The following is a 144179-nucleotide window of genomic DNA, read 5'->3' as shown; positions in this document are numbered from 1 at the left end:
CCCACTACTGATCAACAACAAGAATTACATTATTATCTACTACAAAATTATTACATTTAAGAATTAATCATTCTTTTAAGAATTAATTTCTCAACTCAGTTAAGAATTACATGATTATCTACTAAACAAAAAGTGTATTATAAAACATTGCATGCAAATATTCATGCCACAGACATTTTCAGTGAGAATTTAACGTAAGCTAAACATTTATGTTTAATGTAACTGTTACTCAATAACTAAAGCCCATTAAAAGATTTTGGCAGGACATCTTTAATGGTTTATTTTCATAAGTTAGCAATCAAGCAGCTGCACATTTGCCGATACAAATTTCCTGCAAGAGGGAGTGGAAAGACTACAAAAGCAGTGTATTGTCCATAGGGTGGATCCAATTCAAGCATTTTATTGTTTCCATGAAATAAAATACAGATATCCAGGGGAAGTTCTTCAGGGGAAGATGTACAGAGAGGTGATGGGGATTCGGGGAATGATGCTCCGGTGGTCCGATCAATGTGCTGGCTCTGTATGAAGGGAAAATTCATGTTAGTGAATGTGTGAATCACATGTCCCATAAATTAGCATTCCTCATCATATTAGACCAAGGGCTCTCAAAGTGGACTCCAAGCCCCAAAGCTAGAGGGTGCACAAAATAATTTAGGGCCCTATGATTTCCTTGATGCAAAATAAATGAATGGAATCATGGATCCAAATCACAGAAATGTAATTTACTATGTTAAAATATTAATCCACAAAAAGACTATTTAATGCTGAGGTTGATCCAGAGAGAACAGTAAATGATACACAGAATAGTTTGTATGTAGACTTTTCAAACCTTATCATCAATATAAATATTAATGTTTTATAACATTGAACATTTAACAGAAATGCTGGAATTAAGGTTTATAATTGGAAGACAAACATGGATACCTACAGTTGCCATCAAAATACAGTTTGAAAGCAACTTGACCCTTCATATTAAAGTCTGCATAAACCAGACATTACTACAGTCTTATTACATTTGTGTGACCCATTTACAACTGAAAAAGTATATTGAGTAGGGGGCGGGGCTTTATTTTTGCGCTCTTCTCATCATTCACTTAAAGCCAATTAACAGTATGAAGGGTGTGGATAAACATATTTCACCTAACAAATTAGCAAATGTTTACAAGTGTCAGCAAATGGTAAGATTTTAATTAAAAAGTACCAAATGATTAACATTTTTTCAGTGAGTTAATTTGTTAATCTTAAGGCTAATAATGTGAACATGCAAAAGAAAGTACCACTTGAAATTTGGATTTCATGCAGAAGCTTCCAGCAATTACAGCCAATAGGTGGCGACAAGAAACCATAAAAACCTGTCACTGAATGATTTGTTTAAAAAGATTCTTCAAAAATCATAGAATCAAAAGTAATAAAATACGTCTGAGCAAAACACTGAATCATTCATTCATTCAATATGATTATCAATGAATCATTTAAATTATAACACATAGAAAAAAAACGAGACCGCGGCAAATAACAGTCAGAACGTAAATTACTTTGTTTTTGTCGATTTAGAATTGTAGTTGTTTTTGCAAACAAACAAATACGACTTTATCCATATGGAACATGAAGTTTTCGTTATCTGCCATCTCATTCCATCAGGACAAGAACAAAGGAAATTCTGCTGAGTGAAACTTTATTTTACTACCAAAAATTTTAAATAAAATCACATCATCATGTATACCCTGAAACTCAATCTTTATGACAAACTGTCAAAATAAAAAAAACATTGATAATACAAAACACTTAACTTTAAAACTGCATCTAATATTATACAATAAAATGTGCCTGACATAATAATCATTATTTAAAAAAATATACATTATTATTTCACTTTCCAGTTTTAATTTTAATATCAGGAGTAAATTTCCCATTTATTTTGCCCAAAAGTAGAAGGATACATTTTAATTTTTACTACATATTAAAATATTAAATTGTTAGGATTTGACAGAAGTTCCTGTGGACAAACTGCAGTGTTCAATACATTTTCCAACTATAAATCCTTGAAAAATCATCCAACCATAATCTTTAGAATCCCTGCTTTAGACAATTTTTCTTTATCCGTTTTTTACTCTCAATTTTACAAAAAAAAACTTTAATGTTTTCTCAGTCTGCATAGAAATTATTATTATTATTATAATAATAATAATAATAATAATAATAATAATAATAATATGAATGGTGTGATTTAAAAACAAAAATACTTACTTGACTGAACTGCTTTCTTCTTTCCTGCAAAACAGCAATGTACTATTAATACTTTAACATTTACACACTCTTAAAACAAAATGTATTGCCTTGTATGACACCATGAGTTCCTTATGTATACACTGCAATAGCTTATGACAACGGTAAGGGTAATGTTATGGTAAAAAAAAATAGTGCTTACAAGACATATTTCTAGTCACATCAATAGTAATTTTAACATAATACATAATAAATAAAATGAAACAGTTCAGTAAAGGATTAAAGCCATTTTGTCAATATACACACTACTAAAAAGTGCTTCAGAAACGTGTCCTCTTACCTCCATATGAAAGTTTGTAGTATAAGAAACCCATGATTCCTAAACCAACAAACATCTCCCGGTTTGCCTTGGCGTAGTATGGCGACATCTTAGCCCACCACACGTTGAATGCACCTGCCATCTAAAAGACAAAAAATAAATTAATTAATTAATAAACACAAAAATTAATAAACATATGTCTAGAAGACTTCAAAAATGTTAATAATTAAATAATAGTTAAATAATTTCATACGTCATATCTAAAACGTGCACATATATTTTAAAAAATTACCAGAGTAACGTGACACAAACGTTCAAGGACATTCTAAGTTAATTCGGGTGGGAAAAAGGAAAGACATTAAACTTTATTCAAGCTGTTATACTTGACAGTATTGGAGTTATAATGAGACAAATTCCGTTGTCAAAATACGAAAAACTAAAGTCAAGCCCAATTCTGTTTACAGAAAACGCGTCACTTTAAGGGCAAATACGACAACGCATCCATTCATCATACATTATAGTAAACAATTTCTCTCTGAAAATATAAAACATTTGCAATATTGTAAATGTATGTCACTCAAATGTCAAACTGGCATAAAGCATTGACTACAGACCATGTTGATTCATTTACGTTAGGGCGCTTTGCAAGGCCTAACGTTAGTCACTTATGGTAAAATAATCAGTAACACAATAAAGGCGAACTACCTTTAAATGCGCAGTAATAATTTATCATATGGCAGTTGTACACATGTAGCATCTATAATAAAGATATGTACTCACCTTTAGTTAGTAAGCGCACTGAACTACTCGGAGAAGGTCACTGTTCAGCGCTGGCTCAGTAGAGGAGACAACGGAAGCTCTCTGAACGTTCCGCTTTGTAATTAAAAGCCCCGTCACCAAAATAAAAGTTCATACGCGATATTCTCAAATATTAGATTGTGTAACAAATGATTTATTTCTTCATCTGTGTATATATATAAAGGTTTCAAAATACATATTTATAATAATAATAATGTTTTTCTTGTTGTAAATAAAAAGTAGCTAACTAAAATTTTGAATTTTCTTTCTATTAATCAGTTGCAAAAAGATAATAAATACTACTACTAATAATTATTATTATGATTATTATGATTATTATTATTAGAGAAAATATTAATTTTTTTAAAAATCATTTTAAATCATTATTATATTTGTTTTTGACAAGACTTAAGAGGCGAATTTATGTAAAAGACATTGAATAGTTTGAATCTTATTCATCAATAACAAAAACATTTAGGCTAAGCTCCATAAAAAATAGGAGCATCGTACTACTCTTACAAATATTTTATTGCGTTAATAAAACAAGTAAACAAGTTCTAGTTGGATTGTAAGTATTATATGTTCACATAGAATGGCTATAACATAAAATATAACATTTTTACATACATATGCTTATGATTATTAGTAATTATTAATTACTTGTCTGTCTATATCTGCGTTTGGTGCCAGCTTTTCTGTTTTGTGAAAATTCTTAATTAACCAAAGAGTGTGACACCAAAAAATAAATACAAACTTTAAACACTCAAATGTTGATGAAATTTATTCCTATATGACATTTAATAAACATCAGAAATGTAAGGAGAACAATACATTTTGCAGGATTCACAACAGAAAAAAGTGTTTACATTTTACATTTTGGAGACAAACATTACACAATAATCACAGCCTCCAACTTCACTTCATCACACCCAGTTATTCAGCAGTAAATTGTACAAATCACTGTAAAACAGAGGCTTTATGATTAGCCCTCCGCTCATTACCAGATTACCCATCATCTGCTCTTTCAATCCATACAGGAAAATCCCATTTCTGTTACTTCATGACTAAAGGACAAGCAGAGGACATCAGATTATATCAGTGATGCTGCTTTAGGTAGTTCATGCAGGAAGAACCACTGATTCGCAAAGGCAGTGGTGCAATCCTCTCCCCTCAGGCTAATCTCTGCTCTGTAATCCACAAATATAACTTGGAAAAAAATATGACAGATTGGGCTGGATATCTGGGTTGACCACTCTGGGTGTTTGTGCTTATATGTGTGTGTGTGTGTGTGTGTGTGTGTGTGTGTGTGTGCGTGTGTGTGTGTGTGTGTGTGCGTGTGTGTGTGTGTGTGTGTGTGTGTGTGTGTGTGTGTGAGTGAGTGTGTGTGTGTGAGAGAGAGAGAGAGAGAGAGAGTTGCTTTCAGTTTGATCAGTCAACTAACACTGGAAAATGTTGTTATTTTAATTGTAAAAGAAAGAAATGGACACAAAGACAACTGGTTATAAAGCCAAAGGAATAGTTCTACTTAAGAATAATAGACTAGATTTACAATTTTGAGATATTTCCTAATGTTTCTCAAATCCAATGTTGGTATTGTGATGCATGTATTCTGGGATTGTGACAGGATTGAGACATACTGGAAGGAAATCCACAAATCAGTTCAGAAGATTATTGGTAGACCTTTTGCCCTATCTCCAGCTATTTATCTTCTGAATTGTAAAACTGCTCTACACCTTAGTCATGGACTAGAATCTGTGTTACTCATTTGTATGTATATAGCAAGAAAATGTATTCTTCTGTTGTGGTCTTCTCCTAGCATTCCTCCGGTCAATATGTGGATAAATCAGATTGGCATTTTCTTACCCTTAGAAAAACTGACTTATGACTTGTGTCAGAAATCTGATGATTTCTGGCATATCTGGAATCCTCTATGGGACTTTTTGGAGAATGTATCTTAAAAGACTATTTATTTATTTATTTTATTTATTTATTGTTAATTTTACCCCACACAAAAGACTTGAATTACTAGCCGATGAATAATTGTGTAATAGATAGCTATATTATTGTATATGATGACATGACATCTACAGTTGCAATCAGAATCATGAAGCCCCTGAATTATTAGCCTCGTTTAATTTTTTCCCCAATTTCTGTTTAACTGAGAGAAGATTTTTTTCAAAACATTTCTAAACATAATAGTTTTAATAACTCATTTTTAATAACTGATTTATTTTATCTTTGTCCTGATGATAGTAAATAATATTTGACTAGATATTTTTCAAGATACTTCTATACAGCTTAAAGTGACATTTAAAGGCTTAACTAGGTTTATTGGGTTAACTAGGCAGGTTAGAGTAATTAGGAAAGTTATTGTATAATGATGATTTGTTCTGTAGACTATAGAAAGCAAATATAGCTTAAAGGGGCTAATAATTTTGACCTTAAAAGGATTTTTTTAAAAATAAAAACTGCTTTCATTCTAGCTGAAATGAAACAAATAAGACTTTCTCCAGAAGAAAAAAATATTATCAGACCTACTGTTAAACATAATTTGGGAAATATTTAAAAAGAAAAAAATGCAAACAGGGTTTAATGGTTCTTATTTCAACTGTTCTTTCATTGCAAATCTTTAAATAAATGTATAAAATGTTATTATGTATCCTCATGTCATGTTATTTGTTTGCTTTTGTTTTGAATGTATAACCCAAAAGTAAAGTTTTTTGGTAACACTTTACAATAAGGTTCATCAGTTAATGCATTTACTAACATGAACTAATCATAAACAACACTTATACAGCATTTATTAATCATAATGGAACATTTACTAATGCATTAAAGACATCCAAGTCCATGCTGTTTAACATTAGATAATGCACCGTGAGTTAACATGAACTAACAATGAACTGTATTTTCATTAACTAACATTAACTAACATGAACAAATACTGTAGTAAATGTATTGTTCATTGTTTGTTCATGTTAGTAAATGCATTAATTAGCATTAACAAATGAACCTTATTGTAAAGCGTGACCGTTTTTTTTTTTTTTTTGAAGAATTGTTATGCAGTTTTTGTCAGCAGTTTCTATAGTTACCAGGGGTTGTCAAACATTAAAAAAAAAAACATAAAATGTTAAAAAATTGTTTGCAAGATTAAGAATACACACAATATAATCATATTGATTCACAGCATTTATAATAAATAATAATAATTATTAACTATTTATTGACTATTTTAATAGGGACAGTACAGAAAATTCTCTAGCCAAAAACTGAAAAATATATGATTAATAATAATAATAATAATAATAATAATAATAATAGTAATAATAACAATAAAATTATTAATAATAATAATATAAAAATAATATTAATAATAATAACATTAATAATAATAATAATAATATTTATATTAATAATAACATTATTATTTTTACATAATCGTAAGTAACTTACAGTGCTCAGCATTTACAGTATAAGTACACCCCTCACAGATCTATCTTTTAAATTCATATTTTTAATAAGAAGCTATTCAATATTATATGTGTGCATATACATTAGATTAGTCAGTACTGAAGCCAAATCTGGAGCTTATCAAACAAAATAACTTACAATTGGCTCAGAAACAAGTACACCCAAATTTCTACGTTATATAAAAATATTAAATACAAATTTAAAAAAAGAGGACAAATCAAGATGAGCAAAACAAATGGAAAAATTTAGTTGAAATTTTGTAGGTTGTAATTTATTTTGCCATATTTTGCTTGAATTTAATTTCTAAATATGTTTGGTGACTAAAATATTATTTTAATAAAATATATCTGTTTAATAAATCTGTTTTGTTTAAATGCACTAAAATACAATGCCTATATTCACTGAGAAATGGAGAAAAATGGGGTGTACTCAATTATGCTGAGCACTGTATTTTAATTAATTGTCTAAAATTATAATTACTGGTGTTGGTGCTATTTAAAATTAAAAACTCAACTGTTTTTATCTCATTCAACAAGTACAAAAAGATCATTTCTAAGGCTCCTTTTCCAAATTTGAACTTTGCAACTAATTTTCTCACTTTTAATCAGTTTAATTTAAACAAGTACAATTAGATTCACAAGAAATTCACCAAAATTGATTTTGTTTTGAACTTTTCTAAGTGTCTCACAATGTGGTGCTGTAGGCCTCGTAGGCAAAAGGATGGCAAAAGGGCAGACTCCAATCTCTGTGGATCGAGTATGGACAGGCAGAATGCAGATGTTTATCCACATAGCTGGAAATAGTAGGAATTTCCTCCCTGTGCTTCCCTGACTCCTCTGATAGAGCATTAGATGCATTGCCAGCCATGTGATTTCTATCATTACTCTTTACAGGTGAACTGGGAGTGCAGAGGAAGGTTGGTGGAGCTGAAGGACCTGGACGTCTCTGCATGTCATCTTCGTGTCTCCTCAGGAACTCCTTCAGAACTTGCTTGAAGACACTCACCAGTTCCCAGGGAGGAATGTCATTGTGTGCCAAAAGATCACGGAGCCTTGATGGAGCACAAAAATATATACTATAAACAAGAAGATAACATTACATTCTACTGTTTATTTCTCTACTTCTTTGTTTGTGCCAAAAATAGTTCCAAATGAAGACAAATCAACAATTGCACACCTTAGGACTGTGCAATATGATGATTTATATTATACTAACAAAATAAAAAGTCTATGGTTTTTATATTATGCTCTATCATTTATTTCGTTGTGTCACAAATAAATAGTTTAAGGTAATATTTTTCAGAATTTATGAGCTCAATATTACCTGCAATTACTGGAGTGCAGACAGAAATGTAAAGAACAGTTTCAAGAGAAAGCTGTAATCTTGACAGTGCCCCATCATTCTGTCTTACCTTCATGTTCCTTAAATAAAATATTATAATGTTTAAAGGTGTTCTTTTATGCCCCTTTTTCCTGATATAATGTAAGTCACTGGTGTCCCAACAATGCGCCATTGAAGTTTTCACTTAAAACTCCATGTTATTATTCAACCTAGGCTCATTTTGGAAATGTACCCAGGTCTACATTTCTAGGAACTGCAACATATGTACCCAGAGCAATATCTGCTTGCAGTTTTTGTTTTCAAAAATCCACCAGAGGCCACTGTGTACATTTTTGAGGATCTCAAAATTCTCTCATACATGCCGTTTGCGCATCATCTTCTCATGTAAATGCACTCAAGGTCGTATTATACGTTTCAGCTGATAAGCTTGCTGACCAACTGACCCACCCACCAACTCCCTTCACTAAGCCCAACTGATAGTGCTTTCAAAACCATCTAGAAAAGAGAACAACCTAAGTTCATTGTGAAAACGTATAGTATCAAAATACTTTGGTGTCTTGTATTTTTGTATTTTTAAAAGACTAAAATACTTTGTTAGAAGTCTACATTGGTGCTGTCACGATCACCAGCGATCTACAACCAAGGATCACTGGTAAACACTCACATTCACATGATCTACAAATCCGCCATGTTATGGACTACATATAAGTGCCTCCTGAACCAAAGCCTCCTGACCCACTGGGGTTGAATAAACTGCCGGTGTCTCCTGAACCTAAGCCTCCTGATCCAACACACACACACACACACACACACACACACACACACACACACACACACACACACACACACACACACACACACGCACACACACACACACACACACACACACACACACCTGCTCCAAGTTACCAAACACTCACACAGCTGAAGCTGCTCACAGACTGATTACTTGGATATCTCTGAATCCCTCTAATGGCGGGTGCCAGATCCTCTTGAATCCCCCGGGCGCCAGATCCTCTTGAGTTACGTGGATGGTCAGGTAAGCAATGATCAACACAGGAGCAAACAGATATATAAGGGCAATCAACAATTGTAGTCAAAGTAACAGGCAGATGGTCACAAGGCAGGCAGCAGGCGTGAATTAACAAATAAACAAAGCAAAGCAAAGATCGGTACATGGCAATACTAGGCAAGGGAAACGCGTTGTAATGTCACAAAACAGATAACAAGACTCAGCAACATTGTGTGTGTTTGAGCTGTACTTATAGTCCAAGTAATCAGTCTGTGAGCAGCTTCAGCTGTGTGAGTGTTTGCAATCACTGGTGACTTGAAGCAGGTGTGTGTGTGTGTGTTGCATGACTGAATATGTAGTCCATAACATGGCGGATTTGTAGTTCATGTGAATGTGAGTGTTTACCAGTGATCTCTGGTTGTAGATCGCTGGTGATCAGGACAGGTGCTTTCTCAGGTACTGTATTTGCAAAGGCTTGAGATAAGTTTAGAAAATTGAAAAATTCTGAAAGTTGATCAATGTATCAAAGTATGGATGGAAATTATGCATCACATATAAGTAGCAGACAGTTAGGGTTAGATTCAGGAACAAGTCAAAATAAGACAGGAAAATAAGACAAACAACAACAAAAAAGTCCTACAGTGGCGATACCTACAATACTTCATTTTCTGTTTCAAATGCCAGTAGCTGATCTGCAGGTGCTCTTTATAGTTAACTACAAAATTTGACATAGTTAATTAGTATAAGACAAAAATAATGAATAATACTCCAGTCTACAGACTGGTCAAAAACTTCCAACTCAGGTTTTATGGCAGCAAAAACAGAAAACCTTTTTTTTGAGATATCATCACCTTAGAATTTTAAGGTTCTATATGACATTTTTGTCAAACTGAGTTATTAACGAATTCTTATTAAATAACAACTTATTTACATTATGTGATTTTTTTAAACAACTTGTTTACATTTTAAGACTTTACTTGAAAAACAAAAAAGGTTTTATCTACAAAGTCGAACTCTAGCTTGGCCCTATAAGATTCTTTCTATGAGCCAATCAGCCTTTCGAATGCACGCATGAGGACCAATCAGGGTCAGCTGTCTTTGACATTCCGCCGGACTGCTCCGTTGACAGTGGGAAAGACCAGAAAAAAACACAAAATCAGAGTCGACTAAATAATGCCGCACCACATTAAATTGAACAGAAACCTGAAACTGAAAAGATGTGTGTAAATGTGATGATTTACATCAACAAAAAAGAAACAGTTATTAAAAATGTAATATATTAAATGTGAAATATTTTTTATATTTCTATATATTGTATATATATATTGTATATACAAAATATTTAGCACAGCCTCGTATGCTTAATTTGAACAAGAAAGATTTATCATCCTAAAACATTAATTAAATGTTATAGAAAGTAACACATTTAACTTTCTCAAACATCAACATATTGTTACAACACCAATTAAATTTTTTAAAAACTAAATAAATAAGCGAACAGATTGTATTTCTTAAAAAAAAAAGTAATGCTTCAATGAATGATCTGACAGACAGAACTTTATGATTCCAAGCGGAAAGTAACTTTTTAGAATCAGAAGGTTTATCTGCGTTTGACCTGTTTTTTTAACCCCGATTTGCAAATTTAAGAGAATTTTGATAATTTACATTTAGTACATTTAGGGTCTCTGTCAAGTTAATGTATGAAAAAGAACATATTAGGCACATATTGTTTGCTATTTTGGAATGCAAATCTTTGAAGCTCAATATCTCAAAATCATTTAAAATTCAGATAGCACCTTATAATTCTAATTCTAATTACATTGTAGTTACATCCAGTATAATATTAATACATGTAAATGTTTCTTTGTATATTGCATGTACAGCATTTGGTTATTTATAGTTGTATACATAAATGTACGCAGTACACATGTAATTACAAACTTTTATCTTGTGTGCAATAGCTGTCGTTACATTGTAATTGCATCCAAGATAATTTTTTAAACATATGTTTCTTTGTATATTTCAAGTACAATATTTGTGTATTTATATGTAAATATAGACAGTACATATGTAATTGCAAACTTTTATTTTGGATGTAATGACATTGTAATAACATTGTTATAACATTGTAATTACATCAGATATGTAATTGCAAGCTTTATTGTATGTGCAATTACTGTGTCAATACCTTGTAATTACATTGTAGTTGCACTGAAGATAATATATATGAACGTAAACGTTGCTTTGTATATTGCATGTACAGAATTTGGTTATTTATAGATGTATATGTAGATATACACAGTACACATGTAATTACAAACTTAATTACTATGTCATTATATTATAATTACATCCACGATAATATTTAAAAACTTAAAATTTTCTTTGTATATTTCATGTACAGTGCCTTTTTTGCATGTAATCACATTGTCATTACATTATAAATGCTATGTAGAAACACTGTAATTACATTGTTACAACATTGTAATTACATTATTATAACATGGTAATTACATTGTTATAACATTGTAATTATAATCTAATGACATTGTAATTACATGGATAGTATAATAAATGTGTTTCTGTATATTTCATGTACAGTATTTGTGTTTTAGTTATATACATATACACAGTACACATGTAATATGTAATTACAAACTTTATCTTGGAATACTGTGTCGTGACATTGTAATTTTTAGATTTTTCGAACGTGTTTGTATTTTTCATGTACAGTGTGTATTTATAGTTATACACTAAAATATGAACAGTGCACATGTATGTAATATGTAAATACAAATGTTAATCTTGATTTAAAAACATGTTTTTACATGCGTTACATTGTATTTACATAGTAATTACATTGTAAATATATTGTAGTTACATCCAAGGTAATATTTATGAACGTAAATGTTTCTTTAAATATTTCATGTACTGTATTTGAGTATTTATATTTATTTACGTAAATATACACATGTACTATAATTACAAACTTTTATCTTGTGTGCAATTACTGTGGCATTACATTGTAATTATTTTGTAGTTATATCCAAGATAATAGTTATAAATGTAAATGTGCTTTTGTATGTTTCATGTACAGTATTTGGTTATTTATAGTTATTAACGTAAATATACACAGTACACATGTAATTACACACTTAATTACTATGTCATTACATTGTAACTACATTGCTGTTACATTGGACATCTACGATAATATTTAAAAACTTAAATGTTTCTTTGTATATTTCATGTACTTTGTATATTCATGCGTAAATATACACAGTACATATGTAAATACAAACTTTTATTTAGCATGTAATCACATTGTCATTACATTATAATTACTATGCAATAACGTTGTAATTACATCGTTATAACATTGTAACAACATTGTAATTACATTGTAACACTATTGTTATAACATTGTAAATACATTGTTATAGCAATGTAGTTACATTGTTCTAACATTGTAATTATAATGTAATGACATTGTAATTACATCAATATAGTAAATGTGTTTTTGTATATTTCATGTACAGTATTTGTGTTATAGTTATATACATGCACACAGTACACATGTAATATGTAAAAACAAACTTTTATCTTGGATGAAATTACTATGTCGTTACATTGTAATTACATTGCATTCAAGACAATATTTATAAATTTAAATGTTTCTTTGCATATTGCATGTACAGTATTTGGTTATTTATAGTTGTATACATATACACAATACACATGTAAATAAACTTTTTACTGTTACTGTTATTACTTATTGTTGAAACATTGTTATAACATTCTAATTAAATTGTTATTATGTTGCCGTAACAGTGTAATTGCATTGTTATAACATTGTAATTATAATGTAATGACATTGTAACTACATCAATAGTATTGTAAATGTGTTTTGTATATTTCATGTACAGTACTTGTGTGTTATATATATATATATATATATATATATATATATATATATATATATACAGTACACATGTAATATGTAATTACAAGCTTTTATCTTATGTGCAATTACTGTGTCATTACATTGTATTTACATTGTAGTTGCATCCAAGATAATATATATGAACGTAAACGTTGCTTTGTATATTGCAAGTACAGTATTTGGTTATTTATAGTTGTGTACGTAGATATACACAGTACACATGTAATTACAAACTTAACTACTATGTCATTACATAGTAATTACATTGCTAATATATTGTAATTACTTCCATGATAATGTTTAAAAACTTAAATGCTTCTTTGTATATTTCATGTACAGTGTTTGTGTATTTATGCGTAAATATACACAGTACATATGTATTGCAAACTTTTATTTTTCATGTAATCACATTGTCATTGCATTATAATTGCTATGTAATAACATTGTTAAAACATTGTAAATACATTATTGTAACATGTAATTACATTGCTATAACACTGTAACTACATTGTTATAACAGTGTATTTTATAATGTACTGACATTGTAACTACATCGATAGTATTGTAAATGTGTTTTTGTATATTTAATGTACAGTATTTGTGTTATAGTTATATACATATAAACAGTACACATGTAATATGTAATTATAAACTTTTATCTTGGATGTAAATACTATGTTATTACATTTAATTACACTGCTATTACATTGTAATTACATCTACGATAATATTTAAAAACTTAAATGGTTCTTTGTTTATTTCATGCACAGTGTTTGTGTAAGTATGCATAAATATACACAGTACATATGTTATTACAAACTTTTATTTTTTACATGTAATTACATTGTCATTACATTATAATTACTATGTGAGTACATTGTAATTATATTGTTATACAATTGTAATTACATTGTTCTAACAATGTAATTACATTGCTATAACATTGTAACTATAATGTAATGACATTGGAATTACATTGATAGGATTGTAAATGTTTTTGTATATTTCATGTACAGTACTTGTGTGTTATAGTTATATGCATATACACAGTATACATGTAATATGTAACAACAAACTTATCTTGGATGTAATTACTATGTCTTACATTGTAATTACATTGCTGTTACATTGTAATTACATCCAAGATTTACAAACGTGTTCGTATATTTTATGAACAGTGTGTATTTATAGTTATTTACTAAAATATGCACAGTACACATGTATGTAATAGGTAATTACAAACTTTAATCTTGATTTACAAACATGTTTTTACATGCGCTACATTGTAATTACATTGTAAATGTATTGTAGTTACAGCCAAGATAATACTTATGAATGTAAATGTTTCTTTGTATATTTCATGTACTGTATTTGAGTATTTATATTTATTTACGTAAATATACACATGTAATATAATTACAAACTTTTATCTTGTGTGCAATTACTGTAGCATTACATTGTAGTTACATCCAAGATAATATTTATGAACGTAAATGTTGCTTTGTATATTGCAAGTACAGTATTTGGTTATTTATAGTTGTATACGTAGATATACACAGTACACATGTAATTACAAACTTAATTACTATGTCAGTTCATTGTAATTACATTGTAATTATATCCATGATAATATTTAAAAACTTAAATGATTCTTTGTATATTTCATGTGGTGTTTGTGTATTCATGCGTAAATATACATAGTATATATGTAATTACAAACTTTTATTTTGCATGTAATCACATTTTCATTACATTATAATTACTATGTAAAAACATTGTAACAACATTGTTATTAAATTATTTTAATGTTGTAATTACATTGTTATAACAGTGTAATTACATTGTTATTACATTGTTATAACAATATAATTACATTGTAATGACATTGTAGTTACAGCGATATTATTGTAAATGTGTTTTTGTATATTTCATGTACAGTATTTGTGTTATAGTTATATACATATACACAGTACACATGTAATGTGTAATTACAAACTTTTATCTTGGATGTTATTACTATGTCGTTACATTGTTATTGCGTTGCTATTGCATTCAAGATAATATTTATAAATGTAAATGTTACTTTGTATATTGCATGTACAGTATTTGGTTATTTATAGCTTTATACATAAATATACACAATACACATGTATTTACCAACCTAATTACTATGTCATTACATTGTAACTACATTGTTATTACATTTTAATTACATCTACGATAATATTTAAAACCTTAAATGTTTCTTTGTATATTTCATGTACAGTGTGTGAGAATATAATGGGAATATAAATTTATATTCCAAAGTAATGCAAAGTGTCAGTTTCACAGCACGGCTGGTCAGGCGGTTTCTGTCTCCAGAACATAATTTGCGGGTCATGCTTTCATGCTACAGAAACTATTTTGTTGATTAACTTGTGTGGTCAGTAGCTGGGCTGGTTTCTACACCTATATACCAATTTACTCTGCTGACTCAGACTTAATTCAGACTTGTGGTAAAACTCGCAGACTGCAAACCTCCAGTAGACTCCTGTAGACACATGGACATCAGACGACATCACATGGACACATGGACATCAGACCCTGTTTGACTGCAGATTAACCAATACGACTTAGTAAAGGAATTTTGCTTGTTCAAGTCTCCTGGACTTGTTCTCCTCTCTTTCAATCATTTATTTTTTTACAACATGTGTTTGTCTATTTATAGTTATTTGCATAAGTATACACGTGTAATATAAATACAAACTTTTATCTTGTGTGCAATTACTGTGGCCTTACATTGTAATTACTATGTCATTACATTGTAATTATATTGTAGTTACATCCATGATAATATTTATGAATGTAAACGTGTTTTTGTATATTTCATGTACAGTAATTGGTTATTTATAGTTGTATACGTAAATATACACAGTACACATGTAATTACACACTTAATCACTGTGTCATTATATTGTAACTACATTGCTATTACATTGTAGTTACATCCACGATAATATTTAAAATATTTATACTTTTAAATATACACAGTACATATGTAATTACAAACTTTTATTTTGCATGGAATCACATTCTCATTACATTATAATTACTCTGTATGAATGTTGTAATTACACCGTTTTAACATTGTAACAACATTGTAATTATATTGTAATTACATTGTTATTAAATTGTTATTATATTGTTAGAACATTGTAATTACATTGTTATAACATTGTAACAACATTGTTAGAATATTGTTATTATAATGTTATAACAATGTAATTACACTGTTATAACATTGTAAATACATCGATAGTATTGTAAATGTGTTTTTTTATATTTCATGTACAGTACTTGTGTGTTATAGTTATATGCACATACACCGTACAAATGTAATATGTAATTACAAGCTTTTATCTTGGATGTAATTACTATGTCATTACATTGTAATTACATATCTATTACACTTGAACTACATCCAAGATTTACTAACGTGTTTGTATATTTTATGTACAGTGTGTATTATTAGTTATACACTAAAATATGCACAGTACACTTGTATGTAATACGTAATTACAAACTTTAATCTTGATTTATAAACATGTTTTACATGCGCTACATTGTAATTACATTGTATTGTAGTTACAGCCAAGATAGTATTTATAAACGTTCTTTGTATATTTCATGTACTTTATTTGTGTATTTATAGTTATATACGTAAATATACACATGTAATATCATTACAAAATTTATCTTGTGCGCAATTACTGTGGCGTTACGTTGTAATTACTATGTCATTACATTGTAATTATATTGTAGTTACATCCAAGATAATATTTATTAATGTAAACGTGTTTTTGCATATTTCATGTACAGTGTTTGGTTATTTATAGTTGTAATGTGTAATATGTATTTAAAAACTTTTATCCTGGGTGTATTAACTATCTCATTACGTTGTAATCACATTGTACATTACATCCAGGATAATATGTAGTTCCATCCATGCAATTAAAAACTTAATTACTGTGTCAATAAATTGCAATTGCATTGCTAATACATTGTAATTACAGCCAAGATACATGTACAGTATTTGTGTTTTTATATGTAAATATACACAGTACATATGTTATTAGAATTTTTATTTTAGATGTAATTAAATTGTCATTACATTTTAATTATTATGTAGTAACATTTTTTTACGTTGTTATATTACATTGTAACTACATCTGAGATGTAATATGTAATTACAAACTTTTATCTTGTTTGCAATCACTGTGTCATTACATTGTATTTACTATGCCATTACATTGTAATTACATTGTAGTTACATTAAAGATAATGTTTATAAATGTAAATGTTTCTTTGCAAATTGCATGTACAATATTGGTTATTTGTAGCTGTATGTAATTACAAACTTAATTACTATGATGTTACATTGTAATTACATTGTTATTACATTGTAATTACCTGCAAGATAATATTTTTTAAACTTAAATGTTTCTTTGTATATTTCATGTACAGTATTTTTATATTTCTGCATAAATATACACAGTACATATGTAATTACAAACGTTTATTTTGGATGTAATTACATTGTTATTACATTATAATTATGATGTAATAACATCATAATTACATTGTTTTAACAGTGTTACGTTGTTATAACATTGTAATTATAATGTAATGACATTGTAATTACATAGAATTGTAATGTGTTTTTGTATATTTCATGTACAGTATTTGTGTGTTATACTTATATACATATACACAGTATACATGTAATTACAAACTTTTATCTTGGATGTAATTATTATGTTGCTACATTGCTAATACATTGTAATTACATCCAAGATTTACAAACGTGTTTGAATATTTCATGTACACTGTGTATTTATAGTTATATACTAAAATATGCACAGTGCACATGTAAGTAATATGTAATTACAAACTTTAATCTTGATTTATAAACATGTTTTTATGTGTATTTGTAGATAATACAAGATCGTATTTTTAAACGTGAATGTTTCTTTGTATATTTCATGTACTGTATTTGTGTATTTAGTTATTTGCGTAAATATACACAATACACATAAAATGTAATTACAAACTATTATCTTGAATGTAACTACATTGCCATTACATTGTAAATACATCCCATATACATTTATCAATGTGTTTCTTTGTATATTTCATGTACAGTGTGTTTTTAAAGTTTATACTTAAATATGCACAGAACACATGTATGAAATACATAATTAAAAACTTTTATCTTGTGTGCAATTATTACGTCATTACATTGTAATTACATCCAGTATAAAATTAATAAATGTAAATGTTTCTTTGTAAATTTTTTGTACAGTATTTGTGTATTTATATGGAAATCTACGAAGTACATATGTAATTGCAAACTTTTATTTTGGATCTAATTACTTTGTCATTACATGAATAATCTATTGTGTATTGAAGCGTAAAATTGCCAAAAAAAATTTGAAATGACTAAAACTGGAAATTTTTGTAGTTTTCACAAATCGTGATTTCACATTGAGTATTGAAGAATTCAATTGCAAACATTTTGAAATATAAGACTTTTAAGAGATGGTGGCAATTTTCACAATCAAGAGATATAGTATAATATTTCAACTCATTATCTGCATTGAATGATTTTTGAATGATTGAGTGGTTAAATGAATAATCTTCAAGACAATATTTCTGTATGAAATTTGTACAAAATCTTTACTAAAATCAAAGAGAAACACAAGTCATTTTTTTATGTTTAGTAGAAGTGAATGAGTTGACAGAGAAGCTGATTTAAACTTGCTCAGAGTGATAGGGATTGATCCAATATGCCTACTGATAGAAGGTTTGCGAAGAAATGTCATGCTCCCCTGTAAAAACATTTTGTAGTATTTTCAAAATACAAAAATAAGGTATTTTATCTTGATACATTTATGGCTGCTGTATTTTATAGTTTATTTGGATACACTTAAAATTGAGGTATTTGGTATTTTATTTTAAAATACATTTCAATGTTTTTGGCCCATCCCTGCACTATATACATTTCTGGAAAGCACCAAATATGTCCCAAAAGGTACTTTTTTGGGCAGTTTTTGTTTTTGCGATTCCACCAGAGGCCGCTGTGTACGCTTTTTGAGATCTCAGATTTCTATTTTCCATTCTCAAATTACCATTCGCACCTGCTGTTCTCACGTAAATCCACCAGAGGCCGCTGTCAACTGACTGACTGAACGACTGACCGATCGACTGACCCACCCTCCTCCTTCCCTAAACCAAACCAATAGTGTTTTAAAAAGCACCGACTGACCTACCCACCCACTTTCCTAAGCCCAACCAACACATTCTCACCTTGTTAATTACTTGTTTATTTTATTTTTTGGCTTCTGTTTTTGTGTTACCTGCTTTCTGGAACCATTCTTCAATGGGCTCAAACCCCGTCATCATGGTCAACTCCTCTCTTCGTCTGAAGTTCGCCGACGTACACGGCGAGCTACTGAACAAACTGGTAACAGCAGGTAAGCCGTCCATATGGAGAGGTAAGCTGTCAGCTGGTAGTGTGAAAAGGAACGGCGTCATACCACCCCTTAGCATTCATTTTAAAGACGAAATGCAGCCATACGTACTTCTGGCAACATAATTCGCAATCTCCAGAAAAGTATATAGGATGTATATCATTTTGAAAATGAGCTTATGTTAAAAGAAAAGCCAATGCGGCAGTGTGTTTTTTCCACATTTTCAGATTTTACCACATTTTCAGCCTGCTATTTATTTTTTTTTGCTTTGGTTTTATCTGGTTTCTGGAACCATTCTTCGATGAACCCTTCGATGAACCCATTCTTCACGGCCCACTCCGATCTGCATCCCAAGTCCATACAGAGGTAAGCGGTAAGTGGCAGCTTGAAAAGGAACAGAATTGTCGGCGGCGCCATACCACTCCATAGCGTTTATTTTAAACACAAAATGCTACTAGACATAGCCCCAGTATTTTTGTGGTTTCCCAGATATGTAGACTTGGGTGCATATCCACATCAAGCCTTTGTTGCAGTTATTACATAATGTAATAGATGCCCTTTTTGTGTGGAAAAATAACAATGATTTTGTGTGTTTCTCTTTTAACGCAGTTGAGACGCTGCTCCAACACCTTTCTAAAAAAGCGCCTTTACAGTTTACCTTGGATACTCCAGGTACAACCAACAAAACAACTTTTAAAGTCTTGTCAGACTCAAAACACTATGCCACTACTATTATTATTAAACCATGCTGTAAATGCACTTCATGGGTGGAAAATATAACACAATGATTTTGTGTCTCCTTTAATGCAAATAAGATGCTGCTCCCGGCCCCTTTCTAGAAAAGTGCCTTTACAGCTTGTGCCACGGATACTCTACCAACAACCAGTTTAAAGTCTAGTCAGTTTAAACTCCAAACTTATAGACCCAAAATGATACACACATGAACAATGGAGAGCGAGAGGTCTTGTTTTACCTGGCAAGTACAATGGCGGTGTGTGAGGGTGGAATTCGACCACAGAGCCGCTCGAGCTGCCGGTGTTCAGAAGCAGGTATAAGAGCAAGCAGGTTTGGGTATGCTGGGCGATGCCGGTATCCCAGAATGCCACGCGAGATGCAATACTGGATCTCCTCCTCTTGAAACTGAAGTGCTCTTTGCTCCAGCTGCCAAAGCATCTCATGCAGCAGGATGCGACCAGAGCCTCCAGGTGCTACACATCCATTTGTGTGCGGCCATCCTACGAAAGGCATGACTGGACTGCAGAGCAAAAAGTGTATACTGAGGTGACTTACTTCATTATTACATGATCATCATCTGCAAATGAGATGTGACTGTTTATAAAGAGCTTGGTCTTCACACTCTGTCACTTCAAGCTTTGTAGTCCACATTCTGAACTGGCAGTTTTGTTGATTCAGCAACGTTCAGTTCCCTCTATTAAAAGCTAATGCTAACATCATTTGCATGGTATCTGTGTTTGTAATCTCCTTTTGTTTGTTAATGAGGACAAATATAACTTGCTTTATTTTCTGAATTTATGTCATTATTTGAGATTATTTTCATTTTTAATCATATCGGATGAGCTTGTGGCTAGGTAATTCACCAGACTGACCAAAAAACAAGCTTAACCTAGCAGACTGACTGTAGCATTTGGGACACAGAAAGGTACATCATCTGTCCTTGAAATAAAAGCATAAATACAGTGAATAAAAAGTATTTCCTCCCAAAAATTTCTATAATGGAGTGATGGTTGGTTTCTGTGAGTTGTTCTGTAACGGAATATGTTATTAATTTGCTTCTCAAATTTGTGTTCTTTATTTAAAACACTTTACAAATTTACAAACCCTGCCATTGTCCTTGTCCTCAGCCAAATTGAACCTTCAGATTTAATTATTTTATTATGCTGGCAGTGATCAAGGATGCGTTCTAGAATTGAATTGTATGATTTTATGCTTGTTTTGTATGATTTTTCGAGGACAACAAGCTTAACGGTCAGGCCCTATCATGTTTTTTTATAACTGAAAATGTACATTTCTTGTAGAATGTCGCATTTAATGGTGGTACAAGATGATCTACTAACTTAGCCAAGCTAATGACCTGACTTTTTTTTTATTTAGACAGCCTTTACGAGGACATACAGTCACATAATAACATATTAGGTTGAAGTTACTGCTCTAAATTAAATAAAAAATATATACTCATTACACCTTGGCTAGCTGCTAGTTGGTCAAACTAGCAGTTCCAAGTTATTTATTAAAGGAAATGTTACCAGGGTGACCAATTACTAACACAGTTTATCAACTTGAACCTGTTAACTAAGTCATTTTCATTAGTTTCATCGTACTCATTCATTTTAAGCTTGGTCCAGCTAATGACCAGGCCATTTAAAAGACTGACTGTAAACTGACTATCTTTACCAGACGACTGATTATATTTACCAGGAACTGTGATCAACGCTTATATGCACACACGCTTTTCATCCACATAAATATGCACATAGCTTGCTCATACTAAGTGAATGCCAAGTAGATTGATTAATATGCTTGATTTGTTGTTGTTTTTGTAAACAACATTATATTTGCCTTGATAACCAGCTATTTATTCATTCATATAACTTCAGCGTAGTCCCTTTATTCATCAAGGGTCGCCACAGCGGAATGAACAGCATATGTTTTACACAGCGGATGCCCTTCCAGCTGCAACCCAGTACTGGGAAACACCCATACACTCTCACATGCACTACGGCCAATTTAGTTTATCCAATACACCTATGTCTTTGGACTGTGGGGGGAAACTGAAACACCCAGAGGAAACCCACGCCAACACAGGGAGAACATGCAAACTCCACACAGAAATGCCGACTGACCCAGCCGAGACTCGAACCAGCGACCTTCTTGCTGTGAGGCGACAGTGATAACCACTGCGCCACCATGTCGCCAATGACCAGCTTTTTTTTTTTACATAAAATAATAATAATAAAGCATTATAAGGTTATTAATTAATTGATTAGTTAATTATTAATTTGCTTAGAACATCTAATGACCAGATAGTCGTTATTGTCAGTATTTTCAGTTTCTTTATTTACTTTCCAAGTCATTTAGAAGACCCCACATGAAGAAATAAATACTATAGTAATCAGTTAAATACTGTGGTGTTTTATACCATACTTTAGTTGAAATAATCTATTGTGGTAATTCTATAGTTGCTGTAGTAATACAACAAAAATATAGTCATATAATCAAATAGCTTTTACTGTACACAATATACTACAAATATAGCTTATAATATATTACAATACACGTTTTAATGTAAAGCATTCATTAACAAAGTGTTGTAAACACTATAATATATACAGTAAAATACACTTTACTATAAATTACTGGCCAAAAACAGGCTTAGTCAAGCTGACTTGACTAATTGCATTCATGGGAATAAACATGGACATAAATACACTCAGTTATCTGAGAAACAACGAGCCGTTGAGAGGTTAGGATTACATGAACTGAACGGACAGGTACAAATGAGGACAAAAAGCAGGGCAAAACTGTAACAGCTGAAAATAGAAACTGGAAGAGACAGACAGAGAGGTGATGGATGGGATGGAGCACAGTTTAAAGCAAAGGATTCACCACAGTGGATATGGGTTATGAGTTTAGCAACAAAACAGCGAATGGAAACACCAACACAGGACATTTAACAGGTCATTTTTTACCTTGTGGGTCTTAGAGGTCGAGGTCCATGATGCCTTGACTCCATCAGATACCACCAAATCGCATCAGGTTATAAAGTAAAATGTGTAATGAATGAAGCCAGACTGTCAGATAATGAGAGAATATACACAAAATTAGGAGAAGATGGACAGATTATAAGGGGGAAATGACCTAAATTCTAATAGAAGAGAAACTAAAATAGACAGAATGACAGAAACGCAAAGAAAGCAGACAGAATGTGTGCCAGTGACTGCGATGGGCAAAGTTGAGATGAAGAATGTGACTCTCTCCCTCTCTTGCCCACTGTCTCTCTGCTCTGATAACCCAACCCACTGTGACTCGCATGCCCTCAAACACACACACACATACACACAAAAACACACACAGACATGTACATAAACACATACACATAAACATGCACACATTGGTTTTGGTGATTTATGAGGACTCTTCATAGGCATAATGTATTTTATACTGTAAAATATACTTAATATATGGCCTTACCCTACCCCTTAACACCAAATGTGACAACGAATGTGAAAAGACACCATTAAGAATGTTTTTAACAGTTTTGAATTATGAGGACACAAGGCATGTCCTCATAAACCACCTCAAGAATGTAATGCCTTGGTCATACACATGTCATAATACAAATTTGTGTCCTCATAAACCAACAACACCTGTAGACACACACACATACACAAACACACACACTTCAGCTCATAACAGAAATAGCCCTCATACACGAACGCTGACAGATATGCTTTGAAGTATGCATCCTGCTTCCCATCGTTCAGTATACTGTCACACATCTTTTATATTCAGCCCTGAATTTCATGCCTCAAAACTTGCCGGGGGTAAATCGGTCTGGGGTTCTTGTTTTCCGCTCTAAAATAGTTAATACAATGTGGCAGTCGAAGTAAAATTATCTGAAAAACTGCACCCTGTGTCAGCATGTAATGTGACCCAGTGCCAAGGGGAATTATGTCAGCATATGAGGAGAATAAAACAAGAGTTCCTGGTTCGCTCAACAATGTGACACACAGATGAGTAAACCTGTATTCTTGGGTAGAAAAATAACAATTCTGTCATATTAAAGCATGGATTTGTTAAATAAATGCAGAGATGGATTCATTCTTAGGGACTTTTTACAGGTTTATTACAGTTAACTAAAACTAAACTTAATTTTAAAGGGTCACCAAACACCAAAACACATTTTTTAAGATGTCGACAGTTATATATACTGTATGTCCCATATGTTGCTAAAAACACTATTAGGACACATATGAAGAGTTTAGATGCAAAGTACTATAAGTGCCTTCTGAAATTCCCAAAGAAAATGAAAGTTTTTCTCAGACTTCTTTGTTTATGTTGAGATATTTCACTTTAAAGACAGGAAAAGGACTTATTCTTTGTCATAAAAGTGATATTACTGAACATACACACAGGATCCTGATAAAATGCTCATTTTTGAGGAAAAATTCAGATGGCATTTAGATATTTTTGCCTTTAAACTCGTCATATAGTTCACTAAAAAGAGAAAATTTATTGTTTTTGCGTTGTTTAGAGCAAATTCGTTCTTCCAGTTTAAAAAGAAATTTTGAAACAACGTCACGAAGATGAGATCCTTGTGTAAATTCCAGCGTGGAGATTGGCTATCTGTACAGGCCGTTACAAAGTGATGTCACTGAGTTTTCAGCACATCTGTTTATTAAGTCATGAGAAAGACTTGGTTTGAACCAATCAGCGCGCTCTATTGTGAACGAGATGCAACTTCATTAATATGCATGATATAGCTTTGAAGACTCCTTTTACCTGTTAAAGTGTTCAGAGAGACGCCACACTGTGTTGCCAACCGTAATTCAAACAAGTAGTAGAGGAATTGTTTGGAGAAATTATCTTGAAATAAATAAGCATAATTGGAAATAGAATAAACAACTTTTTCAGCTAGTTACAAAGGAAATGCATTTTATTCAGTTTAATTTGGAGCACTAAAACAATTAAAACTAAAATTAAAACATTCGAACTAATTAATTGATTAACTAATTAATCTAAACTAACATTTTCTTAATTAAATCTATAACAAAATAACTAAAACTTCATCTAATAAAGTTGCACCATCTAATAATGATTCATACAAACTACAATAAACCTAAAATTGCATCTCAGCGATAGTAAAATAACAGTTTTTGACCCTATAAGTATTTGTGTTTGTTTCACTTCGCATTTAAAGGAACATTTAAAATTCTCCTTGGAAATTCATAAAATCAATTCCTACAATCACTTTGAGAGTCAAAAAATCTAATATAATAATAAAAACAAACATAATGGCTAAACAAAATGTACACCTGAGTGTCAGGAAGCAAGTTGGAATCAGGATCAGTGTTGGAAAGAGTAGTGAAAATAATACTCAAGTAAAAGTACCATTACCTTCCCAAAAATGTAGTTCGAGTAAAAGTATCTGTTGTAAATATTACTGAAAATATGAGTAAAAAGTCGACCTTTCAAAATTACTCATTATTGAGTATTAGGCTGTAAAAGGTTGATGCGTTTACATGCAATTTGTACATGTGTGTGTGAAAACGTAACATTCTGTAGTGCATTTAGTAATTATTTAAGGCCATTTGGTGATTTCACTCATCGTTAAACATCCTTCATCATCAGTGACATGAAGTCTAAACAGTCTCTGGGTCATTGTGTAAAGCGATTTTGTGTCTTGAGGTTGTTCTGTATAATGCGATTTTCTATGCATGATTTGATTATATGGGACTCACAGAACTGATTATTCTACTTAAGCCAATCACTACAAGACAATTAATAAAGTAGTGTCTACAGCTTAAAGGAAAATAGTGTAAAAGTACCGATGCAGCAGTAAAAATGTACTCAAGGGAAAGAAAAGTACACATTTTTAAAAATACTTAGTATACAATTCCTGAGAAAAACTCCTCAATTACAATAATTTGAGTATTTGTAATTTGTTACTTCACACCTCTGATGAGTATTAACGAAGTGTATCATCTGGAGCCAGGGTTATTAATGGTGTTTATTTTTGACTCTCAAAATGCTGGTAACTATTATATTTGCAAAATACGAATCACCAAGAACTACGGTTTCGACAAAAATTCTACAGATGAAAAAAAAAGTCACCTACATCTTGGATTTTCATGATCATATGTGCTTTTAGTAAATAGTCCAGATCCATTTTTACAAAAACAACAACAAATCAAGCATATTAATCAATCTGCTTGGCATTCACTTGGTATGAGCAAGCTATGTACATATTTATGTGGATGAAAAGCGTGTGTGCATGTAAGCATTGATCACAGACTGCAGTTGGTGTCCATATGGAGGCCTCTGGGATGGCTGCGGGCTGACTGGTCTTCAGAGACTCATAATCACAGTCCGGCACCTGGTTCTGGTTCTAGGTCAGGCCAGACTAAAGCACCAGACTGCTGGCCATGCCACATGCCCTCTGCACATGCCAAAATCTAGATTACAAGTGTAAGACAACAGTATTGATTAAAATTAATTATCTCAGAAACATAAGCAACATTGCTGGCAGCATATAAAAACACACTGCCATTTACACTCATTTAAATAAGAGTGCTTTGGAAATAAGTGTGGGAAATTATTAATATTAAAATCTGCATTTATATAGTCATAAAAAAATTATTCTTTAATTGTATGTGTTGTATTGGCAGGTTGAAAACAGCATAGAAAGAAACAGAATATCCTCAAAGAACAGCTTCAATAGGACATATCGTGTGGTCAGTGTTATTTTTCCATTCCCACTCACAAAATGTGAGAAATGTGTGCATGCGTATACTATACATATGCGTGAGTTGCAATTCAATTTGCTCTCCCTCAGAGCCTGAGCATGAAAAGGTAGACCGAGTCAGCAAAACACTTCATATCAGATCATTGTCGACTTATTCCTCTATTGCAGACTCAGACCTTAAGACGTGGCATCACCTGATGTCCAATTATTTCTGTCTACCATGTCACTTTGCATTATTTTCAGAGGGCTGTGGGTCTCGCAGTCTTTCTGGAGTTCCTCTGTCTATCAACAAAACACTTGGGCTAAATTTTGGAACTTCAAACACAAGTCTAAATCTGGACATCGATTCAGCACTTTTTGAACAATTCCCAGCTTTAAAGGGGACATTCCAAATAATCGGGTCCCCAGTGCATGCTACCAACCCAGAAAACATCATTAAAGACAACCCCACAACATTGTTTTGATAAGCTTTTCTCAGCGAGCATGTGGAAAGAATGTGCTGCTCAGATTTTGCTCCTCTAGTGATGAGGATTTCTTATTATATTTCACTGCTATTTAATTTCCACAGCAGAATTTACAATCTGTTTAGAAAACTCGAGATTTAAAATGTCTGTGTGAGTCTCCATAAACTCCTGAACTATAAAGTGCATAGTTTGGCGTAGTTTAATAATGTTGTTACTGAGTGTGGAATTTCATGCAGAAATCGTGCTCATGAATAAGTATTCATAATGTATTATCATGGTAGTATGAAATATGGGTGAAAGCTGGCGAAGTGAAATGAGACTGTTGAAGCAATTGCAAATGAGCGACAAGCGTGATGTGAAACGAAAGCAACGGAGCTTTAATTATGCCACAATCCACCACTTCTGGTTCTCCTGCTCATGATAATGTGGGAAAGAAGCAGTGCTGTTTTATCATATAATATATTCAAGATTCTGTTAAGGAAATGCTGCTCTGTACAGTCTAATAAAATGCACAGCATATTGAATCATCTTTGGTGTTTCCCTGTTTTCTATAAAACCAAACCATTATAATGGTGACACAATCTACATCACTAGATAAAATTGCTTAATTCTCTGGATTTGAACATTCTTCAAAACATTTGGGATAACGTAAGCACACAAGTCACCAACATATATAACTCTATAGAAGCTTTTGGACATTTACACGAAAAAATCGTACATACACTCTAAAAATTCAGTTTGCTGTTTGTTCAAACTACTTATTTAAAATAAGCGTTTTTTGGGGGGCACAACTTGTTTTATGTTAATAATTCCTTCATGTTGTCCCAACACTAGGGTTGGGCGATGCCGACCAATTTGGCATTGTACAATGTCTAATGTGAAACATTGTGATGGACAATGGCATCAACGTCGTAGGCAGCTAATAAATAATTCATTAATTTACAACAAATTAATTATTTGTAGCCTACCATGGCAACTACCTGACCCAGATGGTCTTTGTTTTACCCATAACCAAAACATAAATAAATAAAGATAAGTTACACACAAATTACCACCTGTCAATCACTTTTCCGCAGGACTCTGGCATGAATAGGACGAGTGATCTGTGTCATTATAATGGCGTCGACCAACTAGGTTGGTAAAAAAGGTGCACGACCAACAGGAACCAACTTACAGTATCTGGGTTTTTCGCTAAAATTACCAAGTACAGGCGTGAAAGCAAAAGATTAAAGCAGTGTACTGACGCTGTGACAGGTTACCTGATTAATTCAAAAGACCGGAGAGTCGTAAGACAGAGACAAGATTCATTAATTATTTCATTACATACCATGTTTAACAACTATAGTGAGATGAAATCCAGCGGTACATCCTTGATAAACTGTCCAACGTGCACTGTTCTCTGGGGTTTTGTGCTCAGCGAGCTCAGACGTGCACGTACGCTGCAGCGCATGAGTGTGTGGTCATGTTTTCAGTGATAAATTGTAGAAGGAGGGCTTTTCAGAAATGCTAAATGAAACACCAGAGTGGACGTAGATCTTTTTCGTTCTAAAATGCCATTTTAAAACTAAGACGTATTTGTGTAAACAGGTCGTGTGTATTTTTCGGGAGCAGGTTGCTTCTGTGATGGGGGTGGGGCAGAGGATTGCGATGCCGGCTCAGCATCGTGATGTCTATCCGTCATAGGTGATGGTAGATGGCATCGTCTATCGACCCAACCCTACCCACCACAAACCGATTGTATGGAACCCTGTATCTGTTACAGTGTGCACAGCAAAGCAAAACTTTAAGTGTATTGGGCCTTTAAATGTGTGTGCTCAATTTATATTATGCAGGGCTCCTTGACCAACAGGGGTGTTTCTGAAAAATGGTTCACACCAGCACGTCATGTTTTATCTTCACATCCAAACCAATCCTGTCACTTCATATTTTGAGAATGTTTGCAAATTTATTTTCTGAAATGTTCATTTTTGTTAACATGTTGCCTGGTTTTGAAGCTATTTTTACGATCATCAGAGTTATGCTGTTATCCTGAGAACACTAGTTAGTGTAATTCATAAACACATATTTTTTTATGCACTGTATAGTCAGGTTACTGACTTTTTACATTTTCTGTAAAGATAAAAGAACTGTACTAATAGCATAGTGTTTATTTAAAAGCACATAACAAAAAGAGCTGTAAAATGTTAGTCCATGAGTTGAATCAAATTCACTTGACCAAAACCTACATAATTTCCCCACCAACCTTTTAAAAACATCCTAGTTCTGTCTAGAAGTTGTATCTTCTTCCTCTACGTCATTGTCTGACTCTTGTTTTAACATGTAAGGCTTTAAGCTACAGTTCATTTCTGACAAGTTGGCTATGTGACATTTGCTTGTTTTGTTGTTTCTGGAGCAGCAGAATAGCCTGTAAAGGCTCCGCCCTCTTCTGCAAAGCAGCAGCTCATTTACATTTAAAGGCAAATGCACTGAAAACTATGCGCAGATTTGACAAGCTATAACAAATGATTTGTGGGCTAATGACTTTGAGCTAAATCTTCACAGACATACTCCAGAGATTTGAACAACAGAGGTTTGTAAAGGGGTATAATATGTCCCTTTCTTAAGCTTTGGCCTTCCCACTTTTACAAAAGGAGAGATATATTCACTGGAAATGGTACAGGACCTTTCACTGCCCTCACTAACAACCCTGTGTGCCCTTAGGAGATTTTGGCCGCCGCTGCAGTCAATCTGAAGTCGTCAGAGGGGCTGAATGTAGCTGCCCTGTCACACATCTCCTCACAGAAAGAGGCTAATCGTGAGTGTCAGTCTGTGTTCTGAGGAGGGTGATGTCTTTGCCACTGGCAGGGCGCCTGTGCAAGGGACAATGATGATTTGGGACATGGCTGGTGTGCGACATCGATACACCAGAGGGCAGTGTGCATGCTTACATAAATATGGCTTTTTCGTTTTATGAAATTATTCTTAAAAACACAGAGTAAAAACATTGAACAAGCATGGATAATTCAGAGAAAACACATCCAACATGAATCCTGTAACAAAAAAACCTACAAATCTGTAAGTGGTACTTGTGCTTATCTGCTGTGATCTATATGAAAAGTAAGAATATGTTTATGTGGATGATCTCAGTTTGGAAGACTAACTTCGAAAAAATTCTTAATATTTGATATTTTCTCTTCAGACTGTTGTGAACGCACTCAGGACCATTTCAGACTGTACATTAAAGGTACTCTACGAACAAGCCTGTGTTGGTTCTTAATGGGCCCACCTTTATTTTTAATGCCTCTGTCTTTTTTAATCTGTTTCCATCATTGAAAAAACATTGAGGGTTCAAAGCTGATGAAAATTCAACGTTGAAGTTTCAAACTTTTGACTGTTGATTCAAAGTTAATTTAATGATGGGCTGTAATCTGGAGATCAGCCTCAAAAGCAGGTAACACATTTTACACAAAATCAGCTACAATTTGCGTTTATTTTTCAGCAGGGTAATAAATTGTCTGATGGGTATTTTGAGCTGAAATTTTACAGACACATTCTAGAGACACCGAAGACTTATCCTACATCTTGTAATAGTGATAAATAGAAGCCCTTTAATAAAATATTTTTGTCTTTATTCTAGGGTGCTTGTTTGTGAGGAGAAAAAGAATTCTATGCTTTCTGCAGACAATAAAATGTCATTTTGTGGGAAAACTTTGTTAGTTAGTTTTGTTACTTAGTTTGTCACTTTTTACCTATTAGTTGCAGTGGAGTAGTTATTGTAATTTCCATTCATTCGATTTCATTTGACTTAGTCCTTTATCAGAGGTTGCCACAGTGGTATGAACCACCAACTATTCTGGCATATGTTTTACGCCCTTCCAGCCGCAACCCAGTACTGAAACACCCATACACTCTCTCATTCACATACACACACTCATACACTATGCCCAACTTTGATTACCTAGTTCACTTATAGTGCATTTCTTTGGATTGTGGGGGACACCAAAGCACTTAGAGGAAACCCACGCGAACACGGGGACAACATGCAAACTCCACACAGAAATGCCAACTGGCCCAGCTGGGACTCCAAACAGTGACCTTTTTGCTATGAGACGACAGTGGTAACCACTGAGCCTCCGTGCAGCCTCATAGTAATTTTCATTGACGTTATTGATGTTTTAACACATCTCAGAAATTCCCGTTCAGAAAGCAAAATATACCAGACAGAATGCGCCATAAATTGTTTGGATAAATTCTAATGAAAAACATGTCAAAATTCTTAAAAATAAATTAGAAATTAGAAATAAATAAATTTCCTCTTTTTTCTTTTTGGTCAAAACTAAACATATCAAGAAAACAAATCTATGGAACACACTCATAGTCAACATGATTTCTAAATCAGGTCATCAAAATAAAATTTAAATCTTTTTTTTTTTTCGTGATAATCTGGCTGATTTATTTTATTTCTTGAGCTCTTCTGACTTGTCCAAGTTGCATAATCTGCTCTTTTGGCTGTTGAAGTGTGGCCAGTTAGAGAGCCAGAGGGAGTGTATGTGTGTGAGAGAGTGAATCCATTAGACCTGTCTGTCTGTCTGTCTGTCTGACAGCAGCTTGTCCTCCGGTGAACAAAGAGGTAAGAGTGTGCATTAGGAGTTTTATCTCTGACATCTACTCCCCTGGCTCTTTTATCATTATGATCCATTATGTCCAACATTCCTCAAAGATCTGCCTCTGTTTCACCTAAAAGTTTTAGAACTATCCCTTATTTTGGCCATTCTCTTGCTTTTCCTGGTGAAAAGTAGCTCAGAATTTAACAGACACTTACCAGCCAATATAAATATAGTGATTGTTCTCCTCTCATTATACTGGGACATCATTTTTGAGGTGTTTGGCATTTACAGATATTGACAAACTAACTGGCATGTCTGGCCTTTGGTAGTTTGTGTTTATGAGGTCACAGTTGACCTTTGCTCAGGTATACAGTGAGTTCCTGACAGAGAGAGAGTAAGAAAAGCTGTTATTAAACAGATAATAAAATATCTATCTATCTATCTATCTATCTATCTATCTATCTATCTATCTATCTATCTATCTATCTATCTATCTATCTATCTATCTATCTATCTATCGTATCAATTCAGTCAATCTTTCACCCCTGATAACACACACTGACTTCTGTCCAACTGCAAGGACATTACATGACCGACAAATTACTGTGACTTAACAGTAACTACATTTTTATGCATTTACTATTCATAAATATCAGTTTGGTATTTAAAATATGTATATATCACAGGCTTGACAAAAACCAGAAGTCCCCTGGAAGTTTTAAGTATGCCTACCTTGATTGGCTCATTCAGGTCAGGTGTTTTGGAGCAAAAAACTTGGTTACAACAAACACTCTCGCATTCACATTCACATTTGCTGCCAATTTGGTTTATCCAATTCACCAATACCGCATATTTTGGACTGTGGGGAACCGGACCACCCGGAGGAAACACACAGAAATGCCTCAGGGTTAAGCCGTAACTTCGACCATCGACCTTCTCGCTGTGAGGCAACATTATTTTCATACAGTGTATTTGGCAGCAGAGGGCACCCTTTTCTCAGATTAGCTTTCATTTCTGTTAATATCAAACAGATTCTGTCATTCATTTCTATCAAACTGGACAAAACAATTTACGATGAGAGAAATCAATTATTATCGCCACAAAATAAAACATTTCCATTGCTAACACTTTACTGATGATTGTGTGTTATTTTCACTCTCGAATTATGTTACTGGAAAGCGATGCTGTCTTTTCTTTCACAAGCTGTTACTAGTTTGTTATTCAGATAAACCATTATATTAAAAGTATAGTTAAACAAATAAAATCATGTATTTGCGATTTATATAACCAATAACTACAGTTTTACTACAAATACGATATAAACTAATTACAATTACACAACAATCAATAAATAAATGTATACCCACAGTTTGGACGACACGGTGCTCAGTGGTTAGCACTGTCGCCTCACAGCAAGAAGGTCGCTGGTATATTTACAGTAGATAGATACAGACATACACATGTGTGCATTTATTTATTGATTATATAAAGTATATATATTTTTTTTTCTTTAATGCTTTTTTTGTGTGATGGTTGCAAATGAGTCTCTTCTTTGTTCTGAACAGTTAAACTGCCTGCTGTTCTTCGGAAAGATCCCCATCCTCCTGCATGCTCTTTTGCATATAATACACGAACATTACAACGCCATGCAGGCTTTATTTTAATTTACAAGTCAATATTAAATTCTGTCAGCAGAGGGCTCTCTGTGCTCATATGAGCAGTTTCACTGTATACTACACTATTTGCAAGATATATAAAACTTTTAGTATATGTTTACTTCAGTGTGTCTCGGAATAACGAGTACAGTATTGAAAGAGTCTAATACTTCTGTCTAATACCAGTCAGTCAGGGAACAAGTTAATTTGGGGAAGTCTTAGCTGGTTATGTTTATAAATGGCTCTTGACATTTTACCGGTTCTGACCGTGTTTCTACATCATTTCTACAATGTTGTATTAAAGTGGGACCGGACATATGTGCGTTTCCAGCAGCAGTACATGGTAAAGCAGAAATACAGCATTAAAGCACTACTTTTTTTTCCCCTCACATAGAGATACACACAACATATCACAACATAACATCTTTAATCACCCCAAATGAAAAGAACTATAGTAAGTCTTAGTAAATGCTGTAGTATTTGTGAATCATAAAGCACTTGGCTTACTCATTTGTGGAAATTAAACAGTAGTTGTGCATCCTCAATCACTCTTCTTGCTTACTTTCTTTGCATTTTAGCTCTACCCCAGTGGATGACGCAAGAGAAGGACGCAAGGAAAAGATGCGAGGACAGAGGAATAGACCCTTTTCACATGACGTCACGCGGTTTCCGGTTTCACTCGACGCGGTGTATTGTTACTTCCGCCTACACAGAAATCCCTATAGAGAACCCACCCAGTCAGCTGTATATTTACTACAAAAACTTTTAGACTGTGACTACGGCTGTTTTCTGTTGTCTGCATTCAAGGTGAGACATCTGACATCTAAAAAAACGTATGGATCATCCAGATATCTGCTTAAACCAAGAAAATGGGACTTTAAACTAAGTCTATTGTTTTGAGTTTCTGTCTTTACTGCGGATGAAGTTGGTATGGACTTGTCAGTATTTGTCAAATAAAGATTTCAGATGTTTACAGGGGTGCTGCACATTTTTTTATGTCCCCTGAAGAATAAAAAATCAATAAAACTGTGGTTGTATACATTGGACAGCTGATTCACAAACACATTCATATTGTTCACATTCTACGGCTCAGTTATCTGCCATTTTTTTCTATATAGGTATTTTATTCATGAATATAAAACATATATCTATTTAATATTCATAATAAATGAAATAGAATAACAATGTTGTATGTGACTCTTAATAATCAAACAAAATCATTATGAAAATTTACAATTGCAAAAAATAACACCAAGAAGACTGCATTTGAATTCAGTATTATTAGATTAAGAATTTTTTTTGTAGAATTATTAATTAAAAGGTAGTACAGATATCAAATTAAATCCACCCAAAAGGTGGTCGTAGGACATAATTAATTTATTCAAACGGAGAGACTGAAAATAACATTAATATATCAGTAAATATTAAATTATGAAACTGATTGCATTTATAGACATGCTTATCAGGTAATATTCATTCATTCATTCATTCATTTTCTTTTCAGCTTAGTCCCTTTATTAATCCAGGGTTGCCACAACGGAATGAACTGCCAACTTATCCAGCATATGTTTTACGCAGCGGATGCCCTTCCAGCCGCAACCCATCTCTGAGAAACAACCAAACACACTCACTCACACTCATACACTATGGACAATTTTGCCTTCCCAATTCACCTGTACCGCATGTCTTTGGACTGTGGGGGAAACCGGAGCACCTGGAGGAAACCCACACGAACGCAGGGAGAACATGCAAACTCCACACAGAAACGCCAACTGACCCAGCCGAGGCTCGAACCAGCGACCTTCTTGCTGTGAGGCGACAGCACTACCTACTGCGCCACTTCTTATATTACTTATATTACCTGATTTCGCAGCGCCACACGACAGAATTTCGCGCACACAAAGCCCAGTGTGACCGCAGCTTAAAGCTATGGTCACAATAGGCTTTGTGTGTGCAAAATTCTGTCGTACGGCGCTGCGAAAAGGGGTGGTATTAAACAAGATGATTAGACATTAAAAAAAGCGAGTGATTGCTCCATGTTTTAAATTTCTGTCCAGAGAGGTCATGTTTTGATCCTTGATTGGTCTCACGCAGTCAAGTGATGCGATTTCGCAAGTCAGGGTTCACCAAGCTTGAACTTTGCACCGCAGCGGCACGCAAAACTTGACGCATGACCTTGCGTTTCCGGTCTGACGCATTCGTGTGCGTATGAATGGAAGTCTATGGGAGGAAAAGCCCAGTGTGACCGCAGCTTAAAGCTGCGGTCACACTGGGCTTTTCCTCCCATAGACTTATTTTTACAATTTAGATGATAATGAGCATATCCGGTGGACATCTGTGATGCTTAACTTTAGTAGTTCCTGGAGGCTTCTTGTATAAAACAACGGCATATTAGCGGAGAGTGAAAAAGTGTTCTATCCAGGTTGACTAACGCGAAAGTTGCGCATATACCCTATTATATAACGTATAAAACACTACTTACTACTCGCTACTGTCAATAACAAACCGATGGTGCATATGAACTGGCGATGAGCGGAAGTATTCTACCCAGGGATCCGGTTTGGTCACGTGACGTTCGACATATACCCTATACACATGGGTGAAGGGTGAAGAGGCTGTACGAGTGCTGTTAATGGCAGAATATCGCACGGCTATCAGCCAATCAGATTCAAGAACCAAACAGCACTGTTTTATAAAGATGAAATACTACAACAGTGTATACATTTAAGAACATTTATTTTCAGCATTCAGTATTGAGTACATCTTAAGTGCAAATAGTTAAGAGTCAATGGCTAAAAGAATAAACAACACTTACAGTAACAGAGTACAAAGATTGACAGATTCTAGCTGGCAATCACTCACTGAAGCTTCCTTCTCCTCCCTCTCTTTTGTTTGTATCGTTTTCAAAAAAGAAATAAGATGACAGCACCTAAACATGAATCTCTGAAGCGGAGTCCTACAAAAAAAAAGGGAAAATACTGTAATGCTACAAGTGAGCTGACCATATCTAATCAGAACATTGCTAAATAGTTACGTTTGTGCCCAGAGATCATGAACCTCGGCAGATCCATGCGTCGAGCTGACATGACGGTTATGTTAATCATGTTTGCAGATATAGTGACGGAAGCGAAAAAGCCCCACCCAACACCATACACACAAAGCTTTTTTTATTATTATTGTTGTTGTTTTTGTCCAAGAAGAGTGTGTCACTGGAGAGCAAAAAAGCTGGAGAGATCCTTTACAAACTACTGAGATTTCAGCACAGCTGAGAAAGCACACAAACTTAAAAGAGAAAAAGAGAATTCATCAGCACTTGAGACTCTTGACTTCATGCACTTTATGAGCAACACATAAAAAAAAGGAAGTCACATCTAGCCTTTTCGCCTGATTTGAATAATACATTTCTTAGGTTACTTAGTAGTTTACTACAAATCATTGAGTAGTTCTGACTAGATCCTGTTTTGACAAATGCTTGTTTTGCTTTTTTTTTTTCTTCATTTCTTTTTACTGTTTACAAGGCGTGGATGGGACTTCTCCTGCACAGCTTTGCCATTGCTCTAGACGTCACAATGTGTACAAAGTAGAACTATGTTCCAGTGATGTTTATGTGTCTTGTGTGTGTGTGTGTGCATATATCTGTGTTTGAGTGTACAAAGAGAAATCATTCAGCTCTTCCTGTAACGGGATGGTCAGCAGATCACAACCTCCTCCCTGTAGGGCCTATTCAGCCTTTCGTTTGGTCCCAGGAACCTTCTCCTGGATCCTGCAAATGTAAAAAAAGTGAAACTTTATATTATAGTCATGATTATGATCAGTTTAGTGTGTTTTGGGTTTTTGTGTTTCACCTAAGTTTAGTTCCTTGTTAGGCATATTAATTATTAGGTTCACCTGTGCCTCATTTAGTTGTTTGCCTCTTATGGCCCATTTCCACTGAGAGGTACAGTACAGTACCGTACAAGTTGGTACGGGTCACTTTTTTCAGGCTTGCGTTTCCACTGCCAAAGGGGTATCCTTTTGGTGGGTGTGGTGTACGACAGAAAGTTTCAGACAACGTCATTTTTACTCGAGGAAATGTCACAGTAAAGCCGTAAGGGTCGTTCACATATCATATGAGAAGCACTTCTCACAAAACAGATGCTTTAAACACATAAATACTTGTGTATAAATGTTCATTACTAACCTTTCTATGAACATGAATTGATTATAACTGCAGATCAATGATCCGAAATAGCTTACTGTAACGTCTGCAGTTATATAAAATAAATAAATAAAGGCATCATATATGAACACATACAGACCCTTACAGTCTCCGATATGTTATCAATTACAGAAAAAACTACACACAGCATACATTTAGTCCTTATTTGGGTTCAAAAACAACACGAAATATTGCTCTCATATGTGTGTTTAATCTTCACCAGCACTTGTAACCTCTAAAAGTAAAGTAATTCCGTCATTCTGAGTTCATAATAGTTCCAAAGGCAATGATAATAATTAAACATGGCAGTTTGTTTATGTTTTATGTTGCAGAAAGCAACATTTGCTGCTCCTTTGTTTTTTTCGAGCTTCACTCTCGCGATTGTACCTTTCTGAAAGAATCGGATATCAGAAGCGCTTCGCACGTTATTAATATGAGCTCAAGAAGTTTGTTATTTCAAATATAACGTAGATGCACGGCGAGCTCTCTGGAGAAAGTGAAACCGCTCACTCTTTTAGACTGGCTTGTAAAACAGGACACAGCAGATTTAGTTCTTCTTGGCTTTTTGTTCGACCATGGCTCATTATTATATGTATATATTATTACATTGTAATGTCTCGGCTGTGTATTTAAAAATGGCGCTTCCTTTGTTTTCATTCTCCTGCTTCTCCGGGTGACGTATCTCTGTAAACCAATAGCGTTCAGCTGCGCGTCTAGCTCAGCTTTTTGGTACCCTTTTCTCGTGTTAGGTACCTTTTCAAAAGGGTGCCAAAAAAGTGGTACGGTACGGTTTGTAGATCGGTACGGTACGGTACGGTACGGTACGGTACAGAGAGCTCAATACAATTTAAACGCATAAGCTGAAATAAAATTATGAAAAAAAAAGTTGCAAGAGGTAATTTGCTCCTGAGGAAATTCTTTTCATTATATTTTTATTGAGGCATTTATTTTTATGCTTCTAATGAAAGTTGGAGGCTAGTCAGAGCTACTTTTTAAGGTCTTGATTGTAAGTTGATCCACAACATTTTGAAAATGTAGTTTTCAGCGTACAAACTATTATAAAAAAACTCATGATACTATTGATGAGACAAACCTGATTAGCCTTTTTAAATGTCCTTTGCTTCTCCGTCTGTGCGCTGCAACATTATATCACTTCAGTATGTTCACTTTTGTGCTGTATCACGCAGTACTGCAGCATTGCGTGTGGTCACGTTCATTCACTCATGCATTCTCAGAAGCCACATCTGTATATTTATTTGTCCTTTCAAGCCATGTTGTAATTACAAGTTGTATAAATTGTTCACATCCTCGTAAAACTCCTAAATATAACCTTGTTGTTTGTCTTTTATTTGTAGTTCTTTTCATGTTGTGTATTTTCAGTAGGGTTTTTCAAAAGAAATTAATAATTTTATTCATAATAGAGGCAGATGATTAATCACATGGGTGTAATGTTTGCTACATCAGAGTTAACTCGGCAAATGCATTTACATCTCCCACTATCCTTATTTATTTAACCCATTTTTGCACATGTCCAAAACCACTTTATATTTTGTAAATTATTTATGTAAAAAAATTGCCATTTCCATCTCTTGCTTTTCATGCAATACTTCAAAATGTGTATTAACAAAGGGTGATAAAACCCAGCTAGTGAAGACATTCATGATGTTAAAAATATTTATATTTAGAAAAAATCCCATTATTGTGAACAACCATTTCAGCATTGATGATGATATATACTTCTTCTTATATTATATTCTTAAAGGGACTGCTTACTTTGCTACCACAGAGTTGACTTGGGTCCTTATTAGGTCCACATACTGATCAATCTGTGCCTAGACACAGAGAAAGATTATAAATATGAGTCACTGTAGTCATGCTGCTTATGAATAATACATAATGCTGCTGTCATTTTGACAAAGGTGCCACTCTGACCTGGTATTTCTCATAGACCACAGGCATTGAGAACATGGACACCACCACTGAAGAGAGAGGCAGCATAAATGTTAGAAGACAAGACAAAAGAAACCATTCAAATGTCAAATTGCAGGTATATATGGAACCAAAAATGCTTCTCACCCATAATAAGAAGAGTGAGGCCATTGAATAGAGCTCCAACATAGGTCAACAACCACATCAGAACTGCAAACTAGAGTCAAATAAGCACAAGCACAAAGTTCAAATACGCACATATACAGTATATATAATTCATGATGCATCTCTGTGCCAGCACACAGTAGAAGTATATATACATTATATAATATAATGTGTGTATATACTTAAATAATAATAATAATAATAATAATAATATTTAATCATATATAATATCTAATATATATATATATATATATATATATATATATATATATATATATATATATATATATATATATATATATATATATATATTTATATGTGTGTCTGTCTGTGAGATAATCTTACAATTAAAAAGTTTACAAGTACATTCCTTCCAAAAATAATTTATTTAATAATACATAATGAACTAATATTGAACATTTCAAATATTCTTAACTAATTTTAAGATTTATGTATAGTGCAATAATAATTGTTTATTGTTAGTTATATCATATTATCATTTTCTTTTTGGCTTAGTCCCTTTACTGATCAGGGGTCGCCAGCATATGTTTTACGCAGCGGATGCCCTTCTAGCCCCAACCCAACACTGGGAAACACCCATACATTCTTGCATTCAAACACATACGCTATGGCCAATTTATATAAAGCTTATTTACCTATACCACATGTCTTTGGACTGTGGGGAAAACTGGAGAACCCGGAGGAAACCCATGCAAACTCCACACAGAAATGACAACTGGCCCAGCTAGGACTCAAACCAGCGACCTTCTTGCTGTGAGGCGATCATGCTACCAACTGCGCCAGCATGTCACATTAGTTTAAGCAAACTTCAATAAATACTTGACTAACAAAAGCAAAGTGTCAATTGAAAAGCAAGTTACATTTAATTTTACTTAATTATACTAATTTTAATAAAGAATTATTTATAGTGCAACAAATGAGTTATTTATTATATTATATTATATTATATTATATTATATTATATTATATTATATTATATTATATTATATTATATTATATTATATTATATTATAATATATTATGTTAGATTAGATTAGATTAGATTAGATTAGATATAGGTCCGGCCAATACTGCAGCCCCATTATTGTATACAGAGAGAATATCAGGTATGGTTAGGCAATCAGTTGTCTATGAAATAATTGTGATTCTGGTTTATTTTAGAGCTATGGTTATTAATTAGAGGAGACAAAATGATTACTCTAGTCATGGCAAAACAACGTTAAAGATAAAAATAAACATTTAAAAAAATGTTTTGATAATCTTCAATCAAAGTCTGACTATTTGTTTCTGTTTCAATGGTGGTCCTTCTTTATATATGTCAACTTCAGCCCCAGTGGTGGATTTAGGCATGGGCAATATGGGCGATCGCAGGGAGACGTTGCAAAAAAAGTGCCCCAGTAAAAATCAACTGTGCCCCAGTAAAAGCTTCGAGATACGGTTTACTTTATGCAAATTAATTAATTTAGGGTGGTATTCCCAGAATAAAGACATTAGGGGTTATTCACATCTGGCGTCTTTTGCACAAACAACGCTGCAAACAAATTGGTGCATGCGTGCAGAAAACCATTCCCGCGCGCCTCACGCGCTGTTCCTGCTTTTGGTTTGAATCCCGGTTGTTTACATGCACGCCGTTAAATACACGCCGCTCATGCACTGTGAAACCGGAGTAACAGCCTTTTATGTAGAGGTGTTGGCATGCAGCGAGTTTTGCAAGTCAACAAAACTAAAGTTTATATAATACGATAATGATCCTATTTTGACTAAGCATGGCTATGAAGCAAAAAGGAGAGATGATGAGTCAGGGAGGTAAGACTTAAAAACATTAATTTTCACCCATGAGTCGGTTCTAATACAACATATAATGCAATAAAACATTTGTTTTGTATTCTATAGAATTATCATAATTAATATTCTTGCAGAAGATTTTATAAGTGATCTTAGCATATCACTCCAGTTGTGTCTTTAAATTGTTTTCCAGTTACATTTAGGATTGATTTCTGTTATTTATTTAGAATAATAATTGTATATTAATAATAATAATCATTTTATGTGGCTCAGTGGGTAGCACGATCGCCTCATAGCAAGAAGGTCGCTGGTTCGAGTCCCGGCTGGGTCAGTTGGCGTTTCTGTGTAGAGTTTGCATGTTCTCCCCGTGTTCGCGGATATTTCCTCCGGCTGCTCTAGTTTCCCCCAAAAGTCCAAACACATGCAATATAGGGGAATTGGGTAGGCTAAATTGTCCGTAGTGTGTGTGTGTGAATGAGTATTGATGTTTCCCAGTGATGGGTTGCAGCTGGAAGGGCATCTGCTGCGTAAAACATATGCTGGATAAGTTGGCGGTTCATTCCGCTGTGGCAACCCCTGATTAATAAAGGGACTGAGCTGAAAAGAAAATGAATGAATGAATGAATAAATTGTTATATTTTTTGAAAATAAATAAAGTATATTTAAATGTATTTATAAAATTTTAATTTATGTATTTAAATATATATTTAAACATTTAAAATGTATATAAGGTCAACCACATAGCATCTTTAATTCTCGGGGATGGGGCGGCGGGTGTATTTGGGGTGGTTCGCCCAGGGTGCCATTTAAACTGGTACCGACACTGTTCAGCTCCAATATCTTTAACTCTTACTGTTAGTTTGCTAAAAGTGAATGGCCCACAAAAAGACAGCCACGCCCCTACTCAATATTCAGTATAAGTTGGAAGTACATCAAAATACCGAAATAAAAGTCCTAGCAACTTCCAGTTAAGTAGACTTTAATAAATACTTGAATAGCAATAGTAAAGTGTCAATTGAGAAGCAAGTTAAATCTAATTATACTGAATTATCCTAATTTTAATAAAAATTAATATATAGTGCAACAAATTAATTGTTTACTGATAGTTATTTATATTATATTATATTATATTATATTATATTATATTAAATTATATTATATTATATTATATTATATTATATTATATTATATTATATTATATTATACCATATTTTATTTTTATATCACAAATATTTATTTTTATGAAAATATTATCTTTTTATGCAATTATTCTTTCATAACTCCTGATGTGGATTAAACTGCAGGCTCACACCTTTAGAGAATCCACCAGGTCCTGCACCAGGAACAGTCTGCGCAGCTCTTTCAGCGTGCTGTTGATATAATACTGGACGTTTTCTGCATACTTCTGCATCTGATCATGGGACAGTGACATCTCCACATCCAGATAGACTCTGTATCCAGGACATAAAAATATTAACATTAATCACTCATTATATGGCACCAGGCAGCATGAACACACACAATGAGAAAAGTCATACTTGAAGGGATGGCCTTCGTCTGTTTTCTGTACGGCTTGCAGGACGGACTTGTAGACTCTGAAGCTGATGGTAGCGGAGAGAGAGGCCAAAGCCAGATAAGCCACCACACTGACCACACTGAACTGAGTCAGGGAGAAGAGCAGCAGCAGCAAACTGCCGAACACCAGCCCGCTCTTCTTCAGGTCCCGCCAGTACAGCAGCTCCATTGCTGGATACAGAGAGAACATCAGGTATGGTTAGACAATATGTTTTCTATGAAATAATTGTGATTCTGGTCTGTTTTAGAGCTATGTTTATTAATTAGAGGAGCCAAAAATGATTACTGTGTGAAATCAAATTTTACAATGTTGATTTTGTTAGCGCACATAATTTTTTAGGCGAACAATTAACCCATGTAAGTCAATCCACTGAAAAAAAAAATGTTTTAATAGACTTCACTCAAAGTTTGACCAATTGCTTCTGCATTTCAGTGGTGGTTCTTCTTTATTGATATCAGTTTTTCAACTTAAGCCCCAATACCCTTAACTCTTACCGTTAGTTTGCTAAGAGGGAATGATGCACAAAAAGACAGCCACGCCCCCACTCAATATTCAGTTTAAGAAGGAAGTACATTAAAATATTGAAACAAAAGTCTCAGCAACTTCCAGTTCACACAGACTTTAATAAAGTAAGAACAGTAAGAACAGTAAAGTTTCCATTGAGATGTCTACTTAAGAAACAAGTTAGCTATCCTGAATTTCAGACAGAGAGCTATAAGTCGAACTTCTTGAAAGCCTCTCTGTTTTGTTTGACTGATATAAAACCTAGATTAAAGATAAAGCAGCATACTGTAGCTCAATCATGTGACCGGTAGACTAACATCACAAAACCTGTCATTTAAATGAAGTCTCACAAAAATGTTTAGACCCCCTTTATTCTTATTTAAAGGGATAGTTCACCCAAAACTGTAAATTGTGGCATCATTTGCATTCTTCTGTTGAACACAAAGGGCAATATTTTGAATGATGTAAACTGATAACCACTGACTTCCATAATATTTGTGTTTTCTAACATTCTTCAAAATATATTCTTTTGTGTTCAACAAAAAAAGGGTATAGTTGACCCAAAAATGAAAATTTACTCGCCCTCAAGAGGTCCCAAACCTTTATCCTGTTTTATTTTTGGGTGAACTATTCCTTTAAATGTTATAGGCTTATGTTGAGTTTTATTCTATTATATTTTCAGCTGTATAATGCAGTTACATAAAGTACTAAACGAAAAGTGTATGTGTATTGCTTTATGAAGCATCTGAAGCTGCTGTGTATGACAAAAATAGCATCAAATCATCCACTTCATCTGTGTTAAAGTATAGAAACACTGTGCGAGAGTCACTGTGGGAAGCAGAAAGTGGCTGCTTTGACTCCAGCAAACCGACTATCTTTCATAACTAACCAGGACTTCAAATCTATCACACCTACTATCTTTCAGCGAAACACAGTTCTCCAAGAAGCAGCTGTAACCTATGACGAGACTTACGAATGTGTCAGTTTAATTAATTATTAAAAAACTCATGTTTATTACATTTTCACAGGAACAAATAAACACTGCTGAATGTAGTGAAGTAAAAATTGTTACATATATAAACAATGGATACTTGAGTAAAGTCACGAACAGTTACAAATACATAATAAAAGAATACTCAATGCAACACTTGCACTAATTATCTGTTTTGGGGCTTTATGAACGATTTTTGTGTACTTAACTTAATAATTGTTAATTATTGTGCTTCATTTCATATAAATGAATATGCATAAATTCACATTCATTTGCAATAGTTGCAATGGGTAATTGTCTTTAGATGTTTTTGTTATGCTAGTTGAAAGTCTCTTCATATCCTGATAGCAATCATTAAAATTAAGTGGTCCTCATTTATTTATATGTATTTTAATATTTTGTGGAAGATGGCCGGAGTTTGCTTCGGTTTTCTCAACAGTCCAAAGGTGAATTGAATAAACAAAACTGGCTGTAGTGTATGAGTGTGTGTGTGTGTGTTAGAATGTGAGAGTGTATGGGTGTTTCCTAGTACTGGCATGGGGCTGAAAAGGCATACGCTGTGTAAAACATATGCCGGAATAGTTGGCGGTTCATTCCGCGGTGGCGACCCCTGACTAAGCCGAAGGAAAATGAATGAATGAAGCTGCAGTACCAAGAAATGTTCTTCCAATCAAAACATTCGGTCCGAACATTATGATAGGCTGTCCTACCTGCCTGTCAGTATATGTAATTACATACCTCTGCACAAGGATCTTTGACACTTTCAAATGCGGACAAACATCAACAACCTACCTTCTTTTTTATATTTGGTATTGTGATAACTAACTGTACTATAAAGTTTTCTCCCTGGTAAATGTTATGTTATGTTTTGCAGTGATGTTGTGTAATACACGTTCAAGCATTCAGGAGGCGTGGCTTTGGATATCGATTTGAAGGGTGGGATGTTGGCTTTCAGTGCTATGAGGATAATGTTAACATTTTCCAAGATTTGGCAAATTGCACATTTAATATCTACACTGCCTTGTTAGTATCTCTGTCTCTCTCTCAACAACTGATTCAGAGAAATGGAGTCTTGCTGCAATAATGCTTTATTCAGATTTTTTGGCTAATGGTCTAATGATTTATGCTAAGCTAAGTTAAAAGTGCTCCCATCAGACCCAGAGATCGGCTGAATGGATTCAAAAGTGCTACAATTGTTAAACAATTGAGGACTTGTAAAAAAGTGTTCTATTTACATACACTGTAAAACCCAATAAGTTAAGGTAACTCAAACCATTTGAGGAAACCGATCGCAACAAACCATTTAAGTTCAAAAACTAATCCTAATGAGTACCGTGAACTTAATCCATTTGAGTAAACAAGTCAATTTGAGCACAGGAAAGCCCAATAAATAAAGAGAACTCAAACCAAGAGAGTACTGTAAAAACCAATAAGTTAAGGCAACTCAAATATTTGAGGAAATCGATTGCTACAAACCATTTGAGTTAAAAAAAAAAACTAATCTATACGTGTACTGTGACCTTACTCCATTTAAGTTGTAAAGTAATGAATTATTTAATTAATTCATCACTGAGTTCAAAACTCTTATCAAATGAGTAGAATGAACTTCCAGTAAATTTTGAGTTAACTACACTCATTTCATTTGATAAACTTGACTGTTTTACAGTGAACTTTATATTCCAGATACTTTCACTTGTCCAGTTTCAACTCGTCAGTCTTGATAAATGACCAATACTGCTGCTCCATTCTGCATGAGGCATCAACTACCAAAGATATCCAGCTATCACTGAGGTCTCCATAACCTGCACCAAAGCCCCCTGCAAAACCAGTGCCAACTGCAACAGTCTCAATCAACTGAAACAGCTGCGGTTAGATCAAATAACCGCAATTAGATGGTTCTTCAATCACCACAGGCTTACATGGGATCAAAACCAGGAAAGGTAGTGCTTTACAATATACCACAGATCTGCTTTTCATTGATCGCTTTTAGGATCTTCAATTTAGCTTTCGGTGAATGGCGCTGATGTAATGACTAGTGAATCACTCTGAATCAGCGCTGAGTTAACACAATTATAAACGATTACACAAACAGGCAGGAGTACAGTCAACAAATATGAGACAGAAGTTCTGCATCCAAATATGTGGATGTCTCTGCTTCACATTAGGCAAAAAGAAGTATGCTAAATAAGCAAGGTGTCTGAAAAATTATTATTTGTGCAAAAACAGGCCAAAAACACGGAACACTTTTGTGAACGATTACCTTTCTGTCTTAAAGATAATACTTAAACTTTTCTATAGTTACATCGTGTACAAAGACTGACAGAAAATTTAAAGTTGCTATTTTCTAGGTCAATATGTCTAGGAACTATTTACTTTCATTCCAGCATAATAATCAAGGAACTTTGCTGCTGTACCTGCTGTGGCAGACACAATGATATTACACAGCACTGTTACCTAGTTATTTAACTGGGGACAATGTTTAGGTGCTGTGTAATATCATAATGTAATATCATATTATCCTGCTGGCCAAAATTCATCGATTATTATGACATATCTACCTAGAAAATAGCAACTTTTAAAGTGCCCTAGTACACAATGTCACTACAGAAGAGTTAAGCTTGAATTTGGAAGATAATTTTGAATTTTTTGAGTGAGATGCTAATAGTCTAATCTGATTCAATGATTTATGCTAAGCTAAGCTAAAAGTGCTTCGCCAGACCTGGAGATTGGCTGAATGGATTAAAAAAATGGTAAAGCTAAACTTTAACTATAGAGGGCTTAAAGTGTTTAGTTACTGTACTCATCGTTATGTTCCAAACCGGTGTCAGAAACATTAGCATTAAGGGGTAATAAGCTGATTAACCTTCACAAGGATTTTCATCTCGTACTGTCAGATTGATGCTCATCTTTCAAGTCCTTCTCTATCTCTGAGGCCTTTCTGCACATATTCATGGGAAAACAGTAATTTCTGGCCAAGTGTCAGCAGGTTGGCCTCAACTCAAACGTTACATGAAGTGATGTGTATCATTAATCTCCCAGGCCAAATGTGACAGTAATGCTGTAAATAATGCAATGTAAATAATGCTGTCTGAAGCAGAATGTCTGAACGGTGCTGCACACATAATCATAATTTAAATACAGTAGCACTGCTAATACACTATAATGACCTGAAATAATTTCAGTCTTGCACAAATTATGCTTAATAACTAGACAGTGCATAAGGTCAATCTAAATCCAATGTTTTTTATTAGGTGTTAGATCGGTATAATGTGAACTAGATTATCTTAGACGTTATTTTTTGCTTTTTATGTTATGCATTTATCAGCATTTGTTGTACTCACTTAGATTAACAATAAGTGATTTAACTTATTTGCAAAGTGTGCCCAAGGCCGCGGTAGCATAGTATTAATGTAAGTGATTAAGGTCAATAAAAATACACTGTTAATATGGTAGATTTTTTATCCTGGTTAAAATCTTGACAAATGAGGGAACAATCATTTGTCATGTCAAGAATGACCCAGCATTTCATCAATATAAACACACAAGGTTAATAATATGCAGTTTTATTGGGTATAGGTCTCAATACGGTAGATTTGGGCTAAATTAGCAATTTTCAGCATGAAAACACATTTACCCCCATTTTAGTGGTTTATTCAGTTTTTATTCTAGTTTAAAACTATACTTTAATCCACTTTAAATTTTTCTGCATCAGTTATTTAAGACTCAATGTGTCATTAGGAGCCAAAGTACTAATTTTATTATGCCTGTATATTTATTGTAAATTTATTTTTTTACTGCCAAAGTGCTGGTAGTCATTGAGGTGCATTTTATGAATTACCAAGAGACAACAGTTTCAGCTAAAACTATTCTTTAATATTCTACTGAAGAGAAAAGTCACCTGTCGAACATCTTGGATGACCTGAGCTTATAAATGGGCTATTTTTATTTTATTTATTTATTTTTTTGTGATTAACATAAGCAAGCACAGTCAAGGTTTCTGTTTTCAATTCTGTTTAAACACAACCACCCCCCCACCCCCAAAGATTTTCCCTCTGGTCATTGTTTTCCACCCAATCTAAGAATCTGAATTAAAAAGATTAAAAATCAAGTCCAATTATCTAGTTTTAATTACAACTTCACAGCATCACCTCGCTCTAATCGCAGGAGTGTATCCGAGCTAAGTGGAGCTTCACGGTCTAGACAGAGCACTGTCATCATTTCATACTCAGTGCCATAAAGAGCCTGAAAACTAGAGCATTATTTTAGGTTACCATAAGTTAAGTCTTTTTCCTAAACAAGCACTATAATCTTTCAAATATCCTTGTGCTTAGTGGAATTGTTTGTGTCATAAAGGTGTGGTGGACAATACGTAAAGTTTTATGTGCCAAAAATAATTCATAGGTACTACAATTAGACAGCTCATAGGCAGTGATCAACATTCTGTTCCTTTCCTATGCACAAAAACAAATCAGCACCTTGGAATTATAAAGTTCTCTCTGACATTTTGGCAAAAATGTGTTAGTCACAGTCTTATTTTTATTTAAACTTATTTAAACAATATATACTACATTAAAACAAAGGGGGATTGTGCACCACCACAGGGGTTGGTTGTGTACATTTTGAGACCATTTATTTAGAAAGAAGCTTGTCCCTACCATGTCCAACTCCATTCTAAGGTTCTATTTGTGAGCGAGTCTTTGAATGCATAAAGGACCCATCAGAATCATCTGAGAGGCCAAGATGAATGCTATTAAGTCCGTGTTGAAATACAATTAATATTTACTTAAAAAAATAGAAGCAAAATATTAACTGTTTATGTTATTCTACGTTTTAAAAGGCACAGCTCATTAACATCTCAACATTACTTTTTTGTAAAAGTGATGATTTCAGCCTGATCTCACAAGAAAACAAGTATTTTACGTTTTGTCAGTTTAGTGGCTAATTCTGAGTTCAGTCGTACAAAATTGTACGATTTTAAAAAGGAGGCGTGGCACCTAACCCCACCCCTAAACCCAACCGTCATTGGGGATGAGTAAATCGTACTAAATTGTACGAATTAGATCGTACGAATTCATACGAATTTGCCACTAAATCAAAAAAGTTACGAATTGCTGTAAGATTGTGTTGGATGATTTACATGCATTTTATGACATGCTTATATATATTTTTATTGTTAGTAATTGTTGTAGAGTTCAAATAAATTCAATATTTTTAATGTAAATAATTAAAAATAATATATTTTATATAGTTAGTGAATTCTTGTATATGTTTACTTATCTATGAAAACATAGTCTTTCTCTTTTAAAATCTTAATATGTCTTTTCATAAAAAATTGTACAATATTTAGCCTTAAAGGTTCAATACACAACACTTAAGTTAAAATGTAAATTTACCCACAATATTTTTTACCTAAAATCTGCACTATGGTATTAGTATTGACGGCATTGTTATTAACAGCTAGACCTTTTTGTTTAACTTGAACAACAAAACATATATAATTTTCCTAAAATATAAAATAAACCAAAACTTAATATTCGAATACACGTCGACACACACTCTGCACTAAAGTCATGCTTTTAAACAAATCTTTATTATATATGTTCAAGAATAAATACATTTACTAGAACTTCTATGTTCAGCTGCTTTGACACAATCTACATTGTAAAATCGCTATAGAAATAAAGATGAATTGAATTGAATAGATAAACGATATGCGTTTCTGACAATTATTGCTCCAGGTAACTTCGTAAATGATCTGCATTTGAGCTGTTCCAAAAATCCCAATTTACAAATGTAAGTATTCTGATATTGTACATTCAGAGTATTTAAGCTGTCTATCATCTTCAATCAACAGAATGCAGACAGAATCCTAATAATTGCAAGGTGGTGAAGTGTATTTCTCATTAAATCATCTCTATTTGTTTTCAGATGGAAATCAACGCACATTTGCTCCCACTCCTTCCCAACATGCATGGACACGCTCTTGTTTATGGGGTCATTACGGTGAGCCTGGTATAAAAATGTGTTGGCGTGGAGCTGCCAGTCGAGCTCGCGGTCGCCACGGAAACTGAAGAGATGGGCGCAGTGGAGTGAGCAGTGATGCAGTTGCCATAGCGATGCCGCCTGCCTGCCAGACAGAGTAATAAGGTGCTGATGAAATGATGGGGGATGGGAAACAGGAGGCAACACTAATATGACAGACGCACAACAAGCACTGAAGAAACACCCCACTGCTGACAACAACAGAACATTGGCCCTCGCTCATGCAGGAACTTTGCTTTTTATCAAGCTAAAGGACAACAGCTAACAATGGTCTGGTCCCTGGGGGAAGAATGGCTAAATATAGCTGCCGCTGTGTGACTGCAATGCAAATCATCCTCTTGATCAGTTTTAGATTGAATTACTTAATATAGCTGAAGGATAAAACTGTGTTTTTGAAAATATATCATGATTTTAGTTTATTGTGGATGCCTTATTAGACAAATCTGGATTGTTTTGAATTCTATAATATTATTATTATTATTATTACTGTCTACAGCGTAGTAAATAAATCCAATTAAAAACTAAAAATAACGTAAACAATGTTGTTTTTTAAATTCATTGAACTTAAGAATGTTCCGGTGGAAGAATAAAATGACATAATACTACTGACATAATGAAATATAAAATTTAAATAAAAATGACTTGTTTTTATTAGTAATTTGATATTGATTTACAAATGTTACAATTGAAAACACATTTATTAAGAAAGAAAAAAAAATATGCAAATTGATATTATTATTATTATTAAATTAAGGGTTTTAAAGGGCACCTACAGTTGAAGTCAGAATTATTAGCCCCCCTGAATTATTAGCCCCCCTGTTTATTTTTTTCCCCAATTTCTGTTTAACGGAGAGAAGATTTTTTTCAACACGTTTCTAAACATAATAGTTTTAATAACTCATTTCAAATAACTGATTTATTTTATCTTTGCCATGATGACAGGGGCTAATAATTTTGACCTTAAAATGGTTCATAAAAAATTTAAAACTGCTTTTATTGTAGCCGAAATAAAACAAATTAGATTTTATTCAGAAAAAAAATATGATCAGACATACTGAACATTTCCTTGCTCTGTTAAACATTATTTGGGAAATATATATAAAAAATAATAATAAATAAATAAAAGGGGGCTAATAATTCTGATTTTAACTGTATTTTGGCCCTTTTACAAGACGTAAGATAAGCCTTTGGTGTCTTCAGAATGTGTGTGTAAAGTTTCAGCTCAAAATACCCATCAGATAATGTATTATAGCTTCCAGAATCTGCCCATTTTGGTGTCTAAGTACAGTGTAGCTTTTTTTGTAGCCTGTGGCTTTAAATGCAAATGAGCTACTTCTCCCCGACCACCGTTCAAGACTTGAATAAAGCGGAAATACAGCTCATTATTCAAAAATACCAAGTAAGTTTATTTCAATTATTTCAATTATTTGTGATAGAGTCTATTCAAGCCCTTCTGAAGTGATGAATCTCACACAAATGCTGTTTGCTACACACACACACACACACGCACACGCACACGCACACACACACACACACACACACACACACACACACACACACACATTAGGGTTTACTGACACCATGCGACTGTGGTGATTATAGTGGTTTACAAATTGATTTGTCAAATGATTACAGCAATTTTACTGTCTTTATTACAAACACGCTTTGTTTTAAAAATGTTTTAAACTTATAAAACTTCACAGAGAGCTGGAACAAATATTTTAATCCCTGTTTGTTTGCAAAAAGTTCTGTGGACATGTGTATACATGTTATTATAGAAACATGGTGTCGGTTAATCAATTCGGTGGGGAAAACTGCACTCCTACATCACGTTGGACTCCTTTGAGCCTCAAAATCGCGAGGATTTGAATCCTATTTTACTTGTTGGGTTTATATCACTCCAATATGACAGTGGACACACTATACATACACACAGTTCTGTCAAAACAGCTTACAAAAGTTAGTTTTCATCATATGTGCCCTTTAAAGGTTTAAATGATATATGGAAAAGTATGTTTTCAATTAAAAATCCTTTAAAAACAAAATAAAGGAATCAACTACATTTTTCATTATTAAATTCTATTTTTTTACAAGAAAAATGCCAAAAATAGTTTTAGTTTTAATATAAAATATATTTTATTTAAATATTATTTTATTTTTATAATATGGTCATTAAAAGGATATAAATCTGCAGAAGCCTAAAACAGGAACGTTATGAGAAATATGTGACAATCATCACCTAAAATTAAGTTTGAGCAGATCTAAATCAAATCAAGGTAGAATCCAAGGTCTGCCAAAGCCATCCTTGTATAACCCATCCAAACTACAAAACATGCTACAACATACAGCACATAGAGTACTCCATAAATAAAGCATATGTACAGACAATTTCTATGTACTACAGTAACATACAGCAATCCTGACTATATTTTAAGGTCATGCACCATCGTAAACACACAGCCTCTTCTTGACATCAACAGATCATACTCCTAAAACAAAGAGATATTTCAGTCTGCCTGTGACTAACATCCTTACACACTACACACACTAACAAGGATGACACCAATCTTGGCATGGGACAGGGCTCCAGAAAGACACAAGGCAAACAACATTTCTCTGCTGACAATAATGAAGGCTCTTTTAAAGACGCGTCACATGCTATGACATCCTAAACAGCCTCAAGTCAAATATAAAAAATAACCACCGCCTGGCCCTTGTAAAACAGTCAAGGAAACATTATGGATGGCTAAAATGAGATGAAAAGAGATTCAAAAGTCAGCAGTAATTAATGGCTGTGTTTAATCACTCCTCTGCTCTATATGGGACGCCATAAGTCTATAGGGCATAAATGTATCTTTTAACTGGAATACTGGTTAGACTTGAGGTAAAATGTTGGCAAACTTGGAGATATAGTACTGTACGCATTATATAATATGCTTTTTAAAGCCCTGCTGTTTACAGTTCTGTCGCAAATGGTGTCCTGAGCGCTTGCGGTTCTACTCTGAATCCACTTTGCTGATGTAATGCTGCATTGATTATTGGGTAGCAGAGCCTGCATCAGAAAATGCATTCGAGGGAATAAAGGGGGCGCTCTTGAGATCCTTCTGAAACGTAAATTGTCTGCAGTATTAAAAGGCATAGTTCACCCAAAAATTTACTTTTACTCACTATTAACTCACCCTTAGGTGGTTAAAAACCAGTTTGAGTTTCTTTTTTGGTTGAACACTAAAGAAGATATTTTGAAGAATTTTGTAGCCACTGACTTCCATAGCAGATAAAACTATAAGTTTCAATATAATTATTTTTTTAATGGAAAAATGCAAAAATAAATGATAGTTTTATTTTATTATTTATTTTATTTAATTAAACAAGTATTTTTATTTTATTATTACTTTATTATTAGTATTATTAGTTGGCCATTAAAAAGATATATATCTGCTGAGCCAAAAAAGGCTGGGGAAAAATGAACAGGAACTTTATAAGAAATATGTAACAAATCTAACACAATCTCACGGCATTTCGTAACTTTTTGATTTAGTGGCTAATTCGTATGATTTCATTCGTACAATTAGCTCATCCCTAAATGATGGTTGGGTTTAGAGGGAGCAGATGAGTGCTAAGCCTCCTTTTTAAAATCATACGAATTAGCCACTAAAATGACAAAACGTAAAACACTTACGTTTCCTCATGAAATCAGGATACACAAATCACCTAAAATTAAGTTCGAGCAAAAAATACATCCCTGTATAACTCATCCATCCAAAACAATCAAACAAACAAACAAACAAAAACACCATGGAAGTCAATTCCCGTTTCCTATATTCTTTTAAAAACTCTTTTTTTGCATTTCATAAAAAAAGAAACTCAAACTGGTATGAAACAAATGTAGAATGAGTAAATGATCACAGAATTTACATTTTTGAAATGAAAATGTCCTGATTTTCCCAATGTGTTTCCACATTCATTTCAACCCCATATAAGTTTCATATAAAAAAAACAAAAAAAAAAAACCAAAATGACCTGTCTACCTGGTTGCACTAAATGCCACCAAAAAGTGCTTCGCAAAAGAAGAAGACAACGATAGTCACCGCTTCCCGGCCATTAGACAAAATGATTTTAAATATTAATATTTTCATTGACCTTTATTTAACCCCCAGAACTGTATGAAGCATTTTTTTTATTATAAATAGATGTGCTTTATTGGATTTCTTTTGGACAGCTGCCCTTTGCCTTTGTAGAGCTGGAAAAGCCAAAAATAATTTTCAAAATTACTTGGACTGGACTCAACTGAACTTCGACTCTGAAAACAGGACTGAAGCAGTTTCAATTTAGCAGAACTTCATCTATGTTAAGCTGCTTTGACACAATCTACATAATAAAAGAGCTATAGATATAAAGATGAATTGACATAACTATGAATTCAACTGAAAGAAGAAAGTCATATACACATAGGATGCTTTAAGGGTGAGTAAATCATGTGGTAATTAAAATTTTTGTGGGAACTAACTCTTTAAGCCCGAAGTATACTATGTATACAGCGCATGCAGCACTGATTTTGTCATCAGAAGGTAAACTACTGTGTGCACACAGTGACTTATTTTTAGAGTTAGAATTATTATGAACTGTTTTTACACTACATAGGTGAGAAGAAATGGTGTACATGGAACCAGAACAGCAACTACTACTAAAGACAGCAAACAATAAGAGATGCTGAAAGAGAGATGTCAAGTTGATAAGCTGGTGTGTAAATATATTAAAAGATGTCTGTAACTGTTTTAAATGGGTACAAAAACAGTTTTGTCTTTCACAAAATCTTCAAGCACTTTAATAAATTCTTTTAGAGCTTTTAGAACTTTCGGAAAGGAATAACACAGATTCTGTAATAGTATAATTCTGTAAGACTTACAGCATAAAGTTCTGTTAGTTATTGTATTTAATAACAAATAAATCATTTATTTCAGTATTTCTAAATCTTTGTTATTGTTATAGTAAATGAATATAAAGTTGTTCATTGTAAGATCCTGTTAACTTGCAATGCATTAACTAATGCTAACAATCACAAATATTAATTTTAATAAAGTAAAAGTAGTAAACTATTGTGTGATAAATAAATGTTGTACCAGTGATTCATTTTAGTTAATGTAAGTAATTATTGTTTACTTTTTGTAGAGCGTGACCAATAAACCTTATTAGTATACATGTGTCAAGCACTTGTGTTCAGGTAGAGTATATAAAAAATGCAGTGTGTTTGACTATGCATGATGTACACTGACCTATGAGTAAACACCTCCACAGGCCATCTAAGATGTATATCTTTTTTTTAGCTATAAAGAAATTAAGGTTTTGAAGGGAAACTGGGCTCAAATTTTGAAGATTATTTTCAGTTTTTCCATCAGCTTTTTCATGGTTCATTCCTTTTTTAAACAGTAGAGCTGCTCTTGCTGTGTGTGTCATTGTGGCCTTCCCAATGTGCATATTTCACGTGACAGGCCATGATCTTAACCCTTTAGTGAATGTGCATGTGGAAGTGGACCAAGGCAAGCATTTGTTAGTTTTGTTGGACATTCACTGACTGTTAGACTTTTATTTGTTGGCTGGGGTTGTGTAGATTACTTTTAAGCTGCCTAAATATAAATTTTGGACCTTCATAAGCGGTCTACATTCATTTAGCTCTGATTACTTAGATGAAGAAAAATGCTGATATAATGAATGAGTAAATGATGACTGATTTTTCATTAGCTAATAAAAAATACCATTGTCATCCCATTTGCTCAAGAGAATTAAATTGAAGCCACAGATGCTTGGCTTGCACCAGCTCCACGTTGCATGTCTATGATGTCTCACATTGGGTTAAATTAGGCTTTCCAGTCTCTGTGGTCAGTCCATTACTTCTACTGTATCTGTTCACCTCAGGGAACAGAACCAACCCCATGATGTCAAACACAGCGATATTCCAAGATGGCCACGCCCGAGATCTTAAAGTTATAGTAAAACATGCCCTTTTCTTCAAAAGGTTACATTAATCATGTTTGTTTTATATATTTTTACTTAAGTGGAAATCATATCAACTACTGTAAACTGACCACTTCCACTTTAAGCACAGACACAAAGCACCATATCTTGACATTTGCCATGACAGTCCTTTTGGTGTAGATATTCACCCCCACAGCAATGATGGCCTCTAACAACTGAAGAATCAATAATAACCATCTCTCACAAATTTAAGAACCACAATCTGATGCGCCTTGTGAAAAATTGGGTTAAAAGGGGATGAAAACTCCAAAATAGACCTTCGACCTACATTACTCTGTCGATTTAGTGACATCTAATAAAACTGGCTGCAAAATAGAATGTCCTGCAACATCCGGGCCTGACCACAAACTAAAAGATGAGATGCAGGATCTGGAAGATCATATAACACTGGGCCTTGCTAAAGAAGGTCTCTTATATTCTCCATTAAAAATCACTATTTTTTTTTTTTTTTTACCATAACCTTAATTTCTAGATGTGATATTTCAAGACTATATTAAATATAAGTTTGTAATTTTCTGAACTGAAAAACAGCACATTGGGATGTAAGTTAGATCATTCCAATATTATCCAATTAGCAGTGTTCCCCATTAGAAATGGTGATATAATTCACTAACACATTTGTCACTGAGAAATGATCATATCTGCTTTATGATTTGCTGTTAATGGAAGATCTGGCAGAGATCATGTTGGACTAGTACCAATTGACCGTCAACACATTAACAGCCAAAGTGGCAACTCACGTCACAGTTTCGACTAAACCGCATTCTTGACTGAGAGGAGAAACAGAAACTGCTGACTTAAGAGAAGCCAGCACCTTTGCTGCGGTTTGACTTTATAGCATTGAATCAATACCTATAGAGGACACAGATATTAGCAATTCAAAGCCAACAGGCATGACTATAGAAAGAGATAGCAGTAAAATACACAACCCACAGTGCAAAAGTACAACATACCTTGTTTTTGTGCTATTAAAAAGAAAAAGGTTTGCTTTTGTTATCTTCATTTCGGTTTTAATTTTCATGATGGCTTTCTGTTGTAAAGTCAACAGAGCATTTTAGCAGAAAGTTATTTCTTTACCACAAAAGGTACTGAATTATTATTCCAAAAAGGCCAAACTATCTATAATTAACTATAATTACCTATATAACTATCCTATAATTCAGGTATGCACTATGGTGAAAATAAGTAACTAAATGATGCAATATACAGTGCTCAGCATAACTGAGTACAGCCCATTTTGAAAATGAATATTTTGATCCATTTCTCAGTAAATATGGGTAATATATTTTGGTGCATTTGAACAAAACAGATTTATTAAACAGATATATTTATTAAAATTACATTTTAGTCAGAACATCTTAGAAATGGAAAGATAATACAATTAAATTCAAGCAAAATATTGCATAAAAAACTACAATCTAAAACATACAAATTTTAATTTTTTTTTTTTGTTTCTCTTGATTTTTGCTATTTTTGAAAATGTTATTTAATATTCTTCCCTGACATATAAATTTGGGCTACTAATTTTTTAACCATTATTGTATAGATTAGCTTCTGTACTGACTAAACTAATGTATATGCAAAATTATAATATTGTAAATCATCCTATAGAAAATATTAATTTAAATGAGAGATCTGTGAGGGGTGTACTCCTATATGCTGAGCACTGTATGTTAGTTCATGATTCCTAAAGCATTAATATTTGAACCATACAATTATGGAAGTATATCGGTAGCAAAATTCCTTTTGAAATGTAATATGCAAAATGGCAATGCAATATGTCAAATGAACATGTATTTCTTTACTTAAATTAGCATGTTTTAAGAAATATGAGCAAAGTTTGCAGTTTAAAATGAAAATGAAAATTATGTTATGCTTAAATTCAAAATTCATAATGTACATCTGAAATTTTCAACCACAGTTTTAAATTTAAATTACGCACTATTTTTAATCTAATATATAATTTCATTTTTATTTTCTAATTTTGCACCAAACTTTGCACATATGTCAAGGAGAATGCTATTTAAAAAGCTAAATTAAATAAAACAGGAACAAATACTGAATGCTAAAATTATTTAGATACACTCTCATAAAAAAATCTCTCTTAAAAAAGTTTAAATAGATCTATTTGTGTTTATAAACCCTTAAACTGTCACAGATTCAAAACGCTCAATATATAAATAGCCACTACCAGAATCCCTCCTTCTTAAATTGTTCTAGTTTCTTCCGCCCGCTCGAGCCCTCAGATGTGATAGTCTCTAGGCATTGGATTGATTAAAGGAACGGATACATAGTTGTCTTGCAGCGGATGACACCAAAAGCTCACTAATCACATAATAAACCATTTTCAGGATAAAAAGAGGGTATTTCATGCAGACTTCCACCATGAGTTGATTCTCCATTCAGGTAACCACACCCTTTCTTCTTTTCTTTCTTTCGCTTTCTGCTCCCTATGCAACCTGAAGGCCTTTACGATCGGCCAAATGCAAAGAAAATCACAGAGCATCTACTACCTCATTATGGAGCTATTCACATCCACATCTGACCTGAAATGAGGCACTCATGGACATCATTGCCATTTGATTCAAATCCAAGAGTCTATGAATATAGGATAGACCCCTACGCAAAACAAGAAGGGGGAAAAAAGGGCGTGTCCAGCCGTCTCGAAATCCCTCACCCCCCCAAAGTCTGCCGTTCATAAGCTAATGATGTCGGCCTCAATGCAGAAAAAGCAGGAGGCGTGTGTTCGAGCATCTTCCACATGCAACCTAAAAAAAAATTAGCAGCCCCAATAAATCAATCCTTTTCTATAAAGACATGCTTATGCATCCTCTCCATTCAGCCTGTTCTTGCATCCACCAAACCCTCGCTTCCTCCACACACACTCACATTACCCTGGCACTTCCAGCTGCTCCAGAAACCTTCCATCTTGGTTGAGTCTGCGGCTGCCATGGTGCTGGCCTGCATGCTAGGCTGGGCGAGGGGAAGGACTGAGAATCGCTTTCTGCTAACTCTACTTCTACAGCCTCTCCGCTGCTCACTCTGTATCTGTCGGCGTTCACCCTCTCTCTCTTTCTCTCTCGCTCACCGGTTCACACCAGTGCATGAATGACCCACAGGAGGAGGAGGAGACAGAGAGGGGAGGGGGAGGCAGGGATGGAGGAGAGCAGGACTGGGGGATGTGGTGATAGTGCTGCCTACTGCTGGAGGAACTGAGTAACAGAATTTGTTGATGGCGGACAATAAGAGGAGTGGCAAAACATCATGATTGACACCTTTAAAGTGGCCCCATATAGTGTTTTTTTTTTTCGACATTCAGATTGGGAGTGGGTATTGTGACCAGCTGGTGATTCTATTTGATTTTTATTCATACATTTTGATTCTGTTATATTGATTAGTTATAAATATTTCATTTTAAAAATGAACATTTTGCAAATACGGAATACATGTTTAAATATAATTGCAGGTAACTATCAAAACTGTCCTCTGATGTAAAGCATGCATGTAAAAATGATTGGTTGAATTGTTATCATTTTAATTAAAATTTAAATAGGTATATTTTGCCCCAATACAGATGTAATATAGCTGTATATAGATTAACAGCCTGCAGAATTTCAAAGATCAAAATTCATGGTAAATAAGTCCTGTCAACAATAAAAGAACAGATTCTGAACTGAGTTATAGATGTTTTATACATTTACATAATGCCAGTCTATGGTTTTCACTGGCTACACAACAATAATGTTTACATTGACCCTCAAACACTGTAGTTTTAAAATTGTAGGATCAAGACCAATCCAGGCTCATTCTGAAAATGTTCCGCTATATACATTTCTGGAGAGTGCCAAATCTGTCCCAGGAGCTACGTTTTTTGCAGTTTTTGTTTTCGCGAAACCACCGGAGGCCGCTGTGTATGCTTTTTTAGATAATAAATTTCTCTCGCAAGTGCTATTCTCACCTGCCTTTCTTGTGTAAATCCACCAGAGGCCGCTGTCGACTGACTAACTGACTGACTAAATGACTGACTGATCAACTGACCCACCCGCCTCCTTCCCTAAACCCAACCAATAGTGCTTTCAAAAGCACAGATTTACCCGCCCACTCACTTCCCTAAACCCAATCAACAGGTATAAAAAGCAATGCAGAAAAAGAAAAGCCCTCGCCTGGTTTTTACCACGTTTTCACATTTTACCACATTCTCACCCTGTTATTTACTTGTTTATTTAATTTTTTGGCTTCTGTTTTTGTTTTACCTGCTCTCAAGTCCGCCGACATACTTGTACATGGTGAGCTAACTGAACAAACTGGTAACAGGTGAGTGGCCAGCTGCTTGCGCAAAAAGGATCATGTCGCACTGCCCCATAGTGTTAATTTTAAAGACGAAATGCAGCCATATGTACTTCTGGCTATATAATTCGCGATCTCCAGAAATGTATATAGGACTACGTTTACGACTAGGTATACGACTAAGCCTATGTTGGAGAAGACATGCAGTCGTCAGGTACAATTGTCTGCAGTTCCAAATGATGAAGAATCAGATTGAACTGATATGGTAAAACTGACACCATTATTACTGTTCATTTCACTGCAGGACACTCTTTTGCTCTCCGTATGCACCAGACACTTATCTATAAACACTCCACGTTTCTGAAAAAACATGCAATTCTGAGTGTGCTTAAGTGAGAGGGCTTGATAAACCACTTGTAGGCGACACACTCTTTCCTATTTATGTGCAAATGAATATGTGTGTGTGTATGTATGTATATATATATATATATATATATATATATATATATATATATATATATATATATATATATATATATACACATATAAATTGTATATATATATATATATATATATATATATATATATATATATATATATATATATATATATATTTATTTATTTATTTATATACAATATACAATATAAATCTAAATTGTATTTATGTATATGTGTAAAAAACGGCTAAAATAACATGTCATGGCATTTTTTTTCGCTATCTCTCTAGTGATTTAAGGATTTGGACAAAAGGGTCAGCTAAATGAATTAAAGTAAATGTAAGGTAAAGGTGAAGAATTCTCCAGAGCTGAAACACGAACTGTAAGTGGTTGACCAATCAGAGCACAGTAGACTCTTGGAAAGAAGATGTTTAGAGAAACTTTCCTCCTGAACAACCTGTTTCAGACACAGAGAGAAAAGAGGTTGTGCTGAATGTATTTTTTAATAAAGCAGTGCTTTGTAAAAAAAAAAAAGAACAAAATTGCAGCTCTTCAATAAATAAATAAATAAAATAATATTTTTTTCCTCATTTTTGAAGCTTTAAGGGCCGATCACACCGAATGCGCATTTACGTACCAAAAACGCGAGGCTCACCACACTGCCTTTTTTGTTGACAGGAAAAAAGAAGCGTGGTATGCTTTTTATGTTGCTAGGCAACAACTGGATGAGCTGGGTATTGTTCGAGAGTGTTGCTGTTGATATTAATTTAATTTTAATATTTACCAATATTGTGATATTCAAGATTTGTACAGTCATACAGCTCCAGATACCTCAAAACAGCAGCCAAAAGTCTCTCCTCCATCTTCCAAAGTCTCCGTTGTTGTCTTGACAACACAAACACTGCAGGCACCTCAACAGAACACCCCCCCCCCGCTTTCCTTTGATTGGAGAAGCAAATCATTCAAAAAAGGTGCCTCTCAACGCATAAAGCGCGTTCAGTGTGATCAGCCCCGTACTGTGCATGATCACTATTTCCATACATTATGTGTAAATGAGCAGCCTAAACAAACTGCTAAACATCTCTTTTTGTGTTTTACATGAGAAAAAAAATCATACTGCTATGGAATAACATGAGAGTGAATAAATGTCAAAATTGTAATCTTTAAGTGAACTGTCCTTTTAAGACCCTGCTAAAGTGGGAGGATGACATATTTGTTTTCTTCTTCCATTCTCATCCTTCTCCTTTTTGATAGGAGACTAATCCTCTCTAATCCTCGTGAGGAGGTCCAAATCTGGTGGTAAACATTGCTGCAGAGTTATTTTGCTCATTCAGTGCAAAGGCTCATTTCGTACTTGATGTATCATGTCTGATGAATTTCACTCTGAACTGCTATAACTGAGTGTGTGTGTGTGTGTGTGTGTGTGTGTGTGTGTGAGAGTGAGCAAGAGAGAGAGAGAGAGAGAGAGAGAGAGAGAGAGAGAGAGAGAGAGAGAGAGAGAGAGAGAGGAAAGAGACATCATGGGGCAAGCTTCATGAGGTATGGAGAATGACTCAGCGTTCTCAGTTAAAGAAAACAAGATGAGCTCACAGTCCTGTCCAGTAGCCAAAGATGGACTGGCCACATTAAAGTGAAACTGACCTTTTCAAGAGAACCAGGCCAATCTGTTATGTGGTTGTCGATACCAAATCTATACATAAAAATCAATTAAAAAGGAAAAACATACAACATTATCCTAACTAATTCCTTTGATGGCAAAGCTGTCAGCATCATACTCCAGACTTCAGTGTCACATGATCCTTAAGAAATCATTGAAATTAGGGCTGCAGATATTGGAAAAATCTAATATTGCGATACTTTTTTATTGGAATTTTGTATGTTCTCCCCATGTTCGTGTGGGTTTCCTCCGGGTGTTCCGGTTTCCCCCACAAGTCCAAAGACATGTGGTACAGGTGAACAGGTAGGTAGGCTAGGTGAGCTAAAATTGTCCGTAGTGTATGTGTGTGAATGAGTGTGTATGGATGTTTCCCAGTGATGGGTTGCGGCTAAGTTGTCGGTTCATTCCGCTGTGGCAACCCCAGATTAATAAAGGGACAAAGCCGAAAAGAAAATGAATGAATAATTAGTAAAGTAAATAAGTAAAGTATATTTATAAAGCACATTTAACTTCAGTTTGGCACTGACCAAAGTGCTGAACAAAACCATAGCACATATTCTAAAACTGTAAAATAACTATAAAAGTAGTAAGAAGAATAATAGTATGACAGCAGCAATTTACAATAAAAATGAAAAGCCTCGGAAGGCAACAGAATAAAAATGTGTCTTAAGTCTGGGCTTAAAAACAGAGTGAGAAGAAGCACTCGTAATGTCCGGTGGCAGCTGGTTCCACAAACGTGGAGCAGCGACTGCAAAGGCTCTATCTCCTTTCAGTTTAAGTCATGACCGAGGAATTTGTGGTAAAATTTTATTTGACGACCTAAGGGACCAAGGAGTTGAATGTCAGTTTATAAGTTCAGAAATATAAGAAGGTGCTTGCCCATTCAGTGCTTTAAAAACATTAGGTAAAATCTTGAACTGAATTTTAAAATTAACAGGAAGCCAATGAAGGGATGCTAAATCTGGTGAAATATGAACATGTTTTTTGGTGCCTGTTAAAAATCTACCTGCGGCATTTTGAACCAACTGCAACTGTGCCAATGAAGATTGAGGGAGACCAATATATAATGATATAGTCTAGGCGAGATGTGATAAAAGCATGTATGACTTTTTCCAGATCTTGAAAGGAAAGAATGGATTTGAGTCTGGAGATGATCCTCAGCTGATATCAATTCAATTTCACCAGATGGTTTAAAAAGCTCTATTTGATGCATTAAAAATGAATGATTAGGATGATTCTGTAAAGGATTGAATCATGCATAAAATAAAATAAACAAATTATAATCGTAGATAAATACTACAATAGAGCAAAGTTAAAAGTGAAATAAACTGGGTTTCTGGGGAGTAGCACTCAGTTTTCAGTTACAGAAACAGAATAATAAAGTGGAAAATAACACTGTTTTCAATGTACAAATAATTTAATAAAGTGAATCTTTATTAAAGTTACAAATGGTAAAATGTCTTCTGACTAAATGATTTAAACCTCCTGAAATGCTCAAACATACCGTTGAAGTCAGAATTATTAGCCCCGCTGAACTATTAAGCCTCCTGTTTATTTTTCCCCCCAATTTCTGTTTAACGAAGAGAAGATTTTCTCAACACATTTCCAAACATAATAGTTTTAATAACTCATTTCTAATAACTGATTTATTTCATCTTTGTCATGATGACAGTAAATAATATTTTACTAGATATTTTTCAAGACACTTCTATACAGCTTAAAGTGATATTTAAACATTAAAGAACATTTAGTAATGAAAAAATTGCTTAAAGAGGCTAATAATTTTTACCTTAAAATGTTTTTAAAAAAATTAAAAACTGCTTTTATTCTAGCCGAAATAAAACAAACACGACTTTTTCCAAAAGAAAAAATATTATCCCACATATTGTGAAAATTTCTTTGCTCTGATAAACATAATTTGGGAAATATTATAAAAAATAAATAAAACTCAAAGGAGGGCGAATAATTCATAGTCCATAGTTTTGAAACTCTGCAAGGATTCCCCAAATCTCATGTGTTCTGATGTGTGGTGCTAGTCAACTATAACCATAACATATAAACATTGCACATGTGACTCTGATTTGGAGACCTCCAAAAGTAAATTAAGAACCTTAAAAAATAACAGGAGTGCTTCAATAAATAAATAAATAAATAAATAAAAGACATCTATTTTTTCCCTAATTTTTGGAGCTTTACTTTGCCTGATCACTAGTCCAATTTATTTTGTGTAAATGAGCAGCCTGAACATACTGCTAAACATCTCTTTTTGTGTTTTAAGGAAGAAAGAAAATCATACTGGTTTGGAATTACATGAGAATGAATAAATGTCTTTCCCAGTACTTGGTTGCAGCAGGAAAGGCATCCTCTGTGTAAAACATATGCTGGATAGGTTGGTGGTTCATTCCGCTGTGGCGACTCCTAATGAATAAAGGAACTAAGCCGAAGGAAAATGAATGAATGAATGAATGAATAAATGTCAAAATTGTAACCTTTAAGTGAACTGTCCATTCAGTATTCAGATTCCACTAAATCTCATGTGTTCTGATCTGTGATGCTAGTCAACTATAATCATAACATACAAATGTTGCACATTCTGCGATGTGGCAATTGTAGATGTGCATATTGTGATATATCGATGCTGAAACTTTATATTGTGCAGCCCTAATTGGTTCAAGAAACATTATATTATTACTGTATAAAGTTTAAGCCACAACATTTTAATGGAAATATATTGTAGCTAAATATTTAAAATATCTTTACTGTTAACTCATAAATGTCTTGTAAAAATTCCCAAATAACAAGCACAAAATCACTTATAACCACTAACATCTGTAACTGCCATATAGGCCCTTACATTTTCTTTAAAAAAAATCTCTGACTAGAAATTCCTAGGTATAAATTGCCTTTTCATGGTTTGTGAGACGGCAGATTGTAATGAGACACTTCAGTGCACAGAAAACCTCCACCATGATCCCATATGTTATGTACTGCAACCGATTATGCTAACACCCATGCTATTCATTTATCATGCACACAGACAACACTTCGCTGTGAACAGTTTCGTCTTTGACATATTTACCCATAGTGGTTAGCATTTCATTTAACCTTTTGTGTGTTAAACAAAATAGAAAAATAAATACAACAAATGCACATCCAAACAAAGTCATTTAGCATATGTCTTTGCCTCTGCTTCCACTGAACTCTTGCCAAATGAACCTTTAATAGATAAATAATTGATAGAGATCTAATAAAACAGAATCACAGAATAACTGTTGTTTTGGTCATTCTAAATGTAACCATTAATGACTGGTCTACCTTAGAATTGTGTAATGTCCTTGCATGTCCTTGTGGAGTGAAACCCAGATGAGCATGTGTTGCTAGTGTTACTGATTGTTATTTGAGAACGTGATTGAACGATCAGAATCAACGAAAAAATGCTGAGTTTCACTCATTCGATTTGTAAAGGAATTAAGTTACTAATTTAAGTGGATTGAACATAAAACAATTAAGTTGTCCAAGCTCAACAATTGTGTTGTTTCAGCTCATTTTAAATAAGTATTCACCAGGATGGACCACGCCACACTTTCAGCTAGACTTTATTGTAGGGATGAAAAGGAAGGTAGGAGAACAGAGGGATGAAAGGGAAGGAAAGAAAGAGGACAAACAGTGAACAGGTAGGTAGGTTGATCGGGTGTCCTTTGATGATGCCCAGAGACTAAGAGTGGAGGTACCATCTCTGTAATATTTTTGTAGAGTGATTGGACCCCCCCAATTCAAGCTAGGAGGGAAGAGAGGGTTATGAGGAATGTTATTGAGAAGCAAGAAAATAGAGGGAGGGAGGGTGAGTTTGAGAAAACGAGAACAATGCTAGAGGGCTGGTCTGCCTTAAATAAGTTTTAGGGAGGTGATTGGTTAAGGAGGCAAAGTGAAGCGTGGTCTTAAGTTAACTCCATGTTTGAACAAACAGCAAACATTATTTTTTGAGTACAGCATTCTAGACAGTCTAGTAATGATGAGCTTTAACATACAGTATGATAACAGAAACCAACACATTTCACCTTAAAATGGTTACCCAATTTCATCTGTGATATAAATTGGGGCATGATTTTTTTAACAATAAGAGACTATGCAATAATTTAGCATCTTTTCAAAGCTTTTTACAATGTAAATGATGACACATTGACTACTGCAAGACAGTGGATGCAAGACCATCATGTCTGTGGCGGTCAAAAAAGCATCAATGTTAAATCTGTAACATTGATAATAATCATCACATTGGAATGAATGGACTTCTGAAAGTCATGTGACAACTAAGACTGTAGTTAATGGTGCTAAAAATGTATCTTTGATATCACTGAAATAAATTATGATTTAAAATATATCCAAACAGAAAACAGATATAACAATATTAGAAGTTATTACTGTTTTACTGCATTTCTGGTCAAATAAACGCAGTATTAGCATTAGAGACTTCTTTCACGAGCAATAAAGAACCATAAACAACAGGGTGTTGCCTTTTCCACCCCAAAAATCTATATATTATCCAAACACCCACATAGATTATGCATTAAAGTCCCTTTATAGTATAAAGGTTGACAGTGAGACAAAGATGATACGTGGTAAACTGAGCCCTCTGCTGGAAGAAAACAGCAGTGGATGATGCATCCTTTCAGCCTGTGCATTTACAAGAGTCATCTCCTTTCTAGAGGCTTCCGTGAGACACTGAGCTCTGAAGAGGAGGGGTGGGAGAGAGACCTCATCTGTCATCATCAACGACACACAAAAGCAATAATTTGCAGGAAACAACAGTATAGCCAAGCCAATCTGTTCTTTACAGTTCTGTATGAGAAGGTGTTATAAACAGTAATATATTGACTCAAAAGCATCATATTAAACACTGATTACATTTAAATCTGACTGACAAAGCTGTTTTGCAATTGCTGTGGTAGATAATTGACATAACACTGTTAATCTGAGCCCATGAGAATGGAAGTCTAAATCCCATCATAGTGTTTTAATCTCACTATAGGATCTGTGCATTTCCTTCTCCTCTCGATCTGCAGTGTGCCTATAGAATCACAAGACGGCAGCACTTTTACAGGTCACAAATCTAGCAGACAGAAATTGATCAGAACCATGTGGAGGTGTTGCTTTGCTCTGAACTCATCTAACAATCGCCCAGCTTAAAGCATTAATAAAAGATGGTGACTGTCTTCAAGAGACGCAAATAAATGATGTATAGTGACCAATAACTTAAATATATGAAGTCAACATTCATTTTCTTAAAAGCTCATTAATTTAATATTAATCATATTAAACTAATTATAAATGTCTTAAATGTTTGATAATTATTAATAAGCAATTATTTTAAAAACTAATATTTGAGTAATATTTGACTATACACTCACTTTATTAGGTACACCTTGTCCAACTGCTCGTTAACTCAATTCTAATTTCTAATCAGCCAATCACATGGCAGCAACTCAATGCATTTAGGCATGTAAACAAGGTCAAGACGTTTTATCTGAGATTTAAAATTGTCCATCTGGCAAATGTACAAAGGCAGGGAATTCCATAACTTTGGAAAGAAAAAGAAAAGCCCTGCCACCAAATGACTTCATCTTAAAGTTTGGGACCGATAACAGTTTAGCAGAAGATGATCTCAGTGAGTGGGTGAGATGTTGTAGGTTTTGTGGAGATATAAACTTGTGTATCGTCTGCATAAAAATGAAAATGTATGCCAAAAGAAGGAAATATATGACCTAGAGGTAAGATATAAATAATAATAAATAAAAGTGGCCCCAATACTGACCCTTGAGGAATACCACGAAGGACTGAAAATGTGAATTACTGATGTGCCTCTACAGTTTACCTTAAAACAACATATAAACATAAGGCATTTGAATATTTCTATCTACAATTATACTTTTTTGGCAGAAGTTTGCTGTTGTTAAACACAAGCACAAAGGCTTAAGTTTTATGTATTACACAGTAATACTTTATATTGAGTGGACAGTTCCTGATGATTTACCCTGTAATTACACTGGTATCACAAGGTGAAAGCTTCTAATGCAGCCTTAGTTCTGCCATTCTTATTCTAATACAGTGTTCAGAAGTACATGGTATGCAAACAGGTGTGGAAGTGGGAAAACACCTGCAAGTATATTGTTGTTACACAATGCACTTATATAATTCTTGTTCCACATGTGTACTTTTTTAGTGGTGTTACCAATGTGTTACACCTTTGAACTTACACATACTATTCAGTGTGTTGTTACATGTGTGTAGTTACACCAGTATTGAACAAGTAAATACTATGTTCCCGTGTGTACATACACTGTAGTTACATACTACTAGTACACACCTAGTTACCGTGTAAGTTCACAGGTATAAGCGACACTTAATATAAAGTGGGACCAAAAGGTTATTCAGTTTGATTTGTGATTTAAATTGCAACTTTAAAAAAATTTGCGGCTGTAGAAATGTTGTGGCATCTTTTAAATATATATATATATATATATATATATATATATATATATATATATATATATATATATATATATATATATATATATAATAAATCATCATTTCTGGAGCAGTCAAATGTGACGTCAACATTTTTATACAATACAGCCAAAATCTTTAAAATTTTCCATTTATAGGCAAAAAAGTTTTAAACACCTTCTTTCCTGCCCCTTTGTATATATTTACCCTTCAATATCTACTATAAAGCACCTCTTTAATGTTTATGCTTTTACTCACAGACATCTGACCTCTACGTACGGAACACAGAAAATGAACAGAGCCACACCTTCCTATTACAATATTAGTGTTGGAAGGTGCTGTTTGGCAGCAAAAACAACCTTTTGCAGAAAATTTGCTATGCTAAAGCTGTGTTGAACACGCTTCAAGTATATCATGGAACTGTTACTCACTATAGCAGGGGTTCACAAACTGGGGGTCAAGAGGTCACGAGAGTGATTTAAAAATAGTGCGATTTTCTGTGATTATAATGTATATTTTTCAGTATTACATGTGAAAGCTACAAACAAATATTTCCTGGTTTGTTTCAAGATATTACTGATTAGTAGTTATCACTACAGCGCACATCTGGATATGAAAACTGCAACTGCAGAGATGATAAATATGTAATTTGCAAATCTAAAAATGTTGAGGAAACTGTGGACAGTTTGCCCGAGTCATCGGAACCATCTACTTTGTCTAATGCTGAGTTCAGACTGCATGATTTTCAAAGTAGTCGTGTCATGGATGTTTTCACACTGCATGACTATCTCGGGTAGCCTTCTGTCGGTGCTGTGTTAACACTGTAGGATGGATCGGCGACAGGAGAGTTCACACTGCATGACTTCAAAATAGGAAGAATCACAGATAACTTTGTCCAAACTACGTCTCACAACCAAACAAACGCAATAAGTGACATGGAAACAACGTGAGGTCACGTAATACATCTTTCGTTATTAACTACATAATAGAAAAAGAAGGCTTTAGCTTTAGAAACTTGTATTGTTCACCTGGCTTTTGAAGAGAATTAACAATCTCTCCTCAACTTTTTAAAAACTTTTCGACCTGACTGTGATATAGACCATATGACATGTCAAACAGACACGGGTGCTCCTGCCAAATTTCCACCTCCATTTCTTGGGTCAAAATAAACTGAAAATGAGCGCTTTTAACTTCTCTCCCAACCTCCCGCTGGCCTGCAGGTACCCGTACTAGTGAATGCTGCTCTCTCATTGGCTGTAGGTGATTGCCGATGTTTTTTTCAATCAAAACTCATTTCACACAGCATGATTTGAATCGCTGACCGCTCCAGATATTTAGCATGCCAAATATCTCACGAGCATTGGCGACTCATCGGCGATTCTCTCAGATCACATCCTTGATAGTTCATACTGTATGATTGTCGATTATGTGAACGAGCACCGATTTGCCTGTGATTTCAGGCATTTGTTGTCGATTTCACAAAACCTATCGGTGAGTCAAAATCAGGGCTAAAATCATGCAGTCTGAACTCCGCATAAGCATAAGAGCAAGACCCCATCAGACTAAAATAGAAAACATCGACAATATCTGGTCGAACTGATAAAGTATGAATTCTCTTGCTGTAACGTCAACAATACACCCATCCCATTTAAAGGTAAGCCAAAATTATTTAAATGTATAGTAAATACATTTAAAATACTGTGAACAACTTAAAAGAAGTTATTTTTATTGTTTGTATACGCTTTGGTAGTGAGGGGTCGTGAGTTCATGACGATGTTACATTGGGGGTCACTGGCTTACAAGTTTGAGAAGCACTGCACTATAGGGATGTGTTCCCATCACACCCCAAAAATATACAGTATATATATTTTGGTAAAATGTTGACTTCCGTAAGTTCAGCCAAATCCATTTTAATTTTTCACAGTTTCACACGAGATATTTCCACGGAGGTCTGCTAAATCCCGCAGACACAAACGACAGATGCAGAGAGCAGGCAGGTGTGAAAGCAAGTCTACAACATTAGCCATCCATCGAAAGACACAGGGGACAGTGTGAGAAATGTGTCTTGTGAAATTTATTTAATCTTTCATGCGTGTGACCTTCTGGAGGTCTGAAGATGACTAGACACATTATATCACACAGGGTTATATTTCCCTATGCCGCTGCTGTTGGATGACGAGGGATTTTATTGGAAAGGCTGAACAGACACATGTGAAGGAACAGTTGAGCAGGAAATGTCTCTCAGAAACCAGAGCCCAATCGACGTATTTGAGTGTTTTCATATAAGAACTTATGAGTCACACAAAAACTGCACTTATCCTAAATTTAGTCATAACATCTGACTATTATATCAGCGTTTCAGCCTTGTTGAGGACTAACTGGATTTATTTGCACAGTTTTAATGAAGCGTATGATAATGAGGTATGTTTTATTAATACTATTTTACAAAAGTGGGACTTGCAGAGTGAATGTGACATAAATGCACAAACTATTGCTTTACTCACTCAGTATCCTACGGCCTAGTCCCTGATTTATCAGGAGACACCACAGTGGAATGAACCGACAATTATTTTGGCATATGTTTTATGTTGTGGATGCCCATCCAGCAACAACTATTGCTTTAGTCTGACTGAAATCTAAATTTTAAAGTGCATGTAAGTGCAAGGTACATGTGAGAGCCTGCAAGCACCAATTAGCACGTCTTTATATAATATTAGGAACATTAGGCTTATGCATGCCCAGGATTGACAGATTCCCAAGGGATTGAGACATTGAAATGTGTTTTTCCTGCTGTTGAAGCCAAAGGGAGTTTCCTAGGGTGAGGCCAATGAGCGTGAGTCAGTTTTATTTCAGACTTAACACTTTAATTAGTTCAACCAACTGAACATTTTGTCAGCAATTACAGATCCTCATGTGATTCCAAACTATATGACTGCAAAACAATGCAGCAGTCCAGCGGATTATAACAAAAATCAATATTAGTTTTTATCTTTTTCATATGCTTTAGTCTCATTTTTTTTCCATTAACATTATTACATGCTGATATAGTATCTAATGATATTCCATCTTTGTCTCATCTTAGTCCTGGATAAAAAAGGTCATCAATGATGATGATCATCATGAAAATTTTGTGCACTTTTTTCATTGATGAGATTTACACTGATATGCACCATGATCTGATGTGGGTGATACAGGGAAACAAAGTAATTCTTACAGCTATTTTGATGCAAAGAATTTTTTATTGAGCTTTGTATAACAACAGTTATAAGTCATATTATTGTTTTATTTTTGGTTCCTTTTTTGGACATTGAATGTCTCATGAGTCATGACCTATGTTGGGTGTAACGCATTACTAAGTACTGTAATGCTTTACTGTAATTAACTGACTTTTTGGTGCAAAATTAAACTAAGGGATTACTGTTTCATTACCATTGTCATTTTTACAGTTATTGTCTTATAGTTGACGTGACTATGAGAAATAGAACATAACCCACTAGCGTGAATAATTAATACATGTGAGCTAATATAGAGCAAAAAAATGATTAAACCTCTGTGACACTTTGAAATAACTAAATAGTAAAATAAATAATCTTGAAAAAAAAACACTATTCAAAAGTAATTATGAGTTTACCTTCATGGTAATTTCATAAATTAGTTTAATTAATTAGTTTAATAAATGTATTATTATTATTATTATTATTATTATTATTATTATTAAGTCATATGTAACTGCAAATAAATCTTGTTTAATCATCTTAAATGTTTTATTTAAATTATTAAAGCAGTCAGCTACTATTTATCCAGTCGAGTTTACAGGTATTTAAAATATAGTTAGGTAAATTACTTATAAGGTAATTAAAATACTTTTTTAGGCAGAGTAATTATAAAATATTTTAAATACTACATTGATAATGTAATTAGTAATCAATAAATGTTTTGAAGTAACCCAACAATGTGAGACACTGCTCGCTGCAGAGCCATTTGAGCTCCAGCGAGGGGGAGCTAGAGCTCTCGCTCCTCCTCCTGTAAGCTGTTTTAATGCGTACACCGACCCCACCCCTAACCCCAACCCCCAGTGACATCACTCGTAGAAGAAGTGCAAGGAAGGAGTAGCTGGAGCTCAAGCTCCCCCTTGCTGGAGCTCAGCTCTGCCCAAGTGGGTCTGCAGTGAGCACCACTTGAACAATTTTCATTACTAGGGGTGTCAAAAATAATTGTTTCTATGGAGCACCGCGATGAAGATGCGGACAATTCGGTATCGGTTCAGTAAAAGATCCTAATTGGTTATTACATAGTGATGTCATTTATCTCATATGCGCTATGTCGTGAGGGAGGCAAGTGCAGTAATTAAAACGCAGAAACTCTGTACAATTCACTGCATGTGTGTTTGCTGGACAGTCATTTACTGCTTCACTGTAATGGAGAAAATGAAAGTAAATGCCATTTCTCTGTCTCTCTCTCACTGTGGATGTTTGACCTGCTGGCGTCACGTTTCCTCTCCTCTTAGCTGTTACAGCGGTACTTCTGGATACAGACATGAGCGTGTCCATATATCAGTGTCACTTATTTATGAACAGCATCAGCGCGTTAGAGCCAATCGCAGCCCTGTCTGTTGAGCATGTGACCAATCATAGGCGTTTCACAACTCGTTGGACAACGCTCAAAAAGCAATATTTAACAGTATTTAAGTTTGTTTTTTTGATTTAAATGCTCATGTTGTTCTGTGAATGTACTTGAGTTTTGTTTGATGCAGAGTGTTTTCTTTTAACAGGTAAAATTACAGGTACAGTTCATATAATTTACTGCTTGTAATAAAGGACAAGATTGTATTACAAATACATATAAAATGTATTTAAAAATGATACATTTTTATACAAGAATTGTTGTCCTGTGAAGTAAAATATAAAATTGTTTATGGAAAGCATCGTCAATGCACCGTGATGCACCAAGATATCGAATTGAACGGAATCGATGGCATGATAATTGTAACCGAACCAAACCGCAAGACCAGTAGGTTCACACCTCTATTCATTACCATTTCTGTTTGAGGATGAGGGAGCTCTGGGATTTAATTTAAAATAATCTTAATTTGTGTTCTGATGATGAACGAATGTCTCGTGGATAGGAACAACATGAAGGTGAGTAATCAACAATAGAAGAAACACAAAAGATTGACAAGACTGAATTTGTTTTTTTGGGTGACTATAAGCAGTTGGAGAACTTGCGTTTACCTTTCTCCCTGCTGAAACCCTGGAAGGCGGCTGGTGGAGCAGATGTTTTCTCTGAGCCCCTGCGGGCTTGACTGGACCGTCTTCTTTCTTTCTTGTGCACCTCCCCGGCAGGATGCTCTACCTTCAACTCTGGAAGGCCTGGACTTGGGAACGTGCTGTGTTTAGGCTTCTCTTCCATGGTGGACATCTTCTCTTTAGGAGCACTGGTTGGGGCCAGAATGGTCGGAGATGGTGTAGTGAAAGTAACAAATGATTCTTTAGTTGCAGAAGTTGGGGTTGTGGGTTTTTTGACTGCCTGTGGAATCTCCTTGTAGCCCTTTGAGGATCCGTGGGTCAATCTTTTGGGACTTTCCTCTCCGCAGGACTCCAGAGCCAGTTCACTGTCCAGCTCTGCTTCACGCTCCTCCCTCAAGATGCTATATTGCAAGGCAAGGCTCTTGGGAATGGCATTGGTAGAAGATGGGACAGGTGCTGTGGAAGGAACTATGGTCGATGGAGCAGTGGCAGGAGTTTTACTGAAGCTCATGTAGCCAGAGCTGGGAGCTCGTGGACTTGGTTCTTCAGACACCAGCTCAATCTCAGAGTCACCAGATTCGGCACTGTTACCCTCGAAATCCTGGGAAGAATGGGGCAATGTGGATTTGGGGGCAGAAATCTTTTCTACTGGGGAACTGTCTTTCTTTGAGGCAGGTTGAGTCGGTGACATTGGTGACACTTGAGTGTTGTCTGGGGTGGAGCTCATTATTTCAGTTTCACCAGCCTGGATGTTTGGATCCATTGGCGATTCAGAGTCTTCTATAAAGAAAGAGAGGGAAATATTTAGGAGAGTTTCTAAAATGCTTGTGGCCATCTGCTCTGTCATGGCAATGCAATTCAATCCTCGATTTCACACAGCAAATTGTAGCATACAGTCATTATTTCAGTGAACCGCTACTCTTAGTTCAGAGTTTACTTGGTTGTTCCTTCAACTATAGGCACATAGTTAGGGGTTTTTCACTTTTTAATGGAGAGGACGGTAGAGAACAGTGATGCATTGGGAGAAAAGAAGGAATGGATAGGCAAAGAACCATGAGGGAATTAATCTTAGCTCTGCATGAAGTTCATGAACACCTCAGTGCTGTGTTAACACACTTAAGCACTAGGCTTTAGGCACTGATGAACAAACAAAAGTTTACAATGAACAGGTCAATCTGATCATTGTTAATGAACTAAAGTTGTTTAATTTGAAAAAGACACATGGCTTGTGCATGCAAATAGATAGTGATGTGTGCGGTGCCTCAAACTCTCTTGTTCTAGGCGCACATACAGAGCAGTGAGTTAAAACATCTCAACATTCTTTTACTAAACTGCAAAAATGCAAACCACCCAAGGCAAATAAGCAGCATGCTAAACTAAATCTTGCCTTCCAGCAAGGCCAAGGTCAGGGATCTTCAGCTAAAAAAGGCTGGTGACCACTGCCTTGTAGGAACCCCATACTTCTTGGAAAACATTGTGCAGTCCTAAGTGCCCTTCACACAGATGAACCACCTGTAGAACACATTTTCTCCTCTCTGTATGTGTTTCTCCTCTGTCTTATGTTTAGGATGAATCTAACTGAGTGGCAGTAAGGTGGGTTTGGGTCCTTTCACTGCTTGTAGCTTTGATAATCACTGGACCTTACCCAGATTTCCATTCTCATGCCTTTCCAAACAAGCTTAAAATGTTTTTGATACTTTTCACAAAGATAAGCAAGGTCACTAATTTGAGTCCTGAATGGGCCAGTCGGCATTTCTGTTTGGACTTTGCATGTCCTCCCCATGTTCGGGTGGGTTTGCTCTGGGTGCTCTGGTTTAGTATAGGTATCGGTGAATTGGGTACAAATAAGTAAACCCTGGTGGATCTGAAGGATAGGGGTGAGTAAGTGATTGATAGATTAGTGGTGTTTCTGTGTTCACAGATTGACAAATACATCTACACAGGAGCATGTGGTCAGTTAGTAAAAGAATTAAATATGGTGTCATGACATATCTGCTTTGTCATAGCAGTGTAATTAAATCTGTGATTTCACACTACAAATTGTAGCATTCCAGACATTATTAGTCATTAAACTGTTAGTTTACTTGGGTGTTCCAATTATGGGCACATAGTAAAGTGTTTTTCATTTTTTTAATGGAGAGAGACAGTTTAGTTCACACTTACCTGTAGGTTTCAAACAGGCCGGAAGGACTCAATTAGTTTGAGCATATGCGTTTAAAAAGGGTTAAAGCTAAACTGTGCTGGGCTGCGGCCCTCCAGGAACTGAGCTTGATTCCTGTGGTGTAGTAAATGCACTCCTGAAAGATAGTGATGCTCACCTGTAGGGGGTGTAGATGACTCAGGGCTGTCATCCTCCGGCTCTGAGAGGGTGACTGTGGGCATTCCCTCCAGTCCCAGACTCAGGATACTCTCCTTCTCGGAAACTGTAACTGTGGGGCTGTGCTGGATTTTAGTTGGTGATACAGATGTAGGTGGTATTTCTGTCAGAGTGATCCTCACCGGACTGGCACTGCTACCGGTACCTGGAGATCGATAGGGCTGATAGTCAGACAGCTCTTCATCGGATGGTTCTTCCACATACGGGAAGGTCTGAGTGTCCAGAAGTCCAGCAGAGCCAAAGTCATCCGCATCTACTTCGACCGGTGATGGGCTCTTCTCTAGTTTGGTGTACAGGGTGGGCTCTGAGAGGCCACTCATACTCCAGTCCCCCAGGGGACGCTGTGAGCTTCTTGAGTCGTCTTTGCCACTGATGTCCATGTAGTTATAAGAAGAGCCGAAAGCTCTCTCTGTGCCGTGAGAGCTGTCAATCTGGTCTGTGCTGGTTTTTATTTCGTTGCTGGAATCTGAGCTGAAGGTGACGGAATAGGATCCAGAGATGAAGTCATCAGTGCGGGTTGTATGTTTGTCGGCGGATTTGCTCATGCTGCCAGAAAAGTAAGAGGTGTCTTCGTGAGAGGAATAGTTTTGATTGGACAAGAGGGAGGTGTACAGGTCATCCCTGTCATCACGGGACTTCTGGATGCTTGAAGCTGATTTATCTGCATGAGAAAAGAGGAAGATCAGCTAAAGCAAAAACATAAATACAATAACTACTGTGTAAAATTACTGTTGTTATACTGACACACATCTAGTCTGAACAAAAAAAGCCCAAATTCATGAACTTTTCTATTTTTCTATACATTTTCTATACATTTGTCTGCTAAATTTATCTACTAGAACTGACACACATCAAACAACTAATGAAAGATTCTTTTATTACCACACGGTCCCAACTGAATGATCAAATACACTGAATTATTTCATAATATCTGTAGTCACAAATCTGATACATTTATAATCACAATAAAGATTATGTCAGATTTTTAGATTTGATTATGGCATTTCTGAATTATTTCTTAGTTCTCTGTTTAATATATATAAAATATTTATTCATTGTTCCAATGTTTGTTATTAGCAATTTTGCATCTCTGATATTTCATAGCAAACATAAAGAATGACATAGAACTATACCAACATGAGCTCATTCCGAAAATGTAGCCCTATTTACATTTCTGGAGATCACGAATTACGTAGCCAGAGCTGTATTTCGTCTTTAAAACAAATGCTACGGGGTGGTATGACAGCGTTCCTTTTCTTGCTACCTGCATGTGGTCGGCTTTACCGCTGTTACCAGCTTGTTCGGTAGCTTAATGCATACGTCGGCACACTTGAGATGCAGAGTGACAGCGGGGTTCGAGTCTGGTGAAGAACAGTTCCAGAAAGTAGGTAAAACAAATACAGATGGCAAAAAAATTAAATAAAATAAACAAGTAAATAACAGGGTGAGAATGAGGTAAAATCTGAAAACGTGGTAAAAAAAAATCAGGCGAGGGCTTTTCTTTTTCTGGCTTTTCTAAACACAGCTGGGCAGGTCAATCTGTGCTTTTTAAAATACTATTGGTTGGGTTTAGGGAAGTGGGTGGGCGGGTCTATCAGTGCTTTTGGAAACATTATTGTTTGGGTTTATAGAAGGGGTAGAGTGGGGGAATCGGTCGGTCGGTCAGTAAGTCAGTCAGTAAGTCAGTCAGTCAGTCAGTCAGTCAGTCAGTCAGTCAGTCAGTCAGTCAGTCAGTCGACAGCGGCCTCTGGTGGATTTACGTGAGAACAGCAGGCGTGAATGGCACTCGGGAGAGAAATCTGAGCTCTGATAAAGCATACACAGCGGCCTCTGGCAGATTCGCAAGAGCAAAAACTGCAAAAAAAGTTGCTCCTGGGACGTATTTTGCTCTCTCCAAAAACGTATAATGGGGCATGTAATCGGAATGAGCCTAGGTTGAACTATACTGTGCATAATAATATAACTATACTGAAACTATAAAAAACTGGAGGAAATTATGAAGTAAGAATTGTTTTATAACCCAATCATTACCCTCTGAATCAAATTGTGAGGCAATTGAAGACTCACACCTCTACAAAAATTGCAATGTAAAGGAAAAACTAAGAAGGAAATCAATGGAAAAAAAAAATTGAGCAAATTCTAAATTTCTCTGGAGCAGTAAGCTTTTCTGAAAAAAGTGAGATCATCAAAATATATAATTTACCCTACAATCTATTAATCTGATACATTTTTGTCTTTTTATTTATTAAATCATACCTTTATGTATCATATTACTTGTCTAAAATACAAATGTTCTATTTCAAAATGTTTCAATTCCTACTAATATTATTACACATCACTGCAGAGCTGATTATATTTGTGTAATCACATTGTAAAATAAATGCATCTTAAATAAGAGCTGTGCACAAGAGTATCACTTTGACCTTGTCTGTAACTGCATGCGCCTCACAAAGCTTCTTACATCATGTGACCTTGGGTAAATTTGACTGTGTGTATATGTGTTGTTTGTGAAATTCCGACATCAGAAAGGCTGTATGTTTTAGGCGATCATTTTGCTGAAGTGTCCTCCAGAGGGCTTTACTGTAGTGTGTCTCATCAGCAGTCAGTGAGGGTCCCGTCACACCCCCATACACATCAATTCACCTTGTCTCCTCATACCAGAGTCTGCTCCTGTCTGCCTTTCTGTCCTTCTCTCTATTATTGTTGCTATTTGTGGCAGATGACAGTTTTCCAGTTCAATTTTTACTGAAGGTCGACTGCAGAGGTTTCACATAAGGGCTCGAGAAGCACAAACTCACACACACACACTGACATTCACACACACACTGTGAGATTTCACCCAGGGATCTGAAAATGAGCAGATCTATGGTGACACCAATGCCTCAGTCTACAAAACAATAAGCAACATACACTGCTAAAAACTGGAGGATGTTAAAGGTTGCGTGTTATGTATTTAAAACAGCATTAAAATGTAAAAAATAGCCTATCACAAAATAAAGAAACCAGGGTAAGAAATGATTCAGGCTTCAGGCAAATACTACAGAAAGTGATTAACATGTCCGGTTACTTTAAATGTGTAAGCAAAAATAGCCTATATGGGTTTAGTCATTCAGCAAATAAAACAGTCTGTCAGATTCAGCCGATTGGAATATTATCAATCGATTAAATGGGCATTATGTTGTTATCAGCTGATAGATTTGAGCCAGTAGTCTTCTGCGCCTACTAGTAACCCACTGATAACGGCCATTCAATCGAATGATAATATTAGAAGAAGGTGTCAGATTTCTGTTTTCACTGTTTTTGAGCAATTATTGGTGAATGTTGAGCTAATATGAAGAGACTCTTTGTTAAAAAAGTAGTAACATGGCAGAGTAAGTGATTACAATAACAAAGATTTTCTTTCCAGTTCCATGTGGTGGCACGTAAATAAATTTAAAACACATTTAAAACACACTAATGTTTACTGTTTATTAAATCTTAAAGGTTCACTTGAGGTTATGGTATAAATGGTTAAAAATAATGTCATTATACCTTGAGTGTAGTCTTTCATAGCTCGTGTATTAGTAACACTATGAATAGCTATGTTTCCATTCAAAAATGCGACTTAACTTTATGTGCAAAACTGGAGTATGGCATAAAAGACATGCGAATAAAGCAGCGTTTTCATCCAACGAGTCAAAGAGAACAAAATCATCACTTTATTATTAACTAGCACCAAATATCAACAGTAAAAAGGGAATTTGCTGTGGTAGGAGAAGTTGCGTAAATCTTTTCTTTATTTAATAAATGACTTGTGCCTCAGAAGACGATGCTGACATGAAATGAATGCGTGGTGGTGTTTAAAGGCGTGAGATGCGGAACGCAGATGCTCTTGACAGTTCTGGAGGTAATAATAATATAATAACACTAATACTGAGATGGTTAAGGTGTTTTAAAATTAACAAAACATTTCAAATGTTTTACAATGTGCTTAGCCTGCTGGTTTGTCTATTCACACACCTTTTTATCATCACATGATCTCTTATAACAAAAGCACATTACTTTTTAACACACATACTGGAATTTGTTCGGTAAAAGTGTTTCCATCGTAGCTTATGTGCATCTTTTCATATCGAAAAAAATTTATCCTACTCAGTTATGCGCATATGTTTTTTATGCACATTTTCAAAATTCATGCGCAACTTGGAAATGTAGCTACTGACTCTGATCATTCTAGAAGTTAATGGAAGATGATTAGTGTTAGTACACTGCTAAAAGTGATTAGTTGACTTTACTTTAAAAAAAGTGAGTAAACCAGTTGCCTTCAATTATTAAATAAATTAAATATGTGCATAATTTAAAAAATGAAGGTTAAGTCAACTTAAAATTTCCATGGGTTTACTGACTTTTTTAAGTTGACTTGCCGCTTTTAATCCAATGGGGTTACTCGCTTTTTCATTTTAAAATGAAGTAACTAATCACTTTTACCAGTGCAATTTTGAACATTTCAGGTGTTTTATTTAGTTTAATATTTTTGATTTATATTTCAATCTAATTTGATTTCAATAAACTATATACGTAATACTATTTTCAATTAATTCATGGTCTGTTTTGACCTAGAGATAAAATGTCCAAAAAATAGCATTAGCATTTTTAGCAAGAAAAAAAACACATTTATTTTTATTTTTTAACAAGTATTTATTCATTCATTCATTTATTCATTCAATCATTTTCTTTTCGGCTTGATCCCTTTATTAATCCGGGGTCGCCACAGCGGAATGAACCGCCAACTTATCCAGCACATGTTTTACGCAGCGGATGCCCTTCCAGCCACAACCCATCACTGGGAAACAATCACACACACTCATTCACACTCATACACTACGGACAATTTAGCCTACCCAATTCACCTGTACCACATGTCTTTGCACTGTAGGGGAAACCGGAGCACCCGGAGGAAACCCACGCGAACGCAGGGAGAACATTTAAACTCCACACGGAAACGCAAAACAGGGCCAGCTGAGGCTCACACCAGTGACCTTTTTAACAATTATTACTATTATTATTAATAGCAGCACCCAGTTTTAATTAGAACCTAGTACATATGGAACACCCTTAGATATTAAAATACTACTTGTAACATTTGGGGATATTAGTGTAATAAAAATTTGTAACAAAAAAACATATTTAAATATATCATACTGAAATTTGTTAATAAACAAGTACACTCAAAAAATAACTCATTGGATGAACTCAATTTAAATAAGGGCAGGGTTTCCATGCAATAAATTTGTTTAGCACCAACTAAAAAAAACTATTTACTTTAAACTCACTGGGCAAAGCAACAAACTGCATTTCAATCTATTGCTGTTTCCTCCACTTAAACTTTTCTGAGCAATCATATGATGAAAACACATTTACCTTGAAAGTTTTGTTTAATTCAATTCAATTCAACTCAAGTTTATGTGCATAGCGCTTTTCATAATTATTGTTTCAAAGGTGCACATCAATGCGTTACAATCAAATTTGAAAAAGTTAAGGTTATTAGGCACCATAACTTTATTAGTTAATAATAACTTTAACTAGTAACTAATAGCTTTTAACAGTTAAAGTTATTATATAAACATAGTTAGCTTGTAGTTATGGTTGGATGTTTATGTGTACATGTTCAATAAAGTGTATTTGTGTATTAAGTGTGTTGGCCTTGAAGTCTTCGATGGTTTGCATCATCTCTTCACAGGTCTTGGAGTTTAATTGCATTTTGGCTGTGATGTTTATTTTAGATTTACGTTTTTAAATGTTTCGTTGGTCTTTATATGTTTTTGACATCAGGATCAGGTGTGTTTCCCTCCAAACTACAGATGTGTAACAGTGGATAATCTCATGACTTGTGTTAACGTGACCCCGCTCCATCAGAGAGCCTGTGCCTCTGTCTCTGTGCTGCCCTACATTCACTGGGCAAACTGACTCCACAGGGACTCTATTTTTAACCATCGGTATCTAAGAAGTGTGAGGATCTATGAAAAAGTGCAGTGCGAGAGAACAGCCCATGAATTTTCAAAAACAACCAAAATCAACACACACTCTTCTTAATCACATTGGCGATCAGCTCAACAACCAAACTGGTATTGTTACCCTACCTGCAGACTACAGCGATGGTCACAGGAACATTTCAGAATGTGAGTGATGATTCTACTTGTTCACACCACACAATTTCCAGCCCACACCTCTTATCTTTAACATTTAACCATGACTCATCCTCTCCTAAACACATTGAGAGCGAGAACACATGGTGGTCTTCAGTACTGAACTTTCATTTGGAGGAATTTTACCTGCACAATTATAATGATGCTTGTGTTTTGAAAAACAGGAATAAATCATGTGTTGATCCAAACACTATTAAAGATTTCTCTCATTTATATAATTAAAGGGATAGGGATAGATAAAGTGGAAAAATGAATGAAAAGATAGTAGAATGGAAATTCTGTCAGCATTTGCTCACCCTCCAAATGTTCCAAACCAGATTGAGTTTCTGTCTTCTGTTGAACACATACTAAGATATACTGAAGAATGTTGGAAAAACAGCCATTGACTTCTATTAAATTTTTGTTTCTATTAATGTCAATGGCTGCATTTTCCAACATTCTTCAGTTAATCTTCTTTTGTGTTAAAAAAAACACTTGAGTGTGAGTAAATGGTGAGAAAATGTTCATCTTTGGGTGAACTATCCCTAAAGTTAGTCTTTTCTTATCTAGTCATGGACTCTAGTGTTTTCAAGTGTAGTCTCCATAAAATCAAAATTAGACCTTTGAGACATTTGGTAAAATCTGTTGGTTTGGACTACATCTTTATTATAGTGGAGTCCTTAAAGATTACAGAACTGTACAATTTCATTATAATATTTGTTTTTCTGGCCACAATTTATGTACAGTATTTTTAATCTCTTATGCACACAAAGGCCCCTATTTTGCATTATAAAAGGTCATATTTTTGTTTTTGGTGGTCTGATATGCATCCAAGGTCACACTTTCATTGTCTTATAATATGTATTTATTTTTACCTAATTATCTCAATGACTCCCATAAGATTTTTTCAGCGATTAATTTGTACCCAGACCCCTCCTTTGCGTGAGGCTAATCTGCGCTGATTGGTTGACTGGGTTCAGCGCGAGTTCATGCCCACCACGGCTAGATGAAGTAGCAGAGAGTATGTGTGAGCACAATGCAGGAATGCAATAAAGCAATGCAGTTAAACACCAGCATATTACTCTACTCTTAACCCTAACCCCAAGTACTAACAATGACTCACATTCAGCATTAATCCACACAGTGGCAAAAGCTGAACTATTTTGAAAATTGACCGCGCAGCACATGTGAAGAACAGCCAATGGTGGCCATAGAAAAGGCAAATGGCAGAGGAACGCGAGTTCAGAATCGCATTTAAATTGGTAAAGGAAGCAGTTTTCAACATGGTTATGGACGCAATTTGTGAATAGCCGCATACAGATTTAACCTGAGAGATAAAGTACTAGCACTCATCTATAAAAGATAACTTATAACAGTTAAAAACATATTTTGCAAACTACACAAAACAAGGCAACAATTTTAATTGCACTTACATGTTATGATCCGGAGGAAGAAGAAACTGGTCCATATGAACTGTGATAGTTGCTGACAAAGTCTGACAAAGTCCCATGCATAATAGACTTGCTGAACTGTCCTTTAATACAAAACGCTGAATCCCGTGTTCCAGAGAAGGTTATTTTATCAAAAATCAGAAAAATAACAGGAACAAACGCAGCACACAGCTGTCTATACTGTGGTGTTGTTGTGAAAATTAACTTTAACCCTGTATTCCCCGCATCCGAATTTCCATCTGTCAGTGATCATCATCTTCGTGTCATGATCAGTTCCGTGATCCCCCGCGCTACACTAGTGTCTGAAGGGAAAGGTGCGTTCACGTTTTACCGGAACCGTTCTACATATTTGGCAGGGCTCGAAATTGCGACCGTTTTGGTTGCATTTGCGCCCAAAATTTTATCTATGCGACCTCATGATATATTTAGCAGCATTTGTGCGAGTGCATAAAATTGTTGTCGTGCGACCAGTTTTCACAGCAAAACGTTCACTGCATGCGCATATTTATGAGACATTGGCACAATATGCAACTTTTCACCTAAAATCACCAAAGCAGCGCTCAGGAATAGTTTAAAACAGTTGACATGTCAGCTAGCTGCAGTAAACAAAGCCTGCAATGCTTGTCCCGCCTTCAAGCTCTTCTCATTCGCCCACTGCGCTAGAACAGTACGCGAATGGATTGGTTAATTTCAGCTTTTTAAGCACGAGATGTTCTATTTAACCTTTCATTTAATCGTCACGATGCTGTCAGTTGTGCGACTGGCACCACGTTCACCATCACTAAAGAGCATGCATTCACTGAGATGAAACTAATATTGCAGCACATGAAAAGACCATTAATGCTATTAAGATGACGTATTCAAATAATAAGTTAAACGTCAATATCATCTGTGCAATATCAGACAGCACCCATGAGAACAGCACAGTTATTATCGTTAACTCAGTTCATCTCATTCATGTCAGGGCCGGTGAGCGCATGCAGATATTTGTTTGTTTATTAGTTTTGATTAGGGTTGATTTCAAATGCAATAAATACGTTTATACGTACAATAAATACGAAATTTTGGTTGGTGCGCATACATTTTTAAGTTAGGAGCACCGATGCTACCAAGAAAAAAGGTTAATTTCGAGCCCTGTTTGGTAATGTACCATGTCGACGTTGATGCATTCAGGCAAAAGATCCGAACCAACATAATTCATTTACTCGACTCTGAGTCGACTACTTTGTTAAAGAATTAATAGTTTTAAATCTGCACTTTCAGATTTAAACCTCAGCTCGATGTTTTCATTCACTTAGTGCTGTGCTACACACTAAATAGAAGGTTATTTTCAAAAACCCATAATCGGGGCTCTTTAAATAAATGCAGTGGTGTTTGGTATAGTCAAATTTAGATGATGAACGTTCAAGAATTGCACAACAACAATTTCAATAAAGTGTGAAGAAGATGAGAAATGAACAAGTCAGCTTAAAACATGATACTGTGGCGACTGAACAATTTGAGAATAAATGATTGTTTCGTTTTCTCTGTCTTGGCCATCACAAAATATCGGAATTGGTTACATACTAGTTCAAGGAAGTGCGTATGGATGGGTGTATGTGTTTGTTGGGACAGAATCAGGCATTGACAGTGGTGTTAACACTACTGTGCTAATCACTTCTCCTCTTAATCCTAAAGCACTTACTGGGGAATTAGCAGGATCCACAGTGCAAATGAATGAATAGATCAAAGCTTTACAACACTGCACAGCTTCAGAAGTGTCACCACTGCTCAACTATTAAATACGTAAAATAGTTTATATGAAATAAGCACATGAGTGCGGTAGAACAGAAATCTCTGTTTTGACTTAAAATTCTTCCAATCAAGGAGTTCACTATTTATGGCTTTGAAACAACACAACAAGAGCAAATAGCTGGTGACAGAATTTCCCTTTTTGGAACAAAATGACCCTTTAAACTTTGTTTTAAATTGGGCAGATCTACCTTCCAGGAAAAGTCACCATGCAGGAGAAACACAATTCTTGTTTGTTGGGTCCATTAGTGTTCTTATATTGTTCATTACTTTGAATGTACTCTATGATGTTCTGGTTATGTTGGCCCTTTGACTCACAAGTGTGTACTTGACTTTTTGTAAGAAGTAAATTACTCTTTCCTTGGGCTGTGCAGCTCAGACAATTATAACATTGCCTAGAAAGATCATTGTGAGAACTTCCTTCCTGGAGTCTGTGTTATTTCTGGTCAGCGCCAGGCCTATCTTCACAGGAAGACATGGACGAACTAACAACGGTGACAAAACGACACTGGGAGGGAAAGCACTACAGGGTTATGGTTCAAAGCAATGCAATTATGTATTTAACATAATTGTATAACAACATATAATTGAAACAATTTTACTCTTGTTTTGAGAGAAAATCTAGAGGTGTAATGCTCCAAGTGAACTTCAAACGATACTTCAATTGTTATTGTTATATAATATTCAGTTATTATCACTGTCAAATAAATTAGAATAAAAAAAGTCAAGCCTCAAATCCCAGTTTCATATTAATCTTGAGTACTTGTAAAGCAGTGGTTATCAATCCTGGTCCAGGAGACAAATGACTGCAGGTTTTGCATGTCTCCTTTATCTAACACACCTAATTCAGGATCATCAGCTCATCAATAGAGAACACCATGAACTGAGTATTGAATCCATGGTTTCTCTGAAAACTCTTTAGTGTTTTTTATTCTTATGCACATTTTTTCTACAATGCAGAATTACCCATTATGCTTTGCATGTGATCATAAGAAGAATACTGGCTATTAACTATTTCAGCATCTTATCTGACCGCAAACACTGAATTTGGAGAACATTTCTCTCACACACTTTAACCGTATCTGACAGAAATGACAGCGAGTTTCAAACACATCTATTAAAATCAAAGTTGTGCATCACAGAAACACCCCATAACCAGGGTCAGACAGAATCTGCAGGTATTATTTGCTCTTTCTAGACAGAATTTTGTAACAAATATGCAGATTTATGCGGAATGATTTTGAGAGTAAAGTGACTAAATACATGAAATAAAAAATAATAACATTCATTCATACTCCTTCGGCTTATACCCTTATTTATCAAGGGTCGCCACATCGGAATGAACCACCTAATATTCCGTCACATGTTTTACGCAGTGAATGCCCTTCCTACTGGGAAACACCCATACACTCTAGCATTCACACACACTAATATGCCCAATTTAGTTCACCCAATACATCTATAGCGCATGTCTTTGGACTGTGGGTTAAACGGGAGCACCCTGAGCAAACCCACAAGAAAACAGGGAGAACATGCAAACCCCACACATGCCAAATGGCCCAGCCGGAACTTGACCCAGCAACCTTCTTACTGAGCCACTGTGCCACAAAAAGAATAATGTTTTAACCTATATTTAAGGTTTGAAGCATCCTACTGATAGGTGCTCTGACATGGTGCCTTCCATGAGGAAACAAAGAAAAGGCCTAAGAGAGATAGATACAGCTTTGCTTTACTCTCCAGAAAAAGCTTTTGATGGATCTACTGAGTCAACCTTTGGACCTACAAGACAACTTTTACAGGGGCAAATAAAACAGGGGGAAAACATTGTATCTTAAATAAACTATGGCTGAACAACATCAACTTCCCTTTACAACCAAAAACACACTTCTTTGAAGATATTATTCAACAAGTCCTGCACAGTGCTGTAGCAACGTCCTTATCCTGAGTGAAGTGTATTGATGCTTGCCACTCTTGCTGTTTTGTGTGGGTGTGCGTGGTCAACCATGCGAAGTGGTCATATAAGGAGTTTCACCCTTAGATACGTCAACTTGAGCCATGCTTGAAAATAAAAATGTTTCTGAAATGATTATTGGCAAAGACATACTCTGTCATACGTTCATATTTTTAGCACTTGGTCTATGATTTCCATGAGAATTTAACTCTTTAACACGGTAAATAACTCTCAGTGCAGAAATTGCATGACAACCCCCTTAACAGTAAAAACGAATATTGTAATTGTAGTCTAATACATCACTGGTGTGTTTTTTTCATGTTTAATTCAGTAAATGTTATAAAGCTTGCTTCAATATATAGTCTACTGCATAAAATATATCAAACAAGAGGTCACATGACTTGACTGGATTGTATGTCATATGTAAACAACTGCTTGTTGTTTACATATGATTAGGGCCAGATGGAATCTGCGGACATTTTTTGCTTTTTCTGTGCAGAATTGTGTTAAAAATCTGCAGATTTATGCGGAATTATTTTGGGAGCATCATAACTAAAACCTTAATATATGAAAAAAAGTAATACATTTTAAACTTTTATTTAATGTTTACAATGCAAATCCAATCAGACCCACTTCATTTGGTAAACAAAGCAAGTGTCTCATATAATAAATCTACTAAAAGACAGAAAAATATTACTTTACAAACTGTATTGTAAATAAATCATAAGAATATTTTCATATTAGTCAATAATATTACTGTAATTAATTTAAAAATGGAATAAATATAAAATTACACACATTTACACAAGTAAATAAACTGAATCAATGATGGGGTAAAAATCTGCGGAATTCTGCGCACGCAGATTCCGTGTGAGCCTACATATGACACATTATTTTGTTGTAATTTCATGTTTTAACAATGTATCGTTATACTGCTCGTTTCTTTTGAGCCCCAGATGAAGCACAGTATATTAGAGCCTCTCATCTTAACACAACAGAAAGATCTGGCAAAGTGAAGATCAGGACAGCACTGGTTCATGGCACGTGAGAGGAGTTTGTGCCAAGACACTCCAGGCACACTTTCACATGATTAGTCTGTCTGTGTTTGAATGCACCAGATTTACTTCTTTAACAGAAAAGATATGCAGATGGTTGTGAGGAGCTGAAGCAGCTGTTGGAGGTACTTCTCGTATCTGAAAACAAAGTGCTCCAGCAGACGACAGCAGGTTTACAGTGAAAGTTGTACAAACTTAAAAATGAGAAAAGAACAAACCCTGAACAGTGAACAGTGAACAGTGTCGTAAAATACTTAAAATCAAATACAAAATATAGTGATACTGGATAAACACTAAAGAATTTGGGATTAGGTTGCAAATTCATTTTATAAAGAAAAATTTTATTTTCTTATATAACAATAATTTATTTGTATAAATTTGGTCTTTAACAGTGGACAAAGAATGGACAAATTAGCATAAGCCCTTTACGAATTAGTGACCTCTCTGTGCTGGGTTGCAGCTAGAAGGGCATCCGCTGCATAAAACATATACAAGAGTAATTGGTGGTTCATTCTGCTGTGGCAACTCCTGATAAATCAGGAACTTAATTGAAGGGAGTGAGTGAGTGAGTGAGTGAGTGAGAGAGTGAATAAGTAAAAACAAAGAAAAAAATATAGACCTATTTGATATTCTAACGAATGATAACATTTAACAGTATTACAGTACGAGAAATAAATAGTTTATCTTTATTTTGATTTTTAATAATTTTACTCCACTGGAAATATATATTTTAGTAGTCTATTAGATGTTTATATCACACGTTGTGTTTAGATCAAGTATTTGACCTGAAAATATCTGAAATATTAGCTGAAAATCAGCTGCAATATGAGTACAAATAAACGTTTCAATAATTCATTTTGTTATGCATATTCTCAGATAACTCAGACTAGGGAGTAGTATATATTATATATGTTTATCTAATATGTCGAATATGTTTATCTAAAATATAAATTAAGCCCAGCAAAAAAGGTAAATGCATTATGAATGTAATCGTAAATATTGAGCTAGATAATGAATGTGACAAGAGAATGCCAGAGAAATGTTCAAATAAAATAACGTGAAGAGTTTGGAGCTGTTCTTTATTCAGTATAATCTTTTTTAAGGATAAAAAGCTCAAATAAATTAAGAATATATATTCATAAGTCAGAAAAAAACACATAAATGATAGTCTCATAATAGTCTTAGATCATTGTAAGAAAATTTAAATGCAGTTAGCTAAAATACACCATATGTTTATACACAGATATGTTTGGATATTTTTACTGGAAAACAAGAGTAATTACACATAAATTAATATGAACAGCTTGGAGCAGTAAAGAGTTTTTTTAATCATCTTCACACTTTGTAACAGAATTTAATCACTGTGTATTTAATGTAAATGTTTTTCAAATTCCTGGCAGAAAGAGCTCAGAGAGTGTAATGAGATGCATATCTTACAGCCAAGAGAAAGTTTCTTTTAATCTCATTTGCTTATTTGATCTTATTTTCGCAGTACTCTTTGCTGCACGTTTGATATTCTAAAACCAGCAACACTTTCTGTACAGTATGTGTGTGAAGAAGAAAGTGAACTTGCATTCCAGTTTCCTAATGAATCACGACTCACTGAAGCGAAGACATTAAAAACAATGAACCGCCTGTCTAGAACACAACTCAAAAGCTTCATGGTGTCTGATCGGGGGATTATTAAAGACAGCACAGAGGGGTCTCTTCACTACACAACCTACACATGATGTATAATTGCTCATTATATGTGCAAAATAAAATAGTGTCCCACACATGCCTATTCAGTGCAGACTTGGTTCAGTCTGTGGAGAAAATCAGGTTTGTAAATGTTTGTGTGGACAAAAGCAAACTGTAACATGATGCCTAAATGTGACTTAGACAAAGATAATAAACGCTATAGGACAAATTTGAGATGCTTTAGTATCATACTGAAAGCAAAGTTATTAATAGATCCAATATAGATGTGTTTTTTGGACTGGCTCTTCTTTGGGAAGAAATAAAGACAAATGCATTCTGTCAGAGGTTGTGTTTCACCTCTGTCCACTAAATTATTTATGTACAAATGGCAAGCTCTAACCTAAAAGGATCCAACCAAAAGTCTAAGGAGTCACTATGGCACCCAAAGAAAGTTGTTGTTGTTTTCCAATTTAAAATAAACCTTTTAACAGGAGGAAACTCCAGTATGCAACTTTTTTAATTAAAAAAAATAATCAGTCATTGAGCAAACAGATTTGGTGGAAAGTATTGGATTGATGTTAGTCCTCTATATACCTTTTTATGCAATATATAGTGCATAAAAAATAAGAGCTATTAGCTATATGCTGTGCTAAGTATTCAAATTACACAATCTGTGTATTTTTGCTTTACATTTTAGTTGTGTCATTTAAAACATTTCAAGCTTTATACTGATGTGTCAGTCTTCACTATGAAATGAAAAAAACTTTCTTTGGGTGCAGCTGTCACGATCACCAGCGATCAAGACTTTGCAGATCGCTGGAAAACATGCATTATCACCAGGACTACAATTCTGCCACTATATGAACTACAAATCCCAGAAGTCGTTGCTCCAATTACTCCTGCCGCAGCTGACAGTCATCTGGACACTGAAACACACACACACACAGCTGGTACTCATCATGTACTGATTATCTGGACTATATATTCACCTCTCAAACACGCACACACACTTTTTTTTCCTGGTGAAGCATTATGAAGCGTTTTTGCCTGTTTATCCTACTTTGTTTTTGATCTTTCCATTGTTTATTGTTCCTGTTGATTCTTTGCTACCTTTCCTGAACTTTTGCCTGTTTTATGACCTCACTCTTTGGATTATCTATTTGCCTCTGTTTTAACCTATCGACAATTGCCTGCTTGACTATTCTTTGTTAATAAATACTGCACAAGGATCCGCATGTCCATTGCCGGACTCGTTACAGCATCACATGTTAGTGACTCTTTGATTATGTCCGTATCGGTTCAGATTTCCTGATTTAAATGGATTCTGATCTGAAAGTTTTCATTTAGATTCATTATTTTTCAAAACTGACTCCTGATTCAATTCAATGGATCTTGATTGAAAACAAACTGAAATCTTTTTGGCTCGAGACTTCCGGTCTTATTCACTTCTATTCATTTTAAAAAACAGATTGTTATGCTGCTTGATGTTGCAAACTAATAATTTCTTATTATATTATACTTATTTTTATGTACAGTCATGAACACACTTGTTTGTAGAGCAAGTAGTTTGACCGTTTTCTGTGGTTTATTATTCCAAGTCATTTCTCCCATAGGCAGCTGAATCAGATATTCTAAAACAAGTGCACTTCTGCATTGCAGAATAAGGTCAATTGACATTGTTGAAAAAGAACAGGGTGTATTAACTTAAATATGGTGAAATTAAAAACCACAAATCCTCATGTTCACATGGGCACATTAAAACCGTCCGATTTCTATATATCAAATATAGAGACTTTTAACCATAGGAATGTGAGCATTTTTTGTCTGATGTTGTCAATGGAAACCAGAGTTAGTTAACATTAAGAACAAGTGACTGGCTACAACTCTAAGAGCTGAAGGAATTAACGATTGAAGCAGAGAAAAAAATAGCACATTAATTGCTCAAGATGAAGCTAGGCTATTTGCAATGTGTCATCTGATCTGACAAAGTAATCATCAGATTTAAATGGCTAGTATTGTGATATATTTAAAAACATTACGCTTTGACGTGGTGAGAACAAATGTGGCAGATATGTTACTTCAGATGACAAGTGATTTTGTTTTTCAATATATGGCATGTAAATGTTGATTTTTATGTCACGTCACCCTAGACTTTAAAGAGGTGGTCACAAAATCATTCAGGAGCAGATACCAAGAGTTTAGGGCTGGGGTGCGTTTCCAAAAACCATCGTTAGCCAACTAAGGTCGCAAGTTGTGTCGTTAGAAACAAAGTTTGTTGATTTTATGTTTCCGAAATTTGTTGTTTCAACGAATATTCGCAAATTGCATCGCAAACTTCTTTGCTTGCAACTACACCTCTGAAGCTGTAGTTAGAAACTGTGTTCTATTCCCAGTTATCCCCCTGTACTCTATTCATTTAGAACATCCTAACATTTTCACTTGGAATGATTTTTTTTAAGTATTAAAGTCATCTCTCTTAGGGGTAATTTGCTTTCAAAGTATTTTTACAGTTCAGTTTTAGCGATGTTCATGTTTACAATTGTGCTCCCTTCGCAGTGCACTTTGAAAACAATGATGCCATTTGGAACACAGTCGTGGCTTATGGCGAAAGCTATAGGTGACCTATTATTCAAAGGTGGAATTTATGTTATGTCTCCAAAGCTTGTGAAAACAAAAAACTTAGCATACGTTAATGCTTTTAATTCATATTTTAATTCATGAGTTGTGTATTTTTCTTTTGTTAATACCTTTCGGTTGATGCGCTGTGGTCCACTCTCTCCTGCTGCTCCAGCGCTGCCTGACAAGGGGACTAAGCGGCAACCCCTCGCTCTCCCTCAGGAAGCCAATACGGAAGTAAATAAAACTGCAATTCATCGAAATTCCGCTAGTCCTGGCTCCATATAGAGCAAATTTCTATTGAGCCCACTGTTAAAATGGCCAACTTTACAGCAAAAAAAAGGTGTTTACAGTCTGGTACTAAGAATGATTTTGGTGCATATAGCTAATATTACCCTTTATGACTACTGTGAGAGGGTGAATTTTTTTTTATAACTCCGTTTCCTATAACTTTTTATATCCATTTCCTTTATATTAGGTTTTATTAAGTCTGCATAATTAAGGGCGTGGCCACTTGAGTGACAGCTAGGTCTCGCTGGTCGCCGTTACTTCACCTCAGCTGATTCCGGTTGATTATGCGCTGAACTCTGCATATACATCGTATTTTTGTTTTGTTTTGTTTGCCTGTAAAGCACTCCAGAATCTGGCAGATTGATTAGCTGTGGGCAATAGAAAAGTCATCTGAAGCGTTGTCATACAGTGTTATGCCTGGATTTGATAAATAGCCTTGCATTTACTAACACAGAATATATCTGAAGTATTTAGATGTAATTCGCGTTTTCCTCCTGTAGAAAAACGTCATAAGAACAACGCTCAGTGGCTAAATGTATTACAACAGTGTTTTTAAAAGGCTAAACACTTTATTGATATAGTATACAACCAGGCACATGTGGTCAGAACACAAACGAGTCGCAGGTAAGGGAGTATTAAGTGTTTCTCCCATAGAAAAGCCTGTCTAAGCAAAATGCCAGCAGGTATCTGTAGCTCCGCCGCTTTGCCCTTGTTTGGTATCCCCCGGTCAGTGCGATGACATGCGAACAAAATGGCGATGGTTGGCCACGCCTACTGGTAGCTTCTTTTGGGTTTAGCAGAAACCTATGGGTGACGTCATGGATACTACGTCCATATCTTTTACAGTCTATGGTTTAGACTAACGCAACAATTTAAATCATACGACTTCATGCTTTACTAAGTCACGGCTTTGTGGATTATGTCACAACATTTTTCCTTATCAAGTCGATAAACTCGATCCCTCAACATGTATGAAGGATGTGAAAACCTGCCATATGAAAAACCACACTGATCTTTGTTTGGTTTGAACACAAGCAGAGGTGAGCAGCTGTAGTAGTAAAAAGTGAAAGTACCCGCCCCCATTACGTCAGTAGCGGACCTAGTTGAAACCATGGTTGAAACCCAGACAGGCAGTCAGGCAGCGTAATGCAGAGAGTGGAGCGCATCAAATGATTGGTAATTAAATTATTAAATTATATATATTTTTATAGTAGACACACATCTGATGCTTGTATTTGCACCAGCTCCACATCCTCAACTTCACGCATTGGGTTAAATCAGGCTTTGCAGTCTCCATGTTCAGTCCTTTACTTCCACCGTATATCTTTTTAAGAAAACGGCACCAGCATCACAACCTGTCATTCAGTCAGAAGAAGACAAAGTCAAAGCCAAGCTGCCAACCTATTAGATATCTCCTGATGTAGATTTAGACACAGACCCACTTCACTGGTGGAAGGCTAATGAGACAATCTTTCCCAGGCTCAGCAAATTTGCAAAAAAATACCTCTGTATTCCTGCAACCAGTGCCCCTTCTGAGAGGGTGTTCAGTGCAGGTGAAAACATTATAATCTGTCACAGAGCATCTAAAAAGCCTAAAACAGTAGACAGACTGGTCTTCCTCTCAAGAAACCTGTAAAGAACAGCTGCATGTGACTTATCAACAACATGCTTTATGTTTGCACGATGGTCTACAAAGTGTTGTTTTTTTTTGTTTTGTTTTTTTACTGTTGAAAATTTGCTTAACTTTTTGAGTTGACTGATGTAATATTTACATTGGTTATAATTGTTATTTTCTTACTATATATTCAGAACAGAAGTATTTAATGTTTAATTCAAATTGCACAATATTTACTTTGGTATTTCATTCAAATCCACTGCAACGATATTTAACTCGTGAATTTGTTTTACATTTATTTACACCCTGTTGACCAATTTATGTATGGCATGGGCATTAAAAATACAATGTTCCTTAACCAGATGGTTTTTCAAGTTACTTATAAAGAGAATGTTACTTCAGTCATGTTGTTGTAATGTTTTAAGTTGACTAGTTACACAATAAAAAAAATCAAAATCGAAGTCGTGAATCTGTCAAACTTTGTGAAAAAACCTAGATTTTTTTTTTTGCCATATCACCCAGCCATACAAGAGTCACCAATAAATGTTTCAAACAGAGATGGCAAAAAAAGTTCTCTAAGTGCTCTAAATGTGATCCATTGACTGGTTATCACATGCCAAGAATGACATTTTCTAAAAGTCAATATTGTTGTTCAATGGGCGTTGAGTTAGACTGTCATTCAGCTAATGAGGGGGTTCAGTCTGATAATAGTATTTTACCACAGGATTCTAGTTTTCATGCTCTCATCAATGTAAATCTGGTGATTCAGACACATATAAAACTCTGTGACTCATAATGCATTTATAACTTTAATCATTTATTTACTTCATCAATGCTTAAGTTTATAATAATTGTTTAGAGGCCAGGCAGGAGAATTTCCGATGAATGCCACGAGAAACCACACTTAACCTCTGTGAGAACTCTCTGAATTTAAAAAGGATGTTAATTGAGGGAAGAATGTCCTTTTATTTGGCTCTTCCAGAGTAAAGAGCCATTAGTCTGCAGTTGAGGCACTTTTTATTGCTATTTAACTCCTGCATTATGTGATGATTTGATTTATTTTCCCTTACTATGCACCTTGTACCATTTCCGCATTAGCTCACTGTTTTATAGCTCACAATTAGGTTATTTGTGTGCTAACAAAGCTAACCTTTCCATCTCTCAATGATACTCACATGAAATACTACTTTATAATATATACAGTCCAGGCTTATTGGAAAATACGTTTTGCGAAACATTAAATACCAATATCCAGATTACCGATTACCCATTTCCAATGAGAGGTACAGTATGGTACAGTACGGGTCGGTATGGGTCACCTTCATCAAGCTTGCATTTCCACTGCCAAAAGGGTACCCTTTTGGTGGGTGTGGTGTACGACAGAAAGTTTCAATCAACGTAATTTTTACTCGAGGAAATGTCACAGTAAAGCCGTAAGAGTTGTTCACATATCATATGAGAAGCACTTCTCACAAAACAGATGCTTTATACAGATAATTACTTGTGTATAAATGTTCATTACTAACCTTTCTATGAACATAGCTCAAAAGTGGCAGAGAATGTAGTTGACAAACACCATATAACAAGTTTTAAAGACTTTTAATAAATATGTGTTGCATGTAAAAGTACAAAAATACTTCAGTTCTTGACAGTAGTGGAGAAGCACATATTTTTACTTTGTTGCATTACTTAAGCACAATTTTTTTAGGTATCTGGGGGGAGTTTACTTTACTATACTCACTACTGTATACTCCATATCAAGCTGAGACATGCAATTTCAGACATGTAGTCTCAGACACATGCACACAATAGACCTAGTGACGTGACTGTGAGGACTAGGATTAGCTGCATCAATGCATAAATCCATCAATTAAGCCAACATCTAAACAGTCTCTGGGTCAATGTGTGTAAAGATTTTGGACATCTTCTTGGACAGTTTGCTGCAATTATAAATCACCCATGTCTTGAGGTAGTTCATTATGATGCGATTTACATTCTATGTGTGATTTGATTGGACAGGAATCATATGATTGATTTTTCTAATCCCCATAGACGAGAAAAAATAAAGTAGTGACTGCAGGTTGAAGGAAAGTAGTGGAGTAAAAGTACCGATACAGCACTAAAATGTACTCAAGGAAAAGTAAAAGTACACATTTTTAAAACTACTTAGTAAAGTACAATTTCTGAGAAAAACTACACAAATTACAGTAGTTTGAGTATTTGTAATTATTGTCATCAGTAATCAGGGGTAGTAGGCTATGATGTTATTATGATGATGAGAGGTAGTATATAGGCTAAATGCAAAACAGTACTGAAAAATTAAGTTAACATTTAAAAAGTAACACAAATTCAGTACTTATCAGGACTATTACTTAAGTATAAAGAAAAAATAGAAATTAACTACTTTATCATTTTTTCTTTAATTCTGATCTTTCCTATGATTTTTATTTAGATAATTATGACAATTCCTTTTATAATCAAAAGCCCTTATGAATAATTTGAAGCATTTTGGTTCAATTCCCTGTTTTATTTAATTAAAACTTTATATAACCTATTCAACTTTCAGAACTAACCAAATGTTACCCTGTTCCGTGAGACATGTAGCCTATCCTACAGGCTATAGCTAATGTTATCAATTTCAAATGACAAATATGTCTCAATATTTTGACTGAGAATTTGGCCTGTTAAGTAATATGACAGGAATCGATTTGTCTGCCTAACCACTTCTAGAAAGTCTGTGTAAACACTGACTCCTTTAGAATTTATTAAATCTACATTTAAAACCATCTTACAATTTGGTCAGTTCAATAAACAATGACATTCTTCTAAAATGCTTCCTCAAAAAGTCCTAAGAGAGCCGTCAAATTCCCGATGTTCAGCCCCAAATTTACCAGAACAGTTCCACTCAGAGCCAGTCAATAAACCTATCAAGGTAAACTGCTACCTGATAACAAGGCCCCAGTCGGTCGACAGAGAAGTTAAGCATCGAGGTTTGTCAAATCATATGCATTTATGATGGGACGGATCAAAATCGCATTACCTGTGGAAGCAGTTTCCATGACAACAGGGAGCGGTTGCCGGTCGCTTTCGGGATGGCTGGAAAACTGTTTCTCCACACTTGTCTCGTCTTCCCAGTCTCTCGTCTGCCTCTCCTCTCCCAAGACATCACGCTGGGCGGAGCTGGTTCTCCCAAACCGATCGATCTTCTCGAAATCCTCCCCGTACCAGCTTCCCTCCGAATCTGCCTCCGGCTTCTCGGACATTTTGGAGCGCTCGTATGTGTGGACTGCTCTCAGAGAGACACGGTGGCAGACTGAAGACACGCAGGCGAATACACTGTTCAACTCCCCGGATCAGACGCTGGGTAACTATCCAAAGTGGTTTGGGCAGGCCGAGCGCTCCGAAAGAGGCTCACGCTGCTGGAAACGGCTTGTTTAGTTCAGTGTTTCGGCGCTGACGTCACCGTGTCTCGAGCTCATGGTAGCACGCAGCAATTAAACCCATAGAGCTGGAATTTGTGCATAAAACAGGACTTTCGACACCTGGTTGCAAATTAGGATGGGTGTTGTTAGAATTATTTGACAGAAAATAATCCTGTCGGCAGAATGAATTTCGAATGAGCCGCAGTCAAACTGTTCTGAGGTAACGAGGACGAGCACATTTACTATTGAATGATATTAGCATTGTCTTAAAAAGTTTCACTCAGCTGTTAGTGCGTAGTCATGGATCTTATTCTGTGTTTTATTAGGAAGTAATGCCATCTTGTGGTAGTAATTATAACTGCAGAGGCTGCAGAACGTTTACAGGTCCAATCAAGGTTTAGTTGTCACAACAACAGTAAAGGCAAACCCATAAAAAGCTTAAGTTTATTAAAGGTGTCGTTTACTCAGAAATGAAATTCACTGAGAATTTAGTCTGCTTACCCCCACGCCATCCAAGATGAAGGTACGTTTTTTCCCCTGGCAAGATTTTTATCTGAAACTGGTCTTTTGTCATTCATGTAATGCAAGACAACGTCTACCACGGCTTTAAGAGTAAAAAAAAAAAAACATACAAAGACAAAGCAACATTAACACACCCAGTAATATTAATATTAACACACCCAGCGTTTTTAAGAGAATAAATCTCTTTTAAATCATATCATTGGGTGCCTTCTCCATTTCTATCCATTGGTGGACTTTTTGGTGCCTTACCACTCTCACCTCGCTTGGCTTGCTTGGTTTGGGTTGGTGGAGCTGCTTTCAGTGGATTGCTTTTGAACAGTAATATTATTAAAGGGTTAGTTCACCCAAAAATGAAAATTCTGTCATTATTTACTCTACTTTCATGTTCAAATCCGATTTGAGTTTCTTTCTTCTGTTAAACACAAAAGAAGATATTCTGAAAAATGCTGCTTGCTGGGACCTATTGACTTTGTAACGTTAGCACTGTTGCCTCACAACAAGAAGGTCGCTGGTTCGAGTCCCGGCTTGGCCAGTTGGCATTTCTGTGTGGAGTTTGCATATTTTCCCCGTGTTCACGTAGGTTTCCTTTGCGTGCTCTAGTTTCCCCCACAGTCCAAAGGATAGGTGTATTGAATAAACTAAATGTTCCAACGGGTTGCAGCTGGAAGGGCATCTACTGTATAAAACATATGATGGAATAGTTGGTGGTTCATTCCGCTGTGCATGGTGACCCCTGATAAATAAGGGAGCTGAAAGAAAATAAATGAACACAATATAAAGACTTGACTTTATTAATACAATTGCAAATGTGTTACACTGGATGGCGCAGTGTCACAGTGGGTAGCGATGTCACCTTACAGCAAGAAGGTCGCTGGTTTGAGCCTCGGCTGGGTCAGTTGACATTCCTATGTGGAGCTTGCATGTTCTCCTTGCTTTTGCGTGGGTTTCATCTGGATGCTATGTTTTCCCTCACAGTCCAAAGACATGCAGAACAGGTGAATTGGGTAGGCTAAAGTTGTCTATAGTGCACGTGTGTGAATGATAGTGTATGGGTGTTTCCCAGTGATGGGTTGCAGCTGGAAGGGCATCAGCTGCGTAAAACATATGTAGGATAAGTTGGCGGTTCATTCCGTTGTGGTGACCCCTGATTAAAGAAGGGACTAAAATGTGTTACATCATTGTGTGATTACATAAACAAACCAGTGAAACAGTTATAAAATGAACTGTTCCTCTGAACCTTTGCTGAATATACAGATTTCCCTTTTTGTCATGAGCCACATATTAAATGTTTATTGACTGAAAAAGACAGAAGGATAAACACTATTAGACCTGTCTGAAGCCTGTTGGACAAAACGAGTTCAACAAACTCAGGGTTGCAGAGTAAGTTTCAGGTTGACAAAACCAAACCAATCTAATCAGGTTAAGATCAGGTTTAGGGGTTACACTTGATATAAACATTCTCAGGGTTTAATGTAGAGTTTCAAATTAACTTTGGACCACAAACAGCTGAAAATGTGACACAACACAGCCAATCACAGGACACATGAGAGAGTCAGCGCAATTCACATCTCTGTTGAAGATTTCAGAAATATTACGAATTTAAATACATTTACAAGGCATAAATAAACACTGTTGATGCAGCTAAAAGTTTTAGATAGCAAGTAAAAATGATTAATTATATCAATAATAAGCAATAAAATATATGCATAGGGTCTGGGATTAGCTTTATTATATATGTCTCTTTTCTCAAAGCTGATTGGTCCACTTTGGGTTTGCCATCACTAATGTCCAAAAAAGTTACCGAGGTGACTAAACCTGATCAAAACCAGCCTACGTTCTTGGGCCTGAAAGCTCAGACTCAAACTAAATGTGAACTTATATTTTTGTGTATTATTAATGTATAAGGCAGCATTAATAATACAGGAAACCCTGAAGTCATTTCTCTCATATTAATAATTATCATTAGCTGCTTAGAAAATTATGTAATTATCTCTAGTTATGTAATTTTTTATTATATTCCTTTTTTGTCACATAATAATATTTAGTTCTATATTAGGTTTAAATTTGACAGATGCTCAGTCACAGTTACGTGCTCCTGAATTTTTTTCAAATTGGTTAATTTATTTGGGTTATTGTTAACAGAGAGAGTCACAAATTAATAGCAATATAATAACACACATTCCAGTGAGCTTTCTCTTCATCTCTCTTGGGCAAATGAAAAGTGGATGCTTTATTACTTTGCCTCTGCAGTTTTTTTTCTCTTGCCCTTATGTCAATAAATGCTATTGTTAGCAACCGTTCATTAAGACAGCTATACACTCTTTCTGCATTGTTTTTCATGGTTCTGACCCTGAACAGATCCACTTGACAGTCCGTGTTCACTGAAGAAATTAAATGATGATGTTTTGAACCTGAATATTATTAAAGTAGCTACATTTAATAACATTTAACCATTTTGAGTAATTAATTTTATATTTGCTGGTATTTTTATGAAATCCAAAGAGATATTTAATTCAGTGTTGGCATAATAAAAGAAAAAAATTACCTGAGCATATCTTGGTTGAATTTTCTTGATTGCTATGAGAAATTGTGCATTTCACATCATAATAACTGTATATGCTACTGTATGTTTATAGACAAATTATGCCTTTAACTTCATATGACAAATATATGCATATCCTCATAAAAATATATTTTATATATATATATATATATATATATATATATATATATATATATATATATATATATATATATATATATATATATATATATATATATATATATATATATATATATATATATATACATACAGTATATGTACAGTATAATGTAGATGTTGGACTGAAGCAGTGAATATTAATTTACAATGACGCAGGGCAGAGGGTTGCTGACTTTTTTCCTGTGCTTTTTCATTTTATTACACATAACTTAATTTGTAAACGAATTAGATTTGTTTTCTTTTCATATATGGATTTATTTGATTGTTACCAACGTCTGGTGAAAAGTTCAAGTGAACAATACATTTAGAAATATGTTTTCTGAGAAAAATGGTGATGTGTTGAATACTTATTTCCCCCATGTGTGTGTGTGTGTGTGTGTGTATGTGTGAATTTTACATTAAGAAAATTTGCATAAAAATGTATTTAAATTTTTTACAAAAATATATAAAAATATTTTATTAATTTACATTTTTAAATTATGAATTTCACAATCATAAGCAAAAAATACATAGTTTACAAAATAAATGTCTGAGCCTATGTTTATTTATTAATTAATTTGTCTTGATTTTTAAAAAAAATTTGGGCGGACTGGTGGCGCAGTAGGTAGTGCTGTCGCCTCACAGCAAGAAGGTTGCTGGTTCAAGCCTCAGCTGGGTCAGTTGGCGTTTCTGTGTGGAGTTTGCATATTCTCCCGGCGTTCGCGTGGGTTTCCTCCGGGTGCTTCGGTTTCCCCCACAAGTCCAAAGACATGTGGTACAGGTGACTTGAGTAAGCTAAAATTGTCCGTAGTGTATGTGTGTGAATGAGTGTGTATGGATGTTTCCCATTGATGGGTTGCAGCTGGAAGGGCATCCGCTGCATATGCTGGATAAGTTGGCGGTTCATTCCGCTGTGGTGACCCCAGATTAATGAAGGGACTAAGCTGAAAAGAAAATGAAAAAAAAAATTTTTTTTAAATAATATTGAATTAAAAATTGTCTTCCACATCATTAGACCAAAAATACATTTGCATCAAAAACACTTTTTTTTTACATAAAGCATGCATGCCCCCCCCCCCCCCCCCCCCCCCCCCCCCCCCCCACCTTCAGTCCCCAAAAAAGAATCAATGAGCCTAAATGTCCTTATTAATTCATTCATTAATTTTCTTTTAAATATGTATTTCACATTAGTAGTTACCACCACATATTCACTAGGTGGCATCAGCTCCCCTTTAATAAAATACATGGTAGGTGGTGGAACATTAAATATATGAAGCCCATATTCCAGTAGTCAAAATAATGTCTAAAAAGTCAATTTATTTAACTTGCAATAAGAAATATGTAACAAATCGTGCAAAAACACTGACAGAATCCTAACATCTGTCAGTTTTAATAAACATTTAATGATATGGTCAGCTCAGCCATATGCATCCTTCATAATTATGTTTTCAGTAAAAAGGGCACTTTGATTTTTATCCATCAGAAAACTGCAGTCTGAGGAGCCAGACCCCTGATTTGCTCTCTGGTGGTCTGATTATGCAGGCTCCCATCAGCAAGAGCAGATGGCCAATCAAGTGAGAGAGTCCTAGATTAATTCGCATATGCATGCCTGCACACATGCAGTCCCAAAGCTGACTTTATAGGAACATGTCACTGAGCTACTGCTTTCCACTAATTTAAATTCAATTTGCATAATGTGCATGAATAGTTTAGCAGCTGTAGCAGCGCTGTACTCCACTTGCACTGCACACATTGTTATTTATTCCACTCTTTCATTGATTTCTCACGTCCCTTTTGTGGATGGATCATGAGAGCTATTCAATGGACTGGAATGTGATGTGTGAATGCTATACCTTCAAAAAGTATTGAGAGAGGGAGAAAACAGTATATACAGTACATATTCTCTTCAATTTACATTCCAAAGTCACATTCCTGTGGTGGACACTCTAAAAACAAAGATTGCTATTATAGCGTAAAAAAAGACATTTATATGGGTCTGTCTGCCACTAGAGCTTTGAAAAGGAATAGAAGTTGTGTTTCAATAGTTCTTCAGAAAGGTTAAAAGATTAAAATGTGATCTATCAAGAGATTTCAGAAACAGCATATAATACAGGCTTCTCATTGTGGATAACATACACACTGCTCTTGACATTAAAGTTAGACGTGTGCAGGGTCAAATATATGTTTAAGGTAATATTAATAGTAATCATTTTACCTTTTCAGGCATTTAAAATGTATTTTTTGTTGCTTAGAATTGCTTAAGAGGGACATTGCTAATATTAATTACAGTAGCTGCACTCTTATTTCAATTTTGGGTATAGTTATTTTCTGTGGCATAGCAAACTTTAAATCTATATTGCCAATTGCTATTTTTAAATACATTTAGAACATTTACTTTTTTAACATTAATATTAATTCATATTTTAATAATTAATTAATATGTTATATGTTAATAATTAATAATTAATTTAATGTCATAATAAATCATGAACATTCTTAAGATATTTTCTCAAATAATAGCATGCATTATTTATTTGTTTATTTATATAAATATGTACATTTACAAATTTTTAGGTGTTTTTGTATATTTATTGTTTATTTATTTTAAAATAAAAATGTAATTAAAAATGTAACTGTTAATTCATCAGTTAATTAAAAATTAGTTTGCAAGAGTAACTTTCTGAAGATTATAATTTATCATAGCTCCAATATTTAATTTATTTATATTTTTAAATAGCCTACTTAGGAAAGTCAGTTTTAATTTGGTTTTGTGTATTTGTAGTCTTCAATCATTCGTCTAGGCTATAGGTTTTTTTGGAAACCACTTTAGATTTTTATTAAAAAGAGTGCATTTTATATTATTTTAAATACTTCATTATTAGGTTTATGACAGCCTTAATGTACAGAATTAGGGATATTTTTACATTCAAAGTGCCACCAGAGAACATTATAAATATTCATGATATAACTTCAACATTCACACAATAATGTGGAAGGCCGTTGCGGCCAAAATATATGCAACAACACGTAATTTATGCATTAACTCGTAAGACATTTTGGTCCCAACAGCCTTTCTGTATAATGCTATACAGTACCCATATTACGTCATGAGTCTTATGACCCATACGTCATACACTTCAGTCGTGCATTTGGCTGCTGCCAGAAGTCAGTAATTGGAATTTAATATTTTAAACATGAAATATTTCTGTTACAAAAAAAAAGAGAAAAAAAAAAATCGATTCATTTCATAAGACATGCATTAAATACCTGGCAACATATATATGGGTTAGTTTGATGATGACATTATGTGCTTTTGGAAGCATTTAAATAAAGCCTAACACAATTATACAGCATGAAGGGGCCAGAATAAAATTTGAAACAACTTTGGCTGTGTTCGTCTGAGAGAAAAGTAATACATAAACCAGGATGGCTTGTGGGTGAGTAAATTATGCAGCTTTTTTCATTTTTTGGTAAACTATTCCTTTAACAGCCAGCAGTCTCTAATAACAAGTGTTAAAAGCCCAGTAAGTAAGATGTTTACATTAAAATATCAGAAAACCACTGAGTTTTGCTGACTTATTTCCTTACATTATCCCAAATGTTTCAAAGAATGTTCAAATCCAGAGAAATAAGAAAACTCAATCATTTGCATTTGTTTGTTTTGAATAGGCGCCATCTAGTGGCAAAAATGACATACTGTGCCTTTCAATTAAACTAAACATATACATATCTTTAATTTTATAATCTTTGATATAAATTATATACATACAGTATATATATATATATATATATATATATATATATATATATATATATATATATATATATATATATATATATATATACAATTTATATAAAAGATTATAAAATTAAAGAGATTCATAAAGACTGACATTTTTAAGAAGACAGCGAAGAAAAATAAGAGGTAAAGACAGACACGAATAAAGGGCGTTAATCCACTGAATTTATTGTCTTGTTTTTATCCTTTTGAAACATAAACTCAGCTGCTGTCAACAGCAAGGTCAGCCAGTTCTGCTCAAAGCACAAGCCATCCAGACTCTCTCCGTGTCAGATTAGAATTAGAGCAAATAGGCAAGTGTAAAAAATTAGGACATGGATTTGTGTGTACCATTTGACTTGGACCATATTACAGAAGAGCTCAGTCGGTATCGATAATCCACAGTGTCTTTAGATTGTAATCCCTTGCTGGAATTAAGGACACTGGAAAGGACTCTTACGCAGGAATAAGACCAAAAATGATCTTATGTCATTAATTCTGCTAAATCAAAATCAAATATTGCAGTTGTTCATTTGGGTGATGTCCATTCACTCGCTCTCGCCAGGATGCAACAACAACAAGAGCTTAGATGCCTCCTTTTGTTGTTTAAACAAGATGCATTGTTGATAGAGAGAGGTCACGTGAAGATTGAATATGGAACATTAATCTCTAATCTTAGTGTTAGTTTTGCAATATTAGCAAAACACTTTAATAATTGCTTTTGCGATTTTCTCTGCCACTGCTCATCTGGATTGAAGTGATAAAATTGCATTTTTAATAAAATAAAGCATCTTACACGATAAGGTTGATCCCAAATACAGATTGAGACGTGTTTGTTGTGATTTTATGAGAGGAGCAAAGGGACAATTTAATGACAATAATAATAATACAGAAACAATAAAGGTTTACATTTAATCATTTGGCAGACGCTTTTATATAAAGCGACTTACAAATGAGGATAAAAAAATCACTTCAAAACATTTAGCATCAGCAGCATATATAATGCTATGACAATGCTATTAATTTTTTATTTTTTATTAGATGAACATATAACGCAAAAACATGTCCACAAGTCACATAATATGTGTCTTTTTTGTTAAACAAGCATATTGGTATTTTTATTAAGTGTTTTTCAATGCGCAAACTGACAGCTGTGTGACTCCTTTGTCCTTGAAAAAAAAATGGAGGGGAGAAAAGATGAAAGAGGGAGTTTGACAATAACATTTCAATTTCTGTTTGGCAATGAAAATGGCAACCGTCCACCACAGGTGCAGTTTCATGATCTGAATGAAAAGCAGAGCTTGTTTGTAAAACTGTATTATGTTAAAGACTGAGCTTAAAGGAATAGCGCACCCAAAAATATTTATTCTGTCATCCGTCAAATTCTGTCATCATTTACTCATCCTCCACTTGTTCCAAAACTATTTAACGTTTTTTTTTCTGGTGCACACAAAGAAAGATATAATGAAAAAGGTTGGAAAAATCAGCCATTAACATCGATAGTATTTTTGTTCCTACTATGGATGGCAATGGCTACTTTTTCCCAATATTTTTCAGAATGTCTTCATTATAAAAAGGAAATTCATAAAAGTTTAGAAATAGTGAGGACATTTTATTTTTTGGGATAAACTATCACTTTAAAATAACCTCAGAACTTGAATTACTGTGATATAATACTGTGTTTCTTTCAATGTCAAAGCCTGATCATTTTACAATTATAAAATGATTTAATATAAAATCTATTTAAGGCCACGAATGACAACTATTACACTGTAAAATCCAAAAAGTTAAGGTAACTCAAACCATTTGGGGAAACTTATTGCAACAAACCGTTTAAGTTCAAAAACTAATCCTAATGAGTACTGTGAACTTAATCCATTTGAGTAAACGAAACTATTTGAGCACAGTAAAACCCAATAAATAAAGAGAACTCAAACCAACTGAGTACTGTAAAACTTGATAAACTAAGGCAAATCAAACTGTTTGAGGAAACCGATTGCTACAAACCCTTTGAAACTAATCTATATGAGTACTGTGAACTTACTCCATTTAAGTTGAAGTAATGAGATATTTAATTAACTCATTACCTTCAACACTGAGTAGAATTAACTTACTGTAAATTTTGAGTTAACTACACTCATTTCATTTGATAAAGTTGACTGTTGAGTTTTACAGTGTATTATTAATTATTGCCCACAGCAATGAGCAAAAACCTTCAGCTTTATTCAAGCCCATTCTACAGTTTTGTTGTCTGCCACTTTCAATGAATGAGCTCTTGTAAGCAGGATAGATTCTTTAGTCTCACACAGACTGACGGCAGAAGGTCTGAACTTCATTGCAGCTTTCATTAGTCAAGGATCATCTAATAGGGAGTGGGACTAATATTTAAAGCACAACCAATCTCTGTTTTCTTCAGCAGCATGTTTCAGAGTGTACAAATGTAAACATCCCTACGATAACAGACAGGCATAAAATGAGTGAAGTATTTATTCTAGAACAGCGCGTTCAGTTATTAAGAGTCAATGCAATGTTAAATATTCATATCACTGTTAAACACAGCAGTTTTCTTTTTCCATTAGGGGTTTATTATTATTATTTTGTTTAAATGCGAGGTACATGTGAATTCAATAAGCATGGGCCGATATAAGATTCTGACGGTATGATAACCTTGAATAAAAATATCACGGTGTCACGGTATTGTGCTCACTGGTCTAAAATATATTCTTTTTAAATGTCTAGGTATAAAACAAAAACTTTTTTCCCTTTTGAACACATTATATTTTATTTTGAGGAACATTTATATATTGTGGAGCAGTAAACATGTCAGGCTAAATGAATCATTGACTTCTGCTGTCTTCATTTGTTTCCAAAATAGATTTTTTTTTACAATTTAAAACAGCATATTTGCATTTCTTCTCTGCTGAATATACTGTTGTCCTAAAAAACAAACAAAAAAAATGTAAATAAAAAATCATACACGTAACTTAGGAATGGTATTGCAGAAAATTTTGACTGTTTTAAAACTTTTAACCTTCTGAAGAGTTGTATTGTTCGTGTGTATGGCTTAAATTGGCTTTTTGGTTTTACAATTTAAAGTTTTAACAAATTTTTTTTTTTTACTTATTATCTATATATCACAGCTTTTTGTTAATGTATGGAATTTATCATGATGCATTTTTGGTCTGTATATTCGTTTTATTATTATTACATTGTTTTTGTGTTATTGTGTTTATTTTTAGTGTCATATGATTCCTCTGCCCTACCTAAATAGCCCTTTGTGGGATTAGCTGAAGGGAATGAAGACCTAGAATACTGGCCCATGCATGTGAAAATGATATCGCCTGCAACTATTTGTTGTTTGTATTTTAGCTTCTTAATACCTTTATCTGTGAATCCCTGTTTACTTTCACTGGTCTCTTCAGCTGTTTGCTTGTTTGTATGATCTCCTGAGACAGAAGATGTTGTTAAAGTGCGATGACAGCAAATCGTGCCTCACTTGCTTTGTCTCACACATTTCTATGTTCACTGCAGCTGTTGTTGTTATTGTTTTAGACAACAAAGTCCAAACACACCGTCTGGAATTTGGAAGGAGGGCATCATTGTTGTGGCACTTTGCTCTGGATATTTCACCTGCGGTTGGTGATTTGGCAAGCAGTCTGACAATTTAACGTTTGGTGCTCATCCATTTCTGCTTATGACATTCATGACTCCATTTAAATCAACAAGACTGTGCATATCCTTCATAGTTGCTTCATATCTGGCATGCTTCAAATGGTCAGAGAATCAAGAAGAGCTGCATTTTTCTAAATTATTCCAGTGGCTCTTACCTAATGGGTCACAACTCAAAAATGTGTGAGAGCAGGTGTGTTGTGGAAAAATGCAGCTGAGCATAGTTAAGATAGCAGCAAAATATTTTGTAGATGGATGCCAAAAGCACAAACATTTGGAAATACAATGGAAGAAACCAAATTCGTACATATAATTTTGTATAAACTGTTGTTATGTCAGTCACTATCTTAAGGCCCAAGCTGTTTTTTTACATTCATGAATTATTTCTCTATCTGGGCTTATTGGAACCTAATTAGAATAAAACTTAAGTATCATCTTTTGATATGATGTACTTTTAGAGAAAAATGATGTTAATATATGTGGACTCGTAGTCCGAATTTCCATAAAACACAATAAAGTCACCTTTGTGTAAAAACTCTTTATTTCTGCCTTGAACACAGCAGTTTTTTCCTGACTGTACATGCACACATATTTTTGAAACTGTTTTGACTATCAGTAAAAACAATTTTTTTTGCCCATTTTGGACAGTTAAAATAGTGTTTGGGACATTTCATATGCAGCAAAACAGTTGCAGGATGACACAGTATGTCTCTAACAAAATATAAAACATAAGACATAAGAGCTAAAATGTGCTGTCCACGTTTGTGGCCACTAAGCCCTAGGAGGATACTGTACATACAATTTCAGTCACTTCTTAAAGGAATAGTTCACCCAAAAATGGAAATGGATGTACTATTTTACTCATCCTCAAAGGGTTGTAAACCTTTATGAGTTTCTTTTTGGAGTTTTGGACATAAAAGATGACATTTTGAAGAAAACCGAAAACTAGTGGATTGACGTTGAATATCCTCTACTGTGTTCATCAGTAGAAAGGTAAATGATGACTTTAGTGGGTTTTCCAAACAGGAATATCACCCACTAAAGGGCACTTCATAGTGAAAACAATCATGGCTACTATATTGTAAGTGTCATTCCAAACAGAAGTGCTCGAAACACTTTTCACTTTGAAGGACACCTCAGAAAGAAGGTTTTTGAAGGGTTCAACTGATGGACACTTCAGGCCCCTGTGATTCTTTGAGCAGGAAAGTTGTTTGGTGTAACAATCTGTGTTCCATTTGGAAGGGTTCATCTCTATACACTAATCCTCTTGAAGCTGTCACTTCAGAGGCAAGGCAAGTTTATATATATAGCACATTTCATGCACATTGGCAATTCAAAGTGCTTTACATAAACAAGAATAAAAGAAACAAGAAAGTAACAATTAAAAGAAATAAAAATTATTAAAACAGATAAAAACTGGTGATATAAGAATGAAAAAGAAAAGAAAGACATAATAGTGCAATCTATCGGATGTAGCAGTGCTCATTCAGTAAAGGCACAGCTAAACAGATTTTCTAAACAGACACTGTTTTCAGTCTTGATTTAAATGTGCCTAATGTTGGAGCACATCTGATTATTTCTGGAAGCTGATTCCAGCAGCGGGGGACGCAGTAGCTGAAGGCGGATTCACCCTGCTTTGACTGAACCCTTGGAATTTCTAGTTTATATGATCCTAAAGATCTGAGTGATCTATTTGTATTCAGTGAGCATATCTGTAATGTATTGAGGTCCTAGGCCATTAAGTGATTTATAGACCAGTAATAATTCTTTAAAATCTATTCTGAATGTAACTGGGAGCCAGTGTAAAGACCTGAGGACAGGTGTGATGTGCTCTGATTTCCTGGTTCCGGTCAGAATCCTGGCAGCAGCGTTATGTATGAGCTGTAACTGTCTGACTGTCTTTTTGGGAAGGCCGGCGAGGAGTCCATTAGAGTAATCCACCCTGCTGCTGATAAAAGCATGAACAATTTTCCATAAGTCTTCACTGGAGGCAAAACATCTAATTCTTGCAATGTTTTTGAGATGATAGTATGCTGATTTACATACTGCTTTGACATGACTATTGAAACTTAGATCTGACTCCAGAATCACACCAAGATTATTGACCTTATTTTTTGTTGCTTGACCCCTAGAGCCAAGGTATGCATTCAGTTTGAGAACCTCATCTCTTTTCCAAAACGCAATGACTTCAGTTTTCTCTTTGTTTAACTTAAGAAATTTTTATTTATTTTATATCAATGCATTGGCAGAGGGTGTCAGAGGGTAAACCTTTTGAAGGGATTAGGGCATTAGGATGAGCCCTTCCAAGCAGAATACATTGATAATTTTCTGTTTTAGAAGGACTGTCCATTTAACACACACACACACACACACACGCACACGCACACGCACACGCACACACACACACACACACGCACACGCACACGCACACGCACACGCACACACACACACACACACACACACACACACACACACACACTATCTAATTGTCCAATCACATGGCATCAACTCAATGCATTCAGGCATGTAGATGTAATCAATATTATTTGCTAAAGTTCAAACTCAGTATCAAAACAGGGACCTATGATGATTACAGAAACTGCTTGATGTATTCTGCAACATTTAGAATTTTGTATTGATTGGCCAGAATTTGATGTAAATAGCATAAAAGCATAGATACATCCTGATTCCTGCTTTGTGTCAAGGTTTTCAGGCTGATGGATGTGTAATGGTGTGTGGTAGATTTACGTGGGTCCATTAGTACCAAATGAGCATCCTTTAAATGCAACAACCTACCACAGAATTGCTACTGATCATGTTCATCCCTTTATTACAACAGTTTACGATGGCTATTTTTATCAGAATAATGTGTCATGTCACACAGCTCAAATCAAACTGGTTTCTTGAACATAACAATAAATTCGGTAAACTCAAATGGCCTTCACATTCTCCAGATCTCAATACAAAAGAGCATCTTTGGGATGTGCTGGAATGGGAGATTGATGATGGCTGCACATCCATCATCAATCTCCCATTCCAGCAGCTACATAAAGATCTCATGTCAATATGGACCAAAATCTCTGAGAAGTGTTTCCAAAACCTGTCTGAATCTATGCCACAAATAATTAATGCAGTTCTGAAGGCCTAAGATGTACCTAATAAAGTGGCCTGTGAGTGGATGTGACTTAAAGCAAAACCATTTAAGATCCACTGCATTATTCTATAGCCATAAAACATTTCAGCATAACCATTTTCAGTCCAGTTGAACAGCCTGGAAATAGCTTTAGGGCCTTATTTGTTTTGATATATGTTCAATTCAGCATCACAATGGCAATCTAGCTGGAGGTTCCGTCATTCAGGTCTAATGCATTTGGTGTTTAGAATGAGAAGCTACTTAGCCTAAGTGCACATCACATTATGAGCAACACACTTAAGTCACACTGCAGACAGCACATATTTAATGTAAGAAGCTTTTAATTTGGACTTTGAGCCTTGTATGAATTATTTACCACCAGTCATTAGCATTACAGTCAGTGTAGCCTTGCATATACCATGATACAAAGCATGTGACCTTTAAAACCCCTATATATTATAATGTTCATGGATGGCCACAGAGATTGTATGTAATGTTTCTTTTGTTTTGTATTGTGCATGCTATTAACCACTTCACTGCTAGATAACAAAATAGAAATAAATGATTAGATCTAATTACAGTAATAATGCCTGTGTAGTGCTAATGCTAATCTCAGTGCAAATTTTAAATTACCTGGATTGTCGAAATGCAATAATTTCTGATAAATTCATTATATGTAGCCTATAAACACAATGTACACATAACCCCTAAATTAGTGATTCATAAAATGAAACATAATGGCTACCAGCCCAGGAAGCATTTTGTTTTCAAATAATGTCTAATAGACATCTAATAGACGTCTAAACATAACCGTCTTGGCTAAAACATGGTTAAATTTGGGTTTTCAGTAAAAATCTATTAGATGTCTAAGAATAGGCCAAAACTAGACTAGTCATCAAATAAACATAAATGAATGACTACCCAAATAAAGTCTGTCTATTCTATGAATTTGACCAATTTTTTGCCCAGGTTTAGCCTTGTTTAGCCAAGCTGCTTAGATGTCTAATAGACGTCTATTAAACTAAATTGTTTGCTGGGAGAGCTCAACTCAAAAACATGGCCAAAGTAAATTAATACATATTGTGAATTAGGGAATAATGTTACAAATATAGTTTGTAAAAGGGTTTTTTGCACAGACTGTTTTACTTTATTATACCTCAACGTGTTTTTGGCAGCCACGGATTAATGGGCTATATGCACAGCTAGTGTTTTTAGCCAATGATAAACTTCCAGTGAAAGCTTAATGTGACTATTTTCAATTTCATAAGGTTTCTTTTACAGAAATATTGTAATGTAATTAAAATACAATCAGTTAAAAAGGCTTAAGCATTTATTTAATTGTTGAAGTCAAAACAAGATGAAAGATGGTGTAACCACTACAACCGTAAGTACTAGAAGGCTAGTGCAGAAACTCCATTAAAAATACTTCAGGTGGTTCGAAAGACCCATCCCCCCACTGACAAAGGTCCAGTATTTGTCCCACACGAGCTCATTTGTCCTATAACGATTGTTATGCCATCATAACTTATCAAAATAAACCATCAAAAAAGGGCTTTAAGACCAAGCAGAATCTGATGCAAGTAAAGTCAAATTTCACTCTATAGACAATTATGTGGGATGTAAACAAAAACAATGGTCCCAACGCATTTCCTGTTTAACAGTTTAATTTCTATAGCTTCAGAGAATCAAAAAAGAGCCACATATTGATAAATAATATTATGATAACTGTTTTCACATTAAGTTAGGATTGAATTGCCTCTTGTTACAGTTATGAAATAGTTTGATAACAAGGAAATGGAAACAAGGATAAGGAAATGTTCATGGGCCAATGACATTACCACACTGAAACAGTCTATTGTTGTTATAGAGAAAACATTCTATAAGTAACTTTTATTCTAAATCTTGGACCTCATTCTTGAAAGAAAAAAGGACCAATAAAAATTGTGAAGCACTAAAAGCAGCCCATATTTTTTAAATAATTTTTTAGGGGGTTTTAACCTTCAATGGATAGAATAGTGCAGAGGATTGACAGGAAATAGTTGGGAGCAGAGAGAGGGGAATGGTCAGCAAAGGACCTCAAGCCAGGATTTGAACTCAGGTCGCCTTGGTGCTATATGTCGGCGCATTTAACTACTAGGCTATTGGCGCCGAAAAAGCAGCCCATATTAATACTTATTAGGCTACTGTAGTCATCCATGAATTTTCAAATGTACTTTTTGTTTACAAGAGAACCTAGAAAAATTGTGAAGCTATTATTATTATTATTATAATGGGATTTTTAAAATTATTGTTCAAATGGCCAAATTCTGAGAAAGTTGAATGTGCTGGCTAGTTCATTATTTGCCTAATAAAAGATAATAGGCTATATGCACACAGACTTTTAATTTTCAGCCAGGCAGCCCAAGGGCTTCCGGTGAACGGTCTTTCCTTTACTAAATTGTCACATTTAAGATCTGATTTCCTTAAAATCAGTGATCTTCGCTGCCTGTTAGATATACAATATGAAGTGTGTCTCAGATCGGACAAGAAGGACTGCATTCAATTCCATTTCCCCCTCCATGTCTTTAAAATATGAAAATGGAGTTTCTGCGCTAGCCTGTTGCTATTGACGTCACTAGCGGTTACAATGATATTTCATCTCATTTTACGCTTGAACAACTAAATTAATGCTTAAGTCTATTTAACTGAATGTATTGTAATTACATTACATCATCGATGCTGTGAAAACAACCTTGTGAAATTGAAAATAGTCACATTAAGCTTTCATCATAAGTTTATCACTGGCTTTAAAACTCTAGCGGTGCTTAAAGCCCATAGGCCACAGTTTTAAATTTAATAGTTTAACAGATTGCTATTTTTTCCCTGAGTGATATACTGTATTATAAAGTAGCCCCTTCATATTTCTTTATTCTAAATCTTTAGAAAATGCTTTTGGTACATCAAAAACTGTGACCATCCGACAAGCTAATTCAGCAAAAAAAAAAAGTGCTTATAATCTTACAGAAATGTAGTATTTAAACCTCAAAATTAAATAGAACATGAGTTGAATAACTGCAAAAAAGGTCCACTTTTTGAGAATAAAAGAACCACCCCTTTCACTAGGCTGGCTATTGGCCTGATATACCCCATTCTAATTTACCTGAACGTGTATGTCGACCTTCGTTTTGACTTAACTTTTATGAATCAGCAAGGGTTAGAATTTTAGCTAAAAATCATAATATATTAAAGCTTACTCGCAAATTGAATGTTCTGTCTTTGCGAGTAAACTAACATAACATTTTTAATTTTGCGTAAGATGTCCCTTTTATGTATCTGTATGCTACAAGGATTTACACAACAAAGCGCTCTTTGTAAACCCATAAAGACTAGACGCAATAAAACCCTCTGTATAAAACTATCCCACATTGGATTGAGCACCAGAGAGATTCTCTGCAGTCTCTCCGTCTCCCTCCTCATTTCTCATCAATGGATCTATTTCCAGCCCTCAATTGCGTGGCACTGATGATGTAATAGTGAGAGCGGAACGCGCACTATCCGTTGCAGCATCCGGGTCCCAAACAAGCCCATTCGCGCGGAGAGAGAGATGTTCTAAGTGCGAGGCTCCGGTAGCCCCCCCTCGGGAAACCAAAAACACCGGAGCCAGAAATGCCCCACCACCCCAGCAGCGGACTGCCTTAACGGGCTCATGTGATGCTTTTCATATGTGTACGTTTGTTATTGTTGTTTTATTTACGCAGTCGGTCTCTGACACGTTTGACGTTAGTTGGCTGGCTAATTGGCTAGCTATCGATTGATGTGTATTGTGGCTGCTTTTTAGTGTTTGCAATCCGGCCCAGCACACTGATATTAAGGCTATTACCAGCGGCTTTTCTCCCTCGCTGTTTCTTCATCCAGCAAAGACCAAGAAGAAAACTGGGTAAGTGATATTATGTCACTCTGACGCGCGTTAAATGTAAGCTGCTAGCCTGTTAATGCTATCTCTGTTCAGCAGCAGTTTGCATATGCTGATAAGGGCAGTGGCGTTATCAGTAAAAACATCACAGTTGCTTTAAAGTCATACAGGTTAGTTCGTTTTGCTGCACTATTTGGGTTTCTGAAACGCATTTAAAAGGAAGCTGAAATGTAAACAACAGCATGTCTGTGGGTAGATAAGTTTACTGCATTGATGTGATAACACAAACATTTACCTAAACAGTTTACTTGCTGTCGGGAGCTTGCTGCACCTGTGGCTTATCGTATAAATCCTGATGCCTTATCCATCTCATTTGTTGTCAATTTGTCAGTGTTGAGTGAATGAGAGTCATGCATGGTATAAAGCACCTTTTCCTCACTTTGTTTGTCTTGTTGTGTTTGTTAGAGCATAATAAGAAGAATGGGTGCGTTCTTAGACAAGCCAAAGATGGAGAAGCACAATGCCCACGGGGAGGGGAACGGCCTGCGTTATGGACTCAGCAGCATGCAGGGCTGGCGTGTGGAGATGGAGGATGCACACACCGCTGTGATGGGGCTTCCATTCGGTCTCGGCCTGTGGTCCTTTTTCGCAGTTTATGATGGCCATGCGGGCTCTCAGGTTGCCCGCTACTGCTGTGAGCATCTGCTTGAACATATTACCAGCAACCCAGACTTTAGGGGAGGCTGTTCAATAGGTGGCGACTCAGTTGGCACTGAGCCCTCTGTGGAGAGTGTGAAAAATGGAATCCGCACAGGCTTCCTGCAGATCGACGAACACATGCGGGCCATGTCCGAACGAAAACATGGGGCCGACCGCAGTGGTTCCACAGCAGTGGGTGTGATGATTTCCCCGCACCATTTCTATTTCATCAACTGCGGTGACTCCAGGGCCCTGCTGAGCCGCAAGGGACGTGTTCACTTCTTCACCCAGGATCACAAGCCCAGTAACCCTCTGGAGAAGGAGAGGATCCAGAACGCAGGTGGTTCTGTTATGATTCAGAGGGTCAATGGCTCTCTTGCTGTCTCCCGTGCTCTAGGTGATTTCGACTATAAGTGTGTGCATGGAAAAGGCCCCACTGAGCAGCTGGTGTCCCCGGAGCCAGAAGTGTATGAGATCGAACGCTCCGAGGCTGAGGATGAATTTGTGGTGCTGGCATGTGATGGTATATGGGATGTCATGGCAAATGAAGAACTGTGTGATTTCGTGCGCTCACGTCTGGAGGTGACAGAGGATCTGGAGAGAGTGTGTAATGAAATTGTGGACACATGTTTGTACAAGGTAAGGTCAGTTGAAAGCCTTTAGAAAAGCATGCCAATGTGACATTTTTACCAACATCTAATGATTTGATCAAAAATATACTTGAAACCTGGTTCTTTCAGAGAATTAGTTAAATACAGCTTGATGGGAGGTTTTGATGGATTCTGATTTTTGTCTTTTTTCTTTTTGGAGAGGCAATAATTGAATTTGACTATCTTGACGATACAACTTATCAGATATTAAAACAAAGAAAGAAAAAACCCAGCCTAAAATATAAAAAAAGCATAAGATTTTCCTCATGTTTTCTTTTTCCAGCACATTTTAACACTTGTTATTATAGTATGAAAAACTTAAAGTATTAGAGCTGCACGATATTGAAAAAATGTGATATTGCGATTATTTTATTTGTCTGTGATAAATATTGCGATATGAATACAGTTTTACAAGATAGTTTGACAGTTTTCTGATGAGTCTAATAGTATTTAGATACAGAAAATGAATACTTTTTAAAATAATTTCTCTAATTTACTTTTTGGCATAATTTGAAAATGAATATTTCTTACTTTGCTTTGTCTCATTTCTAGCCAAAATATTAAAAAAGTTCTTAAAGCAAGTAAAAATATTGTTTTGCTTGACCTTCAAAAGAAATGAGTCAAAATTAAGAGTAATTCCTTAAAACAAGTAAAATTGTCTGCCAGTGGGGTAAGTGAATAATAAAAAATTTGCTTTGAAAAGTAATATTTGGACAAGAAACAAGACAATTTATTATTATTATTTTTTGCATATACAGAATTTATATGTTTTAAATACAACAATTAAATTAAAGTCTGTAGCTCCTGGTCTTCTATAATTCAGGCTCAACATTACATATCTTGCGATGTGACTGTTGCTGATATCAATGCTGAAATGATATATTGTGCAGCCCTAAAAAGCATCAAAACAAAGTCATGGTGTTGCAAGCAAAATACAGAAAAAAATAAAAAATTAAATGATTAAATAGAAGTGGACCTTGATTAGAAAACATGATGTTAATATATTAACTCTCATCACGTGTTCAGAGTCTAAGGAAAATGTTATTACATTTTAATTGATGTTTAAGAGGTTTTAGAATGGTCTGAACATTTTTAGAGCTCAAAGGCCCAATCCCAATTCTATTTTTGTACCACTACCACTTACTCTTGGCCCTTGAAACAGAGTGTGATAGAGAAGGGCTTCAAAATGTACCCCTTTGAAATAGGACGGCACCTGCACACATCATGTCATCGCAATCTGAGATCGACGATCAGCGTCTTCTGAAGTTATTCCAGTTGCATTATTTTTTGGTATTTATCTTCAGGAAATCACTGAAGGCAATGATATAATGTTATCATAGCATTATAATGTGGCAGTAAGATTGTAACTGTACTGTGCATTCAATTTGGGGTCATATTCATCTATGTAAATGCACAAAAACAATATTAACATTATATCAGACACTAAAAAGGTCATTCCCGGTCACTAGACTTTTCTGACGGTATTTGAGTGTCACTGAGTGTCAGATGTGAAAGTATGTTATAGGACTACTATACAGGAGTTATTATTATGAATTATAGAAAGCAACATTTATTTATTTATTTATTTTTAAATAGTATTTTTAAAAGTGTGATGGTAAAACAGGAACGCCGTTACGAATGTATTAAAACATATACTTGTAAAAATTGACAAAAAAAATCAAATTTTGTGCATCTTCTGACTCGTGTATGCAGCCATGTTGTTGTAGCTGGTGTATTCTAGGAAGTTTTCGTACCCCTTGGTTTCGAGTGTGGTCCTGGAAAATCTCTATTTCAAGGGCTATGTAGCCTTCCCCTTAACCCTACGCCTTCAAGCGAAAGAGAATTGGGATACCCCTACCCATTCATGTGAATGCGCAAAACGAGGGGGAAGGGCTAAGGGGTAGAATTGGGATTGGGCCAAAGTATACTTCAGTTTACTATACATTTTTGTGATGTCATTCATATAGAAATGTGTTTTTAAAAATGTGAAAAGGGTGTTCCCCAAACACCATTCCATCATTGTGAGTGTAAACATATTTTTTGCTCAGCTAATTCAGTGCAGAATGTGCGGAGACTGTTGTGCATCTGTATTTGCGCACTATTTAGCATAGTATAATGGGTAGTGTGTTCAATTGTTAGCGTGTATAACAAATCAAAATATACTTTGGACTGAACTATTAAAACTTAGTTGGTTAATCTAATCTAATTTCCTCTGTGTTTGCTTGTTTGTATACAGGGTAGTCGAGACAACATGAGTGTGGTGCTGGTATGTTTTCCTGGTGCCCCAAAAATCAACCCAGAAGCCGTGAAGCGAGAGGCGGAGCTAGATAAGTACCCGCCGAACAGAGAGGGCGGAGCATGTAAAAAGACGAATAAATAAAATGTATTAGAAAGACAATGAGAGCGTTCTAGAAAGTGAGCATTCTTACTTCATTAGGTGAGTGTGTTAGATGGCAGTTTACACTTGCCAGTTACAGCTAACGTGAAGTTTCCAATTAACGAATCCCCATATTGGAGAGGAAAGACTCACTGGTACTGTATTAGCACAGTTAGGACTATTCAGGATCAATTTTACCAGAGAGAAACACCGCGGTGTGAATATATTTGAGCATATATTGATAATTAGAGGCCTTGGATTATTTGTTGCCAATATTGAAAAGCACTTACATAATTTAGAGGTAACTTGTAGCTTTACCAGAGGTTTTACTGTAGTGCGTTCCTCTGCTCCAATGCGTAGTACACTTCTGTATTGGCGTATTATTAGCTACTAAGTGATGGTGAGTAAGTGCAATTGTAGATTAGGGAAAAGGAATGACAAAAACCCAACATTTGGTTCTGCACTTTTTCATTAAATGCTGCTATACTTAAAGGAACAGTTCTGCCAAAAATGAAATTCTGTCATGATTTGCTCAACATCCACTAGTTCCAAACTAGTTTAGGTTTTTTTTTTTTAACACAAAAGATATTTTGAAGAATATAGACTTCCGTAGTATTTGTTTATCAAATTTGTCAGTGGTTTCCAACATTCTTCATTATATCTTCATCTTGTGTTCAAGAGAGCAAAATGAAAACGCAAACTGGTTTGGAACAAGTCAATGGTGAGTAAACCATCACAGAACTCTCAATTCTGGGTGAACTATCTCTTTAAAGGCATCTTCTATTAATAAGAGAGAGACCAAATTTGTGATCTCAGTTAGAATATAGTAAGTTTATTTGTTCGAACACAATTAATACAGTGTAGTTTTGCGTTCTGTTTGTGAAAGTTTGTTCTTGAGATAGTTGTATTCATCCATTTGTATGAGCATGTGTTTAAGTCTGGCACCCGTTTCATTTGCATCTTTCTGAAAAAGTAAAAAGTTCTAAATTAGAGTGAATGTCAGGCCTTCGCTGCTGATTTTACCTGAAATTGTAGCTGACACTACTGTACCTGGGGCAGATTCGAGTCTACAGCAGCGGCTATGAGTATTTTAGTCTGCATGATTCCTGCTCTGTAATATGGAACATTGTTGCCTTAGACCTAATTTACAGTGACTACCTTGATTAGAATCGATAGGTTAGCCCTCGGTACCCAACCCCAATTGCTTGGAAGAGTAAAATTAAAACCAATGAACACATGGTACTGAAAGCATGCACTGTACCAATAGCACGACAAGTTGTGTACACCTCCTGCATGTACGCTACATTAAGAAAAAATCGGGGATAGATCTTATTTAGAAAAGTAAGCTGGTCTGACAGAAGTTTTATACTTTGTACAGTATACATTTGTAACCCCTGGGGAACCGTTTGGTGTGAACTGAACACAGTATTTGAAAGATTGTGTCAATGTTTTACAATCCTGTCCGAGTTGTTTACTACTTGTTGCCTCAAACTGACACTTTGTCAATCCTCTGGTTTGTCTATATAACTATAAAGAGAAAATTAAGGTAATTAAATATATGGTGGGATTTAGTCTGTCAGCACTTTTTTGAGATGTAGGTCCTTGTTGGTACATCGTTTTAGCATTTATAGAACAATAATGGTACACCTGCTTTCATGTCTTTTGAAAACCCAACAAGATTTGGATTTGTTTTCTCCTTCTGAACCCAACACATTGAAAGCGTTGCATTTAAATTTTCATATTTTTGAACCCTTGGTTTTGGTCCTAACTTGGCGCAACATGATTTAAGCCAAAAGCTAATAATTAATATATAATTTAGGGGATTGTTCACCAAATATTAAAATACTTTTATCCTATAATTATTCGCACATCATTGCAAACTCAGAAACGTATGGAAAGCTTTGATCACTATTGACTTTTAAAACTAAAACAGCTGATGTTTTTAAACAATACCATTTTTAAAGAAACATGACTTTGGTGTTTTATTTAGAATTGAATTTAATGTGTGTATGTGCATGTGTGTGTATAAATATGCATATGGAGAGGGGTGTAATTCTGTGCAACCAATCAGACCAGTTCCTACTGTTTCCTTGTTCTTGTACTTTCGCTTTGGCCATGATTGCACCTAATATGTTTAGGTTCATGACAAGGCAGACAATCTTTTTTTAATCTGCCTTTTTGTCCACTTTTGATCACTTTCCTGATTTATTTATAATATTGTGAAATGATAAGCTCGTAAAATTCATGTTTTTGAATTGGCAGCAAACTACACTGAATATTGTAGCTTTGTGTTACAACCAGGACTGAGGATCGATAACATTCTTCTCCTTTCAATTAAGATGAATTTAACAAAAATAATTAAAAACGATCAAATTTCAAATAGCAAAGGTTTGAATCCCATCTGACTTTAACGTCCTTTAACGCTTAAACATTAACATAACGCCAGCCTCTGGTTTCAATTGGTTGTCCATAAATGACCGTCTATTTTGACTTTCCCTCAAACACTTAGGTAGGATTGTTTGTGTTATCTTTTTTGTCTCAAAAAATGTCTGTTATAATCAAGGATCCTACGAAATTAATCTAAGAGGTGGTCTTTTGTGGTTGTTGTAGGCAGTTAATCACATGAAATTCAACCCAGTCTGATTCAACTCTTTGACCGTTCTAGGTGGTAGAAAGTGGACAAGCCCAAAATGTTTGACACTTCATTTACATTTACATTTAACGTTGTGTACTTGTAATCTGTCCCTATGTCATCATGATGACAACTTTAGCCAGTTTATTCTCATCCGTGTTTGATGTTTAATATGCGTCAAGTCAATACATTTGAGCAGTATAGTGAATTTTCAGTGTGACAAAAAACAACCGCACTACTATTTTAATTGTGTTGCGCCTGGTTAGGGCTTGTTTTTTTATTTTATTTTACTATATTTATTATTTATCTAAACTTTCCCTCGCAACCAAAATATTCTCTGTTTTGAGCATGTCTTTGTGCGTTTTACCTGACGATGCATTTTAGCTTTAAGATTTGTTTTATTAAATGAAAAACAAAAGTGTGCCTGATCTGAGAGAGAGAGAGAGAGAGAGAGAGAGAGAGAGCTCTTGTGATTAAAATGATTGTAGGTCCTTCCTCTACCATATCAGTTTCATTTCGCTTGGGTTTGCTGTTGTATCTCCTCACTGTTTGTTTATTAAATTAGCCTTAATTATGTTCCTCTATAATAGCACATCTGAGATTTGTACGCTCGAGACAAGTCACATGTTTATTTACCTTCAAAGAGTGACTACAGGTCCTTCTGGGAGAGCCTTTAATTGTGCCTATGAGTGAGTCTATGGCCAGTTGTAGCATTCAGATGAACTTTGCGTTTGTTTGTTTTGTAACATTAGTCCACTCGTGCATGATTTTAAGCATTGTTTAATTTTTCAGCTTGTGCATTTGGTGAGCACACTTGGCCCGACAATAAAAGTGCAATGAGAGGGATTTTAAGAAACACTCCTACTTTTTTTTGAAATAGGCTCATTTTACAACATTGAACAGTCGAGTTTTACTAATTTTCAATCTATTCAGCCAATATATGTATGGCAAGAGGACATTTAGCTTAGCTTAGCATAGATAATTGAACTAGTTTTGACCATTAGCAACTCTTTTTGTTTTATTTTTGAGCAAGATGCTAATGGTCTAATTAGTTTGAATGATTTATGCTGAATGGAATAAACATGGTAAAACTCAACTGTTTCACCCTAGGGGAGCTGTAAAATAAGCATATTTCCCAAAAAAGTGGAGCGTTTCTTTAAAACCATTCGCCTGAAGTTATCGCTGCACAAAGCACAACCCAACCCCCCCAATGAAACAAACATGGGGTGGAATTATTGCCTTAGTCAAAACAAAGCAGGCATTAAATGGGCCGTAAAGTAGTATTGTATAGGAGATTGCCTTGATTTCTAACACTGTAGCACCATCAGATTAAAATGTAGTTCATTCCCTATACAGTTCTGTTCTTCTGGTTAATTGGATTTACCAACCACCAACTGCAAATGAAACAGGATGGGATTATTTAATAGCGTGTTTTCCGGAGTGTTAATCTAGGGCCATTCATTGTCATATATTTGCGCTGTGTTTTGCTGTTGGTCCCTGCCACTTCTGTCTTTACCTCTCAGGTCCAAACTGACAAGCAACAGAGGACACTATTTATTTGAACTATTTATTGTCTTTATAGTATTTTACCTCTTTTGAATGAAACTGTCAATGCATTCCATTTTATTTAGCCAAATAAGCACTACTAATGCAATGAAAAGCTTTGATTTCTTTTGATTTCCATGTATTTATTGTTATACTTCACATGGCGTTTATGCTTTATTTACTATTCTGTCAGAGTAGATCGGTCCAAGGTTGATGATGTGTATGTAAGGGTTACAGTCTATGATCGGTCCTTTCTTAACCCAGCAGACTGTTTGTGTCTGTGTTTGTTCAATTTTACCTCTCAGAAGGTAACAGTTTTATAAAGCTCATTTTGAAAGATTTTTCAAATACAGTTTCATAGAAAAGTATTTCAATATTAGAGGGTGAGCACCCAGTACTTTTTTTTTCTTCTTCTTCTTTCATTTAGTTTTTATTTTTGTACATTAGCACCCAGGTATTAGCAATGTAGACAAACTGTGATCTTGTCATTCTTGGCTGTCAAAGATGATTCAAATAAAATTATTTACGGAAAAGTTTACAGAGTTTGTGAGTTTTATTTCTGTAACTTAATAGTATTCTTAGTTTGTCTGATGAATATTGCAGTGAAGCTGCTGTCATTAAATGAATTCACTAGAAATGTTATTATATATTTATATATCTGTAACATATTTATATATTTTGTATTTATTTCATTATAATTGTTTTGACAGACAAAAGTGCTGTAAAATATCAACACAATTTCACGGCATTTTGTAACAATTTGATTTAGTTGTTAATTCGTTTGAATTCGTACAATTTAGGGGCAGGGTTATGTGCCACGCCTCCTGAAGTCATACAAATTTGTACGAATTAGCCACTAAACTGACAAAACGTAAAATATTTACATTTCCTCCCTGTTTCCTCGTGAGATCAGTATGGTGGCCCAGAGAGCTTAACAGGTGGCAATTTAAAAAAAACACGTGGAAAACAAAACGCCTGCAAGTTAAGATCTTCATCTGTTTGACAGCGTACGTGCTGCAAGTCCTCAACGCAAACACATAAAAAAACACGCTGCATTTTCCCACAATGCATTTTAACATCCTGATTCCTTAGTCTTTAATATTTATTAGCCTAAATAACCATAACCTAAAAAGCACCTTAGGGTGCCCTTGAAACATTTCCATTGTGTTTCAAACTATTTGAAAGTGTTGTGAGAAAATGCAGCGTGTTTTTGTAAATTGTTAACATTATGTGAAAATGCAGCATGTTTTATTAATTAGTTTGCGTTGTGAGAAAATGCAGCACGTTTTATTAATTAGTTTGCGTTGTGAGAAAATGCAGCACTTTTTTTTAAAAATGTGTTTGCGTTGTGAGGATTTGCAGCACGTGTGGTGTCAAACGGATGAGAATCTTTTCTCAATTTGCTGGTGGTTATTGTAATTGCACGTGTTTTCCTACGTTGCAGCACGTTAAGCTCTCTCGGCCACCGTAGATCAGGCAAAAAATATTGTAAAGTCCTATTGTTTTGAAAACTGTGTTGTTTTTTCTGGTCATGGTACATAAATCTGCAGTTTTTTAGGTAGCTTTTTTCCATAAGAGATAAATGTTAATCTATGGATCAAAGATAAGACATCCCATTTTGGTATCTGCATCGGACTACATTTTACAAAAGGGGATTTTTATTTATATACATTAAATGCAAGTGCCTGTTTTAATGTTTGAGGTATGTTTAAAATGTCAAAAATTCCATCATTCAGTGTATATTTATTTATAATTGTACAATTATGTAAAACAAAACAACATTATTACCTGTAATTACTACATTTAGATTAAAAATGTCTATTTTTTTAAATATTTATTTCTGCACAGAAACATCCCTTGGGTCATTTTTATTTTCACTGAATTATACATTAAGTCAACATTTAGTAATTAGTGTTTCTGTAAAATAACTGGAAATGTCTCTCAATATGTAACAACTTGTGACCCATAGCTGATTAACTTCTAAATGTAGCATTTTAACAGCCTTTTACCATTAAATACCCGTTTTTAAAGCCCAACACAAAATAGGCAGAGACCATGAGTCATGCAGGACATTTAACAGGCTTCCTGCAATGATGAAACAGTGACTCACTGCCCGCTGTTGTTGGTTGCAATCTTCAGCATGTCAATATCTCTCCAGCTTGCTCATACTTTGTTAAAAGTATTTAATTTAAGTGCTGAAATGATGCATTGACCGTGACTTCAGTTGAGAGAGAAATTTCTGCTGAGTGACCCACTGTTACACGTTATCATGTCTAAGTTTCACTATAGCATGTTTGTTATGAGAAGACTTTTTCATTTTGTATGAGATGTAATCTTTACGCTCTTCTCTACCTCTCCATATTGCCCTCTAAACAAACTGAATTTTTAATATCCGCGTTATGCTCGCCCTGGTGAGAAAAGCGAGTTAAAGATTACTTAAGAATTTATGATGTTTTTGCGTTATGCTGTTTTTATTGTTTGCTTAGAGGGAATTTGAATCAAGAAATATCAGCTCTGATTACACCCCCCCCCCCCCATGTTTTCTCTTAAAAGGTCTTTACTGGCAGCAGTGGAACCTATAATATTATAAACCTTCACAAAAGGATCTTTAGATGATTAAAATGATCTTCACGCTAAACAAATAGTTCTTTTAATAAATGCTCACTTAAAGGTTCTTTAGAGAGTTTGTTGACCCATAACGGAAAATTCTATCATCATTTATTAATCTTTTAGTTCACTGAAAATAAAAATGGCCATGGTTTTAACTGTAAAATACTGTAAAAATTCCACAGTAAAGATTCGTAGTAAGTTTCCTTTATACTGTATATACAGTGAATATCTGTGAATTGACTTCCCAGAATTCTCTGCATTCCTTCTAATGTTATTTGCTAACATTACTCTGCTGCTTTTTAGTTTTTGTTTTCTCGTCAGTGATGAACAACAGAGTTTCGTGTTACATATAATGTTGATAAATGATGATTATTGAATACTTTAGTTACCATTATTTATTTCTAGATATAAGGCTGCATGATATTGAAAAAACTGACATTGTGATATTGAGAAACACCAGATGAAACGAATAGGTCTAGAAAGAATTCATAATTTTAGATACAATGGCATGATTTTATAAGGGAGAGCATCTGCACAAAATATAATACACCAAACATTAATAAATACAGTAAAGATACTGCACAAATTAAATGATATATGAATGTTTAGCAATATTCGAGAAAATAAATTTAGGAATCAAATTTAAAATAACGCTGTATTTTTCATCATATATTTACATTTTCAATTCAATTCAATTCACCTTTATTTGTATAGCGCTTATACAATGTAGATTGTGTCAAAGCAGCTTCACATAAAAGGTCATAGTAAATAGGAACAGTGTAGTTCAGTTTGTAGTGTTTAAGTTCAGTTCAGTTCAGCTCAGTTGAATGTGGTTTAAAAACCACTACTGAGAGTCCAAATACTGAAGAGAAAATCCAACGATGCGCAGCTCTACAGATCCCGAACCATGCATAAATACAAATCTGAAAATACAGATCTTTCTTAAAGCCTGGATACTTTAAACTGACTTTTAAATGATGCTCACAGTTGCAGACCCTAAAACACGCATAAACTATAAGCATTTTGGTAATTCTATTGTTAATTTGTCATTGCAATGTGGTTTCAAATATAGCTCCTGGTCAATAATAATAGTTCAACATTGCAGATTCTGCAATGTGACGATTGCAGATGCGCATACTGCAATATTGATGCTGAAACAATATATTGAGCAGCCCTAATTATTAGTATGTTTGTCTGCTTGTGAAGAGCATTGATTTATAATATTTTATTCTCATCCCTACATGCTTTGAGGTGTTTTTGTGCGTAACAAAGATACAGTGTGTTTATTTTCAATTTAGTTTTGAAACAATAAATCTAAACTTTTTGTCCCTACCTCGGATGCCAGTATTATATTGCTATAAAAATAAATCAATATCCAGAAAGCTTTTATATTAAATATAGGTCAGAATTTTTGTGATTTCTTTTTTATTTATTTCTTTTTTTTTTATGTAATATATCATATAAGTCAAATTATTTGCTTGTTTTGTATAGGGAAAAAAAAAAACAATACAAAATATCCACACAAACACTGTATAAATGCAAAATTGGGAAGAGACTGTAGAAAATGATATATAGTTTATCATATCAAAATGTGTATTTCCTTATATGCAATTGGTCTGTAAATGTTTGGGGTCAGGAGGACCCCAAGGAACCTAACTGATTATTTTTTTCAGGATGCTTCTGGCGTCATTGAAAAAACTCATACTTTTTAAACAGTTGTAGTATACAGAGGGTTTATTTGAGTTATTTTTGTAGATCCGTGTGAATGGGGATCATTTTGACACTATTGTTGCCTTTGTGCAAATCTTTTCAGCTTTTCTTTCTTCTTGTCACTTTTCTTCATTGTTGTGTAAATGAACCCTAAAAGAAGTTTGCCAATACTACATTAAGTGTTTATTGATAAGCTTGTGTTAAGTATCACATTTAATAATAAGAACACAATGTTCAATTGTTTGTGGTAAGATTGATTGGTATAAATCAATAACTATACAGCTTGGACACATTAAATTGATCAAAAGACAGGGTTCTTGTTTGTTTCCCACCTCCCACCCCTTTCTATTATATTAAGAATTCTGAAATGAAGTTATTATGGTTTCCACAATAAAAATGCTTTTTTTCATAATGAATATTTCACGAGCAGCAAATCAGTACATCGTTCATTCATTCATTCATTTTCTTTTCGACTTAGTCCCTTTATTAATGTGGGGTCGCCACTGCGGAATGAACCGTAAACTTAACCAGCATATGTTTTACGCAGCAGATGCCCTTGGGAAACATCCATACACACACACACACACACACTATGGTCAATTTTAGCATACCAAATTCACCTATTCCACGTCACACCCACGCCAGCACGGAGAGATCATACAAACTCCACACAGAAATGCCAACTGACCCAGCCGAGGCTAGAACCAGCGATCTTCTTGCTGTGAGGCGAACGTGCTACACACTGCGCCACCGCATCGCCTCAGCATATCATATGATTTCTTAAGAATCATGGAGTGATGATGTTGAAATTTTAATTTAGAATCACAGGAATGAATTACATTTTACATCACATAAAAGGAAACCGCATGTACTGTGTATATGAATGTGTATTCTTAGCACATAGTTGAAGGCAAAATTATTAGCCCTTGAAATTTGTATTAGTTTTTTAATATTTACCATCTGCTAATGGGAAGTGTTTTGTTTTCATTTCTAGTAACAAATATATATCTTTGTATTTGCCACGAAGTACCTAATATTTTGCTAGTTATTTTGCACAATAGCATTTGCTTTTAAGTGTAATATAAAGGCTTAATTAGGTTAACTAAATTAGATCATAATGAGGTCCACGAGGAATCTGCACCTGCAGACATCCACAGATGTTCCAGCCCATTGAATCTATTTATGTAAATGTGTGTAAATATACCTTTAGTTTTTAAATGTATAGTATTTTCTGTAATATTACTGAATAATATGCAAATGTTTAAATGATTTGTGTAAAATACAACTTGTAAAGTAATATTTGCCTTTGAGGAGATAGAGAGAATTACCTTGTTTACCAAACAATTGGTTCTGATTTGCATTGTAAACCCTAAATAAGGTAAAAAGTACAATTATTACTATTTAGTTACCAAACTCTCAAAATCATTCCACGTTTTGTGTATATATATATACAGATGAAGTCAGAATCATTAGTTCTCCTGTTAAATCTTAATTCTTTTTAATTTTTACTTTTAAGATAATTCTTAATCCCCCCCCACCCCCCCCCCCCCCCCCCCCCCAAGTTCTGTTTAATTTTATTTCCAACATATTTCTAAACATAACAGTTTTAATAGCTAATTTATAATAACTGATTTATTTTCTGCCATGGTGACAGTACATAATAGTTTACTAGATATTTTTCAAGATGCTAATATTCTTAAAGCTTAAAGTGCATTTAGGTTAACTAGCCAAGTAAGGGTAGTTAGGCAAGTCATTGTATAACAGTGGTTTGTTCTCTAGATAATGGAAACAAAAATAACTTAAGGGGGCTAATAATATTGACCTTAAAATGGTTTTATTAAATTTAAAAATTGCTTATATTCCAGCCAAAATAAGACAAATAATATTTTCTCCAGAAGAAAAAAATATTATCAGAAATACTGTGAAATATTTCCATACTAAATAAATAATTATATAATAATATATTTCTTCATAAATTTTATATATATATATATATATATATATATATATATATATATATATATATATATATATATATATATATATATATATATATATTCTCAGAAATAGCAAAAAAAGTCTGCAGATTCTGTCTGGCCATGGTTCCAAGTCATTGGACAACATGGCTTGTTTTGTAAAACTTCTTTAGGCTAACAATATTGACCTTAAATATTATTTACAAATTTGAAAAACTGCTTTAATTCCAGTAGAACTAAAAGAAATAAGACATTCTCCTGAAGACAAATTTCCTTGCTTTGGTAAACATCACTTGAGAAATATTCAAAAAATTAAATAAATTCACAGGAGGGCAAATAACTTTGCCTTCAGCTGCACATTGCCTCTATCAGCTGTGTGGTAATACTGACACTGAGAAAGGCTTAGACTGCAATATGACTCACCATCTGTTGAAAAGGTCACAATCAATGAGTCTTCACACAGTCAGTTTTATATTCAGTATAATGACTCGCTAGCTAATTATGTGTAACTGCATCCTTGTGTTTTTGAAGATTATTGATACATAATTATAGTGGCATTATAATTGTTTGCTTAGTTCTATTGGTTTTTGATTCAGATTGTTAGCATCGCTGACAATAATGTTGAGCTATATATTTCTTTTTCTTCTGTCGTTTCCTCACTGAGCCTTGAACACTCTTAACAGCCACTTGAATGCGTCATGCTCACTGCCACATCAGGTCAAGCTTTATTTTAGGCAAGTGCTTACACAAGGCTTATAGGCGCTAACAGAAACCGTCAAGATCGCATATCATTATTGATGTTTTAATTATCACAATTTTCAGCAAATCTGTCATTGTCTCAATTAAATAGAATTAAGTTGTCCATTAAAATAAAATACATATTAACTTAAAAATAAAAATAAATAAAAATTTAATATTTCTATAAACTTTTTATTTACCAATAGTTTGTCCATTTTTTGTTTATTTTAAAGGGCACCTATTTTACGTTTGTGTCTTTAGAATGTGTCTGTAAAGTTTCGACTCAAAACACCCATCAGATTATTTATTATACCTTTTAGAATATTAGGATTTTCTGCTTTGAACAATATGTAGCTGTTTTTGTTGCCTGTGCCTTTAATGCTAGTTCTCCCCACCCATCGTTCCCAAACATGCCTGTCGTCAGAGTGTGCCTCAATTTCCGCCTCGACTGCATCAGATAAACAGCACAGTGACAGACACGAAGAAATCCGATCTCCTGTAACGTTTGTGAGAAATGCTACAGTGAGAACTTTCCCAGTGATTAGTTGATGTATTTGCCGTGGAGTTAATTCAAGCCTTCCTGCAATGATGAGTCATGCAAAATGTTGTTACAAATTCACGCACACAGACACACAGTGCACGTGTTTAACTTTGCATGGTTTTTGCATGGCAAATGTGACAGGATACACGTTAATATCCACTGCTGTATGGATATCCATTATGTTGATGTACAAAATAAACCTGATTTAACGTCCACAAACCAGGATTGAAACTTCTTCTTTTATAATTGTACTGACATGTGGCTGTGATGATAAAGTAAAGACGTTAAAATCTCTGTTATTCATTCCACACATGCACTGTTTTAAACTTGTAAAGCTCATTCTCGATCACATTTGATGATGATTGATGATCACAGAGAGCTGAACAGATCTGTTAATCCCAGATGCTTTGCGCATGTCCTGTCTTGTTGATAAGATTATACACGTTACTACGGAGACATGTTAATATGTGGCTGTCAATCAATTCGCTGGGCGGAGAAACCACACTCCTACGTCACGTTGCAGTTGGCCTCAAATTTTTTCCTTTTTTTTTTCCTTTTTTTTTTCTTTAATTGAATGCTTGAAAAACATTAACAATCCAGGGGTTTTCAGTCATTTAGTCCAAGATAAGTGCCAAATCCTTCAGAAAAAGTCCTTGTTTGTATTGCTTTTAAGTTTGTATCACGTGGTGGAGAATCACAAAATACAAAAATCCTTGTGCAGAAATTTATTTTGACAAAAACAGGGGTTTCTAATCTTGCACAGGAACTTCGAGCAAGATACAAAAATCTAGAAATGAGTCCAGACAAAAGAGCTGACAAAAAATCCAAAAATAAGCAACTACAAAAATAGGGTAGGAATGTTAACAAAATCAATTAAGAATCCAAAAAACTACAAATACAAAACTAGATAACCAAACAAACATACCAGACATGAGGGACTAACAAATCCTAAGGCAACTAAAACACAAGACAAACGGGTTTATAAAGACAGGGCTAAATTAACAAACAAGAAACAGCTGTAACAGAATAATCAGAAGTGCAAAGGATTATAGGAAATGAAGTTAAACTACAAAACAAGTGTCCAAAAGAGGGCACTGCAACATGTGACAGTTTGTTGATCCCTCAATAGACTCAAAATACATTTTTATTTAAATTTTACATTTAGAAAAAAAGATTTACACTTACAAGCTTGCTCTTGTGAATATGAAATTTGGACAACAAAAAAATAAGGTTTATAAAATAAGTATTTTTTCCTTTTCGCATTCATGGAAACCAAAGATAACATTCTTATATGTAAATTCAAAATCTGCCTTCACATAATCTTTTATAAAATCAAGAACATCACATCAAAATGTCATTGAATGAGGGCAATTCCAAAATAAATGAACAAAAGTTTCAGGATTCACTAAGCAAAAGTCGGTCTCAAAATGGGAGGGGTTTGGATTAAGTTATGAAGTATCAGTGACGTATGGAATACTGTTTCCGGATCCAAGTCGCTACTCATTTCAATAGAGAAAATATGAATTTATGGCCACTTTTTAGTCCTATCACAAATTAATGTGTATTTTATATAAAATCAGTGTACACATCATGTTTGTCCATCGGATATTAGGCATCGAAAGTAATACATCGCTTTGTAAACGTTTATGAGTCTCCCCATACAGTTTGATATAGCACTTGGACTAGGAAGCCGTTTTGCATGACCTCACACTTACCAAGCGGATTTTAACATCAGGAAATTTAAAAAAGAGAGACTTATTGTCTTTATATCACTCTAATATGACTGTGGACACACTACACCAACACACAGTTCTGTCCAAACAGCTTACAAAAGATGATTTTCATCATAGGCGCCCTTTAAAGTAAAACAACTCAAATACTATTTAAGAAATAAAAGGAAATGAATGTATATGACCTGTCATTTCATTTATTTAATTTATTTATCAATTAAATTTAATTCATTTGTCAATTGAAACAAAGTTAATATAAAAAATAAAGTTAATATACATTAAATGTTTCCAGTATTGGTGTAATTTCACTTATATATATATATTTTTTTTACAAAAAACAAAACAAACAAAAACCATTTGTAAATAAAAATGGACAGAGAAAATATAAAAAATTATTTTAACACTCCTTAGAGGACCTTGAAATACATAATTACTAGGGATGCACAATATATCAGTCCCATATTAGATTTTTTTTGTGTGTATTAGTGAAAGTCAGATTTGAAAATTGAAAGGTGTTGTTTCCTCTATTTTCACATCTAAATGTTCTTTTGCTCTCAAGTTATGCTCTATAACAACTTAAAAACATCTTTACATTTTACATTTCATTACTCAAATGTAGTCTTTAGTAGGTAAAGCTGCTCTCCAGAGGCTGTTTTATTGTGAAAGATGAATGTGAACTCATGGCCTTGCTCTTGCTGCATGTCCGATCTTCCGGAGGCCTGTGATGCAGGGATTTATAAGCAGAGATGAATAATAGATGAATGGCCGAATACCTTTAGACCTGCCTATTCATTCTGCAACCTTCGGCAGCATCTGTTGGTTAAAAATGCAACACATTATGACCAGCTGAATCTTTTAAACTTTAACCCTCTTGTTTAAACATGGTGATATCTGTAGACACAACATCCTTAGAGTACTGCCTGTCTTCTTCATTTCCTTTCATGCTTTCTGAATAGGACTTTGTATATGTTGTGTGACTGTTAAATGGTGAATTAATAGAATTCACTGACCAGGCGCATGACATTCCCACTTATAAAAGTCAGTGTTTTGGCCCCTTCATCAACCTGTGTGTGAATGTATCACTGTGAGATCTTGAACCCACTTCATGTGTACAATCAAGTTTTTGTTGTTTTTCCATAATGTAGACTTGTGAAGAGGTGATGAGGAACCAAGGTTAATATACACACAATATACACAATACACACAAAGATGTTAGGTTGTTGTAGAAAGGTAAATGTAAAAAGTGTAATTAAAATTAAATCACAAAAATGGAATATAGGTATAAAATAGGTATAAACCACATCACAAAGATAAAATATAGGTATAAAATAGGGTAATTAATATATGTATATATATATATATATATATATATATATATATATATATATATGTATATATATATATATATACAGTTGAAGTCAGAATTATTAGTCCCCCTGAATTATTAGCCCCTCTGTTTATTTTTTTCCCCAATTTCTGTTTAAGGGAGAGAAGATTTTTTTCAACACATTTCCAAACATAATAGTTTTAATAACAGATTTCTAATAACTGATTTATTTAATCTTTGCCATGGTGACAGTAAATAATATTTGACTAGATATTTTTCAAGACATTTCTATACAGCTTAAAGTGACATTTAAAGGCTTAACTAGGTTAATCAGGTAAACTAGGCAGGTTAGGGTAATTAGGCAATTATTGTATACCAATGGTTTGTTCTGTAGACGATAGAAAAAATGGCTTAAAATGGCTTTAAAAAATTAAAACTGCTTTGATTTTAGCCAAAGTAAAACAAATAAAAAGTTTATTTATTGTGTTTATGTATTTATTTATTTATTTGTTTATGTATTTGTTTGTTTGTTTGTTTATTGTGTTTATATATTTATTTGTTTATGCATGTGTGTATTTGATAGTTTGTTTGATTATTTTGTGTTTATTTATTATTTATATATTTCATTGTTTATGTATGTATGTATTTGATTGTTTATTTTTTTGTTTATGTATTTGATAGTTTGTTTGTTTGTTGATTGTGTGTTTATTTTTTATAAATATATTTATTTGTTTATGTATGCATGTATTTGATTGTTTGTTTGTTGATTGTGTGTTTATTTATTTATGTATTTGTTTGTTTATTTATTATGTGTTTATTTATTTTTATATTTGTTTATTTATTTATTATTTTTGTTTGTTTATTTATTTATTTGTTTATGTATGCATGTATTTGATTGTTTGTTTGTTCATTGTGTTTAATTATTTATGTATTGTTGGTTTATTTATTGTGTGTTTATTTATTTTTATATTTGTTTATTTATTTATAATATATTTGTTTGTTTCTTTATTGTGTGTTTATTTATATATTTATTTGTGTGTGTATGTATGTATGTATGTATATATTTGTTTGTTTGTTTATTGTGTGTTTATTTAATTATATATTTATTTGTTTATGCGTGTATGTATTTGTTTGTTTATTTTGTGTTTATTTATTAATACATTTATTTGTTTATGTATGAATTTTTTGTTTGTGTGTTTATTTATATATATATATATATATATATATATATTCATTTCAAATTGATTGGCCCACTTTGTGCTTCATCAGAATCCTTATTTTTTGTGTTGTCAGTTACATTAACATTGATCAGTAACTGTTGGCCGGCTCTTTAGATGTATCGAGTGCTGGTCCAGTTCAGAGCATCACAGGAATCCTACTGCATCTGTTTGCTGACCCTTTCACTTTGAGGATCAAAGGAGGGTCCCGGACACATAGAGCAGAAAATAGAAACAACTTTGCTTTGAATGTGGGCTGGTGATGTACACATCTGTTTGAGGTTTGATACTGTACACAACTTTAAGTTCAGACTTTCTTTAAATAATAATGAAATATATGTACATATAATCTTAGATTACATGTAATACTCATGATAATTTAGTTAAAATAAGTCAGGGTTTAAATGGAATTGTGTGTGCGTCTTTCTCTCTCTCTCTCTCTCCTCTCTCTCTCTCTCTCTCTCTCTCTCTCTCTCTCTCTCTCTCTTTCTCTCTCTCTTTCTCTCTCTCTCTCTCTCTCTCTCTCTGTGTGTGTGTGTGTTTACTTCCTTGCAGGTGCACTGTCTACAGTAAGCAAAGCATCAACAGTATTTGGCATTAAATGCTGAATTGCAGACCAACGATTTTTCTGCCATTTATATTGGATATCTTTTTTGTTTGGATGAGACAAAGATACAAAGAAAAGCTCTGCTTTGGAGCCTGACACTAGAAAGAATGTATCAGTACATCTATTATTTTTATTTTTCTCTAAAGAGTCATTATGAGTAACAACTCTGCTGAAAAACAATGACTTACTGTCTCTATTTAAATGAATATTTTTTAATTACTTAAAGTCTAAATCAGGGGTGCCCAAAGTTTTTTTTTTATAAAGGGCCAAAAACCAAACTTGTTTGAGGGCTGTGGGCCGAAATTAAATACAGAAAAACATATTACATTAAATTTGCCATGGCTAATTTCCTAATTTATTTACTAATATTTGCTAATAACTAGAATATGTTGCTTTAAAACATATTAATTAATGATGTAGTGTCATTTTTAATGTTTTATTATAAACCTATATTAAAAACATAAACAATCCCATTTATAACAATGGAGTTCAGGGCTGAATACACTAGTCTAGCTGCTCCTGCCTTTGCCTTGGTTTGCTCATCGATGTCTTGCGCATTGTCCTCTATCAAGTGACATTATGTACATTTTAAAAATCTGATTCATTTACAATATTTAAATGAGACATTTAATTTTAGTTGTTTTAGTTCTTTTGTTGTTCTTTAATTGAACAAAGAAACAAAAGGTTACATTAAATTTGAAATGACGATCTCTGTCAAAGACATTCACTCCCAACCACCTTCTCATCATTCTCTCTCTGTTGAGATGGGATGGCTGGCCAAATCAAAGGTTACTATGGGCCCTACTTTGAGCACCTCTGGTCTAAATGCTGCTAATAAAATGTGCAAACACTACTCATCAGTTTGATTGTTTCACATTAACTGTTTAGAAAGTCATTAATTTATGTTTTATTATAACGTAATAGTGTTTATAGTGCATTTACAGTGTTATAGTGCTATTATAACATTGTTAGTGTTATAAAACAAAACCGAAATCTCCTTTTTGCTTTCTTTTGAACATGTTTATTGAATTCATGTTTATTTCTATAGTGCTTTAATGTAGATTGTGTCAAAGCAGCTTAACATAAAAGTTATACTAAATTGAAACTGTGTCAGTCCAGTTTTCAGTGTTGAAGCTCAGTTTAGTTCAGTTCAGTGTGGCTTAAATTTCACTGCTGAAAGTCCAAACACTGAAGAGCAAATCCATCCATGCACAGCTCCACAAGTCCTATAGACTGTCTTCTTAGTATGTTAGTTAGACATGTTGATTGAGCATCAGCCTGGTCGGTGTCTTTGGTCATCTAACTAGAGACTGTTATGCATCCCTAAGTCGAGGCTGAAATGCAGAGGTGACCGTGCCTTCGCAGTAGCTGGTCTTATGTTGTGAAATACTCTCCCGCTCTGTATTAGATCTGTTTTATCTCTGTTTTTAAATCTAGGTTGAAAACTTACCTGTTTGATTTGGCATTTTGTCAATGAAAATTGTCCATTTTAGCTATAATTTTATAATTTTATATTTTTTCTTTGTTGTGATGTGTTTTGTGCTGCACATTGGTCAACCTCTGGTTGTGTTTAATAGTGCTATATAAATAAAATTGACATATTTTGGCAGCTTTCAGATTTCTAAAATCAAATGTAAAATAATCTCTTATAAGATTAATATATCTGTCAATAAAAAGCTAAATTTCTGTATTTTCTATTCTTACTCATATTTCTTTTTACACTTATAAATTTCTCAAAAGTTTTTGGAAAGTGTCTTTTTTATTTTTAAAGAAATCAACACTATTATTCAACTAGGATAGCTTAATATCTAAAGTGCCGCAAAAAAATCCATTAATTTTTTGGCCCACATGGTCCATAATAATATACTGACAAAGCATTGATAAATAGTCATAAGCAATTGAAATAATAATGATAACCTACGGATAAAAGGTCAACCAGGTGGCCTGCAAAAGGGTTAAAGAATCATCAAAACAAAATGCACAAAATTGATTAAAGAAATGAAGCCGCACACCTATTCATAATGTATGAATGCCTTCAAAAAAGCAGCTTCAACTAAAAATCATCTTTAACATTCTACTGAAGAAGAAACAAGTTCACCTACACCATCATGGACATATGTCACGAGGGTGAGTAAATCAACAGCAAATTTTCATTGATTTGTGTGGGAAGTTGCTTTAGACATCGATGAGCTTTCCATTATTCCCGCAGTCTAGGATATACCGTATAAACGGGGCCCCTGGGTTAATTCTCTCAGAGGACCCCTTTGTTTTCAGTATCACTAATGAGCATAAGATCATCAGGAGTCTGAACCGCACAGATCAGCTGACCTGCTCTAATTACAGCATTAGCAGCTTCACCGGCCGCTCATGCATGATACGCTGTGCGATCTGGAGTCCTGAGCTCCTGGGCAGACATATGGTGGCCTAGTGAGGGGTGCTTAGATCGACTTGGCACTTCCCTGGAGCCATCGGAGAAGGAGAAAGAGCTTGTAACGGCACTAACAAACTCATGCAAGCACATCTGGTGGCGCTGAAAGATGCATTCAGGAGACTTTGAGATTTACTTTAATTGATTTATTTATTTATTTACTGTAGATGGCCTTGGATTTTAGCTCACAATGGTTTAATTTAAATTTAGTTGTATAAAGCAGGCTTAATATATTATGTATCGGAAAATATAATAATGAAAAGATGTTACACAACAAAACCCTCTGAGTAAAAATTTACTCAGTTTAGATAGTATTTGGTCCTTCTCTAAATTGAGTTAATGTTACTTAAAGTTAATGAGACAATGAAATGATTAATTAGGTGATGATTAAGGACTGATGATGAACACCTGCTGTTATTAAGCAGAAACACAGAAGAGAAACACAAAACTACAACTGACTTCAGTCACAGCCTTAGATGAAATCAGCTGTAATACAATACATTGAATCTCTCAAAATCTCAGCAGAAGATTAACTCAATCAATAAGCAACTTCACAAACAGCAGCTTTACTTATTACTAACCTGTTTGCCTTATAATAAAGAAGGACCAAATACTCCCTGAACAGAGTAAATTTTACTCAGAGGATTTTGCTGTGTATTGTGATTTATGGTGAACTATAGAATTTCACTGTCACTTGATTCTTCTTTCAAATAAAAATTATGGCATTTTAAAACACTTTTTTTCCCAGAAAGTGGAAATTGGTCAAAATAGCAAATGTGTTTATAGATTTTTTTTTCAAATTAAATAAACATTTCTAACATTGTACTGTATGTTAAAGAAGGAAAGCTTATCTCAAACAACATTGTAGTCTAGCACAGAAACAGTTTCTTCCCTCAGTCTAACCATCCCATGGACACTTTATGATAGTAAATGTGAAACAAACATTAATACTTTTTATATACATACTTATTTAACAACATACTTTACATGCCAATTTGTACATAACAGCTGCACATATGTTGTTTATACACTGTAAAACCCAACAGTCAACTTTATCAAATGAAATGAGTGTAGTTAACTCAAAATTTTCTGAAAGTTTATTCTACTCATTTGAAAAGAGTTTTAAACCCCATGTTGAAGGTAATGAGTTACTTAAATACCTCATTACTTCAACTTAAATGGAGTAAGATCACAGAACTCATATAGACAAAGACCATACAAGACGTGTCACTCGTATACTTTTGAATGGGGAAAAGTGTGACAGTCAATATGGCAAATGAAGCCCCGCCTTCTTGTACATGAGCCAATCAGCGATCACTATGTGGTGAATAAAGCCCGCCTTCTAGTACATAAGCCAATCAGCGATCGCTATAGAATGACAATTCTCCAGGGGAGAGGGCTTGGACTAGAGTTTGTAATACGAACATTTAGAAATGAAACTAAATAGACAGTTGTTGTTTAATTTTTATTGGTTATTCATAATATGTAATGTAATCGTAATCTTGGCAAGTAGTTTTGGAGAATTTGATGTTTCCCCATTCAAACAGAATGCCCGAGCTTACTGCTAAATGGTTTGTTGCTATAGGTTTCCTCAAATGGTTTGAGTTACCTTAACTTATTGGGTTTTTACAGTCGTAATATACCTGTACATACACTTGTCAATTTGTAAATTTGCAGTCACTACTTCTATTTTTAAGTGAAGTTTATTCATAAAATAGTTTCGAGAGGATCACATGCTTATGATTGACTGCAGCTGGTCTTGCATTAGCTAATGCATGATCCACCAATCAGATGATTCCTGAATCATTATAAATAACCAGAGTATCTTACCTGAGCCATCTTAGTCTTGAAGAATACCCCCTTCCACCCCTACTCCTCCCTTTTCTTGACAGGGCAGCACGGAGGCCCAGTGGTTAGCACTGTTGCCTCACAGCAAGAATATCACTGGCTCAAGTCTATACCCGGCCAAGTTGACATTTCTGATGGAGTTTACATGTTCTCCCCATGTTTGCATGGGTTTTCCCCGGGCTCTCCGGTTTCTTCCCACTGGCCAAAAACATGTAACATAAGTAAACTGACCAAGCTAAATCGACACCATAGATGAGCGATTAATCAACGATATTTCTCACCATAGTTATTAATAATTTGCATTCAGTATTAACAAGCAGGGGAGTTCTCCAGACCTACCTGAGCTCAAACTCCCCTCTCGCTCTGCAAATGGGATGGAGCCCCGGGCTCGAGGATCTCATAAGCTCAGGGCTCTCTCCTGGGACAGCATTCTAAACACGCTTTAAAATCAATCATCAGCTAAGTGTGAACTCTTGAAAATATATTTATTATCTGTCATTCTGTTGCACTGTAGAAGCTCTGTCATGAAAAACAAATTCATCAGATGTGTGATCATACCTGGCAATAAAGCTCTTTCTGATTCCACCCACAGTGCTCGACATAATTGAGCACAGCCCATTTTGAAAATGAATATTTTTTATCCATTTCTCAATGAATATAGGCAATGTATTTTGGTACATTGAAAACAGATTTACTAAACAGATAAATTCATTAAAATAATATTTTAGTCACCAAACATATTTAAAAATTGAAAGATAATACAATGAAATAAAAAAAATTACAACCTACATTTTCCCATTTTTTTTTTTTTTTGCTTCTCTTGATTTTTCGTCTTTTTTAAATTTGTATTTAATATTTTTGTTATAACAAATAAATTTGGGTGCACTTAGTTTTTGGACTTATTGTAAGTTATATTGTTAGATAAGCTCCAGATTTAACTTCAGTTCTGACTAATCTAATGTATATGCACACATATAATATTGTATAGCTCCCTATTAAAAATATGAATTTAAAAAAGATTTGTGTGGTGTGTACTTACATGTGCTGAGCACTGTACAAACAGAACAACACTATATAAGCGCTGTATATACAATTGTAAACTATCATCAACTATGGCTAGAGGGCGCCAGAGATTTTCTTATCCTCTCTCTGGCACCTTTCACCCCGACTCTTGCTCGTTTTAAATTGCTTTTTGCCTCTTTCCGTGACTACTCCAAATAACTTTACTTTATCCTTGACATGTAAAGTGTTTTATTTTACCATTCCCTCTGGAGTACCATTGAGAACAAAACCGTGCTTTTGCCTTCTCTCCTTTATTTTCTTCCCCTCAGTATCGAGATGGCCCTTCCTTTTAAGTAATTGCATGGCTTGAAGGGATTCAATATATGGGCGTTTTATGTACTTGTATAGATATGTTCAGCCTTGTTTAACCTAAAAGCACACTATTGAAGACTGCTACAATAATACCTCAATAACTTAAATACAAATACAGCATTGCACTTGATGGCTGACTTGTAACCTGAGACTTATTTAAATTTCACATAATATATACACACACTCACACTAAAGATGAAAATAAAAATATCAAGATATTACATTACTGCTTTTTTTCCTAGAGGTAACTTTGGGATTGAGAGGGAGAGACACAAATTAGATTAGTTAAGGCTAGCACTCTCATTACGCTGAACTGCTGTTTAAGAGAGTGGGCGAGAGAGGCTAATGCGTTATAATTGATGTTTACTCTACTTGCATGCTCGTATATACAGGCCACATAGGCCCTTCATTAGCTGCAGTGCATTTTGGGTCATATGCCTTTATTTTCACCAGGGGATGCATGGCATGACAGTCACCTGGAAGATGTGTCTACTGAAAAGTACACGACATATTTTGTTATTCGCCGTTATGTTTTACTTGGTTAATCGGCTTTTGTAATAATTAAATATGTATAACCAAACTACTGTAGGCTATACATTAATGTAACTTCCCACCATCTTAAATGGTCTTTGACAATTCTGTAGCCTATATAATAATAATAATAATAATAATAATAATAATAATAATAATAATAATAATAATAATAATAAATAATAATAATAATAATAATAAATAGAACACAATAATAATAATAATAATAAAATTATTAATAATAATACAACAACAATAATAATAATAACAATAATATAATTATTATTATCATTATTATTAGTACTATTGTTATTATTATTATTATTATTATTATATAACAATATGTAAT

At 34.5% G+C, this 144179-nt stretch overlaps 4 protein-coding genes across 5 annotated transcripts; 1 reads left to right on the top strand and 3 right to left on the bottom strand.

The window, feature by feature from the left end:
• Positions 1 to 246: 246 nt before the first annotated feature.
• Positions 247 to 3432, bottom strand: atp5mj (ATP synthase membrane subunit j). Its single transcript, XM_056480690.1, has 4 exons — positions 3326 to 3432; positions 2567 to 2687; positions 2248 to 2271; positions 247 to 518 (listed from the first exon to the last, which is right to left on the bottom strand). Exons 2-4 carry the CDS (start codon positions 2685 to 2687, stop codon positions 505 to 507), a joined length of 159 nt encoding a protein of 52 aa, XP_056336665.1. The 5' UTR covers positions 3326 to 3432; the 3' UTR covers positions 247 to 504.
• Positions 3433 to 7272: 3840 nt separating this feature from the next.
• On the bottom strand, positions 7273 to 23566 carry rd3l (RD3 like). The gene is made up of 3 exons (XM_056445374.1): positions 23327 to 23566; positions 20593 to 20874; positions 7273 to 7865 (listed from the first exon to the last, which is right to left on the bottom strand). The coding sequence occupies exons 1-3, from the start codon at positions 23368 to 23370 to the stop codon at positions 7499 to 7501; spliced, it is 693 nt and encodes a 230-aa protein (XP_056301349.1). The 5' UTR covers positions 23371 to 23566; the 3' UTR covers positions 7273 to 7498.
• A 12960-nt stretch (positions 23567 to 36526) lies between these two features.
• Positions 36527 to 99794, bottom strand: rtn1b (reticulon 1b). Of its 2 annotated transcripts, XM_056481253.1 has the most exons (9): positions 99214 to 99794; positions 77501 to 78220; positions 75168 to 75962; positions 43444 to 43651; positions 43218 to 43356; positions 40082 to 40151; positions 39938 to 39984; positions 39779 to 39837; positions 36527 to 37570 (listed from the first exon to the last, which is right to left on the bottom strand). In XM_056481253.1, exons 1-9 carry the CDS (start codon positions 99434 to 99436, stop codon positions 37528 to 37530), a joined length of 2304 nt encoding a protein of 767 aa, XP_056337228.1. In that variant the 5' UTR covers positions 99437 to 99794; the 3' UTR covers positions 36527 to 37527. The 2 variants fall into 2 exon arrangements, with proteins under 2 accessions (XP_056337228.1, XP_056337229.1); XM_056481254.1 differs by lacking the exons at positions 75168 to 75962; positions 77501 to 78220; positions 99214 to 99794 and adding an exon at positions 59946 to 60148.
• A 17961-nt stretch (positions 99795 to 117755) lies between these two features.
• Positions 117756 to 124713, top strand: ppm1ab (protein phosphatase, Mg2+/Mn2+ dependent, 1Ab). Its single transcript, XM_056481148.1, has 2 exons — positions 117756 to 118628; positions 120876 to 124713. The coding sequence occupies exons 1-2, from the start codon at positions 117771 to 117773 to the stop codon at positions 121017 to 121019; spliced, it is 1002 nt and encodes a 333-aa protein (XP_056337123.1). The 5' UTR covers positions 117756 to 117770; the 3' UTR covers positions 121020 to 124713.
• The last annotated feature ends 19466 nt before the right edge of the window (positions 124714 to 144179 follow it).

The sequence above is a fragment of the Danio aesculapii genome, chromosome 20 (genome assembly GCF_903798145.1).
Source record: "Danio aesculapii chromosome 20, fDanAes4.1, whole genome shotgun sequence".
Classification (NCBI taxonomy): Eukaryota; Metazoa; Chordata; class Actinopteri; order Cypriniformes; family Danionidae; genus Danio; species Danio aesculapii.
The sequence above is the reverse complement of the archived record's forward strand: the minus strand, read 5'-3'. Positions and strand labels throughout refer to the sequence as shown.

What these genes read in the sequence shown, in the direction of transcription:
- rd3l (XM_056445374.1), bottom strand. Translation starts at nt 23,370, where the DNA reads ATGGAGTCAAGGCATCATGGACCTCGACCTCTAAGACCCACAAG. An exon ending in CGACCTCTAAGACCCACAAG is followed by an intron (nt 20,875 to 23,326) that starts GTAAAAAATGAC and finishes TTTGCTCTGCAG; the next exon opens with TCCAGTCATGCCTTTCGTAG. An exon ending in ACCGCCATTGTACTTGCCAG is followed by an intron (nt 7,866 to 20,592) that starts GTAAAACAAGAC and finishes TGCTCCATCAAG; the next exon opens with GCTCCGTGATCTTTTGGCAC.
- atp5mj (XM_056480690.1), bottom strand. Translation starts at nt 2,687, where the DNA reads ATGGCAGGTGCATTCAACGTGTGGTGGGCTAAGATGTCGCCATACTAC. An exon ending in CTACAAACTTTCATATGGAG is followed by an intron (nt 2,272 to 2,566) that starts GTAAGAGGACAC and finishes GCTGTTTTGCAG; the next exon opens with GAAAGAAGAAAGCAGTTCAG.
- ppm1ab (XM_056481148.1), top strand. Translation starts at nt 117,771, where the DNA reads ATGGGTGCGTTCTTAGACAAGCCAAAGATGGAGAAGCACAATGCCCAC. An exon ending in TGGACACATGTTTGTACAAG is followed by an intron (nt 118,629 to 120,875) that starts GTAAGGTCAGTT and finishes GTTTGTATACAG; the next exon opens with GGTAGTCGAGACAACATGAG.
- rtn1b (XM_056481253.1), bottom strand. Translation starts at nt 99,436, where the DNA reads ATGTCCGAGAAGCCGGAGGCAGATTCGGAGGGAAGCTGGTACGGGGAG. An exon ending in ACCTGGTGGATTCTCTAAAG is followed by an intron (nt 40,152 to 43,217) that starts GTGTGAGCCTGC and finishes ATTTGACTCTAG; the next exon opens with TTTGCAGTTCTGATGTGGTT. An exon ending in GTCAACTCTGTGGTAGCAAA is followed by an intron (nt 37,571 to 39,778) that starts GTAAGCAGTCCC and finishes TTACATTTGCAG; the next exon opens with GATCCAGGAGAAGGTTCCTG.